We start from the raw sequence: 130,336 nt of genomic DNA, 5'->3' as shown, positions 1-130,336 counted from the left end.
ACACGGGGACTGCACACACGCAGCACATCACACTCATACACACGGGGACTTCAAACACGCAGCACATCACAGTCATACACACGGGGACTGCACACACAGCACATCACACTCATACACACGGGGACTGCACACACGCAGCACATCACACGCATACACACGGGGACTGCACACACACAGCACATCACACTCATACACACGGGGACTGCACACACGCAGCACATCACACTCATACACACGGGGACGGCACACACGCAGCACATCACACTCATACACATGGAGACTGCACACACACAGCACATCACACGCATACACGGGGACTTCAATCACGCAACACATCACAGTCATACACACGGGGACTGCACACACGCAGCACATCACATGCATACACGTGGAGACTGCACACACAGCACATCACACTCATACACACGGGGACTGCACACACGCAGCACATCACATGCATACACGTGGAGACTGCACACACATCACATCACACTCATACACACGGGGACTGCACACACGCAGCACATCACACGCATACACACGGGGACTGCACACACGCAGCACATCACACTCATACACACGGGGACTGCACACACGCAGCACATCACACGCATACACACGGGGACTTCAAACACGCAGCACATCACAGTCATACACACGGGGACTGCACACACAGCACATCACACTCATACACACGGGGACTGCACACACGCAGCACATCACACGCATACACACGGGGACTGCACACACACAGCACATCACACTCATACACACGGGGACTGCACACACGCAGCACATCACACTCATACACACGGGGACTGCACACACGCAGCACATCACACTCATACACACGGAGACTGCACACACACAGCACATCACACGCATACACACGGGGACTGCACACACACAGCACATCACACGCATACACACGGGGACTGCACACACGCAGCACATCACACTCATACACACGGAGACTGCACACACACAGCACATCACACGCATACACACGGGGACTGCACACACGCAGCACATCACACTCATACACACGGGGACTGCACACACGTAGCACATCACACTCATACACACGGGGACTGCACACACACAGCACATCACACTCATACACACGGGGACTGCACACACGCAGCACATCACACTCATACACACGGAGACTGCACACACACAGCACATCACACGCATACACACGGGGACTGCACACATGCAGCACATCACACTCATACACACGGGGACTGCACACACGCAGCACATCACACTCATACACACGGGGACGGCACACACGCAGCACATCACACTCATACACACGGAGACTGCACACACACAGCACATCACACGCATACACGGGGACTTCAATCACGCAACACATCACAGTCATACACACGGGGACTGCACACACGCAGCACATCACATGCATACACGTGGAGACTGCACACACATCACATCACACTCATACACACGGGGACTGCACACACGCAGCACATCACACTCATACACACGGGGACTGCACACACACAGCACATCACACGCATACACGGGGACTTCAAACACGCAGCACATCACATGCATACACACGGAGACTGCACACACACAGCACATCACACGCATACACACGGGGACTTCAAACACGCAGCACATCACATGCATACACACGGGGACTGCACACACGCAGCACATCACACGCATACACACGGGGACTGCACACACGCAGCACATCACACTCATACACACGGGGACTGCACACACGCAGCACATCACACGCATACACACGGGGACTTCAAACACGCAGCACATCACAGTCATACACACGGGGACTGCACACACAGCACATCACACTCATACACACGGGGACTGCACACACGCAGCACATCACACGCATACACACGGGGACTGCACACACACAGCACATCACACTCATACACACGGGGACTGCACACACGCAGCACATCACACTCATACACACGGGGACTGCACACACGCAGCACATCACACTCATACACACGGAGACTGCACACACACAGCACATCACACGCATACACACGGGGACTGCACACACACAGCACATCACACGCATACACACGGGGACTGCACACACGCAGCACATCACACTCATACACACGGAGACTGCACACACACAGCACATCACACGCATACACACGGGGACTGCACACACGCAGCACATCACACTCATACACACGGGGACTGCACACACGCAGCACATCACACTCATACACATGGGGACTGCACACACACAGCACATCACACTCATACACACGGGGACTGCACACACGCAGCACATCACACTCATACACACGGAGACTGCACACACACAGCACATCACACGCATACACACGGGGACTGCACACACGCAGCACATCACACTCATACACACGGGGACTGCACACACGCAGCACATCACACTCATACACACGGGGACGGCACACACGCAGCACATCACACTCATACACACGGAGACTGCACACACACAGCACATCACACGCATACACGGGGACTTCAATCACGCAACACATCACAGTCATACACACGGGGACTGCACACACGCAGCACATCACATGCATACACGTGGAGACTGCACACACATCACATCACACTCATACACACGGGGACTGCACACACGCAGCACATCACATGCATACACGTGGAGACTGCACACACATCACATCACACTCATACACACGGGGACTGCACACACGCAGCACATCACATGCATACATACGGGGACTGCACACACAACATATAACACTCATACACATGGGGACTGCACACACACAGCACAGCACATGCATACACACGGGGACTGCACACACAACACATAACACTCATACACATGGAGACTGCAAACACACAGCATATCACATGCAAACACACGGGGACTGCACACACAACACATAACACTCATACACACGGGGACTGCAAACATGCCGCACATCACACGCATACACATGGAGACTGCACACACACAGCACATCACACTCATACACACAGGATCTGCACACACACAGCACATAACACGCATACACATGGAGACTGCACACACACAGCACATCATACACACAGGGACTGCAAACAGGCAGCACATCACATGCATACACACGGGGACTGCACACACGCAGCACATCACATGCATACACATGGGGACTGCACACACACAGCACATCACAGTCATACACATGGGGACTGCACACACGCAGCACATCACAGTCATACACATGGGGACTGCACACATGCAGCACATCACATGCATACACGTGGAGACTGTACACACGCAGCACATCACACACATACATAGGGACTGTGCATACAACACATCACACACATACACAGGGACTGGCACATAACACATCACACTCATGCACACTGCACACATACAATATGACACAATCACTGTATGTATACAACACACACACACACACCCACACACACACACTCCTTCTGTTCTCCCTGTGGCCTCTTGGCCACCCTCCCCTACTGGGCTCCATGTTGTGCTGGGCTGATCGCGGCCTATCTGGGACCCCTGCTAGGCTGGTCTCCTGGGGCTCAGAAGTCCTTGGGGATTTGAGGATGCAGCATTCAGGATGCAGCCCTTCAGGCTCCCAGAGCCAGCAGGTGGAGTGGGAGGTGGGGCTGGGGATGCCACCCACTGTGCTCACGACCTCAGTGCCGCACACTATGTGTGTCCTGCCCACGTGGCTGTGAGCCCCCAAGCAGGGAAGGCCACCCCTGGCAGAGCACGGGAGATGGACGTGTCATTCGAGGACAGAGGCCACATTCCGCTGCCAGGTGCATGGGCAGGTGAGTCACCAGGATGAGCTCTGGCCCCTCCTCTGTGGATCAGGCCGGTGGTACCTGGAAGCTGGTCGCAGTTTCCCCAGGTTGCCAGGGTGACACTGGGCCGTGCGTGAGCCCCACCCAGGCAGCAGCTGCACATGGACTGCTGTCATAACAGGAAGAGCAGACACCGGGTGAATATGTGGGCGACATCCCATCGACTCACCGGAAGGGGAAAGCAGCTCAGAGGAGAGGGGAATGGGGAAGGGAAGCTGGGCACTGGGGATGGCCCTGAGTGGACGGCCGTTAGGGGTGGTCACTCTCCAAAAGGCAGCAAGCTGGATGCCTTCTTCCCCCTCCTCCTGCCGCACGGTTTCCTCCACCATGGAGCAGGGCCAGGGCCTCCACACACTGTCCTCTCCACACTGGAACCCCGGAGGACGCGTTCAGAACGTACAAGCAAGGGGGGGTCTAAGAGCAGGTAGGAGACGGGACGGCTGAGGGGCTCCTCTGGGCTGTGCAGGAGGTGATGCTGCAGCCAGCTCTCCTGCCAGTGGCACAGGAGGGGGGGGGACCATGTGCGGGGGAGCAGGAGACACTAGCAACCTTGGGCTCGCTGTCCCCTCAGCCTGAGGCTCTTGGTTGAACAGGGGGAGCAACGGCAGGGCAGGTTCTCCAGGCCTGCAGGAGATGCAGGGAGAGGTCCACTCTGGATAGACAGCAGCTGCTCTGACCTGAGCAGCACAAGCCAGAAAAAGGGGTGTCCCCAGGGTGTGAGGAGTTGGGGACACCAGAGGTGATGGCCAGCCTACAGGAGGGGTCACAGTCCGGACACCTTAAGGACAGAAAGCACCTGTGAGACACTAGGCATTGGGGTCACCTCTACCAAGAGCAGAGAGAAAGCAGCCAGAAATGCCAGCTCTTTGTGGAGGTCCCACCAGGAGCCCAGGCAGCCCACCCCCAGGAGGAGGGACACCAGAGTGTGGAGGTCCCACCAGGAGCCCAGGGAGCCCCACCACCAGGAGTAAGGACACCAGAGTGTGGAGGTCCCACCAGGAGACCAGGCAGCCCACCCCCAGGAGCAAGGACACCAGAGTGTGGAGGTCCCACCAGGAGCCCAGGCAGCCCCACCCCCAGGAGGAGGGACAACAGAGTGTGGAGGTCCCACCAGGAGCCCAGGCAGCCCAGGCAGTGCACCCCCAGGAGTAAGGACACCAGAGTGTGCAGGTCCCACCAGGAGCCCAGGCAGCCCCACCACCAGGAGTAAGGACACCAGAGTGTGGAGGTCCCACCAGGAGACCAGGCAGCCCACCCCCAGGAGCAAGGACACCAGAGTGTGGAGGTCCCACCAGGAGCCCAGGCAGCCCACCCCCAGGAGTAAGGACACCAGAGTGTGGAGGTCCCACCAGGAGCCCAGGCAGCCCACCCCCAGGAGTAAGGACACCAGAGTGTGGAGGTCCCACCAGGAGCCCAGGCAGCCCACCCCCAGGAGTAAGTACACCAGAGTGTGGAGGTCCCACCAGGAGCCCAGGCAGCCCCACCCCCAGGATCAGAGACACCAGAGTGTGGAGGTCCCACCAGGAGTCCAGGCAGCCCCACCCCCAGGATCAGAGACACCAGAGTGTGGAGGTCCCACCAGGAGCCCAGGCAGCCCCACCCCCAGGAGTAAGGACACCAGAGTGTGGAGGTCCCACCAGGAGCCCAGGCAGCCCACCCCCAGGAGTAAGGACACCAGAGTGTGGAGGTCCACCAGGAGCCCAGGCAGCCCCAACCCCCAGGAGTAAGGACACCAGAGTGTGGAGGTCCCACCAGGAGCCCAGGCAGCCCCACCCCCAGGAGGAGGGACAACAGAGTGTGGAGGTCCCACCAGGAGCCCAGGCAGCCCACCCCCAGGAGTAAGGACACCAGAGTGTGGAGGTCCCACCAGGAGCCCAGGGAGCCCCACCCCCAGGATCAGAGACACCAGAGTGTGGAGGTCCCACCAGGAGCCCAGGCAGCCCACCCCCAGGAGGAGGGACACCAGAGTGTGGAGGTCCCACCAGGAGCCCAGGCAGCCCCACCCCCAGGAGTAAGGACACCAGAGTGTGGAGGTCCCACCAGGAGCCCAGGCAGCCCCACTCCCAGGAGGAGGGACACCAGAGTGTGGAGGTCCCACCAGGAGCCCAGGCAGTGCACCCCCAGGAGGAAGGACACCAGAGTGTGGAGGTCCCACCAGGAGCCCAGGCAGCCCACCCCCAGGAGTAAGGACACCAGAGTGTGGAGGTCCCACCAGGAGCCCAGGGAGCCCCACCACCAGGAGTAAGGACACCAGAGTGTGGAGGTCCCACCAGGAGCCCAGGGAGCCCCACCACCAGGAGTAAGGACACCAGAGTGTGGAGGTCCCACCAGGAGACCAGGCAGCCCACCCCGAGGAGCAAGGACACCAGAGTGTGGAGGTCCCACCAGGAGCCCAGGCAGCCCACCCCCAGGAGTAAGGACACCAGAGTGTGGAGGTCCCACCAGGAGCCCAGGCAGCCCCACCCCCAGGAGTAAGGACACCAGAGTGTGGAGGTCCCCCAGGAGCCCAGGCAGCCCACCCCCAGGAGTAAGGACACCAGAGTGTGCAGGTCCCACCAGGAGCCCAGGCAGCCCCACCCCCAGGAGTAAGGACACCAGAGTGTGGACGTCCCACCAGGAGCCCAGGCAGCCCACCCCCAGGAGGAAGGACACCAGAGTGTGGAGGTCCCACCAGGAGCCCAGGCAGCCCCACCCCCAGGAGGAAGGACACCAGAGTGTGGAGGTCCCACAATGAGCCCAGGCAGTGCACCCCCAGGAGTAAGGACACCAGAGTGTGGAGGTCCCATCAGGAGCCCAGGCAGCCCACCCCCAGGAGTAAGGACACCAGAGTGTGAGGTCACACCAGGAGCCCAGGCAGCCCAGGCAGTGCACCCCCAGGAGTAAGGACACCAGAGTGTGGAGGTCCCACCAGGACCCCAGGCAGCCCACCCCCAGGAGTAAGGACACCAGAGTGTGGAGGTCCCACCAGGATCCCAGGCAGCCCACCCCCAGGAGTAAGGACACCAGAGTGTGGAGGTCCCACCAGGAGCCCAGGCAGCCCACCCCCAGGAGTAAGGACACCAGAGTGTGGAGGTCCCACCAGGAGCCCAGGCAGCCCACCCCCAGGAGTAAGGACACCAGAGTGTGGAGGTCCCACCAGGAGCCCAGGCAGCCCACCCCCAGGAGTAAGGACACCAGAGTGTGGAGGTCCCACCAGGAGCCCAGGCAGCCCACCCCCAGGAGTAAGGACACCAGAGTGTGGAGGTCCCACCAGGAGTCCAGGCAGCCCCACCCCCAGGAGTAAGGACACCAGAGTGTGGAGGTCCCACCAGGAGCCGAGGCAGTGCACCCCCAGGAGTAAGGACACCAGAGTGTGGAGGTCCCACCAGGAGACCAGGCAGCCCACCCCCAGGAGTAATGACACCAGAGTGTGGAGGTCCCACCAGGAGCCCAGGCAGCCACACCCCCAGGAGTAAGGACACCAGAGTGTGGAGGTCCCACCAGGAGCCCAGGCAGTGCACCCCCAGGAGTAAGGACACCAGAGTGTGGAGGTCCCACCAGGAGACCAGGCAGCCCACCCCCAGGAGTAATGACACCAGAGTGTGGAGGTCCCACCAGGAGCGCAGGCAGCCACACCCCCAGGAGTAAGTACACCAGAGTGTGGAGGTCCCACCAGGAGCCCAGGCAGCCACACCCCCAGGAGTAAGGACACCAGAGTGTGGAGGTCCCACCAGGCAGCCCACTCCCAGGAGTAAGGACACCAGAGTGTGGAGGTCCCACCAGGAGCCCAGGCAGCCCACCCCCAGGAGGAGGGACACCAGAGTGTGGAGGTCCCACCAGGAGTCCAGGCAGTGCACCCCCAGGAGTAAGGACACCAGAGTGTGGAGGTCCCACCAGGAGCCCAGGCAGTGCACCCCCAGGAGTAAGGACACCAGAGTGTGGAGGTCCCACCAGGAGCCCAGGCAGCCACACCCCCAGGAGTAAGGACACCAGAGTGTGGAGGTCCCACCAGGCAGCCCACTCCCAGGAGTAAGGACACCAGAGTGTGGAGGTCCGACCAGGAGCCCAAGTAGCCCACCCCCAGGAGGAGGGACACCAGAGTGTGGAGGTCCCACCAGGAGCCCAGGCAGCCACACCCCCAGGAGTAAGGACACCAGAGTGTGGAGGTCCCACCAGGCAGCCCACTCCCAGGAGTAAGGACACCAGAGTGTGGAGGTCCCACCAGGAGCCCAGGCAGCCCACCCCCAGGAGGAGGGACACCAGAGTGTGGAGGTCCCACCAGGAGCCCAGGCAGCCCACCCCCAGGAGTAATGACACCAGAGTGTGGAGGTCCCACCAGGAGCCCAGGCAGTGCACCCCCAGGAGTAAGGACACCAGAGTGTGGAGGTCCCACCAGGAGCCCAGGCAGTGCACCCCCAGGAGTAAGGACACCAGATTGTGGAGGTCCCACCAGGAGCCCAGGCAGCCCCACCCCCAGGAGTAAGGACACCAGAGTGTGGAGGTCCCACCAGGAGCCCAGGCAGCCCCACCCCCAGGAGGAAGGACACCAGAGTGTGGAGGTCCCACCAGGCAGCCCACTCCCAGGAGTAAGGACACCAGAGTGTGGAGGTCCCACCAGGAGCCCAGGCAGCCCACCCCCAGGAGGAGGGACACCAGAGTGTGGAGGTCCCACCAGGAGCCCAGGCAGCCACACCCCCAGGAGTAAGGACACCAGAGTGTGGAGGTCCCACCAGGCAGCCCACTCCCAGGAGTAAGGACACCAGAGTGTGGAGGTCCCACCAGTAGCCCAGGCAGCCCACCCCCAGGAGGAGGGACACCAGAGTGTGGAGGTCCCACCAGGATCCCAGGCAGCCCACCCCAGGAGTAAGGACACCAGAGTGTGGAGGTCCCACCAGGCAGCCCACTCCCAGGAGTAAGGACACCAGAGTGTGGATGTCCCACCAGGAGTCCAGGCAGTGCACCCCCAGGAGTAAGGACACCAGAGTGTGGAGGTCCCACCAGGAGCCCAGGCAGCCCCACCCCCAGGAGTAAGGACACCAGAGTGTGGAGGTCCCACCAGGAGCCCAGGCAGTGCACCCCCAGGAGTAAGGACACCAGAGTGTGGAGGTCCCACCAGGAGCCCAGGCAGCCCCACCCCCAGGAGTAAGGACACCAGAGTGTGTAGGTCCCACCAGGCAGCCCTCTCCCAGGAGTAAGGACACCAGAGTGTGGAGGTCCCACCAGGAGCCCAGGCAGTGCACCCCCAGGAGTAAGGACACCAGAGTGTGGAGGTCCCACCAGGAGCCCAGGCAGTGCACCCCCAGGAGTAAGGACACCAGAGTGTGGAGGTCCCACCAGGAGCCCAGGCAGCCCACCCCCAGGAGTAAGGACACCAGAGTGTGGAGGTCCCACCAGGAGCCCAGGCAGCCCCACCCCCAGGTGTAAGGACACCAGAGTGTGGAGGTCCCACCAGGCAGCCCACTCCCAGGAGGAGGGACACCAGAGTGTGGAGGTCCACCAGGAGCCCAGGCAGCCCACCCCCAGGATCAGGGACACCAGAGTGTGGAGGTCCCACCAGGAGCCCAGGCAGCCCACCCCCAGGAGGAAGGACACCAGAGTGTGGAGGTCCCACCAGGAGCCCAGGCAGCCCCACCCCCAGGTGTAAGGACACCAGAGTGTGGAGGTCCCACCAGGCAGCCCACTCCCAGGAGGAGGGACACCAGAGTGTGGAGGTCCACCAGGAGCCCAGGCAGCCCACCCCCAGGATCAGGGACACCAGAGTGTGGAGGTCCCACCAGGAGCCCAGGCACCCCCACCCCCAGGAGGAAGGACACCAGAGTTTGTTCGCCTGTCCATGGTGTCCCAGCAGGACAGTGCTCTGAGAGGAGGGTGGGCGCAGTGTCTGGAGCAGTCAGTGGAGTCAAGACAAGGAGGGGCGGCTGTCTGGCGACCCTCCTTACCAGCCACAGTGAGCAGGAGAGGACACTGATGGGCGGGAGGCCACCAGTGTTCCAGGTGCAAGAGGCCCAGGTGAGGACAGAGCAGCCTGGACCTGGCTGGACCTCTACCCAAGAAGTTCAAGCATTATTTCCAGCATAAGTGTCAGAGGTCAGAGTCCACAGGCCACTGCATAGGGACCTGCCTGCCTGAGGGCAGGTGTCTGAAGGACAGGTGGTCTAGCCAGTGGCTGTCTAGCAGGGCTCCCAGGGGATGGTCAGGCAGGTTGGGCCACTTCCCTACAGCTGCAAGTCCACCCACCCAAGGCCAGCTTCCCCAACCCAGCCTCCCAGGGAGATGGCGCTTTCCCCTGGGCAGGCTTGGGACCACCACCCACTCCTGGTTCCCAAAAGATCCCATCCACAGACCACCTGCTTTGATACCCAGTGTCACCTGTCCTCCCACGCCCTCCTCACAGGGCACTCCTCTACTGTGCTCTTCCTCCCCTACTGAGCCAGAGGCAGAAGGTCAAAACGTGGGAAGAGAAGGGAACTTTCACATCCGGCCCTCCAGAGAGCAGGGCCTGATCTGCCCCGGGCCCGGAGCCAGCTATGGGCTTGGAGAGCGCTCTCTGTGAGCCTCTCTCCACTTGCAAAACGGGCATTGCAGCTCCTGGCAGAGAGACGCGTGGAAACCGATGAACTAGTGTCCATAGAAGCAGCTGCCATGCAGATCCCTGGAGCCTTTCCCAGACCCTTCCCGCTGGAACCTCCGCAGGCTATGGAGGAGGCACTCGCTTGGCTGGTCTTCCAGGATACCACCCCCACAGCTGCCACCTCCCTAATGCAGGTCAGGACACGACCTGCCCCAAAGTCACACGTGCACTGACGTCGGCCACGAAGGGCACCGCTGAGACCAGGTCATGAGTAACAGGCTCCGAGCAGTCCAAAGAGAACCAAGCAGTGGAGAGGTGCTCAGGGCTGCTCCGCACCCTCGGCTCCAGGGTCCTGCCACGCACACATAGAGGCCCACCCGGCGGATGGAATAAGCTCACATGCAACCCAGTGACAAGACAGATAGACCCAGAGCACAGGAAATAAAGGCAGGAGAAAGGTGGGAGCGGGAAGAGCTGCAGGGGGTAGGGGAGGTGACCCTCTGCACCCTGCAGGGAAGGATCCAGCCCATGAACACAGAGAGCTCCCAGGCTCATGCCACAACCCAGGAGGCTGACCATGACCTCGGACTGCAGACAGCAGGGATGCTTCTCACGCTCTGTGTGAGGAGACAGGGACTTGAATACTCAGATGTGGCCTGATTTAGTGAATATGATAATAAAATGGGTGGTGTGTGCAATCAAGGGGCCAACACACACCTGGGAGGAGAGCGCGCGGGTGGTCTGGAATTGGTGGGCACAGCTTGTCGTGCTTCCTCTGTCGCTCTGCCCTGGGCATGCAGTCCTGGAAGGAGACTGGAGCTCAGACCAGGGCCTGGGGCAGGAGTCCTGGTCCTTCCAGAAACGGCTTCATAGCTGTGGCCAAGATGTGCCTTTCTGGGCCTCAGTATCCTCATTTATAAAAGGTACCGGCAAGACTCCTTGGAGTGCTGATTCCTGAGCCTGTTGGTGAATCAATGGGCTACTATCCGTGAATATATTTTTCGTCACATAAACTGACTTGCAAAGGTGAGCCATATAGCTGTACAAAGAAAGGCACCCCACTGCCCACTCAGGCAGATGACGACTAGTACTGATAAGTACCCGGGGCCGAAGCAGCTGACTCCACATCTTCTCTCCCCTGACTCCCCCCACTGCATGCCATGATTCTATTAAATGCATGCATAATTAACCTGGTATTTCAACAGCCTGCTCCCTCCGTGAAATACAGGGGCATTATCATGATATATTGTGAGATTCTGCTGATTTGAGGTTGTAGGTATGTAATTAGCTCGTGTCACTCTGCATAGTTACCTGAGAGTAAATGCCAACATTCATTATGGTGTAGAAGGAAACATAAAAATGATAAGAGGAAAACAAAGTCCCCAATTCAGGGACAATAAGAAGCTAATTGCAGAATATCACTTATTTTAGATAGTTTGGTAAGTGAACACTCTTTAAAAACAGAACCACGTGTGCAGGCATGGCAGTCAGCGTGTCCCTCAAGACCATCCTGAGCCCGAGTCTGCACAAGGCGAAATCGAGAGCCGAGGCTGTGGGCACCTCCCAGGCCCGAGGTTGGTGGGCACCGTGGCTGGAGAGCAGCTGTGGCTGACCACACGTGCTGCTGTCCAAGCGTGGCCTTCTGAGCCAGCTCAGGTGTGTGTGCAATTCCCACCTTGCAGCGAGGAAGAGCCAGGGGTGGAGGGAGGAGAGTGCTGGCCCAGGGAGGCCCATCCGGGCAGTCAGAGCAGGGAGAGTCCTCAGACTCTCGGTCAGCACCCTTTCTAACCCATCTGCGAAAGGAGTGCCCCTGCCCCCAGGTCACCATGCTGTCCCCACTCTGCAGAGGAGGGAATCGTCTCATGGAGAGTCTGTCCCAGTCCCAGGTCTCCCAGCAGCTTGCCAGCACCCCCCGTCCAGCCCAAATCTGTCAGGTGTGAAACCTGGGCAACCCACTCCCTCCCACACGCCCCGGGAACAACCCTGGGCCACACCGCAGGTTGGCCAGCTGATTCTGGACAGCCATGGCATCCACCTCAACCCAGCCAGCCCGACACGCTAACGCCACGGGGGCAAGCTCCACGGAGGCCCCACCCTGCACAGGGCGCACGGGCCTCACACGTCCTGAACACACACAGCCGTGTCAGTGTTGGGAGGCGTCTGGAGTTCCTGGCCCAACAGAAAAGCAGGGCCCTGAAAGGCTGTGTGCCTGGAGGCACAAACGGAGGACACTGGACGTGGGGTCACTGTGAAGGGCGTACCCTGGGGAGAGACTGTGACGTGGGATCACTGTGAAGGGCGTACCCTGGGGAGACCGTGACGTGGGGTCACTGTGAAGGGCGTACCCTGGGGAGACCGTGACGTGGGGTCACTGTGAAGGGCGTACCCTGGGGAGACCGTGACGTGGGGTCACTGTGAAGGGCGTACCCTGGGGAGACCGTGACGTGGGGTCACTGTGAAGGGCGTACCCTGGGGAGACCGTGACGTGGGGTCACTGTGAAGGGCGTACCCTGGGGAGACCGTGACGTGGGGTCACTGTGAAGGGCGTACCCTGGGGAGACCGTGACGTGGGGTCACTGTGAAGGGAGTACCCTGGGGAGACCGTGACGTGGGGTCACTGTGATGGGCGTACCGTGGGGAGACCGTGACGTGGGGTCACTGTGAAGGGCGTACCGTGGGGAGACCGTGATGGGGGTCACTGTGAAGGGCGTACCGTGGGGAGACCATGATGGGGGTCACTGTGAAGGGCGTACCGTGGGGAGACCGTGATGGGGGTCACTGTGAAGGGCGTACCGTGGGGAGACCGTGACGTGGGGTCACTGTGAAGGGTGTACCCTGGGGAGACCGTGACGTGGGGTCACTGTGAAGGGCGTACCCTGGGGAGACCGTGACGTGGGGTCACTGTGAAGGGCGTACCCTGGGGAGACCGTGACGTGGGGTCACTGTGAAGGGCATACCGTGGAGAGACCGTGACAGGGGTCACTGTGAAGGGCGTACCCTGGGGAGACCATGACGTGCGGTCACTGTTTAGGGCGTACCCTGGGGAGATCGCGGGCCTGCATTGTAAATCTGGTCTCTAAACCCTAACTACTAGGGAGTGATGTAAATGCCGTGGCACAGAAGCAAGCTCTCCTGGCTGTCCCTTTGTCCCTCACATCAATCCCGAGGTGTCTTTGGGACAGGGACTGAGCTTTCACAGTCACAGGTACGGGGATGGGTGGTCTTCTGTCTCCACGTCTTCCCCACTTGGCCCCTGCACCAGAGGCCTTCAGGAACGTACCACACCAGAGGCCCCTGCAGGCACCTGTGGCTGCCCTGAGCCAGAAAGCAGCATGGTGGGGAGCCCAAGCCCTGGTGCCCTGGGTGCCCTGGGTGCCCTGGGTGCCCTGGGTGCCCTGGTGAGGATGCAGAAGGTGAGGCCCTGTGGAGATCCCTTGAAGAGGGAAGAGGTAGAATGGCCGTGAGACCAGCCATTGCACTCCAGGTCCACTCCTCAAGGAGCTGAAGATGGCGTTGCGGGAGGTCACTGCACAACCATGTTCATAGATAAGCCACAGCCAGGTGTGAGCAGGAGCGGACCTCGAGGACCACACACTGGTGACACAGATCAGCACAAGGCCAATGCAGTGAGACTCTGCTCCTATGAGGGAGCTGAGAGCAGACTCATGCCTGCCAGAGGAGGGGCGGGAGGGGGCGTCAGCGAGCGTCAGCATTTTGGGGCACAGAGTCTGGATTTGGCAAAGTGACGAAGTCTGGACTTGGTTGCACAAGGAGGAATGGACTGTGCGTTGCTGAACTGAGCATTTAGAACCCCGGAAGGTGGAAATTTTTGTCATGTGTCTTTAGCTAGTTCTCCAAGTACAAAGATCCTCCTACGTGTGCTAGAAAAATAATTCCAGGTAAGCTGTCATTTTGGAAAACCCAGGAACATAACAGATGCTCGACAAATCGCCACCGTGTTGTTGGTAAGGACAAGAGTCCAGCCACAGCGTCTTGTGGTGTTAGAGGGAGCAAGGTGCTGGATCATGGCCTACTCACCTCTGCGCTGAAGCTCATTCTGCTGTTACACAAGAGGCGAGCAGAGGGCTGCTGCCACGCTCGGGACAGTGCTGGGACCCCACGGTGGCCAATCATGTCCTGCTCCTTGATTACTGTTTGAAATCATTTTATGAGCAGGTTGAATCTCAAGGGCCTTGGGGGACCCAAGTACTACTTGATGGAGTGATCCGTGGGACCTAGACGACTGGCTTTGATTTTACAAACAAGTAGCCTCCAGTGTCAGGATGTTTCTGTCATTCCCCCTTGAGTTCATATGTGACCTTGATCAATCCCTCACGTTCTTGAACCTCAGTTTTTTTTCCTTTAAAATGAGGGTTTGGTCTAGAAATCTCCTCCATCTAATCATAGGTTCTCGTGAAGCCACAGAAGGTGTGCACAGCCTCCCAGGTGGCACAGGCTGTACCCATGCAGTGTCCTCGTCAAGGCCTCTGGACAGCTGAGACCCCAGGAAGCCCCCAGGCCCTGCACTAGAGGAGCGCCAGGTTAGACCTTCCTGACATGGCTGCTGCCTTTAAGGGGCAGGGAGAGAAGGGCCAACTGTCCACGGCACTAATGGCAACACGCTCCACCCATTCCCCCAGGACTCGTCTGAATGCAGAACTCACTGCAGCAATGACTGTGACCAGAGAGCGTGCCATCAGGGCAAGTCCTGCAAAGGGCTTAAAAATGGAGCCTCCATGAACCCTTGGAGGGAACAGTAGAGCTGTGACCACTGCAGAACCCAAAGGGTCTCAGAACTGGCCCTCAGCTGGGCAGTACTCAGCAGGAGCCCTGAGAGAGGCAATTAAACATGTCCCCCCCATCCCAGGATGGGGGGCATCTTGCATCTCTAGACTGATCTGCAGAGACGCTGACAGGTCAGGGTGAGGGATGGGGAGCAGCCTTGGAAAGAGAGGAAGCCAGCAAGGCCAGCAGGTGATGGGTCATTGTCCTGGGGCCTTCAAAATGAGATTAGAGGAAGTTGGAGGTTTGGCCCAATCCCTTGTTTTGCTGGGGAGGAATCTGAAGGCAGAGAAGTTAGTGACACCCTCATGCTCCTGAGGAAACTGGGCCACCTCTTTCAACGCCAAGCCCAGATCTTTACAAATAGTTTGAAATAGTCTCTGACACGAAGTGATTGCTTAGAAAGGTGACTCTGCACTGCAAAGGAGGGGGCCCACCAACCCAAGCTCACCTCCAGTGGCCAGAAACACCCAGGACCCTTCTTTGTAAGGTACTCCCAGGAGAGGAGGCTGCCCAGCAAATCTGACCTTGCAGTGTAGTCGATGACCAATGAAGTGATGTGGACCTGTCCTCTTCTTTTTTCATTCCACAGATACTTTGGAATGGATAACATAGTGTTTACTAATACAGGTTTCAAAACAGGCAGAACTTCTAGTAGAGAAGATAATGAATAAGAGAGATACAAAATACATATGCTAGAAATTTGTCACAGACATAAAATAAACAGGAAAGGCAAATACGGAGAGTGTGTGGCAAAACTTTAGATAGGGTATTGCAGAGATACAGATTCTCACTGAGAAGGTGAAACTGAGCAGAGATCTAAAGGGAGCCAGGGAGGAGGCTGAGAGAAGGGGATGTGATGGACAGCAGGAGGAGGAGGGTGGAGAGCACCTCGTGGAGGAGGAGGGACATGGATGATAGATGGTTTGGGGATTGGATGGACAAGTGGATGGAAGGATGGGTAGGTGGATGAATAGTTGGATGGATGGATGGATGGATGGATGATGGATGGATAAATGGGTGGATGAGTAGATGCATTGGTGAATGGATGGTGGGTGGGCAGGTGGATGGAAGAATGAGTATATGGATGGATAGGTGAATGGATGAATTGGTGGATGGGTGGATGGGCTGGTGAATAGATGGATGAATGAATGGATGGGCAAGTGAATGGGTAGGTGGATGGGTTGGTGAATGGATGGATGGATGGATGGATGGATGGATATATGAATGAAAGAATGGGTGGATGGTAGATGGGTTGGTGAATAGATGGTGGATGGGCAAGTGGATGGAAGAATGAGTACATAGATGGATAGATGAATGGATGAATGGGTAGGTGGATGAGCAGGTAGATGGAGGGTAGGTAGGCAGGTGGTGGGTAGGTTGTACACTGAATGAGTTGATGAATTCACAGATACTTACTCACATCAGCTTTATAACAGGATCCAGGACCATAGTTGACAGTTGTAACCTCTCACTCAGAGCACTCTAACTTCTCAAGGATTTAAAACCCAGAGATACTGATGAAATTTAGCTAATAATCATGGTAGCAGGTGACAGAGACAGAGGTCAGGCCCTGCCTCCTGGACAAGCTGATGATATCACTTGTGGTTTATAGATGAGAACCTTGCACAGCTGCTGTTCTCGGATTGCTCAGAACCATCACTTTTAGAACACCAATTTAATCTTATCACTTCCCTGCGTAAAGCATTTCACTGACTTCCCCTTGCCCTCAGGATAATTTCCCAAGTCTCACTGTGACCCGCAGCCCTGACAGTCCCGGCGTCCTCTCCATATGGATGAAGTGGTATGGCAGCCTAATGCCGCTCTAAACTGAGCAATTTAAAACATCAGCTGTTTATCATGTCCTATGAGTTCAGAGTTGGCTCGTCCACCCCTTCCTGGGACTCACCTGATCTCAGCTGGGCGCACACAGAAGTCTGTTGTCTCAGGTGTCAGCTCAGGGCTGGCTGGACCAGGATGGCCCTGGCTGGCACGGCTGGGCCTCTGCCTGGGCTTGTGCCCAGAGCTCTGGTAGAGGGACGAGGGAGACAGAGAGGCTTGTGGGCCTCTGTAGGGCCAGCCAGCTTTGGGGGTCAGGGAGGGGTGGGCCTGAACTCCAGCTCACTGGAAGCTGCGTCTGGGGAGGGGCAGCCTGGGAGGATTCCAGCCCCACCCTTGGGCCTGCCTCACTGCCTTGTCCCTCCCTCCCACACAGTGTGTCTGCAGGACCTCTTGTCTACCCCTAGTCTGCTCTAACTAACTGTGCAACTGTCGGGGTCCGTTGGTGGGTGTCCCTCAGGACCCCTAGAGGCTAGACACCCACTTCCTGTCCAGGGGTGCAAGCTCCACTGAAGCCTGTGGCTGTGCCGTGGGTGGACCTGTGCAGTCCACCTGTCCACACGGATGCCAAGGCCACTGTCCTGAGGGTGATGCAGGATGCCACCTGCATGGAGGATGGTGGCCTTGCTCTTGCTCTGGCCTGTGGCTGCCCACTGCCTTTGGCTGTGCCCTCCTGGGTTAGCTGCCTTGGAGGAGGTGAAGCTGCTGCGGACGTCCCCTCGGGCCTGCATGCTCACGACCTGGCAGCACATGTCCAAGGCCCCCAGGGGCTGGAAGACTGCCTTGGGGGCCCACGGAGATGGCAGCAGGTCCTGCTCTGGACTCCATGTACAGGCCATGCAGGTAGTCCTTGGGTGAAGGCTGGACAGCACTGACCCGGGGGGCCTCAGGCTCCCTCTAATGGGGAGACTAATGGCTGTTTCTCGGGTTTGGTGAAGATTAACTTTGTATGTGTTAACCTGTGTCACGTGGCGGTTCCCAGTCATGGTCCCTCCCACAGCCCCGGCCGTGTGTGTGTGTGTGTGTGTGTGTGTGTGTGTTTCTTAACTATCTGGAAGAAAGCCTGCACTGCTAAGTGTGCTGTTGATGACTGGAACATGGACCTGGCACGTTGGGCAGGAGAGCCAGGGACACACACTCAGAAAGAACGGAGGTCCGGCCAGCTTCTAGGCAGTCAAGACATGAGGGGCAGCCTGCAGCCAGAGGCCAGGAGACGCCAGCCTTGGTCTGGGGCGAGGTTGGGGCCAGATGGAGAGACCCGAGGGGAATCACCCAGCAGCAGCAGGCAGCAGGCCTGAGCCAGAGGAGCTGCGCTGGCTGTGCCCTGGCTGGCCACTCTTGGCAGGGCAGGGGAAGAACAGGTGGAAGCCCACCAAGACAGCTCTACCTCTGGGCACAGCGTCTCTCCCGAGAGCCCAGAGCCCCGAAGCCTGGCTTTGCACGTCCCATAGGACACCCCTCATGGCTGCACTTGGTTTCTGAACACGTCCTTCCTCCTGGCTCTGGTACACAGACGCTCCCGGCTCACCGGGCACATTTCCTGCCTCAGCTCGAGGACCAGCCGTTCTCCACGGAGATTAGTCCCCCACGCGTCTCCCCACGGCTCCCTGAGGAGGAAGCACTGAAACACCAGTGGTTACCCAAGGAGGCGAGCCGTCACATGTCAGCAGGCAGTGCCACTTAGGGGCCTTCCCAGAGCCTCCCCAGCCCCCGCAGCCTCCAGGCCCCACCGTGATGTCGGAGACAGCCTCAGAGCCATCACGCGACGGCAGAGATAGAGTCCGCGGATGTTCTGCTCTAAGATACAACACGGATCTCTCGGAAAAAACACGGGAATGGATGAGCTGATGAGGAATCGCGGAAGTTCTTTTCCTTTCAGGAACAAGATCTCGTTCTGAATCACGACTCTGCTCTGAGATGTGGCTCCGACTCCCTGAGCTGCGACTCCCTGTCCTGCAATGAACTGGTGTGTCCCTGCCAAGGGCGCCAGGAAGAGGACCTGGAGAGCAGCACCAGGCACCTGGAGAGGGCCCCCACCCAGAGGTCCTCAAGGAACCCTGGTTGCTCCCAAGTGTCACACTTACAACGTCACTTGTAGGAACTGAAGGTGCAGCTCGCCCCTTCCCAGCAGAAGTGGGAGAGGAGGGGTGGAGGATCCTGAGCTGCCCACAGTGTCCTGGGGAGTCCGGCGATCCCTGCCCTCCACAGGGGCCCTGGAATTTCCTGGGAGCCCGGGGTTTACCCGCGGGTCCCAGGAGGACACATCCACCTCAGGAAGGCAGCCTTCAGATGACACAGGGCATCTTTCACAGTCCAGAGGCAGGACATGGGGCAGTCGACCACACACTGCTGCTGCTGGGCCTGGGCCTGGAGTGTCCAGCCTGTCTCAGGAGAGGACTGGTCAGCCACTCCATCTCCCTCCTCTCCCACTTTCTCCTCTGTAAGAGCAGTTGGTGGCCCTGATGTTAAAACCGAGTCTTTTAGAGTGTGGAGGCGTGGAGCTGCCGCTGGACCCTTACCGTGCGCACCTGGAAGCCCACCCCCTCCACTCAGAGACGGCCTCTTCCTGTTCCCAGAGCCCCGGTCCCCTGAGGCTCGGCCAACTGCCCCGCCTTTGCCCGTAAGATGACAGCACAAAGCCATCCCTGTGACCGACCAGCACTCACTGAAAACCTGGGTGTAAGGGAATTGCCAGTTGGTTAGCTGGATTTTGTGGGTGCCAGGTCCACTTTGCCACGGGCAGGGCAGAATGTGTGCCTCTCTCCTTGAGGGGAGTCGGGCAAGGACAGTGAGTAGCCTCACAACCCCCTGAGCCCTGGGCCACTCCACTCTCAGAGGCCTGGAGTGAGCACCCTACTCTGGCTGGGGTGGGGAACCGCGGGGTGTTCTGGCCGGAGGCGGAGCTGCCGAAGCCAGAGGCCTGCCCTTCCCAGCCCTCCCCTCAGCCCTGGGCTGGGAGGGGAATCGGGAAGACGCTGACTCCCGGAGGCTCTTACCAGGCCTGAGGACACGGGGCGTGTGGAGTGACACCCTAAATAGGCAGGCAGAGCCCCCAAGTGGGAAGGGAGGGTCCTGCCGGTGGCCTCAGACCCTGCCCTGGGGTCGTGGGCTCCCCAGGGTGCAGACAGCTACAGAGTGCACACAAGGAGGGGACCCTGATGCACACTGTGGACACCTGGTGGTGAGGACCGGTCAGTGTGGCTCCCCGGTTGCAAGGAGTCAGGTGGGCGCCAGGCACTGTGCCAGGACAGGAGGGTGTGCAGGAACTGTGCACCCTGGGCTGAATTTCCCTCAAATTAAACTCCTCTTAAAATAGAACCTGCTGATTTAAGAAGCCACTTGGGGCAGAATTCAGCTTCCAGTGGCAGATCAGATGACCCCTGTCCTCTGATCCCAGCCTGGGCACTGGAGCTCCCAGGCAGGGAGCCATGGTCCTACTGGCCTGGAGTCCCCTCTGTCCCCTGGGCTGACCCCGGGCCGGGGCCGTGTCTCTCCACCTGCACCTTCCCCAGGAGGTGCCTTTCCTCATCTTGTGAAGGTCGACTCTCCCCCAGCCGGGCTCGGGCGTTTTCTTTTCTGTCTTGACTTTCACGTTTACCTGAGGAAGGCAGGCTCGGAGTGGGAGAGTGAGCCTGTCAGCCCAAGCTCCAGGACTCCGAGCAGCTGCCTGGCGCAGGCACCCGCGCCCCGTGTTGTCAACCCTCCCAGAGCCCATGGGGTCCCCAGCAGACCTCCTGCTCGCTGGCCACTCTCATATTCACCGCCAGCGCCTCCTCCTCCTGCGGCTCTTCCCACTGGCCATCACTGCCCCTCCCTCCCCGCGCCTCCCTGCCCTTCCCAGCCCTCCCCTCAGCCCTGGGCCAGGGGCTGCCTGGGTACCCTCTCTGCCCGCCTTGGCTTCCTGCCTCTGCTCGTGCCACGGTGTTTCCCTCTGGCTTCCAAGAGCACTGCGGGGCTGGTGCTGACTCTCCCGTGGCGAAGCAGATGCGGCTCCTTGCAGACGGCGGGCTCGGATCCACTCCCTCACCATCCGTCCTGGCCGTGGCACGGAATGCCTGCACTGCGGAACGCCGGGCCAGGTGCGCCAGTGATGGAGATGGATGAGCCCCGTACCAGGGCGGGCCCTGGCAGACCCTGGGATGCCAGGTGGCGTCTGCAGTGCTGGCCAGAGACGAGGTGCCCCTGGTGGCCAGCTCAGCTCTCACCTCCGAGCCTGCCAAACTCCACCCCCAAGAAGTGCGGCTTCTGCCAGAGGGGGCGTGGGCAGATATCCAGCCCCCAGGCAAAGTCACTTGGGTTGACTTAATTGTTCCAGATATTTATTTCTGCGTAACAAGTTACTCCAAACCTTAGAGGTTGACAATAAATAAACTTCATTTGTTATACGTCATGAATTTGTGAGTCAGGAATTGAAGTCGGGCTCAGGTGTGCAGTTCTGCTGCACATGGTGACAACAGAGCCATAGGGTCAGGGCAGCAGAGGTACAAGGGTCTTGGCAACCCCCCACCCCACAGTGTGGAGTGCAGCCCTCCCAGGGGGCTGCTCCAGTGGGCAGAAGGTGCTCTCGTGAGTCTCAGGGCTGCCACAGGCAGGGCTTCAGGAGGCCCAGGCTGAAGCTTCAAGCTCCTTTGGATCGAGGCTCCGACGGTCTGGAGGGTCACTTCTGCACTGTAGAGAAGACACGTCACTGAGGCCAAGGGGCCAGAGACTCCAGGCCTCAGAAGGAAGGCATGCAGCTGTGCTGGCCGGTTGGAGGATCCGTCTCCACCTGGGCTGCTGTCCTCCTGGGTGTCCCCCAGCTGGGGACTCCTTGCAGTTGGGCAGCGGCTGTGTGTCCCAGGCCTCCCATGGTCCTGAGCTTTCCACCCCAGGTAGAACGTCCTCCGAGGCAGGCCCCACCTCAGGGCCTTGGCCCTTCCTCCAGCACCTACTCTGTGAATGCTGCCTTCCCGGCACACTTAGGGGCCCCCGCGTCGTCCTTGGTCCCAGAAGGTGTCCCGAGAGCACTCTACACCATGCAGTCCCACCCAGGGCCCTGGCCTTGTCCCTCTACCAAGCCACCTTCACCCCACACACACTCTGCTGCCCCTCACCTCCCTCTGTCCACCCAATGGCTCCACAATCCAGGGCCCTGGCCTGCATTTGCTTCCACTCCTGCCCCTGGCCTGCAGCTCTTTGGACAGGGTCCCTTTCCTTGTGTCTCAGGGCTGCATGCCCCCAGCCAGGTATCTTGTGACCAGGAAGTGTCCTGGGGCAGCTGCCACTCTGTGTCACCGCCCGGTCCTCCCTGGGGAAGCATCATCCTCAGGCTCAGAGAGTTCCGGAGGATCAGGGGCTCAGGTCATCAGAAGAGCGGCCCTGGGTCTGCAGCCCAGCCAGCACCTCCCCCAGCACTGCCCACCAGCCCTCGGCTCTCTGTCCTCCCTGGAGGCCAGGCCTCCCGCTCAGCCTCAACTTTCAGTAGCCGCTGGGCCCCATCATCCTTTCAGGAAGGGTCACCCAATTCCCCTGCCCTCCTTCTCCTGTCCTGCCCATCTCTCAACCACCAAGTGCAGCCTTGACCAGGTGTCCACCTCCCACTTGGTGTGGACCAGCACCTGCTCCTCCTCCTGCTTCTCCTTGCAGCTGCAGAGACCTCTCTGCTGCAGGGCTGGCGGGAAGCTCCAAGAGACCACCACAACCACCACCTTCTGCAGCACCTGCATGTGAAGCCCCAGCCGGGCAGGGAGCAGGCTCTGAGCTGGAGGTTAGTGTGGGCACCGCGTGGGCCGCCTCGGGCTGGGAGGCCAGGCCACGGGCACTGGAGGCATGAGCCAAGAGGCAGTCCCAGGGTGGCCTCAGCCCACCCCAAGGGGAAGGCCAGGCTGGGGTGCCCTTCAGAGCGGTCCTGGGTGGGCAAGGTCAGGACCTCGGTCTCATACCTCACATCCTCAAGTCACTTCCTTGGGCTGCTCCAGGGAGCAGAGAGCCCTTGACCTGTGGGGCAGGAGCTGAGCCCTGAGGAGCTTCGGCAGGCGGCATTCCCACAGTGGTAGAAGTCCCTGACCTCCACACACAGCGCCACCCTGCTGCCTCACTGCCCCTCCTAGACACAGCATCTAGCTCCACCCAGAATAATGAGCCCCACGTTGCTGCACTGGACCGAGAACCCCAACCCCAGCTCCTGGCAGCACCTCCTCCACGGGTGTGGCCCAAGGCCTCTGCTATCGGCTCCTCAGCACTCGGTAGCGTTCTTCTATTTGAAAGTTTCATTTGAAAATAAATAATAAAGTTCTATCTTTACCATAAAGGGAAAGCGGAGCCCTTGTCCTAGTGACCGTGACGTGACGAGGGTGAGATGGAAGCAGCCTGAGAAGCCACCGAGGCCCAGGCCAGGCCAGCACGTCCACCTGGGCCAGAGGGGACACTGCAGGAGTGGCATGAAGACAGAGCCCCCGGCTGAGATGCTCTCCCTGCCAGAATCAGGTGGCCTGGGGAAAGGACCACAGGGCCTTGCCTTGTGCTGCAGACTCAACACCACCTGCAGCTGGTGTCAGGCCACTGGGACGGCACCCTCCGAGGGACACACCGTCCACTCAGAGGAACTCTGACTTCAGGAAAGCCGAGGGAAGTCTCCCACGCAAGAGAGTAAGCCCCTGCTCAGTGGCCCTGAGTCTGTCTCCCGGTGTCACCCTGGCTTGCTCGGCACCAGTGCCAGGGGCACCTTCAGCAGTGAGGCCAGAGGGTGTCCTTGCAGAAACCGGAGGACAAGGAGCACTCTACACCATGCAGTCTCATTTCTGTGACATTCTTGTGAACCTCAGACTAATTTCACATCAAGAGCTTTAAAGAAATGATTGCTGGTGACAATACAGCAAGGCAGAAGAGCCCGTGTTTCCTGTAGTAGGACCCAGGGGACGCCTGGGCCAGACCTGTGCTGTACTGAGGCCAGAGCAGGCCAAAGGCCCCTGGGTCCCCTCATGGCCCTGGGCTGGGCCCCTCATGGCCCTGGGCTGGAACCCAGCTGCTCTCCCAGTCCATGCACACGTGCCCTGAGAGTGGCTCTGCTTCCCCAGGGTACAGCTAAGACAAGGGCCAAGGCCCGTGAAGACAGGAGGGAGGCCGGGGGCTGCCTCTGCTCCGCAGCTGCCCGTCCCCTCTGGCTTGTGGCTCACAGTGCCCAAGCTGCACCTCCCACCAAGAGGGCAGGGCCACAGTCCCAGGGTCTCCACAGAAGGGTTTCTCCAGGGATGGGAAGGACGGGTCAGAAGGCCCTCTGCTTAGGGTTGGTCACCTCTTCAAACCTTCTCCCACAGAAAGTGCCCAGTGAGAGTACAACCAAGGAGGTGTGAGCTCTCCTCTCCCTTCTTCAAAGTCAGAGGCTGCTAGAGAACGTCTTGAAGGGTTGGAGAGCAGAATCCCGTGGGTTGGTCCCTCTGGGCTCCTGTGTTCATTCCTGCTGTCTCTACAACTTGCTGGCCCTGCCTCTTCCTCTCACGAAAAGCCCTGAGGACCAGACATTCCTGGTGGGAGGAGCACATTCTGGTCAGAGGAGCCATGTGAGTCCCCGTGCACTGCTCCTAGCTACGCGACTCCGGGCTCTGCCGAGCCTCAGGCTTCATTCTCCAAAATGAGTTCGCTGAAGGCCGGTGAGCGGCAGGCACCAGACCAAGCACCCAAGAGTGGCAGAAATACTGACCTCTGTAGCCAGAGGGGATACACCAACTCCCGGCAAAGCAGTTGGGGTCTAAGGACCCAGGTCACTTGCAGGCTTCCTCCCTGTGGATGCACTCACCTCCGGTCATCACCACAGGCTCCGCCACAGCAGCTCTCCTGTTCCCACTTCCCAGTCCCAGGAAGGGTCTGATCAGCCGTGTTCACGTCGCGCACTGTCATACCTTGGGGAGGTGGCATTGAGAATGGCAGACGCAGATGAAAGGAGATCAGGGTCCCTTCGCGGAAGAGGAAGAAAGTTCTGTGAATCTGCTGAAAGACCTACAACCAAGCGCCTCCTGTCCCACAGCCTGGCCCTGGAGGTGGGGCCAACAAGAGCCCATCCAGGCTGCCTGCCCGATGGCCGGACTGCCAAGCACAACCTGAGCAAGCCCATGACCAGCAGCAAGTGGGTCTTTGAAGAAGTGGGAGAGAAAACTGGACATTACTGTATATTTTTCCAAATGACCGGATAGAAAGATGCACACAGAACATTCTTTCTCTAAGTTAGTAAAAGTGAGCAAAAATGAATATCAAGCCTGTGTTACCACTGGCCCCGCTGACAAGGCAGAAGCCAGTTCCAAGGGCAACCTGTATCAAATGTCTCTGAAAATTCTCAGCAAACAACTAATAAGCGCATCGGTGAGAAGGCCGCAGGGCTTGACCCTTAGCTCCCGTCTGCAGCGTCATGGTGGCCAGGCAGCAGAGAGCGCAGCCAGCACCGCCCGGCATTGCTGAAGGCGGCTCCACCCGCACGTGCCGTCTGTGAGCTCTCTGCTAAGTCAGGCCTACCAACCTTCATCCCACGGGGAAGGAGGACGTCCCACTGCGCAAAATGAGCAAATACACTGACCTCATGGTCCAGCAACTGAACTTCCTGCCGGCACTCACCAAGACCCTGTCCCTCCCCAGGTGAAAACATTTCTGAGAGGCTTCCCCGGCAGCTGCCTGTCCTGAGGCCTGAACCACGCCATGCGGACGCTTCCCTCACAGCGTCACGTGCTTCGTGTCAGCGTGACATTCCCCAAGAAAGGGGCTTTCTTCAACCCTGTGCTCCCCTGGGAGAAGCAGCCAGCACACACTGCCTGAGCCTGAGCGGCTTCTGCTCAGCGGAGAGGCAGAGGCCTCACCAGGAGGCCTAGGGTGAGGAGCCTCGTGGTGCAGTGGACCCCAGGACCTTGGTTTGTGTCTTCATGGAGAGTGGGCTGGAGCCCTCAGAAGACGTCCAGCCCCACCATGAGCTACTTGCTTCGCCAGGATCCTCTGAGAGCCGGGTGGGCAGAGGCTGAGTGGGAGGACCACACCACCCTCAGCAGACGCCAGCTCCTACCAGGGCCGAAAGTGGGGCAGGGGGTGGCCGTGCTCAGCGGGGCAGGAGACACCCACGGGATTCGCAGGTTCATTAGAATGAGAGACCCTGCAACTGCTCTGATGCCTGGTCCCACCGTGAATCCAGACTCCTTGGTGATAGACCCTCGCTTGACCTTCTGACATCGCTGCACCCTCCAGTGTGACCTGTCCTGTCCTCCATCAGCCATTGCATAGCCCACTTCCAAGTGTTCCTTTTGCTGAATACCGTTCCCCACCCACCCCGCCAAAACCTCGTGACCTTGCATGTATCAGTGGGTGGACGTCCCTGTCCAGGAAACTGCCCAAGTCAGGAAACTAGCACACCCCTCCTCTGGGCACACCCCTGGCAACTCCAGGCAGGAGGAAACGCACACTGCCCCTTTGCTGACCTGGGCTTGTTCTTCACAAGACTCGGCTCTGCCAGGGCATTGGTCTTGACCCCACCTTCCCTGCACCTCAGCACTGGCAAGCACAGCAGCACAGTAGTGGACAAAATCAGACGGCTGGAATGAAAAAGTTCATGTGACCACTCAGTGGTGGGAGTGGTGGCCCTAATGGTTACACAGGACTTGCAGAGGGCAGGGCGGCTTGGCAAGTGAAGCTCAGCAGGAGGCAGGGAGTGGCCGCTGGCTCTCATTGGGAGTGTGAGGTCCTGGTGGTGCCAAGAGAGCCCTGGGCAGAGACCCAGGCAGACACACAACCACACAACAAGGCCAGAGGCATGGGCACTCCTGGACACAGGGAAGAGCTACAGCAAGAGCCTGAATGAGCTCGGGCCACTAGGCCCCTTGGAGAGCCCCCAGGGCTGGTGTCGGGAGACCAGAGCCACAGGTGTAGGGCTCTCCCAGTCACCCTGCCCGCAGACTGATCTCACCTCGGCACAGAGCCCATCGAGGTCTGTACGGCCTGGCTCTGGGGCACAGGCCACCTCTTGCCTCAGGAGGACCCCACTGAAGGCCCTACAGGCCGAACCCAGAGCCTCCCGGAGACTCAGGAATCCCGCTTCAACCTACAGAGGCCTCGGCCAGACACCTACCTGAGGACTTCCAGGGGACACACAGACCCACGCCCACCCTCCCTCCTTCCTGTGACTGGGTCTGACCTAGGGCCCTGGGGCCAGCCACCTTCCCTGCTCCCTCCTTGAGAGTGCCAGCACCCAGGGCTCTGAGGCACTGACCTATTGCTGGCGGAGACCTGGGCCATTCATCAGACCAGCTTCCTGCTCCAGGGGCTGCTGGCCGCCAGACGCCTGCTGCCCTTCTGTGCTGGCCAAGGGCAGTGCAGCTCAGCCCACCCTGTGTGGGCCCCTGCCTTCTCCCCTGTCCAGATCACCTGGGGCGGCCACCTGCCTTCTGCCCTGTCCAGTTCACCTGATGTGGCCAGCTGCCGTCTCCATGTCCAGTTCACCTGGGGCGGCCACCTGCCTTCTCCCCTGTCCAGTTCACCTGGGGCGGCCGGCCGCCTGCCTTCTCCCCTGCCTAATTCACCTGATGTGGCCACTTGCCTTCTCCCCTGTCCAGTTCACCTGGTGTGGCCACCTGCCTTCTCCCCTGTCCAGATCACCTGATGTGGCCACCTGCCTTCTCCCCTGTCCAGTTCACCTGGGGCGGCCACCTGCCTTCTCCCCTGTCCAGCTCACGTGAAGTGGCCACCTGCCTTCTCCATGTCCAGTTCACCTGATGTGGCCACCTGCCTTCTCCCCTGTCCAGCTCACCTGGGGTGGCCTCCTGCCTTCTCCCCTGTCCAGCTCACCTGATGTGACAACCTGCCTTCTCCCCTGTCCAGCTCACCTGGGGCGGCCACCTGCCTTCTCCCCTGTCCAGCTCACCTGGGGTGGCCTCCTGCCTTCTCCCCTGTCCAGCTCACCTGATGTGACAACCTGCCTTCTCCCCTGTCCAGTTCACCTGGGGCGGCCACCTGCCATCTCCCCTGTCCAGCTCACGTGAAGTGGCCACCTGCCTTCTCCATGTCCAGTTCACCTGATGTGGCCACCTGCCTTCTCCCCTGTCCAGCTCACCTGATGTGGCCACCTGCCTTCTCCCCTGTCCAGCTCACCTGATGTGACAACCTGCCTTCTCCCCTGTCCAGCTCACCTGGGGTGGCCTCCTGCCTTCTCCCCGTCCAGCTCACCTGATGTGACAACCTGCCTTCTCCCCTGTCCAGCTCACCTGGGGTGGCCTCCTGCCTTCTGACCTGTCCAGTTCACCGGAGGCGGCTCCCTGCCTTCTCTTGTTCCTGACCTGGAGCAGCTGTACCTGGGGCTGTTTCAGTATCAAGGCCATTGCCACAGAGGGTTGCTACCTGTGCACAGGCCACTCGCTCACACCACCTGCAGGGGAAGCCCCTGGACATGCAGTACTTCTTCAGCCCCGCGTAATGTCATGGGCATCTCCAAGGGCAACCGGGACATTGGTAAGCATTGGGGGCAGGGGTGTTAGTTTCTATTGAAAAATGACCACAAAGTCAGCAACTTAAAGCAACCGAAGTGTATTCTAATAGGTATGAAGGAGAGAAGCCGAGGTGCCAGCTGAAATCATGACCCCCACCAACTCTGGGGTCACCCCTGTTCCTGGGCTTTGGCCACAGCCCTTCCCCATCACCTCTGTGGACACAGGGCGTCCTCTGTGTGGCTCTCCCTGCCTCCCTCTGCAGGACCCCATGATGGCCTTGGAGCCACCTAGGGGGACCAGGACCATCTTCTCATCCCCAAACCCCCAATGACAGGACCCTGTGATGGCCTTGGAGCCACCTAGGGGACCAGGACCATCTCCTCATCTCCAAACCCCCAATGACAGGACCCTGTGATTGCCTTGGGGCCACCTGGGGGGACCAGGACCATCTCCTTATCCCCAAACCCCCAATGACAGGATGCTGTCATTTCCTTGGGGCCACCTAGGGGACCAGGACCATCTCCTTATCCCCAAACCCCCAATGACAGGACCCTGTGATTGACTTAGAGCCACCTAGGGGACCAGGACCATCTCCTCATCTCCCAACCCCCAATGACAGGACCCTGTGATGGCCTTGGAGCCACCTAGGGGACCAGGACCATCTCCTCATCTCCAAACCCCCAATGACAGGACCCTGTGATTGCCCTGGAGTCACCTAGGGGACCAGGACCATCTCCCCATCTCCAAACCCCCAATGACAGGATGCTGTCATTTCCTTGGGGCCACCTAGGGGACCAGGACCATCTCCTTATCCCCAAACCCCCAATGACAGGATGCTGTCATTTCCTTGGGGCCACCTAGGGGACCAGGACCATCTCCTCATCTCCAAACCCCCAACAACATCGTTAGAGTGTTACCTCATTTGGTGAAATTCACGGTCCCAGGGACAAGGACCTGCAATCTTCAAAAGGCCACTATTTTGCCCATTTCAGGGAGGTAACACAGTCTGGCCTCAAGGGGAGGAGAGTAAACTTTCCGGCCCCAGGCTCTGGGACTTCACGTCGGGGTCTCAGAGGTGCCAGGCTTCAGCCAGGCTGCCCTTGAGACCTCAGGGCCCCTCAGCCACCTCTCCAGAGCTCCAGGAAAGAGGCCCGCAAATGAAGCCAGACTAAAGTCTGCTCCTCTCCTGGGAGGGTGACACTCAGCAGAACAAACGCCAGCCCTGTGTGGGCAGAGGTAACCCCCTGGAGCTGGGGAGCGGCCAGCAGGAACGCATTTGGCTCTGATGGACACAGGTCCCACAAGTGCCTGCTGTGTTCCTCCTGAGTACATCCTGATTTTGCCAGGTGAGGAAACCATGAGCGTTCGCTTCTCATCACCGCAGACAAGTACCTGAGGAGAACAGCAGAGCAGGACAGGGTCCAGAGGTTCAGTCCATGGTCAGCAGTGTCCATGGCTCTGGGCCCAAGATGAGGCAGAACGTCAAGGTGGAAGGGGGTGGTGGGGGAAAGCTGTCACTCAAGACAGGTGGAAAGCCAGAGAGGGAGAGGAGGGGACCAGGGCAACCGTTCCCAAGGGCACGCCCCAGGTCTGCGCCTCCAGCCAGGCCTCCCACTTACGGCTTCCATCTCCTCCCAGTAATCCATTCACATTATCCATTTTTCAAATGGATGAATCCACCGATGAGATCAGAACCCTCAGCCCAGTCATTTCCTGAGAGTCCCACCTCTGGACATCTCTGCACTGGGGACCAAGTCTTCAAACACGAGACCTCGGGGAACATCTCAGATCCAAACCATCACACCACTGATTGTAAAGGATGGTGCGGGCTTCAAGGAGAAACAGCAATCCTGTGCCAGTCCGAACCCGGAGCCCTTGGTGAAAGCCAGGCCAGAGGGACGCTGGTCAGCATGAGAGAAGGGGGTGTGGCTGCCAGGCCTGTGGGGGCGCTGCTGAGTAAGTTCCCGTAGCAGGGAAGCTCCTCCCTCCAGCTGGGGCACAGTCCCTGTGGGAAGGGGTGAGGGTGATGGAGACAGCACCTGGGAGGACAATGGAGCAGGAGTGGCCAGGTTTGGGGGAGCCGCCACCTGCTGGCAGGTCTGAACGCCCTGCAGAGAGAAGGTCTCAGAGCAGGTGGGCTGCTGCAGAGAGTCCTCGCTGGCCCTTGAAGCCAGCTAACACTGGCTGCCATCAAGTCGAAGCTCCCACCCCACTGCGGTCAGGAGTGGGCTCTTGCGACACGGTGCCTCCAACAGAGGTCCTTGGGCCCCCTTCTTCCTCTTTCTCACTCTCCCACCTCTGACTCCTGACTTCGGAAACCGCAGCATCCACTTGCGTGAGCAATGAGAACCAGGGGGAAGATGGTGGAGGATCCCACCAGGGGGCCACACATACCTACTCAGGGTTCAGGAAGTGTCCTCTGGCTGGTGTCTGGAGGGACACTCTGATTCCCACGATCCCTGACACTGGCTGAGTCAGAACCTGTGGACCGTGGGGAAGCCTAGAACCCAGGTGATGAGTCCCTTTCTCATGCACCAAGTTCTGCACTCCCCTTAGGGAGCCCAGCTCCCTTCCTGCCAATGAGGACATGGTTAATATCAAACATGTGTGGAAACCCCACTGTCTCCAAGAGAGGCGGGTCTTTTGGTTTCCTGGACATTTTTCTCTGTGATTCTGAAAGTGGGAAAAGGTGGGTGAAATGGGCACGTTGGGGCAGAGCTGAATTGTCACAGAGCTGAATTGTCACAGGCGATGAACAGCTCAGATCAGCAAGAGTGGGGCTTCGTCGGGGAGGGGCAGGAAGGGGCCAGGGATGGCCTGGCAGGAAGGGTGTGGGAGGAAGGAAGGGCCACTGGTCACTGTGAGCTGGTCCCAGTGCCCGCCCTCCAGTCCCCTCTGGTCTTTCCATAGATAGCACTTGTCTGCTCAGGGTGCGGTGGGGAGACGGGCAGGCACAGGTAGGAGGTTAGTGGATGGGGCACCGTTACCCCTGGGTGATTCACAAGGCCCCTTCGTGACACCTGGGGATGGGATCTTACCGTGTGCCTCTGGGGGCTAGGAGAACAAGGCTTCCGAGCTCCTGGGGGTGGGATGGAGTGGAGTGAGGCCATGTCCCCTCTGCTCCTGGAAGGCGGGTCTCCACTGTCCCAAGGCTGGTGCTGCACTAGCCGTGCACAGCTGCCAGGGACAGCGTCCCTGCCAAGGTGGCTCATGGTCACCAGACCCTGTGCCGGGCAGCTTGAGGCTTCCTGGGTTGATCTTTGGCAACAGCCACAGGGGAGGGCGGCCCCATACCCCGTCAAGGTCAAGAGGGGGCTGCTGCTCCCACGCACTGCAGAGCCAGGACGGAGCGCCCCGGCCCCTCCAGCACGTCCTGCTGAGGAAGGAGGCCATCAAGCCAGTCCTATGGAGAGGAGGGAAGGGGCTCCCTCGCTGGGCATCAGCCCATCTTGAGCTTCCCCCTGGCACCCACGACCGGTGGCTACCTCGGTAATGGCTTGGACCTCTCTCCTGAGGAGGCAGGGGCTGTGGGGGCAGAGGGTGAGGGTGGTTACTGAGGAGACGCCAGGAGGACAAGGGCCTGGGTGCTTAAATTCTTCCCTCCTGGGAGTGAAAACCCCGCCCATAGCAAACGACGTGTGAATCACGGCTTTAGGAACCTGTGCTTTTCAGATGACAGTCCTGCCAGGGGAGTCCTGTTACAGTCACGGTGTGCCCGGGCAGCCTGAGGATGGGGGGCTGCAGGGGTCTCTGGATGCCCAGCAGGTCTGACACGTTTTCTCAAGATGCCCCGCTCAGCCTGGCGAGCCACGCACACAGCAGAGCTACCGCCCAATGGCCCAGGGGCACAGCCCCCGGTAACTCTGGCGGTGTCCTGGGCCTTGGCTGCCTCTGTGCTTACTGGGCAAGGACTCTGGCCTCCTGGCTAACTGTCCTCTCCCACCCCAGTCCTCCCCAATTCTGAATCCCCAGGCAGCCTGGGCACCACGTCCACTGAAACCCACAGAGCTTAGAGCCACATGCTGCCATCTCAGCCCGGACGCGCAGTGGTAATGGTGAGTCACCAGCACCCCCTGAAGCTCGCCCCCACACCTTCAGGGTGCCCTAATCGTGCTGGGACCCTGACCACCAACGCCCAGCTCCTTACCAAAGCTGGCTTCTCTCTGTGCTATTTTGAGACACTTAAAATATCACCAAATAGGAGATGGCTTTGGCATGACATGGAGGGCCACCTCTGGGGTGGTCCCTGGGCTGCCCCCTCTAACCCGTACTACAGAGGGAGCCACACAAACCTGCCCGCCGGCCCAAGCAGGAGTCTGGGCTCCCGCTGTGCACTGTGATAGTCCACAGGTTACTGTGGGGCGTCCTGTCCCCAGAGGCCCTGAGGCCCTGGGACAGCCCACACAGGTGCAGTCTGGACAATGGATTGGGGACCACTCTGCACAACTCTGACCAGCAGCCACAGTTGAGAGTTGCTATTCCAAGGTGACTCTCCTCCAGTGGCTATGACAGCTGTACCTATAGCCTCCCTCCATCAGTGCCAGGGCTCCGGTTCCCCTCCCCCATCAGTGCCAGGGCTCCGGTTCCCCTCCCCCATCAGTGCCAGGGCTCCGGTTCCCCTCCCCCATCAGTGCCAGGGCTCCGGTTCCCCTCCCCCATCAGTGCCAGGGCTCCGGTTCCCCTCCCCCATCAGTGCCAGGGCTCCTGTCCCCCTCCCCCATCAGTTCCAGGGCTCCGGTTCCCCTCCCTCCATCAGTGCCAGGGCTCCGGTTCCCCTCCCTCCATCAGTGGCAGGGCTCCGGTTCCCCTCCCCCATCAGTGCCAGGGCTCCGGTTCCCCTCCCCCATCAGTGGCAGGGCTCCGGTTCCCCTCCCTCCATCAGTGCCAGGGCTCCGGTTCCCCTCCCTCCATCAGTGGCAGGGCTCCGGTTCCCCTCCCCCATCAGTGGCAGGGCTCCGGTTCCCCTCCCCCATCAGTGGCAGGGCTCCGGTTCCCCTCCCCATCAGTGGCAGGACTCCGGTTCCCCTCCCCCATCAGTGCCAGGGCTCCGTTCCCCTCCCCCCAGACCCCCACTTTGCCGAGGCCCAGGTTCCCCTCCCACTGCAAGCTTCCCCCTGTGTGAGCCCCTCTCTCCATGCCCACCCACTGTTGCCTGTCCTCTTACCTCCCTTCTGCCCAGGCCCCAAGTGCCTCCCTTTGTGCAGAGAAGCCACCACACCAGGCCATCATCCTCACCACCCTGGGAAGGAACCCTGCTCTGGCTGAGAGGCTGTGTCAGGCCGGGCAAGCTGCCCACGGTGCGGAGGGGTGGGAGGGTCAGAGCCCAGAGAGGGGCAGCTCCCGCACCTGCCAGGCCCCAGCCCCTCCCCTCAGGGCCGCAGCTTCTCCCATCCTTTCTGACAATGAACCGTCTCCAGGACTTGGCTCCCAGCCAGGTCCGTAATGCTGGGAATACAGCTCTCTAATTAACGGGCCTCATTAATCAGGGCACAAACTGGGCAGAACTGGAAATCGGGGTGGTTGGGAGGTGCTTTGCTGCCACCACAGGCTGAGTCCCCCCTGAGCCCCAGGCTCTGGGAGTGAGGGCTGGGATTTGGTAGAGGAAGCCAGAGACCAGCCCCTGACCTTGAGAGAGCAGAGTGTGGAGCTGTCACTCGGGGAGGCTGGCGGGCTCTAGAACTTAATTATTTGCTGTCTGCTTCATTGCCTGAGAGCTCTCGGCCGTCCTCCCACAGCCGCCAGAACAGACTCAAGTGCTGGGCTTAGAGCGGAGTGGCCGGACCTACCCCAGACGGACCAGGTCTCCTGCAGCTTGTCCAGCTGCACTCTCTGGGCACCAGCAGGGGCCGACAACTCTGCTTGGCTTTGGGCACCACACAGGCTGCCCACCAGGCTCCTGGGCCCTGTTAGCCAGACCTGGGTCATCTCAGACCCTGACTGCTCCTCTGTGGGCTCAGCGTCTGAGCATGGCTGCTGCTTGGAGTCCCTCCGTCTACCCAGGCCGAGCGTAGATCCCTGACATTCAGCTCTGCCTCTTGGAATTTGACCTCACTGGGTCCTGGAAGCCTCCCTCCCATGCCCATCTTCACTTGTTCCATGACCACCTGTCTCCTCTGCCACCTCGTGTCACCCCGGGCACCTCTGCTCGTCCCTGAGCGTCTGCAACCAGAGATCCTTCTACGTGTGTTTGCAGAGTAGCTTCCCCACCCCCACCCTCATGGTGCCTCTCCTATCCTGCCTTTGATTGTTTCACTTCAAACATTGTTTTCTTTCCCAGATTTTGACTTCCTTGAAGACAGGTCTGTGTTGGACATGTCCACCACAATCTCTAAAAACCAGGTGCAAATGAGATGCATTGAAAAATTCCGTATTTTTAAATAATCAAAAGTCAAGCATTTACCTTTAGAATCATATTGGTCCTGTGCACGCTCTGTCTTAGTTTCAGAAGAATTGGAAGACTGACAGTGACTCTAAATGTATCCGGAACAGGTAAATTTTATAGGTAATCACAGGTAAGGTCGATGGTCATCTTGGCTGTATTATCTTAAAAGCATCTTGCAAAAGCCTGCCAGTGGTCCTGAAGTGGCACCCCCTTTCTCCACAGAAAAGCCCTCTTCACCATGGCTGATTTTAGGAGTGTCAGCAAAAGAGTCTCTACAAAAGAGTCCAATGTAGATAAACTTCCTATTTTCATGTCGCCCTGTTTACTTGGCCACTGGCCGGGAAGATACCAGCACTCCAGGTGCTGGACACCCCCTCACTAGTTTTTCACAAACGTATCCAGTATAGGACTTTGAAGAAATGTGCAAACAAGGCCTCTGGCCTTGAGCTGGGCTGGGCTCCACAGAGATGTCTACATTTTTAAGATAAGTTACAAATGGGCCCATGGTAACAGCTGGCAGGGGAGGAAAGAAAGGGGAGAAGAAGCTCTCCCCTTCTCAGGTGTGGTCCTTGGAGGGTTAACTTGCCCAGAACAGTGAAAGCAAAAGCTGCTTTTATGTGAACTTCTGCAGACTGTGGACTTCTGAGCCCCTCCCCTTACAGGCTGGGTATAAAATTCTGAAACTCCCTGAACTCGGGGTTCAGGGGATTGATTGATTACAGCAAAAGTTGTGCCTTCTAAACCTGGCTGCATCCAAATTAAACTATTTCCTGCTGTCTTCAGTGCCTTGCCTCCTTTGTCCCTACAACAGTCCTAGGCCAATGCATCTGGCCAGTCCGTGGGCAAAGTGTTGGAAACGGGTTTGCAATGCCTATTCCAAGGTCCCTGCTCCCAGACCTCTGGTGAGGTGGAGGAGGGAGTTCAACAGGGATTGGATTACTTGACGTTCAACATGAGCTCATGCACACAGGGGGTCTGTTTCTCCTATAATAAAGGGCAGTCTAAAATACAGGTTGATTGAAACACCTAATGACTTCTAGATGATGGGACTTCTGACCCACCTCCTTGGACTTGTATTTACACAAAACCATTCCTGCCCAATCTTCACTCTGTGCAACCAAATGCCAGTGCACACGACTTTTCACAGAATATTTTAACTGTGGGCTCAGGGAAGGTGTGGCATGTGACTTCAGCACTCAGGTGCAGGTCTGCCCCTGACATTTCATCCATCAGAAGACCTTGGGGGCACAATCAGCTGCTTTGTGTCACTTTCACTCTTTGTGAAATGGCTGGATACAGCCACGGCACCGTTAGAGACCCACAGCAAGTCCCAAGACAACGCAAGGGAGAGTTCTAACGTGCTCCTCGTTGAAAATAGTCATGTCTCACCAAACACCACCCAGCATCAGCCGGCTCCCAGGAGTCCTGGCTGTTCTCTTCCACTTTATTCCCGTGGGACCACTTGTGCCTGGCTGCAGGTGGGAAAGGAGTAGAAGGACCAACTCTGGCAGGGTCCCTGGGAAATGCCTGCTGGGGAGCAACCCCCAAGCCAGTCACTCCCCAGTGAGCTGTTCCTCGTTAGGCAGACTGCTCAACTAGGAATAAACTTCCTGGGCAAATAGAACCAAAAGGAACAAGGAGAAATTCAGGCCTGGTGAGACCCAGCAGATACGCACTGGACGCCAGAGCCAGGCCACACCTCTGTCATGGTGCCTGCTTCATGCGTCTTATAAGAGCCAGGGGAAGCCTGCAGCTGAGGGTGCCTCGCCCAGGTGGGCACTTACCTTGTTATTCTATCCTCCCCGAGGTAGTTCCAGAGGTCTCATCTCCATGCTCATTTTTATTCTAATTCCAGGGTAATTGGCTCATGGCTGTCCTCAAATCAAAAAGAAAAACCACATAAGCTGTTGATCACGGTTGGATAAACACTAAGCTTTGAGATTACTATTTCTTGATTGTGCAAAATAGGTGTCTTGCTTTTTTATCCCCAAATGGCCGCTTTAATCCTCCAACAGTTGGCTCAGGTATTTTCTGAACTTTATTTGCTGCCTCCAGCCAAACTCCTAAGTGACCAGGGCTCTGAGTCAGAAATGTGGTCAGCAGTCTCTGAGTTCCCTTTAACCTCCCCCCTGTGGAGCATTAAATCGTGGTTGCCTGGCACAGAGCTCTTGCACCTGGATTTTCCTAGTGATAGGAGGGTCCTTTGTTGCTCATGACGAGCCCCCTCCAACATACATGAGCCTATGCTAGTGAGGGGTGGGCAGGGAAGGACTTCTGGTAGGAGACCCCACCCCCAGAGGCTTGGAGTTTTCTGCTGTCCTCTGCCATCCTTCTTAGAGAGAGAGAGGGGAGACTGAGCTCATCACTAACAGCCAATAACTAACAATCATGCCTGAGCAATAAACCCACATAAAAACCCTGGAACGATGAGCTTTGGGAAGCTCCCAGGTGGTGAACATATACACAGGCTGGAGATGGCCCCCGGAGAGGGCGCCGACACTCTGCCCCTTCTCAGACCTCCCCTGTGCCTCTCTTCATCTGGCTGTTTATTGTATCCTTCGTAATAAAGGGGTAAGGTAATCGATACCCTCCAGAGTTCTGTGACTTGTTCTAGCACATTAACGGACCTGAGGGGATGCTGTGGGACTCCCAAATTCATAGCTGTTTAGTTTTGCACCTGGTATCTAAAGCAAGGCAGGCTTGTAGGTCTGGGACCTGGGACCTGTGGGTCAGCACCAACTGCAAGCAGCTGTCTCATAGCTCACTGTATTGCTGGATGCACAGCTGGGCAGAGCATCACTGCTGGGGAACATGCCTCCAAACTGCACCCAGGGCCAGGCTTGCCCAGTGGCCGTGAATACCCAGCTCCCTTGCCTGTGTCCAGGGCAGGCCCTCATCAGCTACCTCCAGTGGTCCCTTGCACATAGCACCTTCTTGGATCTACTCCATGCCCCCCCCATTTTTCCACCATGTCAGGGGGTCTCCGTGCCTGAGAGACACAGGCCAAGGCTTTAGGATTTCAACAGGCCCCCAAGCTGCAGAAGCCGCTTGCCTGTGTCTGAGGGCGTGTTTCCCTGGGCTCCTGCAGCAGGATTCAAGCAGGGCCTCCTCAGGCTCACCACAGGTCCAGGTAGCCACACAGGGTCCAGATGGAAACCACTCCCCCTCCGCTGCATGGCTGCACCACAGACACCTTCCCAACAAGTCCAAGTCGCCGTGTGCACGAGGACTTCCCACGACAGAGTTCACACCACACAGAGGGCACCTGTGTGCTGGGGAAGTGGGTAGAAAACTCAGTTACGTGCCCTGCTGATTCAACCCCTTGGGTCCCAGGCCTGTGCATGGAGGTACTGGCAGATGTCATGATGCAGGGAGGGAGAAGAATGCCAGCCTCCTCTCAGCTGGTCTCTTCTGCTCTCCTTCAGTGTCCTCACAAGAACAGCAATTAAAAAGCTGTCCCAGGCAGGGAGGGATTTTTATGTAGCCCACACTGCTTCTGTCTGGATGAGAAAGCCCTGAATTAAAGTTGCATCTGATTCGTTCGTGATCGTGGGGTACAGTGCACTGCACAGTCCAGTGACGCCCCAGCAAGGGCAGCTCCAGTTACTCCTCCCCTGTTCTGGGAGTTCCTACTGGATGTTAAAGGGCAGATGGGAGTGGGGTGGAGTGCAGTCCTGCCCCAGAGTTCCCTCGGCTGGGCTCTGAGCCCTTCTGAGCCCACTGGGCAGGTCCTCCTGGGACGCCTTCCCTGCCCACCCAGCCTCTCTGCCCCGTGGTCTTCCTTGTACTTCATCTTTACCTCTTTAACTGCAGCTTTCCCTCCAGACTGCAGCTCCTTGGGAATGGAGACCACTTCTATTTCTGTTAAGAGCAATAAGTGTTAACTAGTTTTACCCTAAGTGAGTTTTGCCACTGAGCGTTTGGTCTGTATCCTCATGGAAACCTCACTACAGCCCTCGTTACAGATGAGGAGTCTAGGGAACGGGAAGGGAGTAACCTGTCCAGGGCTCTGCATCAGAAGCCAGGAAGCCAGAGTTGGCACCCAGGCAGAATCTTGACCCCAGGCAGCCCGGGTGGCACTCCTAGTCTTGGCTGAAGACTGTAAAAGCAGTTATGTCCCAAATCTTTATGACATGATGCTCCATCATCAGAGCTCATGTCTGAGAAGAGGACTAGCTCACCCTGTGGCTATTTCACTCCGACGATGCCATGTATCATATTCTCAAATGGGATTTGTGGCAGATTCACAAATACCTGTGAGGTGGTGACTAATGGAGGTCCAAAAACCAGCTTGAACACAGTGTGATAAGTGCCATGGGGTTGAAAGAACTTGAGATTTGGAGTCAGGCAGGCAAAATAAAACACAATTTAAAATATTATTCTGCAGGCCACAGAACAAACCCTCCTGCATTAGTAAGAAAGTAATGGTCATTCAGAAGATGGGGAGAGGATGGGACAAGAAACCAGCACTTACCATTTTTAAAGTTATCGTTTTACTGGATTTATTTTCTTATATAAGAAAAGCAGTCACCTGTGGATGAAGTCAAGATTCGTGGGCCAGCCATGACCCACAGAGGTCGTGGTGCATGGAAGAAGTCTTGACACAGGACAGTCATGGTTCACAGAAGTCATAATGTGAAAAGCCATGGTTCCAGGAAGACATCCTGCACAGAAGTCATGGTGCATCCAGGTCATGGTGGATGTCGTGGTGCAGGGAAGTCATAGCTCACAGGTCATGATGCACAGAAGTCATGATGCAAGGAAGACATGGCTCAAGGGAGTCATGATGCAGGGAGGTCATTATGTACAGAAGTCATGATGCAGGGAGGTCATGGTGCACGGAGGTCATGGTGGAGGTCATGATGCAAGGAGGTCATGGTGGAGGTCATGGTGCAGGGAACTCATGGTGCACGAAGGTCATGGTGAAGGGAGGTTATGGTGGAGGTCATGGTGCAGGGAGATCATTAGGTACAGAAATAATGATGCAAGGAAGTCATGGTTCAAGGAAGTCTTGATGCAGGGAAGTCATTCAGTACAGAAGTCATAATGCAGGAAATTCATGGTATGCAGAGGTCATGATGGAGGTCATGATGCAAGGAAGTCATGACTCAAGGGAGTCATGAGGCAGGGAGGGCATTATGTACAGAAGTCATGATGCAGGGAAGTTGAGGTGCATGGAGGTCATGGTGAAGGTCATGGTGCATGGAGGACACAGTGGAGGTCATGGTGCCGGGAGGTCATGGTGCATGGAGGTCATGGTGCATGGAGGTCATGGTGCAGGGAGATCATTAGGTACAGAAATAATGATGCAAGGAAGTCATGGTTCAAGGAAGTCTTGATGCAGGGAAGTCATTCAGTACAGAAGTCATAATGCAGGAAATTCATGGTACACGGAGGTCATGATGGAGGTCATGATGCAAGGAAGTCATTATGTACAGAAGTCCTGATGCAGGGAGGTCATGGTGCATGGAGGTCATGGTGTAGGGAAGTCATAGTGCATGGAGGTCATGTGGAGGTCATGGTGCAGGGAAGTCGGGGTGCACAGAGGTCATGGTGGAGGTCATGGCGCAGGGCCGCCATGGTGCATGGAGGTCATGGTGGAGGTCTTGGTGTGCAGACTTCAGGATCTGCCCTCACCCTGTCTTTTCTGAGCTAACTTCTTGTATCTAATGCCTCATTTCCCCAGGACCCTCAGTGTTGTGGAGTCCAACCACACTGAATGCCTGGGTCCTTCAGATATGTCACGCCTCCTGCCTTCCTACCTTTGCACTTGCGGTTTCATCTGCCAGAAACTTCCTCACATCCTGCTTCTTCCTCTGATCTCGGTCACTTTCATGGTGAAACTTGAACATCAATGTCCTTCTCTGATCCCTTCAGATGTGTTCTTTGGTCCTCCAAAACCACCTTGATCCTACTCCCCATGTCGTACCTAGGACTTAGCTACAGTGCTATCTCCTCCTATGTGTGTTGCCCGCTGCAGGACCACAAAGTGCCGGACGGCCAGGCATGAGCCTAGTGACGTACTTCGGAAAGCACAAGCATGTATCTGCCATGGAACAGGAGATCATGAACACGTCCAGATAAAACAAGCACCTAATCAAGCAAGCTGCTTCCTACCTCCTAGGCTTGGGGGACAAGATCAAAGCACTGTGCCTAATGCCGCACTGTTTTCAAAACCCTCCTCTTTTACCTTGATAATCATTGTTCTCTACACTACAAAAGCCTTTTGTGCTTCTTAAAATAGGTCTATGTGCGCAGTCACTCTGGCCTGAGGATGCCCAGGAGAAAAGAAGGTGGCTGTTTAGTGGCTGCTCCCTGAGACGGCACGTGGAAGTCATGGGCTTTGAGAAAGCAGACATGCCCTTGTTGGGGCATCAGGTTTTGTTCCAGGAAAATAAAAAGACATGGGAAACACAGGAGATAGGCAGGCTTTGGGGATAGGAATTATAAAATCAAAGAATAGCTTTAACGCTTTTTAAGGTGAGGCATGTGAACAGAAGCTAATTAATCTGAAGGCGTGGCTTTCTGTGAGTACTTGAGTTCGCATGGACACCATCTGGCTGAATGCTCACAAAGGAGGGCTATAAAGAGAGGAACCCAAGGAAACATCTTGGAAGTTGGAATCTGCCTGTGCACACCACTGGCCAGGCCACTGCAGCCCAGGTCTGTGGCTCCCCATGGTCTTGTCTCCACCTTTGCCTTTGACTGGGATGCAACAAACAAGGAAGGGGCCACCAGACTTGGGTCAGAAACCTGTGTTCATGCCCCAGCTGAGATCCTGCTGTCAAGGTGACCTTGAGCAAGCCATCAGCCTCTCTGAATCTCAGCCTCCCTCTTTACCATCCACCACACAGGGCCACTGCAGGCTGATGCATCCTAAGTGACAGCCCCTTGCAGACTGCAGAAGCTCTGCAGACGTCAGCTGCTATTATGCGAAGGGAGTCGCCTCAGTTATTCCGAGTGTTGCTGAGAAACAAGGCCATGCTATCCAGCTCCAAAACCATTTGCTCATTTGTTCATGAACTGGAGCATTTTGTTATCCAGTATTTAATGAGTGTTGTGAAGTCCTAATTGTGATGCTTACCATGCAGCATGGCCCAGGTTTATGGCTGTTTTATAATGTGGGAGGGGGAGTTGGATGCAGTGCAGAGAACAAGGGCTTTGGAGCTGAACAGACCCCGGTTGAACCCCCTCTGCCGCTGAGCAATGACTCCTAAGCAGGAATGATCACAGCTTGAGGAGCTCATGTAAAATGCTGACAGAGCGTCTGGCGGTGGCACGCAGGACCCTCTGGGCTGCTCCTCCTTCTCCTTCTTCCCTATGTCTTGTCAGCCAAAAGCCCCTGGAAGCACAGATCATCCAGGAGAGCCACCCTTGCGTGTCCTGGGTGGATAGGTAGGGTGACTCTGTGCCCAGAATAAGGCCCAATGATAGGAATTTACAGAAACCGCAAAAGTGCACATTTGTTGTCACAGAGAGAGAGGACAAACAGAGGTGGAGTGGTCCTCAGAGACCCACCTCCCCCAGCTGCGGGCTGATAGGGCCATGGGGACGCCAGCCACCTGAGCTGGGCTCTGTGCAGCTCCCTCCCCAACCACAACTGCAGCGGCCTCACGCCCCGCCCCTCGCTGCCCCTCCGTAGGTTGGCTCAGTTCCTGCCGTGAGTCCTTCTCTGCTGTGTCCTCAGACCCTGTGTTTCTCACCCTAAGCACAACCTGCCATGGACCTGCTCGTGGCCCCTACCGGGCTGGTGGCTCCCAGATCTAGAGATCACGGGGAGCTCTCCAGGTCCCGCAGCGTATCCCTCAGTATATTAAAACCACGTCCAAAACCCAAACTCACCTGCTCCCCAATCAGCTCCACCAAGCCAGAACCTGGAGCCAACTCAGGTTCCGCCTCTCTGCTCATCTCCTCCGCCATCCACCGTTAGTGAATCTCAGGTCAGCCCATGGCAGGTTGTGTTCAGAAGCCCAGGACTCTCATGGGGACCTCCCAAGAGCCCCAGGGGCCTTGGCTTCCAGGACCTGCCTGCCCGGCTCCACTGTCCCCACAGCAGCCACTGTCTCCTAAACCTGCCTCTCTGCAGACCGCATCCTTCTCACAAAACCCCAAACCTGTCCCTGCACAGTAGTACAAGGTGCAAACTTCTCGTGGCCACAAAACCATCCATAAACAGACAGCTCTTTTCCCTGGAGCATCATCTCACGCTGCGCCCGCCTGACAGCCGAACTCCAGGATCCGTAGGGCCTCAGTCACTCACACCAGCACAAGCACCGTGCCTGGACACTGACCTCATTGCCCCTTCTTGTGCTCTCCTCCCTCACTGGCCATCTCTTCCTGGACTTCACACCCTGCATGGCCCCCACCTCTTGGAAATGTCTCTGGACTCCGGTGTGGACCAGGATCCCTGCTGAGCACTGCTCCACCATCTCCCCCCAGCCCACCTGAGTGGCCTGTGCCTTAGAGGTGTGGGCTCTCCTCCTGGGCACACCTCCTGGGACAGGTTCTGCCCGACTTCCTGCTCATCTTCCCTCTTGAGTGCCTCACACCCCTGAGAGTCCAGGAAAGCATGCAGCTCAGGTTTGCTGAACTCAGCCAGGAGTGCAGGGGACTAAAGCCTGAGCAAGAACCAGAGCTGTTGGCCAAGTCCAGGAGCCGGGCCCACCCTCTGGGCGCCGGCGAACAGCAACGTCTATTCAGAGTCTGCAATGCGCTGACACAGCCAGGCCTGGCACCCAGGGCTGTCACTCAGCCTGCTCCCCCGTGGGCTGCACACTCTGGGTCTCTGCCTGCTCCCAGACTCACCCTGCATCGGCAGAGAGCAGGTGGCCCGTGCTAGTCATCAGTGACAGTCTCTGCTTCCCTCCAGAGCTGCTCTTCCTCTCTGCACCTTCGTGCAGAGGAGAGGGAGCCTCAATTCCATCACCAGCGGCTCCTGAATTGGAGGATGCCCTTAGTCCATTAGCAGGTTTAACGGTGACGCCGCCTCCTTCTCGGGTGACGAGGATTGGGCACCGGCGTTCCCCAGCCGCAGCCTTGAGGTTCTGACCACCAGCACCTTCCACCCCCATGTCCCTCTCACAGCCTAGCAGGTGTCGCGCTCACAGCCCAAGAGCCACCAGCGTGTTGACATGAGGCCTGCTGGCTCCTCCGCCCCACGTGCCACCCGTGATTACATAATTACTCCCTGAGCACAGTTCACCACTGGCAGGCAACACGCGGAATCCGAGACAAGGCCACTTACAGCTCAGTGTTTGCAGGATTCCTTAGGTTTGGTTGCTCATAGAGTCTGCTCCATTTCCAGCTATGCCTGTTCTGTTGAAAAAAATTATGATCTGTGACAATTACACAGTTCAGTCGTTTAATGGAAAATAGCTTGGCCATACTTCTCCTACTAAAAATGGCCTTACCTCCAGAGACTGCCTCCAGGTCCCCTCATGGCCCTTCCCTTGGAAGTCAAAGTTTCCAGGGTTCCAACAGCAGAGGGCCCAACCTGGCACCTCTTGTCCACCCTGTCTCCCTGTCCACCGTGAGAGCCCAGCTCTGAACAAGCTCTTGTAGAAAATGCTATCTACAACCTCACTTCTGGTGAGCATTAAACAGGTTGTGTGAATAAAGGACTCCCTGTGTGCCAAGCGTGTTGGAAAGATTCGATCAACAAACCCATTGAGCTAACGAGTATTCATTTCATGTTCACTTTATAGAGATAATTAATAAGGATGCATACGTATCAAAGTTTCAGTGTTTGGGCATCTGGGGGGGGAGCTCAGAGTACAGCCTAAGCCGTCCTGCCTCTGCCTTTGACCTGGGTCAGCTGGAGTGAGGGATACAGCTCCGAGGAGCATCAGCCAGGCTCTGCTGCCACATTCAGAGGCCCCACGTAAAGCCGCAAGACGCCCTGACCTCCTGGCCGCGAATCTTCAGCAACACGAAGCCTCCCATTCATCCTCCACCCCATATTTCCTGCTCAGCTGCGTGTTCCTGCTGGAGACTTCTCCTGAGGGAAACGTAGGGCAAGTGACCCTACGACAGTGCTTCCTTCCAGAGGAAGCGCTGCAGAGTGGGGACTGGAGACAGGGACAGAGGAAGCCAAGCACGGAGACGCCCAGGGCATGGCCCGCGTGGGTGGCTCAGCTGAGCAGGCCCAGGGCTCTGGAGAGTGAGGGCTGCCTGGGTCCCCCCAAGGCCGGGTGCCAGGGGTGGTGCCCCACACTCCTACCCCAGTGAGTGACGGAACCTCACAGACCTTCATCCTACCCAGAGCAGGAACAGCAGGTGCCAGGGCCCCAGTGCAGCTCCCAAACAGTGGGAGCCAGATCTGGCTGTGGAGAGGGGGATCACAGAGAAGGGAGGGGGCTGCACCAAGACCCAGCCATCGGGAGGTGTGAGGCCACAGGGCTCCAAGTGGGACAGGCAGCCCACGCCAACCTCACAAATGCCGTCGCCACCTCGTCTCCGTAGACTGCTCTGCCTGGCACCTGCACTCATCCCAACACTGCCCGGCCCTTAGCCCCTCGTAATCTCTGCTCTCCTGGCCAGAGGCTCTCCCGGACCAGCAAGACCTCCCAGGACACCTGCATCTCCCAAGGGCAGCTCAGCACAAGCTCAGCACGTGCAGGGCGAGCAGTCTGTCATCGCATGGGAGACCCGGAGGAGGAATGAGTGTGTGGCGGCAAGCACCGGACTGTGGGTCAGCTCGCACCCCCTTCCAGAAGCCGTCAGTGACCCCTGTGGGCAGAGGCAAGCAAGCCTGGTTGACGCAGCACACCCCAGAGACAGGACTCGGGCTGGAGGCTCTGACAGGCACTCACGGCGTGACCTTGTGTCTGTTGTCTCACCTGTAAAGGAGGCACGAAATGAGTCGGCACAGCCAAGGGGCTTAGAAGGGCAAACACTCAGGGAAGATAGCGTCGTCATTGTCCCCGTCACTCTTCCCCCAGCCAAGCAAACAAAGGAAAGCCAACCGGGAAGGCTCAGGATGGCGCTGGGATGTCCGCCAACTCCTACCTGGTGTGCACCGTCCTCTCCCAGGGCTCAGCTCTATTTCCCAGATGTTCCCTGGACGTTCTGTCCTCAAGCCACACCCTCTCCAGGCTCGGTGGTGAATCCTGTCCTGCCCCTCTCCACGTGCCTTCCGGAACCTACTCCTCCCTGACTGGAGTTACCCACTTCTCCCCAGGACCGCCTCGCATGGACTGGCCCTCTCCGGTCTCAGATCGCATTTGAATAAAACAGTGGCTGTACTCATCTTTTTCTGGATTTCTGAAGCCTTGAGCTCCCAGCCACCCGCTGCCAGGGTGGGAGAGGAAGAGGCAGTGCACCAGGCAGAGTGGGTTTGTGGGACCCTTGTGTGGGAGTGAAGATTGGGTCATGCTGATGACGTGCTTCCTTCACTACTGTGCATCTAAGGAGAAAACCCAAACCAGCGAATGTCTCAGCACCCTTGGCCAGTCGGGAGACTTCAGGTGCAGTGTGACTGTAGGTCTAAAGCTCTGTTCATCAGACCGCCTTATTCGAGGATTCAGTTGGGGGCCCCAGTTACCCGGAAGCCAAGATGAACTCATTTAATTTCATTAGCATTTCTCAGAAACCTGCAGAACATGACCAGAGTCTGTTGGGCCCACCCAGGCTGTGGGGTTTCTCAAATCCACAGAGTTACTTTGGAGTTTGCAGACTCAGCCACCCAGGGTTCTGGCCTGTACAGACAAGAAACCACAACATCAAATCCCTGCCCACGAAGGCCCTTCCCAAAGGAAGCTCTGGGGAGATTTTCCAGTCACAAGCAAGACACCCGTGATCTCTGCAGTCTCAGGTGAACAGGAGGTGACAGGAAGCGTGAGGCCAGGCTCCCATGCAGCTGGGCAGACCAACCACTCCAGCCTGCAGACCCTGGGTGCACTTCTCACGGGCTCCTCGGGCAGGTGAGCCGTGGGGAAGACACGGGCAGACACCAGCAAGCACAGGAGACGAGCACCAGCAATCCCCTCACACCGGCAGCAAAAGAGCCCTGGGTGAAGCCAGGACCCACCGAGAGCTCCCTGTGGCTCAGGCTCCACCACCAGCTGCTGGCGTGCAGAGGTGGACAGGGCAACAGGGTTTGCCATCAGGACAGGACAGGGAACGAGGGTGGGAGAGGGGAGCAGACAGCCCAGAAGTCACCCCACTGACGTGGTCCATTAAGGACCATGAGACAGAGACTGGAGTGCAGAGAAGGCTCTCTCTCGAGCTAAGATTTGAGAACCGGTCCTCTGGGCCCTGGCCACAGGGGATGGCCAGTGGGAGGGTCCCTGAGAACACCCGGAGACTTCCAGGAGCCCCGCTGTAGGAAGAGGACTTGGTCCCTGAGGGACTGACACCCTCGAGGGGCTGAGACCCCTTCTGCCTGCGGCTCTGCAGAAGCTCTCCTGGCCCCATGTGAAGCTGCTGGGGTCAGACACAGCTGAGAGAGGAACAGCCGAGCCCTGTCAGAAGGCCTCAGGTCGGATGGTGGTGGCCTGAGGAGGAGGCAGCTCTGGAGAGGAGGAAAGCCAGCGACTTGGAATACAGGGGAGGTAGACGCAGTCACGGTGGATGAATCTGAAATTGAGAGTCACAAGAAATCGGCAGTGTGCACAACTTAGAAGGTGCAGAGAGGGGAAGGCTGTAGAAAAGAGCCGCGTTTCCTTTGGGGAGGGGAGCATTGGGTCTGCTGCAGCTCTGGAGGGGTCCCTCCGTCTCCAGGAGTAAGTATGGAGCTATGGCCTGGGGCTGTGACTTGGAGCACCAAGGCCTGGCTCCAGACTTGGCTCTTCTTGGTTGAGTGACCTTGGCAATGAGTCACCTGGCCTCTGCTGTGCTTACTGTACCCACCCAGAGATGCCGTCCCTTTTAAATGAGATGGTCATCAGCACCGGAACCTCACGACTCCATGGTCACATACATCATATGGTGGGAGACTTGGGATGGAGCTGAGGCTTCATAAGTGGGTTTGATCCCCCACATTTACACCAAAACCCACCCACCTGTGACCTTCAACTAAGATGGAAAGGGGGTACAGCTTTTTTTTAAGGAGAAACAATGATGTTCCAGGAATAGATGGAAAAAAAAACAGAATCTAGTAGAACTAAGAATTTAATATGAAAAAAGATAAAGAATCATGAAATAATAGGGAAAAGATGGATTTATTCAATGGCATTGAAAGAATTGTCTAAATGGAAAAACCTCAAAATGTAGTTTTGTTACATTTCATACCAAGAATTAAATTCCATCAAATTAAATAGAAAACTGTAAAACAAAACAAACCCTAAGAAAAGCAAGTAGCTGAACCATCGGAAAGCCCAAGAATGAGGAGGAGGGCGGGGCCCCAGGACAGTCCCTGTGCCGGGCCAGCCACTTGGACTCCTCAGACTTCAGCTTTCTTGTATAGAAAAAAGAGAGAAAAATACCCTTGAAAACGAAATTAAATACTGCATCCACAGCATTTAGTACCCAGCATTTAGCCTGGTATATGATAAGTACCACTTTATGTTGGCTATTTTTATTACTGCAATTGTAAGTATTTCATAAGGATTTTCAACAATGGTGAGGAAATGCTTTTTTTTCCCCTGACAATTCTCAGACCTACCAAACACTTCATTTCTCAAGATGCCCACTGAATTATAATCAAGCAGGCTTCTGTAACTGCGCCCCCTGATTCCATCGCAGATCACTGATAACTAGACAAGAGATCCAGAGAACCTTGTGAGGCAGAGAGGACGGGGTCTGGGGGGTGGTGCAGTGGAAGACCAGGCGTCCCGAGTGCCGTCCTGGCTCTGGCCTGGAAGACTCCCTGTCAGAGGCTGAGCAGAAGCTTTGCCGGGGAGGGACCCCTGGCAGCCCTGCTTTGTGATTGACAGGCGATACGAAGCTGAGTCTCCATGACAACCCAGCCACGTAGGAATTGTGATCTCCATTTTACAGATGAGGAGGCCGGGATTAAATCAGGCAGCCCACGCGGAGTCAGAACATGGTGTGTGGCAGAGCACGGGCCAGAGGCAGGCAGGTCGGCCTGGCACTCTGCGGGTCCTCCTGGTTGAACACAGTGAGCGTACCTCCTCTGCAGGGCTCACTCACTGGACGGCACAGAACTGTCAACAAGGCGGCTCCCTCGGGGAGCCTGGGCTCCAGCTGAGCAAATGCTGGGCTGCTCTGTGTTGAATGATAAGTGGCGTCTGGGCCTCTGCCTTTTACCTGGGTCAGCAAAGACCCACAGCAAAGAGCATAGAAACTGGGGCCCGGGAGGTTCTGAGAAGGCCCCTCTCTAAAAGGATAATTTTAAAAAGAAAAAGCAGATCTTTAAAAAGAAATTGGGTAGTGTATGCAACAGGCTCCGGAAAGCACATAAATGTAAATACTATGCAGGACCGCACCATGCACCCAGGGGCAACGCCACACCCTGGCCTTAGGTGCAGCCCAGCCCTCGCCCCCTTGGAAGCCGAGCTTGGGGGAGGGGGTGGGGACAATGACCCTGGCTGAGATGGCTGCAAGGCGGTGCCCTGGCCCTAAGGCAGCTTGGAAACAGCCTGGGGTGGAGGCCATGGGCACGCTGCCGTTCCCAGCTGCCAGGGTCTGAAGAGAAACGCCACACTGCTCACCTCCTGCTCAGAGGCTGACGGACACCCCGCAGGACGCAGGGAGAGCGGCCTGTGGCCTCACTGTCCTAGCTTTAAGTTGCAGAGGCTAAATGGACAATGCCACAAGAAAGGCAGTCCTCTGGGCCTCAGTGGGACGGTGACTTTCAGACCAAGAGCAGAGCCATCGACCCAGCAGAGCTTCCCACTGATAAGCTGAAACTCCACCAGCTGAGCAGGGAGCCCCGGGAGGCGGCGGAGCAGGAGCCGCAGAGGCCCCGGTGGCCACCAGGAGGGAATCTGCCTCCCACCACTCTGGGCTTCCACGGGGGGTTCTGACCCCCCCCCCGTCCCTGTGCTGGCTCCTAGGTTTGCAGACAGCCTCCTCTGCTGACCCGGAGTGTCCACCTAATCTCCCAACAGGGATGACCTTATTTAGGCGATAGCATCTCGTAGTGAAGGAGCTGGGGGAGGCCTATCTGAACGTGACTGATAACGTGCTTTCTCTCAACCACACCATGAACCAGTTTTCCACCTCGTTTTTTTAAAAATCAGAAATAAATGGAGAAATGGAAGATCTTAGAAGATCTTGACATGGGGGGACTGGGGTCTGTCCTCGGGAGGTCCAGAGCCCTCCTGTGTGCCCAGCGGTTGCACAGGAGCTCAGGTCTGTAAGCAGGGCTGGGGGCAGCTCAGTGGCACAGCCCTTGGCTAGCAAGTGTGAGCCCGGGGTCCCCCCCCCGCCCCCCGGCCCCGTATCACCTAAAAGAAGAAGAGAACTTTTGGGGTTTGGAGAGAGGCACAGAGCAGTGTTGGGTTGAGAAGGTCTCATTCGGGCCAGAGAACAAGGGCAGGCACCCAGGAGGCACCCTGACAGGACCTGAGGACTCTGGCCAACTCGGGGGGATCTCACCCACAGGCGGCTGTGCCGGTCCACTGCCCGTTAACGAGAGACCGGAGCTCCTGTTTGCTGAGGTCTGAAGAAAATGTGCTTGAGAAACACCCCAGACCCAAACCCCAATCTGCTAACCAAAGCACAGGCTTCTCACTGATGGTCCCTACGCGAAACAGAGAGCTCTTTGCACAAACAGCTCATGGCTCCCAAGAGGGTGGTCACCGAGACACCATGAGCTTGGACTGGGAGGCCCCCAGGGGCGATGAACCAACAAGTAGCCTCCAGTCTGAGTGTCCAGGACTTCACATGTGACCTTGGACCTGGCGATAGCCGAGACGCAGCCCACTCCTCATGGGGGAAGACTCTGCACAGAGAGGGCCCCTCACATGACAGGGGGGTGAGAGTGACAGTCACAGTGTGACAGAATCCACAGAGCAGGCTCCTCCTTGTCAGCCAAGGCAGCGGCGTCTGTTTTCTGTACCCACAGGGAGGGAGAGGGAGCCTGCCACCCAGAGCCCCGCTGGCCGCAGTCGCCCTGCCCAGGCCGAGGGGCCCAGAGGCCCCTCCTCTACTTAGAGGACCACGGGCCTCGCTCTGTTGAGAGGGGCTGGGTCCCCCCACCCGAGCTCCCCCTCCACTCTGCACATTCCGGCCGCTGCCACCCCTGGACGCAGAGGAATGCTTGCTCCAGCTGTTCCCCTGCTTGGCCTCCGGGCCGCCTCCCACCCCAGGGCTACTCCTCCCCACCAAAACTCTCCACAGAAAACAGTCTTCCAAGGGAGGCTGAGCCTCTGCTCCTGGAACGGCCTCAGCCCTTCACCCTTCCGCCCTAGACCTGCACTTGGCTCTTCTATGTGGGCCTCACAGGGCCACATGTCCTGCTCTTTGCACAGGGACGTGCTGTGCATTTGGCCGTCTCCTGGAGCTCAGGGCCCACCCCTTTTATCCAGTGTCGGGGTGGTGGCCCAGCATGTGCTCAGTAAGGGCCAAGGGCAGCTGCAGAGCACCGAGGCTTCGCAGTTAGACCCGCAGCCGGGGGACCGAAGGACAGCCACATGCCTCGATGACAAGCCCTGTGTGGGGAACGGGAAGAGCCCTCTGAGGTCGGATTCAGGACTCATGAGCAGGAAGCTGCACTGCACAGACCTGTCAGGAGGGACACACGTGTTCCCCACAGGGCTTGCTGCAGAAATGCGGAGCCGTGGGCCGCACTGACCCCCACCAGAAGCTGGAGCTGTCAAGACATCCACTTGTCAGCGCTCGAGGCTGCGCCAGCCTCTTCTCCATCTCCCAAGGCCGCACGCTGGCAGTCATTTTTAATTGGGCTGTGAATGGTTATTCATCAACATCAGAGCCCGGCCAAGACGAGCCCTGGACTTGAGGAAATGAAGCAGGGGACGTGTCGTTCTGTGCACAGGGGGGGTGAGGCTCCGGGGTAACTCCGACTCACTTGGTGGAGGCTAACTCTCCCCAGGAAGCAGCTCAGCAGGCCTGCAGAATGGGGACCAGGGGTGCCCGGCCCATCTCCAGGAGGGCAGGCGGCCTCCCCCTCAGCTTCCCAGCCCACTGTCCTCAAGGAGAGCTCTTGAACAGGCATAGTTGTAGAACATCTGGAAAGCTTTGTTAGAGACCCCCAGGCTTTGTGCGCATGGTTGTTAGTTGGGGCATGGGTTGGCAGACCCTGGGCATCCATCTCGCACCTGAAATAGAAAGCAGAAGCCCCTTTATTAACACGCTGTTGGGTCATGCCCAGTCCATGTTACGGCCGTCAGCACCCCTGAGCTCCACGCACCCCTCCCCGTCTTCACAGTGGGGAGCAAGCCTGGAGAGGCGCTGCTGCTGTCCTGTTTTGTAGATAGGAAAACACGCCGTGGCCAGGCTCTGTGGCTTCCTCAGGGTCACTCGAGTGGTACAAAGGAAAGGCTGGATGGGGACCTGGACCCCTCCCTCAGGAGACTCTCACTCCACTGGGTGCTGGCTCTCTGCAGGGGCTGAGGCGGAAGGCTGGCTCCTGAGCACGGCGTCCAGTGTCTCATGGATGCACAGGTCAGGTTAGTGAGGGCCACTGTGCTTGGGGAGCTGCACACAAGTCCCTGGTAAGCATGAACTACACCCCCAATCCACCTGGCCGCGCCATTGCTGACCATGAGAACAGGCGCAGAGGGTTTGTGGCCTCTGTTCAGAGCAGTGACCTGCAATGCCCAGACCCTGTGGGAGCTGCGCTCAGGCCTAAGGATAGGCATGGGTGCTGGCAGGAGGCTTTCCGGGTCAGAAAGACCCAGGAGGGGTGCACAGTGACCATGGGTGTGTCGCCACCTAAGACACGCTGACCTGCTCAGGAGCACAGGGAGCCTGGTGAGAACCCACGGAAGGCCAGGCAGCCCCTGGGTTTATGCCTGTTGAAGCCACCCTACCAGTGTGGAGACCAGTAGTCACAGAATTCTACAGCTATGGGGCTCAGACCTCCTCAGCCCCAGATGGCCGCACTCAAGTCACAGTCCAAAGGCAGCAGCAGTGACAACTGGTGGCTGTGGCCCTGGGGCCACACAGCCAGAGCCATCTGTGCCTCTTCTTGGCCAGCCAAGGACCCGGACTGCATGCAAAACCCCATTCGATGTTCTTCTTTATTGGTTTGTCCCTGATTAGACCAAGAAGGGCTCGAGAGAATGTGACCCAGGACTAGCAGAGCACGGGGCTGAACAGGTGTATTGCCAGAAATGGCTCCTTCTTTTCCTACCCACAGCATCAGTGAGAATCCAGTGTCTCTTTAGCCCACACTGGAACAAGCTGTGAGCACACAGCTCCCGGCATCGTGGTTGCCAGGACGACGCTCGCCTCGCGGGGCGTGAGCGCTGTCTCCATGCGCAGATACTGCGAGTCCAAGGTCTCTCTGTGCCACTTAACGCCTCTGACACCTTCCATGGAAGACAGAGCTGAGAGGAGGTGGAGTGGTGGACCCGTGTGCTCCCCCTGCCCTGCACAGGAAGGGGTCCCTGCCCGCCCCGGGCCTGAGCTTGACGTGAGCACACAGAGGGGATTGGGTGTGAGCAAAAGCACTGCTTGTGCAAGCAGAGGCTTTCGGTGTGCTTGTGAGTCAGTGGGTCTCTGTCCAGTGCTTGACCTCGGGAAAGGCATGCAGAACTTGAGCCCAGCCTGCAGCAGAGACAGAGAGCCCACCACAAACCCAAGTGACAGCTCCTTTGTGTTGGCAAGTCTCTTGTGTTTGAGCACCGTCCTGACAATGTCTTCCACTGTGACAGTGGCCTCAGTGGACAGGAGACGAGGAAGAACCACAGAGAAGACACATCACCGTGTGTGTTGGCCTGGCCACGACAGCGACACCCAACTCCTGAAAGTGCAGCCATGGACGTGTTCAGATCCCGTGTAGAAGGCCATGCATTTCACCCAACAGGATCAAAGAAGAGCTCATGCCAAAAGCAAGACCACGTCTGTCCCAGAGCCTCCCTGTTCTGTCCACTCGACCAGCTGGGCACTTATGCCTCCAGTTCATGGAGCACAATCAGAAGCAGGTGCTCATCTGCACAGCAGCCCCTCCCACCCACCCCTGGGCTGCTGACACCGAACCCGCACCACACTCCGCTCTCCCCATGCCCAGCCTCTGCCCAGCTGTGGGCCTCCTGGGCCTGGCCCAAGCCCAGTGCAGGCGACCTCCCTGTGTGCTCTAGGCCACCTGACCCCACTGTGGGCCATCCACAGAGAGAGCATTCAAACAGAAAGGCCCACGGTGGGCGCAGCAACTACGGCGGGAGCTTCCAGCAGGAGGAGAAGGTACAGGAGCTCTGTAATGCCCACATCTGAGGGGCAGAGTGGGCGTCAGCGTCAGATCCAGAGCAGATCCCGTTCCCCAGAAGTCAGTGTGGGAAACAGGAGAGTTATCGCTGGCAAAGTCGCTCCCCACTTCACCACACTCTAAGGCTGAAGGAGAGAAAATCCGAAGGGATAGGAAAGTGTTAATTCTCCACTAGGACTGCGCTGCCACAGACGCCTTTCAGCCTCTCTAGAGCAAGCACCTCGCCCCAAGCACCTCGCCCCAAGTACCTCACCCCAAGTACCTCGCCCCAAGCACCTCACTCCAAGCACCTCGCCCCAAGCACCTCACCCCAAGCACCTCGCCCCATGCACCTCGCCCCAAGTGCCTCACCCCAAGCACCTCACCCCAAATACCTCACCCCAAGCACCTCGCCCCAAGCACCTCACCCCAAGTACCTCGCTCCTAGTAACTCACCCCAAGTACCTCTCTCCTAGCTTGTGCTGGGTGAAGTCTGGGCCCTGCTCAGCATCTCAGGGCCTGTTGAAGGCTCTTTCCATCTGCCTTCCCTGCCTGCCCTGGGGTGACCACCAGCAGAGAGGGGACTCTGGCTTGTACGGAGGCACTGCCCCATCTCTTCAGCCCACGCTCTCTGCTCCTCAGGCTGCAGCCTCAGAAGTAGAGCGTGTTCCCACTACTGTGAGCCTGCACCAGCCCAGTCCTCCCCAGCGCTACTCAAACCTGAGGCCAGCTGACCCTTGGTTGTGGAGCTGTCCTCTGCACCGTGGGCATCCAGAGCACCCTAGGCCTCTACCCACTAGAGGACTGTGGCAGCCCCAGGCTGGAACAAACACACATCTCCAGACCTTGCCACCCAGCCAAGGACCAGTGGGCGACCTACCTGGGCCACCCTGGAGCCTGACCAGGCTGACCAGGGCCAGCACGTCAGGGTTCCAGTTGATGGGAACCCGTGTCAGAATTCCCAGGGGCAGGCTGTCGACAGGCAGTTTCCTAGGCTCTATCCCAGGAAAGCTCTGCTAATCTCCGGAGGTGAGGGTCGGAACCCTGTAGGGGCTAGGCCTCCACAGCTGGGCACTGCCCTGGAGCAGTGGAGTCCCCGGCCTGGCAGGAGCCCTCAAGGAGTGGCGGCAGGTTCCCCCTCAGGTGCAGGCCTCTCAGGCTGGGCTGCTCTGGGAGGGGAAGGCAGGCGAGCAGGGGCCGCAGCCTGGACGACCTGGAGGAGCCCCGCTCTGTTTCTATCAGGTCCCCCAGCGGGCACCTCCAGAGGTTCTCAGCGGCCCACGTTGCGGGGAAGGAAATGACATGAGTTAAAACACTTTTCTGAGACAACAAACAGAAAACTCGTTTTTAAGAAACCTAGATTCTTAGTGTATGGAAATAAACCATCTTTATTATTCCATGTAGCAAAAGTGCCATCTGAGACCCAGTCCTGGCGTTCATCCGCGCCCCTCCCCCTTGCTTCTGACCTCCTGGGCAAGAGAAAGGAGCTGGATGCCTGGGGACTTCTTTGGTCTTCTGCAAACCTTTCTCAGATGGCCCGAAGCCCCAGCCCCAACCCGCGCTGTGGCCAGATTTTGCCACAAACTCCTGTCTCCAACAGCCCTTGGCAGAGGGAAGGTCTGCAGCTGACTTAGAGTGATCGTGACTCAGCCTGAGGCTGAGCCCTGAGGCTGGCACCAGCTCCCCTGCAGGAGGGAGCCAACCCAACCCTGGACCAAATTAGGGTGTCGTGAGCTAGACAGGACCAGGAGGGTGGCCATGTGTAGAAGTTGGCAGAGTCTGACCCAGCCACCGGCCTCAGAGCTGCCAGGACCTGGAGGAGCCTCAGGCTCCGGGGGAGCGCCCCGTCCAGGCTGGGAGTGGGGCAGCAGGTGGCCTGCCTCCCACCTGGGTCTCAGGTTCCGGGGGTCTCTGAAGGCCACCCTGGAGGTGCGTGGGGTGGGTGGGAGGTGGGCCTGCAAGGCCTCAGGTGCAGCCCGGCCTGTCCACTTACCTTGTGCTGCCCTTCCTCAAGGCTGACCAGCCACACTGTACGTCACCACACAGAACCGTCGGCTCTGCTTTCCCACAGGGTGTGCTGATTGGACTCCAAACAACAGCTGATTTGGGTTGAAAACACTCCTGTATTTTCAGATGAAATAATATTAATTTGGACAGCGAGCATATGATCAGAATTCCTTGTAAATATTTAGATCAAGTGCCTGGGGAAGAAGGAGGCCTGGTTGGTTGTAATTAATCATGGATAATTCATTACTCGTGGTGTACATCTGGGCTGCAGGAGCTCCATTGGGTGCACAATCTGAAGAGGCTGCAGATCCAAGCCGGGCCTAGGGAACGAGGTGGCCTCTCCTCGGCGCTGCAGTGATGAGCAGAGGTCCAGGGTTCGGTGCTCGCAAGCCCCTCAGAGGAGAACAGGAGCCGGTCCTGGCCAGGGCCGGGCTGTCAGTCATTCAAGACACTGTGCAGCTCAGAGCTGGAGGGGAAGAAGAAGGCAGGGCTGAGGTAGTCAGAAAGTCTCCTGCAACCTCAGTCCTCCTGCTCGTCCACAGGAGAGCTGCTAGAGTCCCTCTGCCTCCCTAGGAGGACGCGTGGGCAGAGGCAGGGCAGAGCATGGTCCTCCCTCAGACCAGGCAATCCAACTGGTCAGATGCAGGAGCAGCCAGGCACATCTGCTCCCATGGCCAGAGGGAGGGAGGCTCCCTGCATACAGCTGCCCACCAGATGTGTGGAAAGTGGACAGGAAGGGCGGGCAGGAGTGGGGGCTGCAGACCACCCTCCACAGGAAGAGCCTGGAGAAGTCTGGGGGGGGGGGTCAGACTGTTGCCTCAGGAGAAGAGTGTGCAATGTGAAAGCAGATTTCCTTCCAGGGACTGCAGTTCCCAGCCTGCAGGATGCCATAGACCCCTCCAGCCTGCTCCTCATGCCCATACCATCTCCTCCTTCCTCCACTCCTCTGTCACGGGGCAGTTTAGAAAGTGGACATCTCCTACATTCCCTGTGACCACCCTCATGCCATCTCCCCACTTCCATCTTTACCTGAAGTCCGCAGAACTAAAATGCAAATCCAACCCTTGCTCACTTTGGAAAACTCTTTTATGGAAGACGCTGAGCCCCAGCTGGGAGTCCTCATGAAAGTCCCCTAACATTGGCCTCAGCCTCACTGGTCGGAGCCTCCTTCTCCGTCGCCACGCCCACCACCCGCAGGGCTCGCCTCCTACCAGGTCTCCAGTGTCCACACCCTCTCCCAGGTGCTCAGTTCCATTGGCACCCCCAGATCAATGCTCACGAAGCCCTCAGTCATCCCAGGACGTGCACAGAGAGCGAGCCGTCGGCCTCAGGGGCACAGGTCCTGGTGGGGCCCAGGGGCTCCAGGTCCTGCTCCAGGCCCCACCCTGTGAACAGAGGTCTCCTCAGGTCTGGTTAGTGCTGCGCTTCCCACATTTTTGTGCTGCTGTGGGTGAGCCCACCCTTGGAAACAGCCCACGTGAGTGTGGCAACTCCCTGGTGCTCCTCAGAGCAGGAAGCCCCGAGTGCCCTAGGGAGGGCCGAGGCAGCCCTGCTGGCCGCGGCTGCCCCCAGAGACCAGCAGGGGTTAAATAAGGTGCGCTCTCGGGGTGCTGAGGCGGGAGGATGGGGCATCCACAGCTACCTAGGTCCTGTGGACTTGTGAGACCCTGTCTCAAAATACAAAATAAAATAAGGCCCAGGAAGAAAAACAAAACAGAAAAGAAGAACCCGATGAAACAAGGGGCCTGCTGACGACCAGTGGGACCGGCCCAGATGGCAGGCCCTGGACTGGGCTCTCACAGTGAGCCACGACACTGGGTCATCCGTGGGCGTTGGGTCCAGATCGGCCTCTGTGAGGGGCTGGGCCGCACCTGCTGGCGCTCCTCAGGGCCTTTTCTGTGGTGATAACTCGCCACCACAGACGGGGCTCTCTGAAGAGCAGCCTGACTCTGCTCCTGTCCTGGAGGGGCTCTGGGTGGCACCTGGGGAAGGCTTCCGCTGCAGCGCCCTGAGGCAGGCCGGGCATCTCACGGCAGAGACAGGGAGGTCAGCTGTCTCTCTCCCTTCTCTTAGACCACCAGGACTCAGTGACGGGGCCACCTGTGATCTACCTAACCCCGATCACCTCCCGGGGCCTCACCTCTCCCACCACTACGGACGGAGCCCACCCTCTTGGTCCCTCGCGGTGGGGATCAAGTTTCAGCCTCAAGCCACAGCATAATGGAAGGCCCTAACAGAACCAAGTCTGAGGCCCCTGGAGCCACAAGCCACTCTGCAGCAGACCGTCACCTTCAGACCTGACCCTCTGTCGGCTCTTCTGCCATCCCACCCTGAGCAGCTCAGTCACGCCAGCCTCTGTGACTGCATGAGCCATTCTTCAAACTCCTCCTACACTCTGTGGTTCATCCACTGGGGATGGGGCAAGTCCCCATCAACCCACCGTCAGTTGGAAATAGCACATGTTCAAAATGCTTTCCGCACACAGCCGGCCAGACACGTGCTTGGCCAGCCCACTCATGCATTCCCAGGACTTACCTGGGCCTGAGCTTGGGAAAGTCCTCCAACATGAAGTGACTCCTGGGATTCACCCAGGGGTGCACTGATGGCGCGGCCCCTGGCCCTCCTAGGGTAAGGGTGGGTGACCAACCCCCTCACATCACGACTCTACTCCACCCACCCTCCAGTAGCTCTGCCTCTCTGGGAAGCCTGATGAGGATCTGTCCTGCAGCCCCCCCCCCCCTCCAGAGTGAAGGTTGGCCCCGGGAGTGAAGGTTGGCCCCTCTAGTTCATGGAATTGGTGGACGTGGTGGGGAGAGGAGAATCGGCCTCCCTATCTGGGTGCCACTCACTTACCTCCGACCTGCAAAGGCCTCCAGACCCCCCCAGTGCCCTGCACTGTGCCTCCCCTGCACTGTCACACCTGGTTCAGAAACGGTGCAGGTGTTTGTGAGCTGCCCTCCCACCTCTGTCCAAGGCCAGCTGAGTTCCCCAACACAGGAGGCACTAGATGACCCCGTGACATACAAAGCATGAGACAGGCCTGTGCCACCTGGGAGGCCATGGCTATGTGGTGAGCAGATCTGCTGTCCTGGGCTGTGAGGGAGAAATCTGCTGTGGGGGAGTGTGGCTAGCAGGCCACCAAAGGCTCCCTACGAAACGCCCCACACCCGCTCCTGTGCTGGGCTGGTTAATCCCCCTCGCGGAGAGCTAAGGGCTGCTGGACACAGACCTGCTGGGCGGGGACTCGGGCTGTGTGACGCTCCTGTGTTAGCTCTGAGCAGGCTTGTGACAACTAGCTGATAGCCAGGGCAGTGTACTCAAGAGACTTGGCCTAGATTCTCATGGAAAGACCCGAGTCACCATCCTCCCTGTTGTGGTCAGGATACGAGGTGTCCCCCAAGGGCTCCTGTGTGAGACAGTGCAAGAGTGTTCAGAGGAGAGATGACTGGCCGGATTGTAACAGCTGTAACCTGAGCAGTGGATTAATCCACTGATGTGAATTAGCGGGTGGTGACTGTCGTCAGGCAGGGTGTGGCTGGAGGAGGTGGGTCCCTGAGGGGTGCCTGGGTTTATGTCTGTCCCTGCTGAACCGAGCTCTCTCTGCTTTCCTCCCCTCCTGTTCTGCCTCACCTTGAGTCCCAGCTATGGAGTCCGATGACCTTGGATTTACCCTCTGACACAGTAAGGCCAAATAAAGGTTCCCTCCTCCAAGCCATTGGCCACAGTGATGTGAAGCTGAATAAAACAGGAGCCCTGGAAACATGAGGCCCAGAGACCTATGTTGACGGGTTCTGTGCCCGAAGACGGTCAGACCTGGGGGGGGGGGCCTGAAGCAGCCCGACACTAAAGCACTAGGGACACCCGTGTGGAGCTAGAGCTGAGTGGGGATGTGTCTTGGGTGCTGATCTGGGAGGGCCTGGGTCTTGGGCAACATCTGTACCGTTCTGTTTGGCTGATGGACCTGCCGTGGCCCACCGAAGAGGGCTGGGGTTTCACACTGCTCTCCAGGGAGAATCGAGTCAGAGCTGTGTACACCCCAAGCCAAGAGAGATCAGTCACCTGAGAACGTCCAGGGAGCAGATTTTGGTTCAGTAGCTCATTAAAAATGACAAAGCTCTTTAACAATTCCAGCTGTCCCCAAATGCTGAAGTCTGTCTGGAGCCGTGGCAAGTCCCTCGCTCAAGGAGTGCGCAGGGAGGCAGGTGCGGCTTCAGGAGACCCACCCGAAGGGGATTGCTAAGTCTGCTGTGGCCCCTTCCAAGTCCAAGGGCCATGGAAAGACCCAAGTCACCTCCCTCCCTGAGAACTGTCACTTCAACCCTGTTTGCTCCACAGTTCTGCACAGGTTTGAGCCCAGCAGAGCCGCAGAGGTCCACCTCACACCAAGAACAGGAGAGCAGGACATGCCCGCTGAGCCTGCTCCCTGCCTGAAAACCAGGCCCAGAAGGTCCAGTGGGGTGGTACCAGCCTAGCCACTGGCACATCGGGCACACAGAAAATATCAGTCCTCGTCCTCTCTTGCCAAAGGCAGGGAAATCTGTGAAATCAGTTGTGACACTCGTAGTTTGGGACACCAAAGAAGAGGAAGGCCTTCTAACAGTGCAAGGTGGTCTTACCTTGCGACCGTCCATAACCGAGCACCCAGGAAAAGTGAAGAGAAGCTGAACTTCCCTGGACCATCTGAGTGAGAACAGGGCTGCTCCCAGGGTCAGCAGTCTCCCTGGGGCGGCCACAGAAATGGTCCTGCCTGGTCTGAGCACTGCCTCTACCACTAACTCGCTGATAGCCAGGGCAGTTTACTCAAGAGACCTAGGCCTGGGTTCTCAGCTGTGACAGGACCAGGTGAGCGCATGCCCAAGCAGGACTTAGAAAGCTTTCCAAGCTCTCAGCTACCGTGGGGGATCCCTTTAGATGGGAGTTGGCCAGCTGAGGCGCTACCTCCTCTTGCCAATGAAGCCTTCCCCGGCCCTGGGCGGGGCTTCAGGCTGCAGTGGAGGAGAGACGCTGCAGCCCACAAGCGTACAGCACACTGCCTGTCCCTGCACTGACAGCGCTGGCCGACCCCATCGCAAGTGCAATTCCCACTCCAAGATGGCTCAGCATGTGGGAGGGCCATCTGCGCTTGCCTGGAGGCCACTGTCTCCATCAGGTCCTCTTGGGCAAGGATGCTTCAAGCATGGGAGGGACAGAGCTCCCAGCTGTCCTCCAGGTGACTCAAACAACGAGGATACCAGGCCCCTCAGTCCCCTCCACTTCCCAGCTTCCGACCTTTGGACAAGGAACTGAACGATTCCCTAATGACTTTTGGTCCTGGGGATCGAACCCAGGGACACTGTACCACTGAGCTACATCCCCAGCCCTGTTTATTTTTTATTTTGAGACAGAGTCTCACAAAGTTACCCACGCTGGCCTCAAACTTGTGATCCTCCTGCCTCTGCCTCCCTTGACACTGGCATTACAGGCGTGTGCCACCATGCTCAGCTGAAATATTCTTAATTAGTGAGTTTAATTATCACATTAACACTCACACTTGAATTTTTTAGTTTTATCATTTTTTATGCCATGATTCCAATTAATCGTGTTGGGAGACATTGAGCGGAGCTTCACAGAACAAGGTGGTGGGCTTGACGTACAAGGCTGCTGTAAGGAGCCTCCTCAGAGAGGCCAGGTGCTGGGAGCAGGTGGGCGCTCTGCGCAGTTCTTCATGCATGACTCCCAGTGTGGGCCCAGGTGTGCACAAGGCAGGGGCCAGACACCGTGTCTTGAGTCCAGGTGACGTCTGGGAACAGCCACAGGTGTGCACTTCTAACTTCCATGTGCTCATTGGCCTCTTGACACTGCTGGTGAACTTACTCTAAAGGGCCATCTTTTTGTCGTTTCTGTTTACTGAAAACCCTAGGAGTGGGCTTGTCCTGGAGTCTCTTGTGCAATCTCTTGGAGTGACGGCCTGAAGGCAGAAAGCACAAAGCACTTCATGAGACAGCGTGGCCACACGGGAAGCATGGTCACGAGTCACAGGCGGTGGCTTACCCAGAGCCTCTGACTGCTCACTCAGACCTTGGCGGCCAGCCGTCCTCTGCTGGACCACCATGGAGGGAGGGGCACTGACCTGCATGCAGCAACTCCCAGTGCTGACTGCGCGGTGGACACAGGACTCTGCCTGGTGGTGGGTGGGTCAAATGCAGGTTGAGGCTGGGAGCTGGTGGGGCTGCGTTTATTTTCCTAATCAAAAATGTGACAGTAAAAGGTGGCTGTGAGTAACTGCCTCAGGGCTGCAGGGGTGAAGGGCTGGTCCCTGGAGACGAGGGAATGAGGAAAGTCCAATACTGCAGAAATCCCAGGTGTAAAGCCCAGAGAATGCCAGCAGCCCACGTCCCAGCCGGACCCCTCTGGGTGGGTCAGCCCTGCGCCTGCACGTCTCATGTGTCTGTATCTGGACAACCGTGATAACCTGAGGACAAGAGGCGAGCACTCATGACTTACCCTTGGTAGCCCCAGAATCGCTGGAGGTGATGTATGGCTATCCACACAGCTCAGAACTCACCTAGTGCAAAGTGGAGAAAAGTGGAGAAGCCAGAAGCCAGAGGGGGTGGGCGGTGATGAAGAGCCGCCTCGGGGTGTCAGTGGTGGGTCCTATGTGAGCGGTAGGCATGGTCTACCATGTGGCTCCATCGTCTCTCACCAACTAGGTATTCAGTAGCACAGGGGAGAGGAGGAGCCGCAGGGCGGGCGTTCTGTGCTGACGGTGCCCTCCGAGGTCCAGGCGTGCACCGTGCCCAGGTGGCCTTGCTGCAATGTGGTGAAGGAGCAGGGAATGGCCTTGCATCTAGTCCCCACCAAGAGGACAAAAGGAACCTTACAAAAGAAAAATGTAAGAAACGATCCACTTCGTTCGGTTCTGATGGACACTATGTAAGATCAAGTAAGAGCAAGGGCCAGCGTGTTTGTCCTCCAGGGGTCTCAGGGAGGCTATCCTAAGCCACGCGGAGCCTCGCCTTGGGCCACAGAAACGCCCTTCTGCCCTCAGAACAGACCTCGGAGGGTCAGCAGGCGTGATCGCTCAGGCCCTCGGTGGGGATTACGATGACGGGACAAGTGGGGGAATATCCAACAGCTGAGGAGGCGAGGCAGAGCTAGAGGTGACAGGAGACGCCCCCGTCTACCGCCAGCTCCTGGGGGCGTGAAGTCATGGCTCCACAGGCTCCCGGATGGCCTCGTTCTCCTGCCCGTTCCCACGTGGACCGGCTGCTGCCACGGGCTCCTCCTGTGCTGAGGACAGGGAGTGTGGGGAGGCCCGGGGCCACCAGCTGGCAGGCCACAGAGGCCCGGAGCACACTGAGCCTGCACCCCAGGTGCCCTCGAGGCGGGAGCTTCAGGGAGAACTTGCCTTGGTGCGAAGGCACCTGGACGAGCGCTGGGGGGCAGAGAACGTGGGTGGAGTCCCACCTTCCCACCGGCTCCTACCGCTCCTCCACTCCACAGGCGTTGTTGAGTGTCAACTGAACTCCGGCTTCCCAGAAGGAACATGAGACCCTGGATTCTGGCTTCCCAGAAGGAATGTGAGACCCCGTCTTACTGAGCTTCTCTTCCGAGGGGAGAGGGTAAGAAACACAGGGACGGCCACCCACCGCCATGGCTCCTGGACGGCACACAGCGGCCTGCGCGGCACCCAGTGTCCACCAGCCCAACCCCTGCTCCTCAGCCTCATCCTCCTCCCTTTAGCCACCCTGCCCCACACTCTCAGGCCCGCCCCGAGGGGCCCATGGCCTGGACCCCACCAGGCAGAATTCCCATCACTGTCAGATGGGGTGGCCCAGGGTCTAGTCCGAGGCCAGCCAGGGCCACGTCCTGCTGCAGCCATCGTCCTGAGCATGTGGAGAGCCCCCACAGCAGGCGCCTCCGAGAGGAGGAGAGGAGCTTCCTGGTGGCCAGTCTCTCCCAGGCCCAGGTAGAGCGGCCACTCCCGCCCGCCTCAGCCTCGTGGGTGTGTTTGTAATTTGGGAAGAGACTGCCAGCAAGGGACAGAGGAAGAGCAGACATGGAGGCAGCCGGGAGACATGGGCAGGGAAGGTCGGGACCGAGAGCTCCTCAGGGGTCGTCCCCTCTGGGAGCCAACCTCCCCTCAGGAAGTGTCATTGCTTCTGGGGTGACATGGGGTGACATCTCTTCTGGGAGCTGACATCACTTCAGGAGGTGACATCTTGTCTGGGAATGACATCTTCTCCGGGGATGACATCACCTCTGGGAACTGACAACTCCTCTGGGGGTGATACTGATTCTAGGAGGGACACCAGCTCTAGAAGTGACATCTCTGGGGGTGCCATTGTCTCTGGGGGTGCCCTCACCTCTGGAGTTGACATTTCCTCTGGGAGTGACATCTTCTCAAGGGGTGACATCTCTGGTGGCTGACACTGCTTCTGAGGGTGACATTGCCTCAGGAGGTGACATCTCTGGGTGATATTGGCTCTGGGAGGGACATCAGCTCTGGGAGTGACACCGGCTGAGACACCGCCATGTGACTAGCTAGGGGAAAATACTCCAGGAAGTGGCAACAAAGGCAGAGCTGGGCCCGGAGTGGCTGGGCCTGGGGACAGAGGGGGACCCCAGAGAGCAGAAGCCGGGCCTGGGCAGGGCCGGGCAGGGCCGGGCACGGCAGGGCAGGGAGGGCCCTGCAGGCATGGGTGAGCCAGGGGATGCAGCTGTCAGAGCTGACCCTTGACCTGGAGCAAGGGAGAGTCAGGAGGATTTCCAGCAGAGGAGAGACACGTCTCATGGGCCACCAAGGACCACAGCTGCTACCAGAGCCCAGCAGGAGCTGAGGCAGAGTGGGCCTGACTGCATCAGGGATCGGGAGAGGAGGGCTGGGGTTCCGGAACTTGCTGGTGGAGCCAGTGCACCTGCAGGTGGCCTGGTGGGTGGGAAGACCCAGGGTGACGCCAGACTCTGGTGCGAGGGTCTGGCGGTGGGCGCCGCACTGGCTGAGAACCCAGCGTTGGTGGGTGCGCTTGGCCCTGTCTCTTCGGACCTGACTGTCTGAGCACGTCACAGCACAGGTCAGTCTACAATCTGACAGCTTATTAATCACCCTGAGTCCTGTCTCCCAGCGACGAAAATACAGGCTCTAATATGGACACCAGGTGAGGTAGCCAATATGGAAGTGACCAGGCTGAGCCCAGCAGGTAGCAGATGCCCAATAAACGCTCCATCAACCTTAGACTTGAGAGTCAGGGCAGTGTCCAGAAGGGGCAGCCCACACCTGGACGGAGGGTCCAACAACTGTCAGTCACAGCCACTTGACAGGTTGCCTGAGTCAAGCCACTGTGTCCCCTGGGGTTGAGACCCACCTGGGCATGTTGGGTAAAGGGGCAGAGTGGGCCTGCCCGATCCTGCTTGCACCAGAGCCAAGGGCCTCCAGGGAGAGACGCCATGTGAGAGAAGGCATCAGGGGACGCGTCAGAGATGCTGCCGATGACGTGTGTCTCCAGGAACGGAGCCTCCCGGAGTCCCAGTGTGGAGAGAAAGCAAAGCAAAACCCAAAAGAGCTGCTCCACTCCGCCTCCACAGACCCAGGAGAGGAGCCTTCAGCTGTCTGAGCACACCCTGGTTCTCACCACTAGAGCGCCCACGTGCCCGCGGAGCACCCGGGGCATCCCAGAGCCGCCCGGCCAGCAGACAGCACCAGCAGGTCCAGCAGAATGCAGGTGAAGGACAGGGCTGGCTGGTAGGCACGGGCCCCTAGAGTCATGGAGTAAGTGCAGGGCCTTGAGAAGGCAGGGGCAAGCCGTCAGAGGTGGGGAGGCATCGCTGCCAGGGTGAGATCCAGGGGACCTATTAGTCCAGGCGCGATGCCCCGGGAATGGCAAAGAAACCAAAGCTCCCAGGAGCGCCGCAGGAAGGGGGCTCCTGCAGAGCAGGTGGGGCTGAGCCTAGACGGGAGCAGACAAGAGCTTCTGCCCCCAGGACCAGGTGTCCCCTCTCCTGGGAACCCAGCAGCGGCTCTGCACAGGACATCTGGCCTGCTCCTCCCGCACAAGCCCTTTTAAGGTGGCCTCTCTCCATTGGCACTGACCCTCCTGACACCTTGCTCAGCTACCGTTGCCTCACAAGTTCACAGAAAATTCGTAAAGCAGAGAAATAAATATGTCCAACAGCCTTGCACAACCAACTACTGCTGCAAATGTCTTCTCTGCATGTTTCTTGAAACTTTCAGGTTTTAAAACACATTCTTTTATAATAAAGAAGCTAACTTTACAGGATTTTTAAAGAAGTCACAGATTCCCCCATGGAAATGTCCCAGCGGAACCTGACCTAATGAAGCTCCCTCACCTGCTCCCCACCCCCCAGGTGGCACGCACTTCAGGGTCATGAGTCACATCCCGACATGCGGCAGACCCTGTGTGGGTGGGCCAGCTCCTCAGGGTGCCCCACTTCTGAGAGCAGCTCCTCTTCAGAGAAATGGGTCTCCTAGACCAGGGCCCCAGGGCCCGGCTAACTGCACCTGGATGGGCTCACCTGGCTGATTCACGTCAGATTCTCTGAGTGGCCGCACTAGGGCAGGGAAAGGTCAGTACCAGTGGGCAGGCTTCTCCTGCCACAGGCACACACTGGGGGGAAATGGGCATGCAGACAGATGGAGCAGCTAGAGCCCTGTCCAGGAGGGTCCTGTCGCTGCCCACATTTGCTGCCTCTGGGACTCCCTTCACAGCTTCCCTAAGACTCTCCACAGTGAGAGAGGCTAATTTCCACACTGGTCAGCACACCCAGAGCAGGGATGCCACCGACACCGAGAACCTCTGAGCCAACACTAACCCACGATCCCAGGGTGGCGCCGACTTCTCACGGTGCGAAGCAGGTCCTGCACTCACCCAGGGTCAGACTCCAGGAAGTGGCTGGTTTGGGAGTCAAAGCCGGGATCTCGGCTGGGAGCCCGTCCTCCAAGCTGCACACATATGACATCACAGTAGAGGCTTCGTCCAGAGACCAGCTGGGCTGCAGATTCCCAAGGCTCTCCGAGAACTGAGCCTGCGGCCACGACTCAGCCAGCGTCTCTCTGACCCTGGTCATCAGAGGTGCAGCTACACAGCCTGCAGGCGCAGGGGCATGCCCTGGGGAAGGCAGGTGGTGAACTCCTGCAGTTCACTGGGGAGGAACAGACGGCTCTGGAAATCCAGGGGCCCACGCGGAGCCTGGACACGCCTTCCCCGGTGTGTGAAGCTGAGCCCCTGAGCCACCTCCCTGAAGATCCTGCAGGAGGGCATCCGAATGACCTCTTCCTTATCAGCTGGCCACAGTCACCTCCCCCCAGGACCAGAGTGACCTCCTGAGGGTGTTTTCCTCCCAAAGTCTGCTGCTCAGAGCCCCACAGGCCCCTCACGTCACGCGAGCATCCTTGATCTGTCAACCCATCCTAGCGTCAAAACAGCCCTCACATCCGTGGCGTCCCAGAAAGCCCCGAGGAAGGATCACTCCAACAGTTTTTTTCATCCTGTCAATATTTTCGATAAACAGCCCTTGCTCGAGTGCTCTCAGGAATATGATTAACATAATTCCCTGCACTTCCTCATAACTTGATGTTTACAAGGCCATCTCGGCAAGCGCGCAGTGCGGCTGACTGAGCTCGGCGGGCGCGGACACACGCTCCTCTTTACTTCAACAGTAGCATTGCTGCCAGAGCCGCAGCACTCGGCACGCCAACCCTGACGTTCTCGGGGGCGTTCGGATGAGGAGAAGGAGCCTGTGGCCCCTGGGGCTGCCAGCTGCACCCACCCTTGCAGGGCTGGGTCGGCTCCTCATTTCCCACAGTGGTTGCTATTCCCCTCTTCCAGAAAGTTCTCCGTCTCCCCACCCTCTGACAGCAGAGCTGGTTCGCTCCTTCCCTGGGCCACCTGGGCCACAGTCACACTTTCTAAATGTTTGAGCACTTATCAAAATAAATGTGCCAACCTACCTGCTTCTTGTACTAAGTTGTCACTAAGCTACTCAGGGCCAGGAACAAAGACACACTGTCCTTTGTGATCCCAGCCACTCACATAGTGACAGGTCACCGTCTCCAGGACCTGGTGTCTGTGCCCCTCTGGTTCCGCTTGCCTTGCACGTGGACTGGGCCCGGTGACTCAGTTCTAAGGTAAAGCAGAGTAAGTGCCACACCTGAGATTAGGTCACAAGAAGACCCTGCTCTGGGTCTTCCTCACCAGTTCGGGCGTCCAGAGTCTTCTCAGGACAGCCTGCTGCCATCTCGAGCCAGAGGCCCAGGAACCTGGCAGCAGCCAGCCAGCACCCGAGGTCTTCAGGGCTACAGGGGTCCTCCCTGGGCTGCCTTGAGAGTGCAGCAGCCTGTGGTGCCCAGTCAGGGGACCCAGTGAGCCTCCTTGGGTTCCTAAGCTGGGAGACACAGACGGTCCCTGACGTGCAGAGTCTTGATGATTTTTCAGCTTTTCCAGCGTGAAACCCATACATATCTGATAGAAACCATATATTGAATTGTGAACTCTGCAGTTCCCCAGGCCAGCCGTACGCAGTCCACATGAGCCTCCCGACAGTGCTGGCCCCGTCAGCCCCAGGATCACAAGGGAAACATAAGACCTCGGGGCACTGCGTGCCGAGCTCAGGGGTGGGGGCAGCGTGCACTCGGTGATGCTGACGTTGCTGTGGGTTTACCTGTGTGCAGCCCCCCACCCCACCCCACCTCCACCAATGTCGAGAAGTGTCCATCTCAAGGCTTCTGCGTCAGGCCCCCAGCTCTGCAGTGACTGATCACCCAGGACACTCACCATGCCCAGCTGTTGGTCGGACTGAAGCGAGCTGAGCAGTGTCCACCCCCACATGAGGCTTCAGTATTCAGGCAGATGGCGCGAGAGGAAGCAGGTCCCTCAGTCGTACACCCCCACCCTGATCCACGGCTCAGCTCTCTGTATTCCTTTTGAGGCACACAGCAGCACTCCAAGGGGTTCTATGGGGGAAACAGAAAGCAAAATAAACTTCTGTTTGCATTAGCTTTTGATATATTTGAGGATGGGGGCCACAGATGAGGCTCTTAGGTACCCAACCCTTGGGGCAAGTGCTAACGAGGGGCCTGTGTTGCTGGCACTACCCTCAGAGATCAGGAAGCGTGTTGTGTGTCCTACGCATCTAATTTAGAGCAGTGTCAAGGGCTCTGTATGGGATTCAGGCTTAGAAAGGATGCAGGAGATCAGCTAGTCCAACCTCCTTCTGAGACTTCACTGCCTGCTGAAGGGGACGCTCGAGGAGCAGCCCAGACTTCCAACCTTGGTGCCCTTGGGACAGCACACGCTTCTTTGGTCCTGGAAGCCAAAATAGCTCCTGTCACTCCCTGGGAGACCCCGAGCAAGGCCTGCGCCCGGCTCAGGGCAGGCTTACTGAGGGACTGTGCGTGCTCTCCACGCATGTGCAGACCAGACGAGACCTCCTCTCAAACACTGTGACAAACATACACAGCACAAGTAGAACTCTGCACCCCAGGGGACAGCAACAGAAGCCTGCATTTTAGTGATTCTTCAGCTTGGCTAATGGCACCATCCTGGTCTGAGGGAAGATTCGGATGCTGCCACTGTCACAGACCGGAGGACTTCACCCGTCCCAGGTCATCACCTGGGTCTTCTTACACTCAGTTGTAACTGTACTGAATACACCTGAGAAGACTTTGATTATGTCATCTGATGACATAATCAGACGATTGACCTTGAAGACACCTTTCTCTTCTACAGCCAAGTAAGAACTGAGAACCAGCCTCTACCCAGCTCTAAGCCAGGTGGATGGGGCCCAGGGGTCCTGAGGGGGCTACTGCCTTTCCCACAATGTGGGAGAGAGATCACTCACCCTGTGGGATTCGCCGTGGTGTGGGAAGTGGCTCTTCCCTCTCTTCCGTAGCTCTCAGTGAAGTTCCACTTACACAGGTTTCTAGTACAGCCCCAGGTCAGGCGGCAAACAGGAATGGTGCTCTGGACAGGTCAGCAGCAGAGACGCTTACCCCCCCTTGGCTGACCTCAGCTTCCTGCTGCCATCATCCCGTGACCTTGGGAAGCAGACATCCAGACCCTGCAGCCTCCCCCCTGTGAGCAGCTGTGGCCCAGTTGGAAAGAACATGGAGAAGGAGGCTCTGACTTCCTCTAACAGAGCGGAGGAGCAGCCGCACTGGGGAGCAGAGAAGTGGGGGAGAGTCCTCCCCCATGTGTCCTGGGGGTACCCTCAACTCCAGACTCTTCAGGGTAGCAGAGGGAGCTCGGGGCAGGACTCCAGCCACCAGCCCACTGCCTTGGTGGAGAACCAGGATGGTGCATAGGTCCGTGTCCGATTTCCAAAATAGATTATCTGGAAGTGATTTGAAAACTCCCTCTTCTAATATGCTCTTTGATCCTGTCCTACTGTGACAGTCCATAATCAAATGGTGACAATGACTCTTGGATATCTTCGAGGCACACCTGAGCCAGTTCTCATTCTCAGGATATAGTGAATGGTGAGCCGGGATGGTGAGTGTGTAAGGAGGCGGCTAGGCAGGGCCACTCCCCTGTGTCCACAGGCTGTTTGCTCACCCCTGCCCAAGGCCTGCCCCCTCTCTACACAGCTGCTGAGTAGAAATCTTTCTCCAGAGGAATAAGTACTGGCTGCTCTGGTGTCCACTGTGGACACTGTGTAATCTGATGTCCACTGTGGCCTCAAGCAGTGTATGTGGAGCAGGACACTCTAGAACATGATCCAGACTGAGGCAGGAGCATGGGATGGGCAGTGACCGGCACCACATACACCTTGGTGTTCATGTTAAGTCACTGGTCAAGAAAGCTCTCTCCGAGGAAGAGGCATTTAGTCCAAGGTCAGCCGGGAGGAAGCCCCAGCTGTGTGGAAGTCAGGGGATAGGCAAGAATCCAGAGCCATAAATGTGGAGCAGAGACCGTGAAACAGACTGTGCTCTGCACGTTCAGGGGACCCGCCTAGGCTCCAGTACCCAGCAGGCTCTCTACATATTTTTGCTAAATAAATAATTTTTAAGAAGATAAGTGTGGCTGTGGGTGAGATTGGGAGATGTGGGGCCGTAATTCAGGGTAAGCAGATTGGGTCATGCTAAATGGGAGAGGAGCCAGGTGACAACGAGGTCTTGCTGTAGTCTTCCAAGGTCCTGTGGCTGTTCCGGGGGAGGGAGTGCAAGGTAAGAGCAGATGGGGCACCGCACCCTGGGGCTCCTAGTGTGAGTGGCCCAGAACACCTCTAGCTGCTGGAACCTGCGAAACAATTTATTGAAAGGAACAATAACTAAGCGTCCGAAGGGGCACCAAGACCCAGGCTCCATCAACCAAGCCTAGAATAGAATCCCAGATCATGACCTGGGTCTGACCCTGCCCCAGGCAGCTCCACACTGGACTGGCTGGAACCCAGAACTTTATCCTCCCAGTCCACCCACCCCAGAGGAAGAACCTTCCTCCCCCACCGCGGTCCTGCCCCCAAGGACCCAGCACTATAAGTTTCGGCTGGGAAATCTTCCGCTGCTCTTACGGAGGTTCCCAAGTATGTGAAAAACCACTTTTCTCCTAATACTTCCAAAATCATCCTTTGTCTTGATTTTGACGGTTTGATCAAGATACTCTTGACATGGATTCCTTGTGCCTCTTCTTGTTTAGTGTGTTGGGATCTGCCTCTTAATCCTCCTGTGGGATGGGACACGTGTTCTACCTTCAGAAGGGACTCCCCCAAGTGACTTCATTCTCAGTCCCTGGAGTAGGAGGCCACTTCAGTCAGAAGAGTAAGGAAACAGGAGGAAAAGAAAGAGGAAGTCAGGAGGTGAAGGAAGAGGAAGCGGTCGTCAGCCACCACCTACAGATACTCCGCACTAGTAAAGCTCCAACGGAGGAGAGAAGGAACCAAAGCTCATTCCAGGAAATAATGAGCGAAGACTTCCCAAGTTGGGGGAAGAAATGAATACCCAGATCCAGGAAGCCCCAAAACATCAAATCAGGTGAACCAAAAGAAGCCCCCTCAAGACCCATCCAAACAGTCACAAGGCAGAGGCGATTCCGGAAACATGAGAGAAAAGCAGTTGCACACACACGGAACCTCCCTCAGAGCGTCAGAGGGTTTTCAGCAGAACCCTGAAGTGCTGAGAGACAAAGAAGGAGGAACCTCGTGACCCAAGGCTCCCTGATGAAGCCGTCCTCCGGCGCAGACGAGATCCGGCACTTCCCAGGGGGGCCAAGCTGCGGCACTGTACCAGCGCTGGTCTGCCCCGGAGGGGGTCTGCAGGGGAAACGGGAGGATTCAGGTCAGCTGCAGGACGGCACAGAAAGTCCGAGTGGGGCCGACGAGGCCTGCCAACAGACCAACCTCAACACTGCCCAGCTGTGACGGCAGCGGGCAGGTCACTCTGGACCCCGGTATAAAAGTTACAGTGCAAACCCAGTAAAATGACTGTGACTTTAAAACCACTGGAAGATAAAGAATATCAATGATGCCAATTATGACAGCCACCCGGGTTGGGCGGTAAAGCATAGAGGATGCGATGAAGCCCAGTGGTTACCAGTTAGACTTCCGCAGCCTTAAGGTGTTTTGTGGGTCCCAGGTGAACATGCCAAAAGAAAAATGGACATGTAAGACCCACAAAAGACAGGGAAAGGAACCTGAGTACAGACAAGCAGCCACCGAGTGCTGAGGCAGACGGCACGAGAGGAAAGGCCAGAACTACCACAAAACCAGCCGAGAGCCCCCAGCGGGTCGAGGTGGACACTGTCCATTGACCAGCGCGTCAGCCACAAATGGATTAAAGGTGGCGTGGCCGAGGGGGCACCAGCAGATGCAGATAACACGAAGGCCCAGAGTGGCCACACAGGCACGAAGGTGAGGCCCAACTCCACGCTGTGGACAAAAGCTCCCTCATGTTGAAGACACACAGCCGGACAGCCAAGGGACAGAGCCCACAGGTGGCTGTGTTTACATGAGACACAATGAGCCTTCCATCCAACGACCACGAGACAGACCCTTAAGGGTAGAAGGGTCGAGCCACCAGGAGGCTGTGACTCTTGACATATCGTGCACCCAACAGCAGGACACACGAAGACATAAACAAACTGAATGAATACCAGCAATGCGGCCGCACCAGGTCCTGGGGTGCTCCACTTCAAGAGTGGACAGAACGTTCGGACAGGTCAATAAGGAATACAGACGGCAAGCACCTACCAGTCTCACAGAACCTCCTGCCCAGAACACAGTTTCTTCCCAATTGTACATGAATTTTTCCCAGAATAGTTGATGTATTTGCTCAAAAACAAGTGTTGCTTAATTTAAGATTCTAATCGTAGCAAATATATATTTTTACTACAGTGGAATGAAACAAGAAATCAATAGCAAAAGTAAAGCTAAAAAATTTACAAATATGTAGAAATTAAATAGCACACTCTTGAACAATTATCAAGTCAAAGAAGAAATCAAAGAGAAATAAAAATGATTCTTGAAGAATGAAAAAGGAAACAATCATACCAAGCTTAGGTGATGTTGCCAGAGCAGCACCAAGAGGGAGGCTCATGGTGAAATGCTCTACATAGGAAAGGATCCTAAATAAGCAACTTGATTGACACTTCCTAGTGCAGTAAAAAGAAGAACCGAGCCCTACGTTAACAGAAGGAAGGAAATAATAAAGATTAGAGCAGAAATAATTGGAATAGAAAAAATGAACAAAACTAATAAAGCTTCTTCTAAGACAAAGGAAATCGAGAGAGTGTTTGCTAAAATAAGGAAGAGGGTAAGGACTCAAATAAATCAGAAACTAAAGAAAAGAGGTCGCATCTGCTGACACAGAAAGAAAGCGGACTACCATAGGCTACTACGCACAACACACCAGCAAACTAAGCTGGATCTCTAGAGACACTCAAGTCACCAAGACTGAATCATAAAATCATCTAACTGCTGCAAACCAAAAGCACAGACAACAGAAGTAAGCTAATAAGTAGAACTACGTCAAACTGACAGACTGAATGATGGAGGGGTCACCAACTTGGCAAACAGCGGACCCATGGAACGGGAGAACACAGGTGCCATCTGTCTGATAAGGGCTTGATCTTCAAAGGACCTGACGAGTCGGACAGGTCACAGGTTATCTTAAAACACAGCCTGGTGTAACCCTGAGTAAGGCCCTGGGTAGACTGTCCCCTGAGGACACACAGATGACCAGCAGCTCCAATCATCTGGCGAGTCCAAGTCGGAACCTGACGAGGTGCCTTCCCGATTGGTGGCCACTCCTCTCTGGTCCTCAGGGCCCTTCCTCTGTGCAGGCTGGTTCTGGCCGTCTCCCCTCTTACAGTCGTGTGGATGAGGCCCACCTGTGCCCCCAAACTTCACTTCCTCTGGGGACCCAGCTCCAGGTTCAGGTGCCCTGAGGAGTCGAGCTTCAGCACAGCATTAAGGGAGGGTCATGATGCAGTCAGGAACGACGTGCAACATGTGTGTGTGAGAGTGTGTGTGTGAGTGTGTGTGAATGTATGTGTGTGTATGAGTGTGTGAGTGTGAGTGTGTATATGTATGTGTGAGTGTGTGAGTATGTGTGTGTATCTGAGTGTGTGTGAATTATATGAGGGTGTGCATGTGTGTGTGTGAATATGTGTATGTGTGAGGATATATGTGAGTATGTGAGTATATGTGTGAGGGTATATGTATGTGAGTATGTGAGTGTGTGTGAGGGTGTACATGAGTGTATGTTTATGAGTGTGTGTGAGTGAGTGCAAGTATGTGAGTGTGTGAAAATATGTGTGAGTGTGTGTGAGGGTGTGTATGAGTGTGTGTTTAATTATGTGAGAGTAAGTGAATGTGTGTGAGGGTGTGTGTGTGAGGGTGTTTGTGAGTGTGTATATGTATGTATGTGAGGGGATGTGTGAAGGTGTGAGTGTGTATGTGTGTGTGCCTGAGGGTGTGTGTGTGTGAGTATGTGAGTGTGTGTGTGCGTGAGGGTGTGTGTGTGAGGTTGTGCGTGAGGGTGTGCATGAGTGTGTGTGTGAGGAGAAGGTGCTGGGGTGCCAGGTAACAGCAAGGTTGTGAACGTAGGGTGGACAAATGGGGCCCATGGTGGGCAGACAGGCCCAGTCTTAGTGGACAGTTGGGGCTGGGGCAGAGGCCCACCGAGGCAGGTGGCCAGGGAGAGGGCGTGCGATGAAGGGGAGTGGTGAGGCCAGCACGGGGACCGGGATCTCGGGACCTCCCCAGGTCAGCATGGCACCCCCACACCTTCCTCCGGGAGGACCCCACACTCAGAGCTGGCTTCCAGGGATGCTCTCAAGAAGCTGAGCCCGAGAGGCCCTGGCCCCAGGTGCTCAGAGTGGAAGCCTGGGGCAGGCTCGGGGCTGCGAAGATGGGAACAGAATGCCCTCTCCCCACAACCCCGCCTGGGTCCACCCAGAGGCCAAGGCCTGGAGGAGGCTGTTCTGAAGAGACCAGGCGTCCTCAAGTGGCCCCAGGCGAGCAGCCGGTCAGCAGATCCGTCTCCCGAAGTCAGCCTGCCGACAGTGCCCAGGACACACAGAGCTGTGCAGGAAGGGGGCCTGCTTGGAGGGCACTGAGCCCCCAAGGGAACAGGAGCTGCAGGCCCAGTTGGCAGAGTCTGGCTAGGCTGCTGACCTCTGCCTGGACGGGGCGGAGGGAGGCAGAGCCAGGCGCTGAGGAAGGACTCCTCCGCCTTCCAGCCAGACAGTATCAGCTACCTCCACCGGTGTGAGGGCAGGAGCGCATCACTGGACGCAGAGGTGAACCCCGAAGGAGCCCGCAGCTTCCAAGGTGAGCGCCGGGTGCCGGGAGGCAAGGCGCTGGGCGTGATGAGCCTTGACCCTGGGCGCTGTTCCGGAAGACAGTGAACGGCCCCTCCTAGTCCTGCTGAGCCGACTGAGGGCCAGGCACTGGAGGCTGCAGAGGAGGATCAAGGACCAGCTGCACTGGCTCCTGATTCTGGACCCCAGGGCAGGCAGGCCACAGGGGCCTCCTGCCTCTTGTAAGTCAGGACAAAAGCAACCGAACGTGCATGGCCAGCAGGAGACTGGCCCTGGAGGAAAGAGGAGGGCAGGGCTGAGGAGGGCCCCTGGGCTTCGTCTCCAACACACAGCCAAACAAAATCTGCGATCCCCTGCTCCAAGGGCAGGCTTCCCCTGAGCAGGAGCCAGCGGCCAAGCCAGGATGACCCCACAGTGGTGTCGGGAGGGGGACTAACTTCTCCCCGGCAGGTACGCCTTGATTTCAAGGAGGCTGAGCAGGCGTTACTGTGCTCAAGGCGGCCACTGGCTTGAGAATGACCACAAGCAGGGCTGGTGTGGACACTGCCCTGGGTGCCCTCCACCGCTGGCCTCCTCCAAGTGACAGGGGAGCTGAGTGCACAGGTGGAGAACCCAGGACGCCCCCCCCCCCGTAGGGACTGGGAAAAGTCAGGGCTGTATTTCTGCCTTGTAGGCCATCATTGTCCTTGTCTAGACCCCACCCCCAGGAGACTGGCCTCAGGAGCCCTCCTGCTCTGTTCAGCATGCTCTCGGCCACGTGGCAGGGGAAATCCGTGTGCTTTGGTGCCTGTGTGTAAGATCCTGAGATCAAGCTGCTGCATGGGGCCTGGTGAGCAGCGAGGAGCTCTGCCACTCAGCCTGGTCACTGTGGTCCGTGGCTACACCCCAGCCTGGCACCTTCCCCACTGCTGTGGCTCACAAGCACGGAGCAGCCCTCAGAGCACCCAGAACCGAGACTGATGAGCAGTTAGCGTGAGAATCTTGGAGGAATCTGCACTAATTAAAAAGCAGATGGAGCTTTAAGAAAAATCTACCCAGCCTTCGGGCTTCAGATTATTACACACTCAGATTCATGTCATGACAAGAGGCAGCCTGGAAATGTAAAATAGAATGTGAGCTTGAAAATAAGGGAACGTGCGCTTGGCCCAGCAGAGCATCGGTGGGCGCTCAGCACGCGTGCCGTCTGGGCCTGTGCTTGCAGGGAGCCCGCCTCCTACAGCTCCTGCAGACCCCAGGACCTGCAGGACAGCCTTGACCCCAGGACCTGCAGGACAGCCCTGGTCTAGGACACATCCGGATCCTGGCAGCCCCATCAGCAGGAGCCTCCAAAACAAAGGTGTGGCTGGAGCAGCCTCAAGCGTTGGCTCCGGAGGCTCCGAGGGGCAAGAGGCTTCAGCTACATGTCAGCCGTGAACTCTGCCAGTAAAGCTGTCCCCACGGAAGGGGCTGCCTCGCAACCAGCCGGCCACCAGCCTCCAGCCTCCAAGCCCTTCAGGCAGGACATCCTGCTCCAGAAGCAGGCAGGAGAGTCTGGGTGACTGGGGAGGGGGAGGCAGGCAGCCCCCGGCTCTTCCCACAGTGGGTCTCAACACTCCTGTCTGCAGGTCTCCTCTTGTTGGAACATCTGGCACCCTGAGATGTTCTTCCACCTTGATTTCTGAAGTCCACCCCTGCAGGGGGCCTCTCCCATGAGCCTCTAGGACTGACCACCTGGGACATCCTTCTGGCTTATTTATGCTGAGGGTTGAGTAGGGAGCCCAGGCCAAGCTGCAGGCCATCTGCCCCCGGTCAGCAGGGAGGGGGGACCAGGCCTGCCCCCATCCTTGGGGGTCACTCAGGAGGTGACTCCACATACCAAGGGTGTTCTTCATCAAAGAGGGACAGTCATTTCTCTGTGGAGCAGAAATGAGCAGAATTAGGAATCTGGGCAGGAACCACAAACAGCCAATCTGGAATCAGCAAAAGTAGCCTCAGCCAGCGTGACAGCTTCTCCATGGCAGCAGGTCACAGTCTGTGCAGGACAGGGAGCTCCCTGTGGGGGGCCAGGCAAGGTCAGGCCAGAGGCAGCCCTGGGCCCAAGACCCTTCCTGCTGGCTCTGCAGTCCACTCCTGTGACCTCCCTCTCCTCCCAACTCCTCCCTGCAACAATGATTGGCTATGCTGGGGGTTTTAAATCCCCTGTGAACAAGCCATTTCCACATGATAATAGCTCCTTACTAAAAAAAGTGCTGATTGACTCAACATGAACCCAGGGTGCATGGATGTCCTCAGATCCCTGGATTTCCTAAAATCCTGTCAGCCCATGAGCGTTCCTTGGTATCACACTGGTGAATGGCTTTGTCCTGTGGCTCCAACCAGGGCCTTGGTCAATCCAATTGGGATTCAGGAAACTCCAAGGCCAGTGAAGGGCTCCCTGAGGACGGCCACACCCCAGAAGCCCCCGAATGGCCTGTTAACCAGCTGAATGGCGCAGGCACGTTGCTTTGCCTGTCACAGCTTCCTCTGCTGCTACCCAGGGCAGACGGGAAGATGGACATGCGGTGTTATCCCAGGAGCTCCCGGGCCTGTGGTGATGGCTGGAGCCGGGGCTGCTGTCCTGGGTTCCTCCTCCCAGCCGCACTGCCTGCAGACAGCCCGCCCACGCCTCTGCAGATTGCCACATCCTGGCCCCCTTTCCCCGTTGCCATGGAAAGAGGAGAGCAGAAAGCCAAGCTCAGCAGGCTGGCGGCTCACAGCAGCTCCATCCGGAGAGGGGAGTTCTGCGGGCTCATTAGCGCGGGGGCCGCAGGCCGGCCTCCCACAGCTCCTCCGCACAGGCCTGGCCCCCCGTCTCCAGCCCGCTCTCCATCCGGAGCTCACCTCGAGTGCCCTGGGTGGGCTTGCGATCACTGCACTTCATTTCCTTATGGAAAAATCCCCCCAAAGCCCCCAACCTGAGACTAAGTTCCACCCAAGACACAGCTGAACAAGCCGGTCACCTCTGCAGAGTGGGGTGAGGGCAAGACAATCTCCAGTGACCCAGCTGAGGACAGGAGAGGGACCAGCTCCCACCCAAGCCAGGTATACCCAGGCCATGTATCCATCGGGCACTGTGCCCGGCTCTCCATGTGCCTGACCTCACAACCTAAGAATGCTGAGGAGGCTAGTGGTCTCCCACTCATGGGTGGACAGATCGAGGTCCCAACAAGCAGAACACAGGCCTATGGTCAGACAGCTGGAAATGCCCCAACCCAATCTCAATGGTCACCCAAGCTTTTGCTCTGAAAGTGGCAGCTCTAGCCTTTCTGTACAGGGTGGCCTTGAGGTGACAGGTCCCAATCCCCAGAAACTGGAAGCAGGGTCTCTGCAAATGTAACAGGAGAAGATGATTCTGGGTCACCTGGGGATGCTGACTCAGTCATAGGAGTCCTTATAAGAGAAATGCAGAGGGACATAGGACACACAGAAGGGGAGGAGTTCATGTGACCACGGAGGTGAAGCGTAGAAGATGCAGGCCCACGATATGGCCACCTGTTACAGCAGTCACGGGCCCAGGACAAGGGGGCCCGCGGGGCGAGCTGGGGCTCAGAGCTGGTCAGCCCTGTCGTCGCCACAGATGAAGCTGCACTTTGTGCAGCTCCTGGGCGAGCCTGGTGAGGCTCACAGTGGGCCAGCTCTCCAGTGGCCCACAGCTGCAGGACAGCCCAACACAGAGGGAGAGACGGCCCCACACCGACCCACAGACCCCCGAGGTCAGGGGCAGGGACCAGATGCAGGCTCCACTGAAGGAGAGGAGCTTCCTCACCTGAGGACATACAGGTGCTGGGGAAGAATCTTCTGGCCTCCCACTCACCCGGAAGACTCCGGAATGGCGTCTGGTGAGCCTGCTGGGCAGGTGTGCCCACGTGGCCCTTCGCTTAGCCCAGGCTCCTTCCGGAATGGCAGCTGGGCCCAGGGGTCCTCAGGTGGAAGGAAAGCATGCCCTACTTGGAAGAGGCGCTCACGAGCCCTTCCCAACACAGGCCACAGAGCCCGCCTGGCAGCCCGTGGAAGAGCCCACCGCCAGCGCTTTGGATCTGCCCTTGTCGGGGACCCAAGGCAGACACTGTGCCGTATGCCTCAGCTCAGGCTGAGCAACAAGGGACCATGACCAGTGGCCCACACCAGGGACAAACTCCTCACCGTCCAAGATGGCGGTGCCACAGGCTGCTCCTCCCGAGACCTCTTGTGGCTTCTCCCTGTGCCCTCACATGGCTGTCTCGTGTGTGTGTCTGTGTCCCCATCTCTTCCTATAAGGACAGCCTACTGCTGGATCAGGGCCACACCTTGTGACCACACTTCCCCTGGGTCCCCTCTGCACAGGCCCGTCTCCAAGCCAGCCACACTCTGAGGCCCTGGGGCTTGGGGCTTCACGGTGTGGATTTGGAAGGACACGATTCGGCCGTGGGGACAGAGACAGCCGTGAGGTGCTGGCCCTCTCAGGCTGCTCTGCTGAGGTCAGAGACTGCGGCCCAGGTGGCTGTCTCCCCACTCTCCTCCAGGAGGGCAGGGGCTGGAAAGTCATGGGGTCAGGAGCTGGAGCCTCTGCCTGATCTCAAAGCCTGTCACACAGGTGCCTGTGGGACTCCCCCACTCCCAACACAGGCTGAGCCGAGTCAGGGCTCCTGGGGGCAGCTGGCCTGCCCCAGGCCCTCCTCACCCTGGGGGCTGGGTGTCACCCGGCCTGCCCTCCGGCTCCTCCGGCTTCCTGTGCTGGAAGGACAGGGTGCCACTGGGCTCCCACTCAGCACACACAGCTCTGCAGGGCAGGACGGCAAGAGTGAATACCCTCGCACGTTCCCCTCGCACATTCCCCTCGCACGTTCCCCTCGCACGTTCTGGTGTCCTTGCCCAGCTCCCCGCACATCCCAGCATCCTGGGTTGAAGAGCTCTGTGCTTTCCGGGTCTCCAAATGCCAAGCAAGAGAAAGATGGCAGAGCCAGCAGTCAGCCCCAGGGAAACGCTGGGCCACAAGCACTGACATCCCCCGCTTAAAATGCAGGCTCCTTCTGAAGATGCCCTGCAGAACAGGATTCTTCCTCTAGGCGTGAGTGCACGGCAGGTTCACATCCTGCCCGTCTCTCAGAGCAGAGCTCTGGGCAGCTGGCAAGGCCCAGGTGGGGGGCGAACGTGTGTCCCAGCAGCATGTCCAACTGTCCACAGAGTGCAGCTTCACTGAGGGAGGGCACGGTCCTAGGGGACTCGGCCTCCATCTTGCAGCTGTCAGGGGACGTGGCTCCTGTGTGAGGCTGGCACACTGTCCTGCAGCGCTTCTCATGCAGGCGTGACACCTGGTTTGCCAGATCAACCCTGCTCTCCACTGTCGGTGGAATCCGAGGTGCCCGCAGACTGGCAGAGGCCATTCTTAAAACCTGAGTTCAAAGCTCTGAAGCCGTCGGCTAAATTTGGACACAATTCCGACAAGTGACTGCTTCCTCTCTTAGGGCGTTATCCGCTCGGGTGGGGACTGCAGGTGAGCTGGCTGGCTGGCACCCTCGCAGGGGTCCTGCTGGAGCAGCACCAGGCCTACCTCTGTCCTCTTCACAGTAGGCCCGTTTAATCACATCCACAAATGAACATTAGCGACTCGAGGACTTGCTCCTCTAGAGATTCTAGAAGGCTGGCCCTTCTGCTTCATGGGGGTGGGAACTTTCCTTGGCTTTGGGGAGGTGGGTGGCCCTGGGGGGGACTGACACCCAGGGACCTGGAGGGGGGCAGCACCAGCACAGGGCTTGGGCACCAACGGCTCTCCCAGTGGCACATCCATAAAGACCCACAGGGTCAGGAGTGAGGGACCTGGGAGGAGGAAGTGCTCAGGAGCAAGGCCTGCGAGCACACCTAGCCCAGGGCTGGGCCCAGAGCCAGCGCGGCCAAGTGTGGCCTTGGCACTGGAGCCAACAGAGACAGCAAGACCCTGCTGCAGCCCGTCACTGTTTGGGGAGGGGGCAAGCAGACGGCAAGACCTCAGTGAGCTCATCAATGCCTGCCCGGAAGCCTCAAATCAGCCTTAAAAGCTAAGACAGGACGTAAAACCCCACATTCCCCAGGCGGAGCCAGTCAGAAGCGCGGGATGGAGACTGCCACCAGGTGACTCACACCCCTGCCCCTCCCCACCTATTCCGTCTCTCTGTATTTCTCTCTTAGTCTCTCTCTGTCCCTCCTCCTCTGCTCCACCTCTTCTTCCCAACCAGACAGAACCTGATTGGGTCGGCCCCCTGCTGCCTGGCTTGCCCTGCCCTACTGCACCCCAGTGGTCTGTGAGGGTCCGGTGCTAGGTTGTTCCTCTCCCTCCTTTTACGATGACTGACCCCCATCTGTCCCAGAGCCCACTTTTAACTGTCCTGGCTCAGAAACCCAGGCATGACCTCCATGGGCAGGGCTGTGTGCCCCTTCCCAGGACAGCTGGGTCTGCCTGCTAGTGTAATGGTGGGAACCATCCCTGGGGCCTGCAGCTCTAGGAGGCCTTAGGCTCCTGGTAGGCACTAGGGAGCCCCCTCACCCTCCTGGTGGGCATCCCTATAGCACTAGGGAGGCCTTGGGCTCCTGGTGGGCAGCCCTATAGCACTAGGAAGGCCCTCACCCTCCTGGTGGGCATCCCTACAGCACTAGGGGTCTCACCTCCTGGTGGGCAGCCCTACAGCACTAGGGGTCTCACCTCCTGGTGGGCAGCCCTACAGCACTAGGAAGGCCTTAGGCTCCTGTGGGCAGCCTACAGCACTAGGGAGGCCCTCACCCTCCTGGTGGGCATCCCTATAGCACTAGGGAGGCCTTAGGCTCCTGGTGGGCATCCCTACAGCACTAGGGGTCTCACCTCCTGGTGGGCAGCCCTATAGCACTAGAGAGGCCCGGAGGCTCCTGGTGGGCAGCCCTATAGCACTAGGAAGGCCTTCACCCTCCTGGTGGGCAGCCCTACAGCACTAGGAAGGCCTTAGGCTCCTGTGGGCAGCCTACAGCACTAAGGAGGCCCTCAGGCTCCTGGTGGTGGGCAGCCCTACAGCACTAGGGCCCTCACCCTCCTGGTGGACAGCCCTATAGCACTAGGGGTCTCACCTCCTGGTGGGCAGCCCTATAGCACTAGGGAGGCCTTAGGCTCCTTATTGGCAGCCCTACAGCACTAGGGGACCCTCACCCTCCTGGTGGGCACCCCTTGGACTTTCTCAGCACTAGGGTCCTCACCCTCCTGGTGGGCACCCCTACCGCACTAGGGCCCTCACCCTCCTGGTGGGCACCCCTTGGACTTTCTCAGCACTAGGGCCCTCACCCTCCTGGAGCTCCTGGTGAGTGAGTGAGTGACAGATGCACACACGCTGCAGAGGCTGGAAGTAAGAAGGACAGCCCTCCTCACCCTCCCCAAGGACAGAGCAGCTGCTTGGGACAGGGAGCCCTGCAGGGGTGGAAACCAAGAAAACCAGCCGCTTCCCAGCCGAGCCCCTTCTCGCAGCACGCTGGAGAAGGCAGAGAACGGACTCCCTGAGGGTCAGACTTGTCCTCTGAGGTGTGAGTCCTCACCCCACATGAGAAGGGATCTGCCACACACCCCAGGTCTCTGCAGCTGCAGTGGAGCAGAGACCAGATCTGACAGCTGAGGACCCCGTATCCCTGACCTGCAGCTCCTGGGCCAGGCCAGTGGAACCTCGTAGATCAACTGGGGGAACTTCCCTGGTCTGAATATGTCCCCAGACCCACAGCACTGGAAAGTCCTTCAAGGCAACAGTGCCAGGCAGTGGAGCTGCCCAGAGGAGTCAGGCCATGAGGCTGTGCCCTGGCAAAGGGGCCGAGAGCTCTCTGGAGAGGGCTTGGGGCAGAGGGCTGGCTTCTTTTCACTCTTCTGCCATACGTTTGTCCCACCTCCATTCTGCCCTCTGCCATGGGAGGACGTGCCGAGAGGGCCTTCGCCTTCATCCTGGACTTCCCAGCCTCCAGGGCTGAGGATAAATCTCTGTTCCACATGAACTACCCAGCGCAGCTACACCAAGGGATCAGACGAGGTCTTTGACACCACGTCCAGAGAACAAGGAGGAGCTGAGTCCAGCTTCACGCCCCCAAATGTGCTTCTTAGAAATGCAGGTTCCAGGCTCCAAAGCAGAACCTGCCTTTGAGGGGACGCAGCTCAGATTCTGGGTGAAGCACCCTGAGCCGACTGTGATGCCGATGAGACTGGGCTTGGCTCTGAGCGAAGGCTTTCGAGGCCAGCAGCTGCTCACCACAGAGCGGAACTGAATTGGGTCTGCTGCCCCCCATCTGCTGGGGCGTTCAGAAGGGGGACAGGGCCACTGCCTGGCGGGATGTCAAGCAGAGCAGAGGGAGGTTCCGGGAGGCCTCAGGAGGTGAGGGGTCTGAATTCTGCCCAGTCGGGAGGGTGTGGACAGAGCCAGACCAGTCAGAGCCAGACCAGGTAGGACAGGGTCAGAGCTGGGGCAGGGACGCTGCATCCCTGCTGTCACAACACTTAAGGTCACGCTCTGATTGCAGAACAAAGACAACTGTGACACAGTCTGGCCCTGAGAGCTCAGGAGGTGGCAGGGAAAGGAGGGCAGCTCCGCTGTGATTGCAGCAGGCCAGAGCTGGGCCAGGCACGGCCGGGAGCAGGAGTCCATGGGAGCCACGATGCTGAGGTGAGGAGCAGGGCCGGCGTCTCTGGACAGGGCAGCAGGCAGAGCACCTCGCCCATGGGAAGTCGGAGCTGAGGTCCTATTTGCTGGTTTTCTGTTCGTGACTAAAAGGCTCAGGGGTCACTCCAGTTGAACTAGGCTGACTGGGCTGTGTAAAATAAGCACACAAGAGACACAAAGACCTCTTTGTTTGGGGTCGCTGTGATGGCTCCTCTGACCTTAAGGGTCCGCAGGACGAGAGAGAGAGAGAGAGAGAGAGAGAGAGAGAGAGAGAGAGAGAGAGAGAGAACACTCACTGAGCCCTTTTATTGAGGAGAAGCTATTCAAATGAGGCAAGGGGTCAGGTTTCAGGGGGCTGAGTCTATCTTCATGATGTCCACTGTCAGCAGGTTGACTGACACCTGGGTAGGCCACACCCAAGAGCACAGTAAGAGGAGGAGACACACACAAGGCACTTCCATGAAAGATTCCGTCCTAAACAGGGCAAGGGGTTATATTACAAAGGAACAGGTGAGCATGGCTTCACCCGTGGGGCTGTAGCAAGACACACCCATGCACGAGACCGACCCTCGAACCCAAGAAGGGTGGGGAAAGCTTGCCACATTTCTGCGACTGAGCGCCTCAGCACCCAGCCAGGGAGTGTGCCTCAGGCAGGTGCAACGTTGGTCTCCCACACCTACGGACAGTGTGGACAGTGAATGAAATGGACCTTGAGGAGGGGCACTGTAAATGGGCACCTCCCTGGGCGAAGAGACCAACCTGGGTTTCAGAAGTGGCTGAGACCAGGATAATGAAAACCTGGGTCTCAGACACCGGTGGGTATAGGACCGTGCAGGGGTGTGGGTGGACCATGGGGAGTGGGACGACCCCCTAGTTCCTGGTTTGGACTGGGGAAGAGAGGGGAAGTCCCCAAGAGGGAGCACAGAAAGAGGCAGACTGGGGGTAAAAGTCACCCCGCGGCTGGTTTAAGGGCTCCCCAAGGACCCTGAGATCTCCAGCAGAGTGGTCCCTGGGCAGGTGGGGAGCAGCCTGGAGCTCCAGAGAGAGGCTAGAGAGACACAAGCCTTGTGAGGGAGTGGCCAGGACCACCAGGGACTGTCCCCAGGGTGCAAAGAGTCCAGGAATAGAACTCTGGGGAGCAGAGGGGAAGACGTCAGGGCAGGGAGGGGGACCCAGGCAGAATAGAGTCCGGGAAGCCGCCTTCCCAGGGCACATGCCCTCGGGCACCTCACGGAAAGTCACCTGGCAGGAAGGGACCAGCAGTGGCACCAGGGCCACCTGTGAGGCTCCTCCCACCTGAACACTTGCTCTTCCTCCTACTGCTGGCCTCTCCAGTGCCCCCCACAGTCCAGAGGCCTGGACACACCAGAAACCAGGACCCCATGCAGAGAGAAGCATCCGTGAATGGGTAGCCTGTGCTTTGCATCCTGCAAACAGATGAGAAGCCAGCACTGGGGACCCTCTCTGGCAGGTCCTGGCTTCCCACAGCTTCAGGTATGCCGTGTCCACTGTGGCAAGAGCCCTAAGCACGGCGAGCTGCAGGTCCCAAGGCCATCTGCACATGCCACCACCAGGACAGGAGACACAGGGACTCCAAACAGCCAGGAGGTGTTCAATACCACCTCCCACTCTTTCTCCACCACCCAGGAATGGGTGTGCGCACGCACAGCCATATGTGTGCTCATGTGCGTGACATGCAAGTGCACACACGTGCACACAGACACACACCACAGTTCAGGGTCTCCCTCCTGGACAGGGCGTCCCTCTCCCCCACACCTCCTCTGTGGCCTGGAAGAACCTTCTGTCCTCCCACCTCCCTGCTGAGCACACTCTGCACATGGGGACTTCCCAGCCCTGTCCTGTCTGCCGTGGGCTGCTCTCCTGCCATCTGGTCACAGAGGCTGATAAGTGTGGGCAGGTCGCCAACTTGGCCCCAACTCCACTTGGAGGCTGGACTGGCAGATAAATTGGTCCTGGAGGGGGGCGAGGAGGGGGAACAGAAAGAGGGGGGCCCAGAGGGAAGATTTCAAATTCATCTCTCTGCTAAGCCAAGCTCCAGCTTTCCAAGGCTCATCGCGGTGCTGCGAAGGCTGACAGAGCGCCAGCCGGGAGCAGGCAGATGGTGCTGGGAGCGGGTGTGGGCCAAGTCGGGGTGGGCAGGCCCTGCCAGAATCTGCACAGAGCAGCAGCTCCACGAGGAACGGGCTGGCCTGCTGACCTCAGAGCACCTCTAGAGGACGTTCTGGCTCATTCCTGCCCTGCCAGAGGCTCTGACCTGTGTCCTTGGGGCTGCTCAGCAGAGGTCGTGGTCCACGCCGAGGCCTGCTCCTGTTGCTTAGCAGGCGTGCCCACCTCAGCCCCACACAAACCGTCGCTGCTGCTGTGCGGCCCTCAGCAACCTCAGAGGAGGAGCCTGGGCAGCACGAGAAGTGGACCTCAGGACACACTCTCACTCTGTGTGGCCAATCCTGACAGCAATGCCACCTCGAGCTCTGGGAGGGGAGAAGTCAGCAGTGTATCCCTCGCAACTCCAGCTCCTGGATGTTCTCAACGTGTGGAGTGAGCGCCTTCGTTCCCGCTAACCTGTGGGCATTTCTGCAGTCCTAAGATAAGGTGAAAAACCCCTGGGAGTCACACCTGGCCACAGAGCATCACCTGACAGCCGCCAGCCAGGACTCTTGGGTTCAGAAGGAGTGACAGTGAGCTGGCAGACGGCCACCCCCAGAGAGTCTCTCCTGGATGCCTGGTCCCCGAGTGTGCTGCCTGTGTGGAGGGGCTGCTGGAAGCTGGGGTGGTGCACACCGTGCAGAGATGGGCATTCCCAGGGGCAGGCCCACTTCAGCAGCACCTGCTGACCCCTCTACCAGAGTCAGCCCCGAGGGCATGGGCCAGGGAGACCCGGATAGAACCAGGGAAACCTGTCAGCACATGCATGACTAACCTTCTCTGTCTTGGCCTGTTCCCAAGTCCCAGTTGTGTGTTTTTAGCATAACATGCTGTGAGAGGGGACAGCCCAGAGCCTTGTGGTGGCTTTCTTGATGCCACCAGTACTTACAACAGCCATTCAGTGAACAGACTAAACCAAGTACAAACATGCCTTTGGACGCCCTGGCGAGACTGGCACTCAGACCCAAGTGGGCCAGTACTTAGCATAAGACGAAGTGTGTTGAGCAGAACCATTGAAATCAGCACAACACACCAGGCCAACACTCCACGCCGGCACCTGGCCTCTGCAGCAGCCCAGCTTCACAGACAAGCATAGATCAGACGCATCCCTCAGAAAATGGTTTCATTTATAACCAATACTGTCACCAAAGTGCACTTGGAGTCATAGGTATGTTGCAAAAGAGGAAAAACCAAACCCCAAACCAAACTCTCCTATGGAAGTGGCTGCTGTGGTCTGCAAGCTTGGGACCCCCCTTGAAAACCCCCATGATGCTGTCCCAGCCCACATGGTGACGGTGTTCAGCTTAGGTCATGAGGACATAGCCCTCACGAATGGGACTAGTGCCCTTCCAAAGGAGGCCCAAGAGCGCTCCCTTACCCTTCCTCCGGTGAAACAGCAGATGCCCGCCATCTTGAAGTAGACAACTGGACTGCACCAGAATCTCTAGCACCCCTTGATCCTGAACTTTCCAGCCTTCAGGGACACACAAAGCAGACTTTGTTGTTTATAAGCCACACATCAGTGACAGTTTGTTATAGCAACTGAAATCAAAATAGGACAGAAATTCGGTACTGTTGTAATTTGGGTATGAGGTGTGGCCCAAAATCGCCTGTGTTGATGCAGGAATGTTCAGAGGTGAAATGGTTGGTCGTGAGGTCTGTGACCTATCAGTCCATCCTGCTTTGAATGGACCAACTGGGTGGCAGCCATAGGCAGGTGAGGTGCGGCCAGAGGAACTGGGTCCTGGGGCTATGCCCAGGGGGAGGGGGCTATGCCCAGGGGGAGGAGACTATGCCAGGGGGAGGGCAGCTTCCTTGGAGCCCCTAGCGCTGTTTCTCTCTGCTTCCCGGATGCCCTGCACGGAGCAGCTGCCCTCCACCACACTTTTTGCCATGATGTTCAAAGAGCCCAGCAAACCACGGACTGACCTCTAAACTGTGAGCCAAGATCAACTTTCCCTCCTCTAGGTCATTCCTCTCAGGCCTTTTAGTCACAGTGACACAGGACACATATTTACCAAGGGTGGGGTCCTGCTGCAGCCAATAGTTAGAAGTGTGGAAGCAGCTCTGGAACTTGGTGACGTAGGGAGTAGAAGCATCCAGAGATGCATTCTAGGTCATGACTAGAGCATTCGGGGCGATTCTGGTGAGGGGGCAGGAGTGTGGGAGAGCTGTGGAGGAAGGCCAGGCTCCGTGGACAGTATCTGTGAACAGAATGCAAACTACAGGTGGAAAGGCCATTCTGCTGAGGTCTCCTATGGAAACAGGAACCACGCTGGTGGAGAAGGGAGGAGGACCTGTGACCCTTGCTATGTAAAGGCCAATGGCTGGCTGCAGTGTGTCCATATATCTGCGCTGTGTGACAGGTAGAACCTGAGAGTGGTAACTGAGAATTGGCTGAAGAAATTTCTAAGAGAGTGTTGAAGGAGGGTCTGGTTCCTCTTGACTGCCTTTAGTGAAATGGGAGAAAACAGAAATACCCTGGAGACAGAAGTGTCAATCAAAAGGGAGCAGAACTCTAAAATCTGGAAAATCCTCGCCCATCCATGGGAAAAGGAGGACATCTGCTCAGGAGGAAATAGGGTGTGTGTGGCCATGTCATAGGGAGATTAGTGTGGGTCAGCATCTAAAGGGAAGCCAGGAATTACTGGTCAAGACAAGGGAAGACTGACCCCCCGGCACTTCAGAATCTATCATGGCCTCCCTCCTCATCACAGACCCAGAATGCAGGGCCTCAGGCCGAGCCAGGGCCAAGCTGCCCGGCCCTGCCTCACCCTCACACCAGGCCCACCCTCTGCTCTGCCCTGAGCACTCCTGCTGCACAGCGCAGCTCTGGAGGGCAGTTGCAGTGAGCATGTTGTGCAGCAGAGCTGTAGGGGCAAGGGCACCTGAGAGGTTGCTGAGACCCAGGCACAGACCACCCCAGGGATGGGGCCACTGAAGGAAGCCCCCACTAGGACAATGTCAAGTAGATTCATGGGAGTGGGAGCCCTAGGGTTCAGACATCTGCATGGCAAAGCTGAGGGCATGCACCCCCCACCTAGTGGGCCTGGAGGACAGAGCATTGAGCCACAGTTTCCTGTCATTCCTTCTTCCCTCCCTGTTCTTGCTTCTGGAATGGGAATGTCTGGCCCATACCGGTCCCACTGTTGTGATTGGCAGCACATAGCATGCTCCATATCACCATCTGGAGGGGAATTCTCCCAGGATGAAACACCTTGGACTCTCAGCCACATTTGATGAGATGAGATGCTGGACTTTAGACTTTGGAGTTGATTTTGGAATGATCAAGGCTATTTGAGCCATCAGGATGGAATGAATGAATCTTGCCCATGAGAAGAACAAGAATCAGGCATCAGAGAGGCAGGGACGGAATGCTACAGTCTGAATGGGTGTATTCCTCAAAACACATGCTGGAACGTAAACCCTAGATGATGGTGGCTATCAGGAGGGAGGCCGTTGGGAGGAGTTCAGCCACGAGGGTCTGCCACTGAATGGGGTGGATGTTCACATGAAGGAGGCTTCAGAGAGAGTCCTCTCCTGCCCTGCCTTCTGCCAGGTGAGGGCACAGCATTTGTTCCTTCATTCTGCTATTCCTTCTCCTGCTACATGAGAACACAGCAACAAGGACCCATCTTGGAGGCACGGAACACCCTCACCAAACACTGAATCTCTTGGTAACTTGATTTGGGATTTTCCAGCCTCCATAACTATGAGAAATAAATTTCTATTAATTACAAATTACCTAGTCCAAGACGTTTTGTTCTACAGCAATGTGGGACTAGGACAGTTATTTTAATGTTTCATAAAAGCAGTATTTAGGGAACTAAGTTTCCTAAGGTTCACAATATAATTTGGAAGTGGGCTATTTACCACCAACAGTGGAAGAAGGGGGACAGATGTCTCCCTGAGCGTTGGAAAAAACCTTGCAATCTGGTTATTGCTATCCAGGATCCTCTGTAAGAACATATATAAGAAATCACAGGCCAGTGAGAGCATGCCAAGATTCAGTCCTGCCCCCAAGGGCTCTGACCCAGGGAGACACATCCACACTCAGGTCTATGTGGATGTGACCTCAGGTCCATGTGGAAGCATCCTCTGGTCTATGTGGATGTGACCTCAGGTCTATGTGGATGTGACCTCAGGTCTATGTGGATGTAACCTCTGGACTATGTGGATGTAACCTCTGGACTATGTGGATGCGTCCTCTGGTCTATGTGGATGTGACCTCAGGTCCATGTGGAGGCGTTCTCTGGTCTATGTAGATGTGTCTTCAGGTCTATGTGGATGTGACCTCAGGTCCATGTGGATATGTCCTCAGGTCTATGTGGATATAACCACTGGACTATGTGGATGCGTCCTCTGGTCCATGTAGATGTGACCTCAGGTCTATGTGGATGCGTCCTCAGGTCTATGTGGATGTGACCTCAGGTCTATGTGGATGCGACCTCAGGTCTATGTGGATGTGTCCTCAGGTCTAAGTAGATGTGACCTCAGGTCTATGTGGGTGTGGTCTCAGATGTATATAGATGTGTCCTCTGGTCTATGTGGATGTGTCCTCAGTCCTATGTGGATGTGGCCTCTGGTCTTAGAATAAGGGAGCCCTCTTGGTCCTTTGGGCTTCACCTAAAAGTGCAGTGGAATACAGCAGCTTGGGAACTCTGAGTACTAATAAAGCCCGTTCACACCCAGGGTGGGAACCTCCATGTCCTGGTTGGAAAGAAGTCTTCAAATCTGCCCAGAGGCAAGCTTGGGCCATGTGTGCCCAGTGCACTTGGGGTGTCTCAGTCAGAGTTTTCCTTTCTGTGGCCAGAAAGCATAACAGGAACAATTAGAGGAGGAAACCTTTATTTGGGGGCTCACAGTTTCAGAGGTCTCAGTGCATAGACAGTGGCTCTGCTCCTCGGGGCTCGAGGAGAGTCAGGACATCAGGGCAGAATAGGGGCAGAGGGAAGCAGAGAGCCTAGCTTAGCTCACCAAATACACACCAAAAGACATACCCTCAGCGTGGCTCCTCCAGCCACACCCACCAGCCTCCAGTTACCACTCAGTCAATCCTACCAGGGGGTTGATTCCCTTATTGTTAAGGCTCTTACAACCCAATGAGTTCACCTCTGAACTTCTTGCATTGTCTCACCAGGAGCTTTTCAGGGGACACGTCACATCTGATCCCTAACAGGAGGAACAGATGTTGTTCACATAAAGTCTCTGCATGTCCACGGACACACAGAGCAAAGGACCAAGGCTTTGTCCATTCGGAGCGCTTCCGGAGTGCCAAATTGACCCTAGGCCTTCACCACAGGCCGTGCACCAGGGCTCTCGGGAAGTACCCCAGCCTCATGTGGCGCACTTGATCAGAAGTTCCCAGGAGACACTCCTCCTCACACAGGACTCAGGCCCCGGACCTGCTATAAGGAAATGCAGCGTGAGTCTTCACCGCACAGAAGTGCCACGGGCCCCTCTCACTGCGGGGAGCAATGCAAGAGCAGGTAAGCCTGAAAGGCTGGTCAGGGAGTGGAAAGAGGCCTGGCGGGGGAGACCTGGCAGGGCCACCTGGGCCCTGAGCCCCAGTCCAGCCTGTGGACCTTTAGCATTATCCAGGTCCTGCTTAGCCACAAATAAAACATGGTGTTTTAAACCCATAAATACTTCCTTGCCTCTGTCTCTGGGTGTGGGGCGGAAGGGTCAGGGCAGTTCACTCCTCCTCCCCCGCTTCTCCAGCTGGCTGAGCCATGGTGCGTCCAGGGCTGGACCCCTGGCCAAATGAGACCCGGCTCTCTTCTGCATGAAGATCCCTCAAACCATCACAGAAGGCCACACAGCCAGTTTCTCCTGGAAGAGACATCAGCCGAGGCGGGTCTGTCATTTAGAAGATGTGGCGGGGATGTCCCCTGCCTCCTGCAGCAAGGTTCATCCTGCAGAGGGGAGAAGCAGGTGGAGTTTCCTCTTCCTGCCTGCCTCACCCCTGCCCTCCGCAGCCTCAGTCCTCATGTGGCACGCCCAAGGCATGCTCCGTGACACCCTGGGACTCCACTGCTCTCTCTCTGCAGCTCTTGGCACACGGCACACGTGGGCACCCCAGCGAGGGCTGGTTCCTGGAGGCGGAGAAGCTTTCCACCAGCCTGCTGGGGTGCAGGTGGCAGAGCCAGCCCAGCAGGGCATCTCCCAGCGAGGCTCAGAGTGATCATCCACCTGTCAAGTTTCTGGGTGCCTCCCTGGGAGTGGGCTCCAGAGAGTGGCCTCTGGAGATTCCCCTTCCTCTGTTCCTTGGGGCCTCCTTTTCCCTCTCTTTTCCTCTCTGGATGGTGGCAGCTGAATCTAAAGGGCAGGAATCCAAGGGAAGGACAAGCCAGCAGCCTCCTCCCACTCTAGGCGCTTCTTCAAGAGAATCCACCTCTTGGAGTCTTCTCACAACCTCTCAGCCCGGAACCTCCTCCCCAGGGCCTGTGCCAGGGCCTGACCTGCTCCTTAAACCCGTGGCACCAGGACTCCCCACTGCAGGGATGGGGAAGGCACAGTCTTGGAGCCTCTCCACTCCCTACCCCTCCTCTAATGGTAGCTGGGAAGGTGAATGGCATCTGTCAAGGAGCAATTGGTCCCTTCCCGTGGCAGGGACCTGAGCACTGTGCTGGGAGCGCCCTGAGCTCCTGCCCCAGCCTGCATTGCCTCTGAGTCTGGGTCAGGGAGAGCCTGTCCAGCCGTCCTTGCTGTCCTGGGAGCTCCTGCTCGCCCTGCCGTCTCCCCAGGGCTGAGTCTCAGCTCCTCAGACACCTGACCCCCCGAGGCTGCCTGAACATCTCCAGGCTGGTGGCTTCACCCCAGAGTGGCTGAGCCAGAGGCCCTGTAGCCAGACTCACCTGCAGGGCCACCATGGAGTTGCAGAGTACTCTCCGGCCACAGCAGACATTGGCTGGGTTCCCACAGGTGACCAACAGGTGGACAAGGCTCACCGAGGACCCCTGCTGTTGGGGTAGTGGTGGACCCACCCTGTTCCCGGTCTCCAGCCAGCACCTGCCACCTCTGGTACAGTGGACATGAGCACATCCCCAAGCTTAGGGCAGTGAACCCAACCCCACAGCAGTCTGCCTGACTACACCCCCACTCCCTCGTCAGTCGGCCACTACAGTAATGGGGACACCCACTCCAGAGGCCAGCTTGAATTTGCTCCTGGATGCCACTGGACTCTGATGGACACAAACCGCCACTTGTCGGATTGCTATGTTCTGTACCCTGGACGCGGGGTCTTGGAAGAGTAAGAGGCGTTGCCAGAGTTCAGGGCTGGCCCATCTTCACCAGGATTCAGGGGCTTCATTTGTACAAGGAAATCTCTGTCCCTCTCCATGTGCTGAGAATCCCATGTGTGCGTGCGTGTGCGCGCTCAGGTATGCCTGTGTGTGCACCTGCAAGTGTGTGATTGCATGCGTTTTCTGTGCACACACGTATATGTGTGAGCACGTCTTGTTCACATGTTTGCACAGGCACATGACAAACATATGTGCATGTACAAGTGTGAGCACACACGTGTTCTTGCCTGCATTTGTGCAGTGTTTGTGGATTGGGTGGTGGGGTGCTGGGGCAGGCTGCTCCTGTGACTGGAACTCTGGGCCCGGCCCTGGGCCAGGTGACCCTGGAGCCAGCGCCCCGCCTGCAAGACTCCTTTATGACCTACTCAGCAGTCACATCTATGTCGCCAGCCCAGCTGATCTTCAGCCAAACCTGCCAAAGAGCCAAAGGCATCACCTCCACACTTTCCAAAGGATGGACAAGGCCCAGCGTTTTTGTCAACCATCAGTCAACAAATGAAAGAAAAGTTGAGGAGTAGAATGGTGTCGACTCTCGACTTCGCCCCACATGACCAAGGCTGAGGTCCAGCTTTTCCAAGCATCTACCTGTGATGCACAGCGGGTTGGACTGTAAGGGTAAAAGAAATTGAAGTTAAAATGTAAAAGACCGGGCATTGTAAAGTTCCTAAGCTGCAAGGCCTGAGTTAAAAAGTGAAGGACTAGGTATTGTTAAGTTCCTCTGCTACACCCAGAAATTCCTGAGGCCATTTAGTTGATTAATAGCCTAGGGCCCTGTGCGATCTTGCACGTAGGCAGTAGGCATCGCAGGGCCTAAACCAATCAGTTTGAATGTACCTCCCCCCCTTAGAACTGACCTATCACTCCCGCCCAACCTGTTCCCGCCAATGAATGAACTAATCATGTTTAGGAGTTGTTGTTTGATTTTCCCGCGGTGTATGATGATTTGTTAAAGGAGACTGTGATGTATGTAAAGTCCCCGCCCTCCCAAAAAAGTGTACTTAAGCACTGCTCAACTCCTGCTCTGGGCTCTGGGCTGCTCTTCTTTCTGAGTGAGCACGGAGCCCCAGTGCGCTGGATTGGATCCTCAATAAACCCCTTTTGCTGTTGCATGAGCTGCGGTCTCTTGGTGGTCTCTTCCTCCGACGTTCGCCGGACCCTTACAGGACGCCTCCTCTAGGCCCAGTTTCCTCGTCTGGATGGGCCCTCTAAAGCCTCTTCCCCACCAGAGACCAGGCCGAGCCCACCCATCAGGAAGTGGCTGGCTGGAGGTGGAACAAGCTCCCAGGGAGGCCTCTGAGGCCATCTGTCCTTGTCACACACAGAAAGGCTGAGCTCAGCTCCAAGGCCCAGCTCCAGGGGGCACACCGCCCTGCCCACCTTCTCACATAGACCGTGTGCTCATGGCCAGGACTGTGCTGGAATCTCCACGCCCGCCCTGCTCAGTCCCCGGGAGCGGTCAGCGAGATGACTTGGGGATTTTCTCCTCTTCTCTCCATGCTAAAGCACAAGGTGCCATATGGGATCTCTCAGGGACACGTACACTGGGGAGGTGCCCTGCCGCAGTCTGGCTGGGCACAAATAACCGAGCCGCCACAAAGCACTTGTAGGTTCAAACAGCAACTCTTTATTGCCGAACTCCACCAGTACTCCACGCATGCTCCCCGGGAACACACTCACCCTCCACCGGGTCCGCGCCCCCACTCCCCAACCCCCGGGAGAACTCAAGGGAACTCCAAAGTAGCGGGCGCCTGAGGCAGCAAGAGCCGTCCTATTGCCGGACAGTAAAGGTCATCTATACAATTGAACACACAGCTTAACATAACCATCATCATCTCAATGGCTTGCTGGCGGCACCTCTCAACCATTCCCTTCTGGCAAAATGCCATGCGTCATCCTGTGACCCTCAACAGTGCCCTTCTTGTCACCTCGCTATAGAAAGGACTTCTGAGGAGGAAGAGGCATTGGAGACCTTACCAGTGGTGGGCAAAGTCAAGGAGCATGAACCCCCCAGGGTCAAACTAAGAACAGGTCTGCGTCCCCACCTGCAGCACGCGCACCTGGCCGCTCCACCACTCAGCGGACTTGGTGCCCACCGGACACCTGCACAAGAAGGAGGGGAACAGAAAGCATGAGAGCAAGAGTCACAGGTGAGGCTGCAAAAGGCCCCTGGGCCACAACCAGGCGAGGAGGACACCCACCCAGAGAGCCAGGCTCAGGCCGTGAGGAAGGCCCAGCCAGCCACCTTCGCCTCCCCACTGGTCTGCCGATTCTGTCCCCCCACTTCCAGCAGCTGGGCATGACTTCCTGACAGGCGTCCACAGGCCAGTGCTCAACTCAGGGCCTGAGCCACCCTGGGACACTGGGCCTGTGCCCACATGTGCACACACGTGGCCTGTGATTGTGCCGTGGCCCAGAGAGGGGTCGGCGAGGGGAGGCATGGGGGCTGCTGCCCTCCCGCCGCCATCACCGTGGGCAAGAGGGGAAGGAAAGGCAGCGACAGAGGCAGAAGCACAGGGCTTGGAGGATTCGGGACCCCCAGAGCACCTCCCTGGGTAGGGCTCTAGGCGAGACCCTCCCCAGCCTCAGGGCCTCGGCCAGTATCGTTCCTGCCGTGCCACCCTGCCAGTGCTTATGACGTGCCAGGCCCTTGGCATCTGCTGTGGCGTTTGGCCCTCACAAGGCCTCTGCCAGGCCCACCGCATTGTGCCCGTGGCCCAGGTAAGGCCGCAAGATCTGGTCCTCATGGCCCGTGACTGAGCCTGGTCCAGCGGCCGTCCCTCCCAACCCAAGGCTGGCGCCCCCAGTCTGAGGACCAGCCCTCCCCAGGAGAGCCTCCTCTGAGAACCGCACAGCCTCCAGCGTCGGGGGAGCTCTGAGCGACCGCCCAAATCAGACACCTCAGTTCCAAAATAAGCAGTGACGAGCAGAACCCTGCTGTGTAGCAGAGAGCCTCGGCGAGCTCCCACGGTGTCTCCAGCCAGGAGCCACCTGCTCCACGGGGAGTGCCAAGGACACCAGAGGGGGAAAAGCACAGTGGGAGGAAGACCCGCAGCTCGGCCTTTCCCTGAGGAGCGCAGAGTGCGTCCCGCGCCTGGTGCAGGCTCTCGGCTTTCAGCACAGCGGCTGGCCTGGGGGGGGGGGGCTCAGAACAATCGGGGAGGGCGCCAGGGACACCTTCCACGCAATCCCCCGACACCTCCATAAACCTGCTGGTAACTGCTCTGCCTTCACTCATAAACCTTCAATAAAACCAGCCAGACTGCGCCCAGCTCCCCAGGTGCCTGTTGGAACTCTATTTGCCACTGACAATTTACGGACTAGGAGAAAGGCAGCCTGAGCACTGGGCTCTCCCGTGGCCCCCACACACCTGGGCAGCCTGAGCACTGGACTTCCGATGAGCACAGAGCCCTCCCGTGGCCCCCACACACCTGGGCAGCCTGAGCACTGGGCTCTCCCTTGGCCCCCACACACCTGCACCCACAGAGGCAGCAGCATGGGGCATGCCCCGTCCAGCCGTCCAGCCCCAGAAATCCAGAAGTTGGGGCCCCTGGGGATCGAAGCCAAGGTCACTTCCCTGCAGTCACACTCAGAAGGCAGTTCTGAGATTGAAGAGGAGTGACCACCAGCAGAGGGGCCTCACAATGCCCAAGTCCCCACCAGCTGGGGACAGGCAGCTGTGCTGTAACTGGGACAGGCCACCTCATGGGAGGTCACCAGGTCCTAGCCAGGGGCACATTGGATTCTGAGCCCAGCCAGTCCTGCTGTGCAGACCACAGCCATCCATTTGCACACGCTCATACACACACCCACATACACATTACAACACGCACAGCCCATACACACACACACACAGGCACACACGCACACAACCTACACAGGGCAGCCACCGTGCACACACCACATGTGCACACTATCCACACACACGCACACTGTACACCATTCCCACGTTTTCTGGAGGACCTGGGTGTGGGGCTGTCACACTGTGCTCTTTAAAGTCGCAAACAAACAGCAACCCGGGTGTCCTGCCACTGCCACCGACTGTTCGACCCCTCCTGGTCCCATGGTCTTGGTCTCGAGGCCAAGGAGGCAGCAGGGCAGAGGAGGACAGGTAGGAGGGTCAGTGAGCTGAGACAGGAGCTGGTTACAGGGACAAATCACCAGGTCAAGCCTAAACCTGGGTGACAGTACAGGGGCAGAGGGCAGGACGAGCAGAGGGCCCCAGAGTGGAGGGGGGTCCAGGGGAGGAGCGCCAGGAGGGGCCTGTGGTACCGCCAAGGTCCAGCCCCCCAGGCCGGGCACCTGTCCTCTCCTTCTCCCATCCTACCCATCCTACCCAGGGTGGGCAAGCTTTGCCACAGCCAGTAGCCAATCGTCTTTGCACCTGATGAACCAGAAGGCCACACGGTCCCACATGCACAGGTGTGGCTGGAGCTGGGGACGTGCAGAGGTCTGCCTCTCTGCCCCGCCTGGCCTCCGTCACCGACCCGACCTGCAGCCATCCTCCACCACACCCTGGGGGCCTTCCTAAATGCTGCTGCCCTTCCCCTCCCCACCCCTCTGTATTTTTATCCCCTGCTTTACACTCCCCGGTCCCCTCTGGCCGTCCGAAGGCCTGTGCCCCAGACATTCCCAGCCCCTTTCCCTCCACTTCCCTTGTGTAAATCAGCCATTTAATCCGTGTCTTGCAGGCAGGATGCTCTGGAAGTGAATGGAGGGCCACTCCTTGTGATGGCTCTTGAGCAGCAGGCGCCATCCAGGACCATCCCAGGCCACCGGCCAAGGGTGCCCTGCGCGCACACTGTGTCTGGTTCCCATGAGTCCCGAAGCCTCGGGGGCCCCGTGCTGAGCATGGCCCCACTCCAGCCCGGCATGGTCACCCACAGTGGCTCCCGAGTGACAGAAAGGCCAACCCCATCACCAGGGTCAAGATGCATGCCAATCTCTGACGGCAATGCCCTTCCTGCTTGCTGAGTAACCTGGCTGTGGTGAGGTGACAGGGTAGGGGTTTGCTGCCGGCAGGGGAGCTGGAGGGGGCTCCTGGGCCGGAGGTCCCCCAGCCCCATGTTCCTGCGCAGCACATCTGGGCCTCCTCCCCAGCCCTGCTCAAGCAGCCCAAGAGCAGGCAGTGTGTCACCCCGCAACGCTTGTCACCACATGGTTCTTATAGCACTTCCGACCCAACAAACAGCCTGAGCTTGCAGAGGGAGGTGTGACCCAGGTCCTTGCTAGCCAGGCTGCAGTCGGCAGGGCTCCTGGGCAGCCCCTCCTTCGCAGGCAAGGAAACCCCCGTGACTCTCAGATGAGCCAACACCTGCACCTGCTGTCGGGCCAGGCAGATGTGGAACACCTCAGGGCACGGCCCGCAGCCTCTGCACCAGCCTGGCACCCCACCCCACCCCCGCCTGCTCTGCTGCTCTTCCGGGAATGGGGACTGTCTCAGACATCCTAATGGAATCAGTCCCCAGGGCTCTCCTGGCAGCCGGTCCCTGCTCCGGGAGGCAGTCCTGCCAGCGCCAGAGACTGACACTCTAGAGAGCTCGTCTTCAGAGAAGTCTGGACCCCAGAAAGCACCAGATGCCTTTCATGCTCCAGGCACCCAGGAGCCCAAGACGCATGCACACCAGCTGCCCACGAACTGGCCCTGGGCCCCCAGCCTGGCTCTCGCTCCTGCCGTGGATAGGCCCCGTGCTTCCTGAGTGCCGGGCCCGCTGTCCACAGAGGCTCCTAAATGCCCTTGGAAGGCTTTGGGGACCCCACCCTCACCCTGTCCCCAAGTGTACTGGTGCAGTGGCCTGGCCAGCTGCCTGCACCATGTGGCCAGGGCTGGGAATTTTGTCTGTCTGTGGGTCCCCACCCCTGCCTCACCTCTGCAGCAGCAGGTGCTCGAGGATCCTTGCTAGTGAGCTAATTATTTCAGGATTTCTGTATCCCACAGGCACAGACGTCACCCTTTGTTGTTTTGAGGGGGATCTGGAGATAGGGGCCTCTCTGAACAAAACCATAAAGCCAGTGTCAATGTGGTTTGGGACCTTTGTCCCCTCCCTTTCCTAAGGCTGCCACCATCTCCCACCCCAGGGCTCCATCAATCCACCTACACTACTGCTGACAGCTGCCGCTACAGGCACAGGGGACCTGCATTCTAAAGAGCCCAGCCTTCGCTGGCAGTAAGACTTTTATTTGTGTGAGAGCTTCACAGTCTCAAGGGCAAAATTGCCATCATTATCTGGTGCAGGAGGAGCTGGGAGGGGCAGCCTTCCCTGCAGTCACTCCAGGCCAGCCGCATTCTCCTAGAGGGGCAGTGACCCTTGTGAAGGCCAGGCTCCCCTTCCTAGCAGCATTTATTACTCTAAACCTGTGAGTCCCCCACCCACCAGAGTGCCCAGCTGCTCCAAGGCTGGCTCCATCCACCTCCAACCCCTGCCTGCACTGCACCCTGGAGGCTGGAAGGCCACACCCATTTCACAGACACTTGAGGGTCCTATCCCTTCTACTGACATGGGCACCCTCCTACGGTTGGTCTCCCCTGTGGTTGTGACCTGCCGAGGTACCACGGGATGACTTTGCAGTGCTGCTCAGGGTGCTACGGGCCTCTGGAGGCTGGTGCCCTGGGTTTCAGCCGCCTTCAGTGGCCACAGCCATGCAGCCTCAGGAGCTGCCCGAGCTCAGGGGTATGCAGAGTGAGTCCCCGCTGCTGGGCAGCTCGGTCAGGCTGCAGCTCACACAAGGTGACCCTGTTCTCCTTGAATCAGGGAGATAACTGCCGTGGTTCAACTGTGAGAGGACATGCTGAAGTCCTGGCCCTTGGTCCCTGTGAACATGACAGTGTTTGAAATAAGGTCTTTGCAGATGTCACTGTTGGAGACAAGGTCATCAGGGCCGAGCCTTCTCCATGAGGACGGGTGTCCTTGTGAGAGGAGAGACCCTGGTGCACACACCGTGAGGACACAGGCGTGCAGGGAAGGCACAGCAGGGACCAGAGGGACACTGCCACAGCCCAGGAATTGCTGGGGCCCCCGACACTGGAAGAGCAGAGACGGGTCCCTGGAGTGAGAGTCACTGTCAGCCTCCTTGATTTAGACCTCCTCCTCCAGAACTGGGGAAGGACAAATGTCGGTTGTTTCAAGTCCCCGAGGGGGGTGCTTTGTTCCGGTGGCCCGGCCTGTTTTTCTCATGGCAATGACAGGGACCAGAGGCAGAAGTCGGGAGTTCTAAGGCTGGGCCTGGAACTGGAATGTGGCAGTTGCCCTGTATCCAGGGACGAAAAATCCAAGACCCTCAGAGGATGCCCGGAACCAAGGAGACAGCCAAACCCTGTGGACACCGTTTTGTCCTCCACGGTGCCCGTCAGCATCCCCAAAGCTGCTTCCAGAACCCCTACCCCTACCAGAATCTGCAGAAAAGGCTTGCTGTGTGCACGTGACCTGAGCATGCACTCCTGTGCTCCCGACCCATCTCTAGTGACACAGAACCGCTGATACAAAGTAAATGCCGTGTGCATGGCTGTTGGGCTGTATTGATCAGGAATGATGACAGGGAAAATGTCTGCAGGTGTTCAGCAGAGATGCGATCTTTTCACCAAAAACGTTTAACCTGTGGTTGGTTGAATTCACAGATGCAAGGACCCTGGTTGCAGCCCTGGACGCCCCATGGAGAGAATGTCCTCCAAGGCCACCTGGAGTGGGGCCCTGGGCAGCTCCTTCTGGTCCTTTCTCTCATTCTGCCTCTGAGGCCTTTACTTCCCAACCTTGACTCTCCCCTAAGCTCCAGCAGAATGGAGGCTGCGGACTCACACGGCTTTGAGGAGGCCACATTCCACGGCAGCCCTCACCCGACTGCAGGACGCTCCGCAATCCGTGCCTTCTAGCCTCAGAGCTGCTCCAGAGGCCACCGCCTTGCCATTCCCAGCACTTGACACATAATAGACCCGAAAAATACTTAGTCGTTGAAATACTGGATAAATGAGACAAAGAATGAATAAACGAACTAGGGAATGAATTAAATTTAAACTGAGACCATATTATACACAAATGGCAAAAGAATCCTTGTAAAGTAAGGATTTTAGAAAATACATCGCTTACCATAGCTATACCAGTACATCTTCTGTAGCTAGAGACAGGTTTGCTCTAAGAGGAACCTCCAGCCCAGAGGAGCCTGAGGAGGACTTGGAACCTGACTCTGTTGCCCGGGCACTCGTCTCGGATTACCAAGAGTGGACGTGCTGCAAATGGTGGGGGGCGGGCACTGCATCTCATGAGGACATTAAAGGATCCCAAGCGTGGATGGACGGTGAGCTCAGAGCTGGGCAGGTGTGTGCCTCGCGCTGCTCACCTCACCCCTCCCAGTCCTGGGCTCCATCCCTCAGCCCAGCAGGTGAGCGTCCTGAAACGACAGCATGGCTCAGCTGCCCATTCCTGGTCCAGGGGCTCCCGTCTGGTGCCCCCTGCTGGATGAGTGATGAGGGAAGGACAGCCGGCCTTCACACCACTCAAGACCCAGCCCCCACGAGGACAGCCAGCTGGACAAGGCCAAGACGACCTGCTGCTCCACCCACGCCCAAGCCGCAGGGGACCTGCTCAGTGGAGGGGTGAGCACGTCACCTCAGCAGCACCCATAACTGGAGACAAGCTCAAGGTGGGCATGGGCACCAGGAGGTGGGCATGGGCACCAGGAGGTGGGCATGAGCACCAGGAGATGGACAGGGCACCAGGAGGTAGGCATGGCACCAGGAGGTAGGCATGGCACCAGGAGGTGGGCAGGGCACCAGGAGGTGGGCAGGGTACCAGGAGGTGGGCAGGGCACCAGGAGGTGGGCATGGTACCAGGAGGTGGGCATGGCACCAGGAGGTGGGCAGGGCACCAGGAGGTGGGCATGGCACCAGGAGGTGGACAGGGCACCAGGAGGTGGGCATGGTACCAGGAGGTGGGCATGAGCACCAGGAGGTGGGCAGGGCACCAGGAGGTGGGCAGGGTACCAGGAGGTGGGCAGGGCACCAGGAGGTGGGCATGGTACCAGGAGGTGGGCAGGGCACCAGGAGGTGGGCATGGCACCAGGAGGTGGACAGGGCACCAGGAGGTGGGCATGGGCACCAGGAGGTGGGCATGAGCACCAGGAGGTGGGCAGGGCACCAGGAGGTGGGCATGGGCACACTCTGCGACCATAGAGCCACTTCTTATCTTCAGCTTCGCCTCGAGCACCTGACTGTGTTCTCGGGGTCACAGCTGTGACCGTGGCTTTGAGAACTTAAGAAGGCCTTATGCCCTCTTTGCATGAAGGCTCAGCTAGGATGATTCTCAACGTTCCCTGTTTCCACACAGAAAAATCAATTTCCAATTATTTCCAACCTTCGATCCATGTGATCGCCGATATTTGCTGTGATTACCTGTTGGCCCACTGAACTTCCAACCCATGAGCATTAGCGCAGCTGCAGAGGCCTCTACCTCAGAGCGATTTCCTTGTTAGTGTCACTATTTTTGTTTTGTTTTGTTTTTTGTACCAGGGTTGAACCCAGGGGCACTGTACCACAGAGCCACATCCCCAGCCTTTTTTTGTATTTACTTAGAGACAAGGTCTCACTCGGATACTTAGGGTCTCACTCGGATGCTTAGGGTCTCACTAAATTGCTGAGACAGACTTGAACTTGATCCTCCTGCCTCGGCTTCCTGAGCTGCTGGGATTGCAGGTTTGGCCATCATGCCCAGCTATTGCCATTATTTTTAAACGCACTTGAACCAAATCTCTGGGAGGCCTGATTACTGAGCCACCTGAACACATGATGGAGGGACAAGGAGGGACCACATGGGTTAGGAGGAGAAGTGGCTGTTTCCTGGGGCCTCACCTGAACTTCTTTGGGCTTCAGTTTCCCCACCTATAAAACTCAGTCTCCTGAGCCCATGGGGACAGCACCTGTGGCCGCGCTTTGCACATGGTGGGGCACAGGGAAGAGGCTGGAGATTGCACACTCCTGGGAACACAGCCACCTCTTGCTGCACCCAGTCACTCCCCAAGGCCCTCACTGGCTCTCCAGGTCCCCAGGGTGAACCCTGCCCCAGGCCAGGCCTTCCGTGCCCCCCCCCACTGGCCAGGTCTGCTCTGGGGTGAGAGCCAGCTCTATACCGTGCAGGGATGACCCCTATGGTCCCACCAGCTCCCGAGCTGCAGAAGACTTCCCTCCCTGGAGCATCCCACAGAACTCAGAGCCACACCCAACCCGAACATCCCCAGAAAACCTGCCACTCTGAACTCCTGCCCGAGTTAACAGCACATGGTAGAGTCACCCTGGCAAGAGCTAGGGTTCCAGGGACACATCCCCCTTGGTCACAGCACCCCTGCCCACTCAGCTGGCTGATTCGATCACCATGTGTCGAACACACTGATCAGGCCCACCCTCTCCGCCCTGTCTGGAGCAGGTCTGTCTGGAGCAGGTCTCCACTTCCCGGCCAGCTCTGCGGGCTCCCAGGTCATCCTGCCCTCCTCACGGCTGATGGTCCTACTGCAGCTGGAGGAATCTGGAAGGGCCAGAGCTCTCCTGCTGGCACCTGCTCATGGCTCCCTCTGCCTGGAAGTCCTGCCCCACCCACATCCACTCCCAGACATCCCAGGGTCTCAGATCCAACTTCACACTGCCAGGAAGCACTGGGATAAACAGGGATCTTCTGTGTTCTCTGCTGTGCTGCTCGGCACACGAGGTTTTCCTGGAAACACCCCAAACCCCAGAAGAGTGCTGCACGCTGCCTGCTGGTGACTGGCACCCACCCTCCAGCCTCCCTGACACCCAGAGATCCAACGAGAGGCACTCCAGTCGAACTTGGAAGGCAGAAGTGCAGACAGTGCCCTCCCAGCAGCAGGCGTGAGCAGGCACACAGGCACCATGGCACTCGTGTAGAGGCTTCCAGGCACTTGGTACAAACCACCCACCCAGGGCTCTGCATCACCAGGCAGTGGCTTCCTGAAATTCCACAGCCTCTGAGCTCCAAAGAGCCTCTCCCTGGGTTCACATTCCTGGCTCAGCAGGGGACGGGGCACCTCCTGGCCTCCTCCCCAGGAGCTCACTGCAGGACTCTAAGGACCTGTCACCTGTGCTGATCCTTCTGCCAGACACCTGCAGAGGTTCCTGCTTCCCTGATATTCAGCCAGATAGGTTCCTCCCACCCCATGTGTACAGCAGTGCCTCCACCAGACCAGGACTCCATGGTGGTTCTTAAACTGACCCTCTCTCAGGGACCTCAGCCCTCCACAGGTGAGTGGGACTCAACTCCACCCGTCCTCCACGCCTCCTGCTTGTAACCTTAGGTCTAGTACCAAGTGGAGTTGAACCCAGGAAACCTGGCATGCTTGACCGCTGCCACTGGAGAAAACTGTTTGGGACACCATCGGTCACCTGAAGTCCCTGGCTGACCATGGTACCCAAGAAGGTCAGGATGCTGTGTCATGCTCCCTTGGTGCACGGTCAGCGAGCTCTCCCACACAGGGCCCGACACCTAAGCAAGTGCTCAGACCTGTCTGTTCGTCAGCCCTTGTTGTCAATATCGCCGCTCACCTGCAACTGGCCCCAGCATCCTTGGCCAATCGAGCTTCTGCTCCCCACCAGCTACTGAGGTTTGTTCACCATCAAAATGAAATGCAGGTGCTCAATAGATGTACAAAAAGTTTACCCCGCTGATGAGGAATGTCCTAAAAGCCAAAGAGTTCCACTTCAATAGCCTACTGTCAAGGTGGGCGGGGGCAGAGGACAGGTGGGCAGGGGCAGGACAGGAGATGACCTGCCGGGTTCTCTGTTAGATGCTTCTGAAGACCTCTGGTTTCGCGACCCCTCTGGAAGGCCATGCGCCTGCGCCTGATGGGAGGCAGAAGCCCGCACTGCCCCGAGGTCCCTTCCCCAGCTCTGGTGCAGCCAGCTTATGGAGGCTGTTTCTGACGGCGCTGCTCTTTCCCCTACTCCCCTCAGCAAGGCCCCTCCCCACTAGGACCTTCAGTGAGGAGGGGTGGGGGCAAGGCTGGTGAGAAAGGCTGCTTCTGCTGTGACTGCAGAAGCCCCTGGACACGGGGCAGGACTGTGCCCAATAAGCCCAGGGTGAGCTGAATATATCCGAGATTGAAAAAGCATCGAGTGTCCTCCGCTGCTTCTCTGGTGGTCCAGAGGCTGCCGGGAGGGGCAGCTCACTTAGCGTCCAGCGCACAGGAGGGTACTAGGTATTGCTGCCCAGGAGAAGACCCGGAGCGCAGAGTCAAAGCACGGTTCTGCTGTACGTGTATTGCTCCGCACCACCACGAGCAAGGACCGTCCACCAGTGTTTCTGCCTTGGAATTAGCAAGGCTGATCCTTTGGGGGAGAGATAAGTATTCACCAGTAGGGGATTTTCTAAGCAAAACCCTGCTGAAGTACTCAACCCAACACAGACACCACCTTTAAAAGTGCCGCGGCTTGGTCCCCGCAGAGCCGCGCTGCGACACTCTGGAGGGGGTGCTGCCGCCAGGTCCAGAAACCTGAGGCCAGGCACCAGTTTCCTGCCCCTTCCGAGTGGCCAGGAGCGCGGTGCGCTCCCCGTCCTGTCTGGGGCCGACTGCCAGCTCTGTGGGGCCCTCTGCACCTCTCTGCCTCCTCTCTCCCCGTCAGCCCCTCATGCGTTTTCCCAGCCCCCCAGCTCCACTCGCTGGCCTGGGAGCCTCCTCCTCTGTCCACCGAGTGCTGGAGGTGCTGGGCCTCCCCACGTCAGGACCCGCCACACATGGCGGCCTCTGGCCCTCTACCTCCAGCTGCCCTTCACTGAGCTGTAAGCCTTGGGGCAGGGGGGCGGGGGCAGAGGACAGGTGAGAGCAGGACAGGTGGGTGTTGATTTCCTCAAGGAGCGTGATCTCCCCAGGGCCACTGTGGAAGGGGAAACTGCAGGGGGCAGCAGCAGGAAACCCTTTGCAGGGGCTCCTGCCCTGGCCCCAGTCCTGTGTGTGAGGGAGAGCCCAGGATGGGGGTAGGTGGAAGGAGGCGGCATCCCAGGGCTCTGGGGATGGTTGATTTCAGTGATGGGCCAGGCGCCTGGGGGAGCCATACTCAGGGAGCCTGAGTTCAACCCACCCCCTCCAGCCCTAGGTATGGTGCCCCTGCAGGAGGGTCAGGCCCAGGGCCAGGACACCACCCTGGGGAGGCTCAGGGCCATCCAGAACCTGGCCCCAGGGCGCTCTCGCAGTCCCTGGGCATTAGGCATTTGTTCATCCATTGTCTGTGGATACACTACAGCCTCCTGGTCCACAGAACCACAAACAGTGAGACCTTTCCCAGCTTCCAAATCCAAGTGCTGCAGCAGATGGAGCAGGAGTGCCGGCCGGCCGGTCGGTAACAGGTACACACGCACAGTCGGCTGGCATCCTGAGCAGGACCAGGAGAGGCGCGCATCCCCACTCTCCTCATCAGCATTCCCTTCCAGGCCTCCATATGGATCAGTGAGATCCCGTGGCATGAGGAAACGGGGAGGGGCAGTGAATCCCCATTAGGCACAGCGCTGTTTAAGGAGGTGAGTCTGCCCTGTTTTTGCTCTGCCTTGTGCATGCAGAATTAACTCCATCTACCACACATTTGTATTATTATTTTTTCTGCCCAGATTCCAGTGAGATCCTGCAGGCCTGAGGACTGGGGCAGAAATATAACCCGTGGGCTCTGCCACGTTAGCAGAAGGGAAGAGCATCTCCCCCTCCAGCTTCTGTTGCTTTCCCACATCAGAGATTTGAAAACTGAGGCGGACACAAGTGAACGGCCATGATCATAGCGAGATGCTAAGGTTTAGATACGAGGTGTCCCCAGAGCTCACGTCTGAGGGTGCAAGGACACGATGGAGTCACGACATGGATGAACGGGGGGGGGCGGGGGGGGGGGAACTGTAGGCAAGCGGTAGGCGAGCGCAGGACAGGGTCCCCGGGGCGGGCCTCTGGGTTGACACATTACCCCTGGCGAGGGGAGTGCCCTTGCTTCCTGGTTGCGGTGTCCTGAGCTGCTGCCCTCCACCTTGAGGTTCCACCCCGCCTCAGACCCAGCTCTCGGGAGTCTGCCGATCACCAACGGAAGCTCTGAAACCATGAACCAAAGCGAACTTTTCCTCCTTGGTCGTTTGTCACAGTGACACAGAAGCTGCCTAAAACATGAGCACACAGAAGAGTGGCCCTTCCTCTCAGCTCACGGTTTGAACAGGTACCACCAGCACGGCTGCTCCCTGGGCCTTGACCACCAGAGCAGAGCCATCGATCACGGCAGGTGCTTTCCAGATGTTGTGTACTTAATCCCTAAACTCATCCTTAAAACAGATGTCACCCTCCCCATTTTCACACAAGAGGAAACCGAGGCTGGAGGAGACGGGAACTTAGTTGTGAAGCATGCGTGGATACGGAAGGAGCTGACTCGGAGCCTAACTGGGTGACAGCGTCTGCCTGGCCGAGGGCCCCTGGTCGGGCTTCACGATCGTTGCCAGGCTAGAGCTTCACAGCCACCAGCAAGATGTGATGGTGGCAGGTGTCACGGCTTGGATGAGGTGTCCCCAAAAGTTCGTGTGAGACAACGTGAGAGGGTTCAGAGGAGAAGCAGTTGGGTTGTGAGAGTCTTAACCCAATCAGTGAATTAATCCCCATGGATGGGATTCACTGGGCGGGAGCTGAGGAGGGGCCCTGGACGTGGCTTTGGGTGTATATCTGTATCTGGCAAACGGAGAGCTCTCTCTCTGCTTCTGCTCCCCGCACCACACTCTTCCCCCATGGTGTCTTGCCTCACCTTGAGCCCTGAGGAATGGGGCTGACTATCCTGGACAGAGACCTCTGCGACTGTGAGCCCCAAATACACCTTCCCTCCTCGGCAGTAGTGCTGGGCGAGTCTTCTAGTCACCGCAGCAAGAGGCCCGTGAAACAGCAGCAGTGGCCGCTTGCCTGCCAGGAACGGTGTGTCCTGTCCTTCATGGGGGTTGGCCGGTGTTGCTGCCCACCAGGGATGACAGTTTCTGGTCCCCCTGGCTCCCGAGTGGTCATGTGACTGATTTCTGCCAATGGCAGATGGACAGAGCTGACGGGCTACATTCTGGGCAGGGCTTTTGGAAAGGCTCCTCCACACAGCCTTTCTGCCCATCCACCAGCAGGCCCGGAAACCAGGGGACCCCTGACCACAGGGCAGAAGCCTCTGTCCTCGGTCCCCATGAGAGAGAAGGCCCCATGCAGGGTACTAGCCGGGGACCCCTGGCACAAGAGGTGCCTCTGTGAAACCCAAGGACTTCATTGCTGTTGGTTTTGCTGAGTTAATCCAACATTATCTTTCCCACTTAACATGTCACAAACCCAAGGTTCTAGGAGGTGAGTGTCTTGCCAGATTCCCATGCCAGGTCAGGGCCTTCCTGAGGCCTCCTTCTCCCAAGCCCTACTCTCTCAGCCCTTTGATCTGCCTTTCTGCCTGTCCTGCCTGGTGGACGTCCCTTGGGCTCCATTGACTCAACGTGTTGGTGGAAGTAAAAGTGATGGCCAGCGCCGCTGAGTGAGAGTTGGGTCCTGGTCCTGTCTCTTGTGCTCTGTGTCTTTTGGCAGGTCAGTGGCACTCTCTGAGTTCCTCTGATGGGAACCTCAGAGGGACCCACCAACTTCTTCACAACAGTGAGGTTGGCAACCTTGTAGCCCAGCCAAGGGCACCCATGGTGGCCAACATTTGGTCTCGAGGGAACCTTAGGTGCTCTGATTTCCAAGTACTGTCCCCTGCTGTTCCCCAGACAGCCACAGAGTTAGGGCAGGCAATGCCATGGGCACAGGGACGAGGGCATTTCCCAGCCTCCCTTGCAGTCAGCCTGGGCATGTGACACTCCTTGCCAATGGGACAGGAGCCTGCGTCACTAAGAGCGTCTCTCCTCCCCAGCTCTTGTCTCTGCAGGAACTCAGGCCCTGTACCTCAGCCTCCAGTGGCGGGGGCCACACCTGGGTACCTGCAGCACCCCTGGAGGCAGCGCCCAGGAGCCTGGCGCCAGGGTAGGACTGTGTGAGTCAAAATCACACTTTTTCACTAAGCCAGAGTGTTAACTGCTCTGAATAACCCATCATACAACAAGATGGAGCCTCTGCCGTGCTCACGCTGGCTCTCTGGCCAACTCAGGTCCTCACCTGCCCGTGACCCAGCCTCCCAGGGACCCCCACTTCCCCTTCCCCAGGGCTCAAACTTCCCTGCAGTCAGGCTGGCCCTGAGCCCCTCACAGGAGAGCTCGTCCCTGCTGCGGCCCCTCCGCTGTCCTCAGGCACCAGCACGGCACAGTGGCTGCTGCGTAGGCGTCACTCCAGGGCCACCCTCTAAGGCAGCTTCCACAGCACGTTCCCGTCCCCAGCCTCGCTCTTCCGCCTCCACTTTCCTCGCTGTCCATGCACTGGAGGGCACCCACTCGCTCACCCTTTCCTCCTCCGCCTCCCTCCACGGCGGGCTCTGTGAGCCGCGTGTGCTTGTTCACGCCTGCGTCCTCAGGGCCTGGGACACAGAGGGCTCAGGGCACGCTTGACACATAAGTGAACTAGAACACGTGAGCACACATCACCAACAAGGTGCTGGGCGATGGGGGTTGGGGCCCCTCACCATGCAGAGGGAACCACAATGAGTGACCCATGGGGGCTGCAGCGGGCTCGGGCGGACCAGGTCCTGTCTGCAGAAGAGACGACCCGGGCTGCACCCCAGGAAAAGACACTGGACTGTGAGAGCAATGACAGGTGACGACATTCCAGACAGGGACAAGAGCTGACAATGAAAGGCAGGAGGATCCCACCAAAGCCAACAGGAAGTGGGAGTCACAGCAGTCACCAGCCCCACAGAGCAGCCAGCGTCTCCAGGGCCCTACGCCCCGCGGACCCCCAGAGGCACGGTTCTGCCCAGAAGCACCGCGCAGCCGCACCGACCACCACGTCAAGGGTGAGACCTGGTGGCTGCTTCACAGCTTGGAGCAGCTGGGCTGCCCTCCAAGGAGCCGGTCCAGCCCTGGCAGAGGGCCAGCGGCACACTGAGCTGTGCAGGTTCGAGGCTCTGCCCCACCTTATCTCCAGCACGCTTCCCACCTGTGCTCCTCTCCTCGTCTTCCTCCGAGTCCCTGGGGAGAGCACTGGCTTGTTGTCAGCATCTGGAAGGGAGAAGCCATCAGCAGCAGCCTCTGGGGTATCAGCCGCAGTGGCTGTCACGGTCCAATCTTGTTTGGGTTGAATTGCTCGGAAACTCCCATTCACCTGCCCAGAGCCAGGCCCTGTTGCAGAGGTCACCTGGCTTCAGAGCTGCATTACTTACATTGCCACAAAGATAGACCCATCTTGTTTCAGCCAAGCCACCTCTGCAGACTTTTGAACTTAGGGGACAGGCTTTTGAACTGGGACAGGGAGATGGGTGACCACTCTTTTGAACACCTACTATGTGTTCAGCATAGAGTTACTGTTTCTCAGAGTCTCGGCAGGTCTCTGATATAAAATCTCTGGTTTTATTTTAGAGTCTAGTTGGTCCAGCTAACTAGAAGGACTAGTCGGAGCTGGGCCAGGAGTCAGATCCCAGCCCATTTCCACTACTACAGTGAGATACCTGGAGCCCAGTGACCCACAAAAGAGGAGGCACGTTCAGCCCGCAGCTGGGGAAGCCAAACAACAGGGCACAGGCGCTGGCAAGGGCATCACCCCATGCAGACGGTACCATGGCAGGAGCCTGTGAGAGAGGTCACCCGCTGTGACAGGAGGCCAGGGCGTCTTGCAAAAACCTTCTCCAGAAAACTAACTTAGGGTCCTGACCTCCCACGAAGCCCCCCTTAAGGGCCCACCACCTCTCACGTCACCACACTGGGACCCACCTTCCAGCACCTGCTCCCGGGACTCCAGCCACATCCCGGTTACAGCAGAGCCACAGACAGCGAGGACACAGCGATGACGTCAACCCCTGGCTCAACCGGAACTCTGAACCATCAGGAGCCCAGACCACAGCGCGCAGGGCCCCAGGCTCCCTGAGTGTCCCATGCACTCACAGCCTGTGGCCACTGGCTGCGAGGGGACTCTGCCAGTTGTGGGGTGACAGATGCCACAGCTGCAGAGACCCCGTCCCCAGTGCTCAGCTCGTCCATGGCAAGGCAAAGGTCATGCCAGGCCTGGGCCTCAGGTCTCTTGATCACTGTAGAATCTCTTTGTGGCCTTACTCCACGAAGATGTTGTCGAAGGTGTCCCAGAACAGAGTGGCCTTTCATTAGAATGTCGGTGCTGCCGATGCAGCTTCTTTCTCTGGGAAATGGCCCCGAGAGCATGCATGAGTACTGCCCACGTCCCTGGGAAGTCACTGAAGCACTGGGAAGAGTGGCCCCCAGGCCAGGTCAGCTCCTGCCCAAGCTCTGGGGAGCTTGACAACGTGTCCCCCGGAATCTCCAGTGCGCCCACTTCCAGGGGCTGTTGTGGGAGCAGGGCCTCCTCCAGACACCTGCTATCTGCCTGTGAGGTCCTCCTCTCACTGGGCCCCATGGCGGAACCACCTCACGGCACCAGCCATGGGGCCGCCAGCCCAGCCGGGGCTCCTCCTCTTGCCAGATTCTTCCAAGGCCTCCAGTCCTGGGGCAGCAGGCCATGTTGTCTCATGTCCCCGTCTGTCCCTCCTGCAGCCTCCTCTGGGGACACTGCCTCCCGGCACACCCCTCCTAAGTGTCCATGTCCTTCATCCACCTAGGACCAGAAGGGCGAGTTGACCAGGTGAGGGCCTCCCAGAAGGCTGGCCCTGCCACCCTGCCTGCCCACTCTCCACTCAGTGCTGGGACTCAGGGCACTTACCAGGGTGACCACAGAGCCCCACCCTCCAAGGCCAGGTGGGGAGGACCGTTTTTAATCACCCCCACCCAGGACCTGCAGGGGAGCTGTGCCCTGCACACGCAGACGCTCAGCAAGTCTCCACCCTCGGCCTCTGGAGTGGCCCAGGTCACCTTCTTGCACCAGTGGCTTCCATGTGACAACACACGCAGCGTCCAATGACAGCTGCTGGCCCAGCTCACCAGACGTCCGCAGACAGTCTCTCTGAGTCACATCTGAGTCTCCCCCAGCTGAGTCACTTCCCGTGATCGATGTCTTCCTGAGCCAGTGTCCTCATGGCCCGCTGGCAAGAGGCTGTGCCCGCCTGCACCACGTCTGACAGCTTCTCTGTCCACATGACACATCCTCAGGAGCCTCTGCAGTCGATGGAGGTAGCCAGAAACCACAGGCCCCTCTTGGCATCTACTGGGAAGCAGGCCAAGTACCAAACAGGCCTGTTCTGCTCAGTACTGGGTAATCAGTTGCCAGCACAGTGCCTGATACGCAGAAGGTGCTCAATAATGTCTGCAGAGTGAAGGAAGAGATCTGGGCTCAAACCCCAGGAAGGCTGTTCCCAGCTCTGAGATCACAGAGCTCCGTGGAGAGGGCTGTAGCAGAACTGAAGTCACATCTAGAAAGACTGGGCACACAGTGGGAGTCAAATACAGAGCCTCGCTCCCCCTGGGAGGGATGCAGCCCAAGACCCTGAAATCCTCAGTAGTGTTCAAACCAGGGCAACTCCAAGTCCTGGAGACACTGTGGTTTTCCCACATGTACGTACTGTGATGGAGTTTCATTTATAAGGGGGCCACAGTAAGACACTAGCAACACGTTAGTGTACATCTTGGCAACCTCAGCACATGACTTTTTCCTTCTCTTATTAAGCTGAGATACATTTGCAGCTTCTCTGTGTTATGTCCAAATTGCCCGCATGGCTGCCCTCAGGCTTCAAGTGAAATGTGGGTTTTAGCAGGAAAACTGCAGTACCCCAACAGTTACTCTGATAACTGAATAGCTACTGACTCACAGGTGGGTAGTGTATACAGAGTGGAAACTCAGGACAAGGTGAGGCTCCAATCCCAGCAGGACAGAGTGGAACATCAAGATTCCATCTCACTTCTCAGATCAATGTGCACTTAAAATTCAGGAATTGCTTATTTCTGGGATTTTCCACATTATATTTTCAGACTGCCATTGACATCGGGTAACAGACACTAGAAGGTAAGTCCGTGGATAAGGGGCACAATCGCAAATGCTGATTATGTTCTCCATCAGGTGTGACTGTTGACATACAAAAGAAGCAATGTCTGGTCTGGTGGGGTTTGTGGGCTGGGGACAGTGAGCACAGAGGCAGACAAGGCCAGACCATAGAGAGGCAGAAAGGAAGCGCCCGAGCAGAGTCTTACTCAGCCCAGGGCTGGGCAGGCTTTCTGGAGGGGTTCTGAGTCTGAGGCTGGAGTGGGTGCCGCAGCAGGGATGGGAGTTCCCAGCAACAGCAGAGAGGCCTGGGCAGGCACCTGGCCCTAGGTGGGCAGGCGCCCCGACTCCACCAATACCTGGCGGCTCCTCTGGGTCTAGGAAGTGACGTGCACATCCAGAGACGTGAGCTCAAAGACCAGCACTAGGTCCCAGCGTGGCCAGGGTGAGAGGGCAGTGTCCAGCTCAGGACAGGCACTGCAGGGACCACGGGCAAGGGGTGACGGCACCAGGTGCACATCCAAACTGGCCATCAGCCCTTGGGAGGCCCAGTGACCCCAGGGAAGGAGCAGGAGTGCTGCCCACAACATGTGTCTCCCATTCAGAGCAGGCGTCTGCACTCAGAGCCCAGGTGACCCCAGAGGCACCCAAGCCAAAGAGTGCCCTCCTCCCAGGAAGCCCCCGTCTGGGCAGCAGAACCGTCTGGTGCAGTGCCCTTCCTGAACCTCACACCATGTGATCCCATCTGTCCCCTGGCTCTGGGAGGCGGAGGTGCAGAAGGTCCCTGTGCCCTGGAATGGGGTTGGACAGCAGGAAGGTAGAGGGAGGCTCCTGAAAGCCGCTGTCTTGTGTCCTTGGCCAGAGATGATGGAGCCTGGCTGCTCTCCCCGGGGAGGGACCATGTGGGGCACGGCTGAGAGCAGCCCTGAGCTGTGCCCAGCACCGACTGGCACGCCCCGGCAGCCTGAGGGGCAAGTCTGAGCGGAGCCCGGTGGCTTCTCCTGGCCTTCTCCCAACCTCCCTCCCCGGAAAGAAATTAAGCCCGTCCCTTGACTCGGCATGGCATTGGCTTCTTTTTGTGATATTTTTCCTTTTCCTACCAAAAGGGGTTCAAAAGTTGAGAGCTGATTTGTATTCTGAGCAGCAGGCAGCTGCTGCAGATCCAGCACAGTGGGGGAGTCGGCTCAACAGCCAGCCCCGGGGAGACCCTCTCCAACTGGAAGAGCTTTCTGGGTGTCACTGTGGCTCTCCCCTCCCACCGCCCCCCGTTTTAGCCTTAATGGCACTCCTGTCCCTGCTGTCTGCTGGTGCTCTTTGTGATGATAACAGCTGATCCACACAGGGAGGAATTCAGGGGAATCTCCAAGGAATTTCTCTCTGGGCTCTTTCAGGCACATCATTTGCATACATTTGTATAAGTTATGCGTCAGTGTACACTTCTCTTTAACATTGCAACCTAATGAAATCACTCAGACAGGCACATTAAAAACAGGATTTACTCGGGGAAGGCTGACCCTTTGCGTGTTAAATCATTTGAATGATCATTTGAATATATTTGCACAAGTGGCACATTGAAAGGGCCTTACCCCTGTTTTCAGAATTAATGAAACAAACTGGCTACCTTGGGGGTGGTTTGCCAGGAACTGTTGAGGGCACCTAGCACGGGGCGTCTCACCAAGACAACCCACCAGGACAGCCGCTGCGTGCAGGGGCATTCCGGGAATCACCAAGCAGGTTCTCAGATGCAGATTTTATTTTACAGTGTCTCCAGGTGAAGATGTGAGGGTGTCAGGACAAGCCAACACAGGTGGAGAAGAGGGTGCGAACCCCCATGCCCCAAAGCTGTTGGGGGCCCCCCTGCCAAGGAGGAGCAGCATGAAGGGATGGGTAGCGCCCAAGCCTGCGGGAGCCAGCCAGTGTGGGCTGCCAGGAGGGGCTGCCAGGCACCGGGTGAGGCTTCGGGCAGCACTTCCCCACTGCAAGGGTTAAAGCACTGGCTCTGCAGGCAGGCCAGGGACCAGGGCTGATTATGCAGAAGACTTGCCAGCCAGCACGGAGCAGCTCTCCAGATGATTGAGGCTGAGGGCTCCTCAAGGTCAGGCAGCTTCAACTCCTCCCAGGCTCCACCGCAGATGGGACGCACACCGCGCTGCGAGGGGCCTCGGAGCCAGGAGAGGGTCTTGGCAGGAGAGCCCAGGGCAAAGGGGCCTAGAAACCACCTTCCTACTTCACATTCTGCCACCTGCATCTCTCAATGCTCTTCCTTTTCATCTCTTCCCCAGGAAACCCTTCAGTTAATAGGCAAAGGAACTGCTCCAGGCCACTCTGCTACAGGGGCAGGGGGTGCGTCACCTGTGCCAGGAGCCCTCGAGCCCCTGCCTCCAACCCCCCCTCGGCCCCAGCATCGCTCTGGGACATCTGCGTGGCTGTCTTGGAAGCCCTGCTTGGCGTGTACCTGGTCCACAGTAGGAGCTACGTGCCTTGGCCCCCTCCTGAGGAATACTGCTTCCCGGGAGCACGACTTGGGGGTTGGTCCCCAAGAGCACTGGCCTCCCGAAGGCCCAGCCCTCAGCCTCCACCTCAACCCAGAGCTGGCATTAATCCCAGGAATGTGTGGTCACCTCCAATCACCCAACTTTGTGTCCTCCCCACCCAGAACGTGCATGAAGGGCAGCAAGCCCAGCCTCCCTGTCTGCCTGAATTTGTGCCAGTGCCTGGGCCAATGACCAGGTCTCTGCCGAGTTGATGCCCCCAGAGCAGATTCCTGAGCCTATCAAGAACCCAGAGTCCAACTGGCCTCTGCAAACCAGCCAGCTGATCTGGAAAGAGCCCCTGCACCCACCCCCAGCACCCTGTCAGGCCCCGGCGCCTGCCCTCTGGGCGTCCCCTGGAAACACGGTGAACTTCCAAACCCACGGGGCAGCCTCAGGTTCCGGTGCCAGGCTGGGCCGAGCCAGGAGACCGCTGTAGCAGGCAGCTTCACGGCCAGCCAGCGTCTCCCTCACCACTGTCCTGCCACAGGGCAGATGTCTCTGGCTCCAGCCAGGCGGGTCTCCCCTGCGGCAGCCTCTCCCCTCTGATCCCTCTGCCAGGAGAGACTGGTTTCAGGAGGAGGAGGAACTACCCCTCCACCCAGCTCAGCCGCCAGCGTGCTGTGCCTCTCCCTCTCCTGACACTCGTGACAAGTCTCTGGGTCAACATCATTCATTCTCCTTTCCCAGAAAAGATCTGAGTGTGGGGAGAAGAGGTCAGAGGACACTGAGGACACTGCCCCTCAGTGGGACCCCGAGTCACAGCCAAGAAAGGCACATTCCACGCAGCCGGGGCTCCCTCCCTTGACAGGTGCTGGGCCAGGCGCTGCCGAGCTTCTTGTGCAGAAGTGAGTTTCTCTAGTCTGCGTGGCTCTTCCTCCTGCGGCCCCTGGAGGACACGGCCTGTCAGAAGGGAGCCCACAGTTCCATGCACAGTACAGGGAGATGCAGCCTGTGGCCTGCAGAAAGAGCCCCGTGGTCTCACAGGCGCATGCAGTTGACAAGCTCCTTTTGCAAGAGTGGCCTGAGCCATGGCACTGTATCAAGGATCAGGCCCTGGCTGGCAGCAACTGGACCCACAGCTGGTCTGGACTCTTGGGACTGCTGGACCTCCCGCTGGACCTCCCGCTGGACCTCCCGCTGGACCTCCCGCTGGACGGCGCGGCCCCGCACTTGAGCACACTCCCCTGGTGGAGCAGACCAGGTGCCACCCTGCAGCAAGGTGCCCGCCCACTGGGGCAGACTTGGCCTGCACAGCAGAAGCCCTGGGTGGATGGGCCCCCCGCCCAGGTGCTGCCTCCAGGTGCTTCCCTGGCAGCTCCCCAGTCAGAGGGTGGCTGCGGTTCCCAGGGAGGGCTCCACTGACATCACCAAGTTTGACTAGTGGGAGAAACCAGTCCTGGGCCCTCCTCTGCCTGGAGCGCGGATTCACACCACATTCTCCTCCAAGAGCGCTCCTGGGCGAGGCTCTCACCCCAGCACAGCATTTGGCTACGGGAAAGGACCTCTCAGCTGTGGAAGGAAGGAGATTTAAACAGGCTCTCTCCTCGCTGAGCTCCGGACGCACACGGGGCGTCTCCCGCGCTCAGTCCCAAGGCCTCGCTCCCAGGTGCCCTGCACAGACCCCATTCACACCTGATTGCTCACGCCCTCTGCTCACCCTCGGGCCTTCTCATTGCCCTTCCACTTCCTCACCCTCAGGAAGGGGTCCTCACTGAGCCGCCAGAGCCCAAAGTGCGTGCAAACCGCACCATCCCCCTGCCCAACAGCCGTCCATGCCTCCTTGCCCATCCTGCCTGAAGAAGGGTCAGAGTACCCTCCCTGGCATCGCAGCCTCATGTGCTGTGTGCTCTTGCCCACTCTCTGTTCCTCTCCTCCAGCTCAAAGTCCTGCCAAAGTCCATGTTGGAATTCCGCCAACACAAGGGGGCGTCCCGACTCCCTCCCCGAGCGGCCTCCTAGGACTCCGGCTCCCCAGCACTGTTAGTACCTACCGTCTCAGGTACTAGAAGGAATGATTTGGGAGCCCCCAGGTGTGGATCCAAAGCCCAACCCTAGAGCGTAGCTGGCCTGTCAGCCACGGAGGATGGGGACCAGGAGTCTGTCTGTGGGCACTCAGCACCCCAGGGGACTGGTCAGTGTGCCTCCACAGAAACCTTACCCGACGTGCACAGCAGCCACCAGAGGACCGTGCAAACCCCATGCCTTGTTTATTTCATTTTATATTTTTCCAATTAATGCTCTCTTTCCACCCCAAATCCTTTCCACCTCCAGAGAGCTATGTCCTGTGTCTCTAAAGTGGATCCTACGTAGAGACATTGTAAGTTGAGCTCACACTGGGCTAGCGCCTCCCTCTGATCTTTGAGGTTCTCTGTGTGTCCCCCCCACCCAGAACCGCCCAGTGACCGTCTCTTCTGTCAGTCGGCTTGTTTGCAGGTGCAGCTTGCCCATGGAACTCAGGGCTGGAGGCCTATGGCCCCCCACTCTCCACTGCCGGCTGCCAGCCCAACCCCTAGAGCAGACGGCCCACTCCACAGCCCCTGCCAGCCCCCAGATCTTCTCCGGAAGGCTGTGGGGCAGGAGTTCCCCTCTCCATTCCTCAGCTCTGAGCAAAATCCCCTTCTTCTCCTGACACTGGCTATTTCAAATGGCGTAGAATGAGAAGGACACTGCAAGGTCAGTAGCACCCTACCAGAGTTCTGCAGGCCTCCCAGGTGGGTGCAGGTTGGCGAGATGGTGGCTGAGGCTGTGCCCACAGTGGCCCCACCCCACCCACCTGCCCTGCTCTACTCTCCCCACTGGTGCCAGTATCCGGGGGCTGCTGGGCATTCTGTCCATCCAGCAGTGAGCATCCTCTACGTCCCCTGAGCACTTCTGGGGGAGTCCCGAGCCACGGGCGCTGATCCTGATCTTCACCAGATACTGCCCACTGTGGCCCACACACTGCTCTGCCCCGACCTTGTTCTAGGATTTCTAGTCCATCCAGTACCAGCCGTCGCCCTACCAGGTTTTCCCGTGTTGGAAGACAACGGGTGAGTAATGGAAGGGCCCGGCACTGCCGACTGCTCCTGCAAGCCCCAGGCCTCTCCTGCCCCATGCTCTCTGCACACTGTCCTCGAGCGCCTCTTCCCCTTCTCTGAAGAGCTACCTGGTGTGTCCTGGAGGCAGTCTCTGCTGGACCCAGACGATGGAGTCCCCTCCTCCTGCAGTGCCCTGGTCCACTGTGGAGTCTCTGCTCCACCCAAACAGACCTGCAGTCTTTGCACAGTGGGCTGCTTTCCCGGCCCTGGGAGGAATTCCTTCCACCCTAAACTTTAAAGACCTTCCTGCTGCCTCTTCAATACCCTCCTGGGGTTCTCTCCAGCCAGCTGTCCGTCCCTCCGTCCACCCACACTGCTGTCCATGGACTGAGTCTGCTGCCCAAGACCAGCTGAAAGCACTCCTCTCTCCACTGATGAGGTGTGGGAACCCCAGCAGTGTAAGCAAACCTGGAAACCTGCCTTGGGCCCCTGCTCCACAGGTCAGTTCTCCCGCCAGGTACCCGATTCCCTCCGTCTCTTTCTACCTGTCTTGGTACCTGGGGCACTGACACTTCTGTCTTCTTCAAATTGTCTTTTCCGTCCTGGGTATCTCTTGTCCCATGAACTTGGAAGTTTGATTCTCCTGGTGTGGGGATTGCTGGATCATGGAGAAGCTCAACCGACATTCTGTGTTTCTCAGAAGCCCCTTCCGTTCTCCATACGGGCTGCTCTGACGTCCATTCCCACCGGCGGCTGCAAGGGCTCCTCTGTGCACCCTCACCAGGGCTTTACCGCCCACCTTTTTGATAACAGCCATTCTGACGGGTGCGAGGCGAGATCTTCCTGTGATGTGAACCCACTTCTGAGAACACGTTGAAGAGACGTGGGCACCCGGCGCTCAGCCCTTCAGCACTCAAGTTGCCAGGATGGGGAGCCGCGTGTGTCTACTAACCTGTGTGCGGAGCCAGACGGGACCTTTAGAAGAAGGAACTCCTGTCCTTGTGACGTGTGGGCAGGCCTGGAGGACGGCATGGAAGGGAAGCAAGCCAGGCTCCGGAGAGGAAGACCCGCTGACCTCGCTCACGGGGGATCCAAAGCAGTCGAACTCACACAAGTTGCTCCAGTTTGGATCTTGAATATCTCCTCAAAGCCTTGTGTCAGAAGTTAGGTCCCCAGGGTGGTGACTTTGTGGAAAGTCCTTAAGACACTGGGGGTTATGCCTCCAAAGGGAACTGTGGGATGCTGGTCCTCTTCTCTCCCCTGCTTTCCCCCTAATTCGTGCTGGGAGAAGTTTTGTTCCATCATTAGCTCCCACTAGGATGGGCTGCCTCACCACAGGCCCAAAACAAGAGGGCTAATCATTACGGTCTGTAACCTCCAAGACTGTAAGCCAAAATAACCTTTTCCCCTTTATAAGTTGACTATCTCAGGAATTGTGTTCTAGTGACAGAAAACTGACTAATACAGAAACAGAGAACAGCAATGGTTACCAGAGGCAAGACGGGGGTGGGGTGTGCCAAGATGTTGATCAATGAAACAAAATTTCAGCTAGACAGAAGGAGCAAATTCAAGAGGTCTATTGTGGAACATAGTGACGATAATTTTCACAGTGATTGTGAAAATCGCTAAATTAAAGTGTTCTCACCACTAAAAATAAGTATGGGAGATAATGCATTTGTTAATTAGCTTGAATAGGCTATAACTTTGAAAAAGGCAATAATTTGATTTTAGAAACAATCACTAGTATTTTTATTGGAAGAGCATTGCATTTGTAGATTTATTGAGTGGAGATATACTTCTTTACAATGAAAAGTTGCCTCATCCATGAATATTGTATGTATAATTTCATGTCTTACTATGTATTTTAAATTCATGAAGGTTGTAGGTATTTAATGTCACTTGCTTGGTCACTGTAGCTATGGCTGCTTAGTATGAACCGCATCGTGCTTTCTATTTCTCTGTTGGTCATGACTGGTTTAAATTGTTTTTATTGATTAGGAAACTTTGGTCTTCTCCAGACGCAGCTCAGCAGGAAACTCTTTAGCTTGTGTGGAGGACGGGTTGGACTTTGGTGGCACAGGCCCAAGGTCAGAGCTGCAGCTCTTCAGGCCAGCTCTTAGCAACACCCTGGGGGCGGTCATGATGTCACAGCTGTGGCGAGAGCATCACGTCCCAGCTGAGACTCCACAGAGCACCGACCCCTGAGCTGCTCACATGTAGCCGGTCACCTTCCCGGGCCTCCATTCCTCTTCTGTGAGATGGTGGCGTCAGTGACCCTGGTGCCATGGGGTTGGTTTGATGGTTAAAGCAGTTAGTAGTTCACAGCAAGCGCTGGCTTTTGTCACTGGTGTGGATCCATAGGAAATTACTCAACCACTTTGGGCTCCAATTATTTTCATGAAAAAGGTGAGCACCATTATCCACCCCTCCAGGCACCCCTATGGGATGGGAAAAGGAAGAGATCTGCGTGATCCGCCCCCCGCAGGCATGTGAGGTGCTCTGGGCCGGCGCTGCACCTCTCTTCTCCCTCTTCTGGCCATTGTGGTCATCTTGCGTTTGTCCTCTGTCCATTAACTCAACAAATACTTTTTAAAAATTGACCTAGTACCTTCCCTGGGCTCTGCACTATGTCAAATGGTTCCAGATTCATAAATGGCTCCTTCCTAGTTGTCTTAAAATTCCCTGAGAAGTATGACGGGAATGTTTCAAGTGGACTCTTAGATCATGAGTGGATCAAGTCTCACCCTAGTTGGTTTTCTGAATAGAGTCACTAAGAGATTGATTCACCCAGGAACAAAGATTTTTCTCCTGGAAACAAAACTCGGTGATTTGACTAGGGATTGTGACACTGAGGAATTAAGACATCCCACATCTCGTTCCTCCACCTGCTGGAGATCAGACGCACTGAGAATATGTATGTATACATAGGGTTCAAAGAAAGGGAAAGGGACGCTACGGAGTGACTGAATACTGTTTGCGTATCTGCATGTGGGAGCCGGCTGACGTTATCTGCATCAACAGTGCCCACACCCCTGTGCCTACAGACCCAGTATTTCAGAAATGCATGGTGCTACTTTCCCCGAAGCCAGTAGTGTCCTTAAGCTACACAGCTGTAGTGGAGAATAGGAGGATGTAAGTAAATACGGTGCTGGTTCAGAACCCTCTGAAGTGTCCTGAGGTATTTCACCTAGAGAGGTCTAACAGGGAACCCTGACCAAGGCTGGGGAGGGGAGCAGTGGGGCCCAGAGATCAGGAGGAGCCAACGCCCTCTGGAAGGGAGCCTGAGTGGCCGCTGGGCCCTGCTGGGGCAGAAAGGGAAGGCTTCCTCCTCCCGCTAACCAGCCTAACCAGCCTAATCAACCGCCTGTGCTTCCCAAGGGTGGACTAACCAGAAACTGTGGAAAGTGAAGAAGGGGTTTCAGGTTATCAGCCCCACCCTGGGGGGAGACCCTGGGGGAGATGGGGGGGAGACCCTGGGAGGAGACCCTGGGGGGAGACCCTGGGAGGAGACCCTGGGGGGAGACCCTGGGGAGAGACCCTGGGGGGAGACCCTGGGGGAAGACCCTGGGAGGAGACCCTGGGGGGAGACCCTGGGAGGAGACCCTGGGGGGAGACCCTGCGGGGAGACCCTGGGGGGAGACCCTGGGGGGACGAGGGCAGAGCTTAGGTGGAATAGGTCAAAATGGATGTCAAGTGTTTCCTTGAGATGCTGCCATGTTTCCAGAAAACATGCTTTTAAAATTCTCGAGTGAAGCAAGGCTTTGATTCAAGTGCTAGTGGACATGTGCCATGAATCTGGCTGAGGAAAGAACTTGGGCACCCCCTGCCCTCAGTCTTGAGTGGCCTCCCGCAGGACAGAGCGCTGACCATGGCCAGCATGGCCACCGTGCTGGCTGAATGGAACCGCGTGGAGGAATGCTATCGTGGAACACTACAAAGAAGGAACGGAAACTCCCCATCTCACCAACTGCTGACTTTACGTGATGAGAGAAAACGCTCCGCACCACGTGTGAGACACAACACGCGCGTTGCTCAGTACACGCTCCTGGAGCTGACCTGCCCCTCCGAGAGAAACTGAGCTCTGGCCTCGGGCACTCCCCTGTGCCTTTGACTTCCCTGAAGAAGGGAGAACTGGGTGGCTTGGCCTTGCAATGCCCATGTGGGCTCTGACATCACCAGCAGCACGAGTTGTAAAGTCCCTCTGGCCTGAATTGCCTCTGAGGACACTCCTGCCGCCTTGTCCACACCCTCAGGGCACCTGCCCCAGAAAACAGAGGAAAGCCTTGCACCTCTGACAGAGCCCGGAGAACACAGTTCTCATCACCTGCTGAGATGTGAGGATCCCACGCGCTGTGTCCCAATCTGAATACCCAGTTCTGGTAAAGTAACTCCTGGCTCACAGGACACCAGTTAACAAGCCATGACTTGGAGAATATTTCAATTCTTAGTACTTTTTATTGAAACAGCATTACGTTTTTACTAAAATTTAAGACAAAGTGATAGTTGAGTGTCTACTTGTAGGTGTCTGTCTCTGGTTTAAAAGAAAATCCATTCCTAACTTGGGTAGCAGCCTCGCTAGGCCTGGGCCCACGAGCATGCACCTCCCGGCTGGTGACCAGGAGTGGGGAGACGCACCATCCGACGACCAGCCCTGCCCTGCCTGGACATGGGGAATAGAGTCCACTGTCTAGAAGAGGTTCTGTGGGCCCAGGCCTGCCCGTCCTGATGGACAGGTTGAGAGGCAAAGCCCTCTGCTTCCTGCTGCTCGAGGCCGGGGCTCAGAGCCCTTGCCAGTGTTATCTTCCTAGGGCTGGCATAGCAAAGGACCACAGCTAGGTGGCATTGAGCAGCAGAAACTCACTGTCCCCGTGCTGGGCCGGGAAGTCTCAGAGGTAGCTGTCAGCCAGGCAGCCCCCTTCAGGACCCCCCGCTTGGAGATGATCCTTAGTGGGGGGCTGTAGTCAGCTATTTCCCTGCTGTGACTAAAGGACCCCACAGAACAGCTGTGAGGAGGGGGAGTTTACCAGAAGGCTCGGGGTTCAGAGGTGCTAGTCCAACAAGGCTGGCTCCACTCCTCGGGGCTCAAGGTGGGCCAAGGAGTGTGGCAGAGGGAAGCAGCTCACATGGTGACCAGGAAGCAGAGAGACTCCGCTCTCCAGAGACAAATGTGGACCCAAAGCCACGCCCCAATTCCCAGCTCCTCCACCACACCCACCACTTCAGTGCCACTCAGTTGAGCCCTATCAGGGGGTTCATTCACTGATTGGGTTAAGACTCTCAGAACCCAATTATTCCTCCTGAATCTTCTTGTATTGTCTCACATGTGAGCTTCTGGGGACACCTCACATCAAACCACAACGGGGTCACTAGCCGCCCACTGCTCTCACCTGGCTTCTCCCTGTCTTGCCTAGAATTTCCTCTATGCATCTCTTTCCAAACTCCCCTTTTCACAAGGACATGAGTCATATTGGACTGAGGTCACCCAGTGACATCAAAGACCCTGTTTCCAAATAAGGTCACACTCTGAGCTTCTAGAATTTAGAACTTGAACTCGTCTCTTGGGGGGACACCCACCAACCCGCACAGCTCAGGAAGCAGTTAATGCAATGTCATTTGAAAGCACCCCCATGGGTGTACACTGTCACAAACTCACTTGAGTAATTTTTTGTAAAAGACTTCCTTCCTGGGGGCTAGCTTCTAGTTTCTGAAAGAAAGATTCTGAAAATCTCATAGAACATGGAAGTCACATTGTCCTTAACAGGAAGCTTCTAACAAAATGCCTTCGAGCTACCCAGCCCGTTCTTCTAGTAGGAAGCTCTGGTCAAAACTCCTTCCAGTCCCCAGTCCCATCTTTCCCCAGTCCTCGTGGGAGGCGCTCGGCGGCACTCTCCTTCTCAGGGCCACCTGGCATGTGGCTACCTGATGTCCTGGCAGGGCTGAGGCCAAGGCCAGGCAGGTGGCCTGCTGAGCAGAAGAGGAGCAAGCAAGGGAGTCAGTTCCTGAGGAGGCCTTGCCCCAGGGGTGCTCCTCACCTGGCCCTAGCGTCCCCACCTGCACGCGCAGCAGAGAACTCCTGGGGACTCCAGGTGCAGCTGCTGCTCCCACCAGCCCTGGGACAGCAGGGAGCTGAGACCGCAGCATCCGAGGCGGCCCACCCAGGCCTACTCCTCTGCCTCGGGAGCCCCACAGGCAGACAGGAACCTGGCTCTGCCTCAGTCAAACCGCAGGACCAGCCCCACCTCCCTGCTCTTGCTTGGGTACCACACTGCTCCCCTGCCACCTTCTGGAAAGCCGCGGGCAACACAGGCACTAGGGCTGGCCACAGACGTGGAAACATCTTTGGAGATGGTCAAATGGAAGATTAATCTATCACCCGCTCTTGTCGCCATCTTGGTCTTTCTTCCAGACCAGAAGTCCTCCCGAGTCTCCATTGGGCCCTCTGAGAGCGCGGGGCCCACTCTGTCCAACCACAGCTCTCCACAGTGGTGTTGGAGGAAGGGAGGGAAAGATGTGAGGAGTGTCATCAGCTCATCCCTAAAGACCAACTAACTTCAGGATAGAGGCAACGGTGGTGCCCCAAGCTGCGCCTGAGCCCATCTAACTGATGGGGCCTATCAAGCGCCTTCCTTTTTTATGAAGAAACTCAAAATATTGCACGACTTTATGGATAGCTTTTAGAAGTGGTGCACTGCTTGACTCACCACAAGGGAAGAAAATAAAGGGACTTTCCTTCCTAGTTTTGCTCCAGTGGTGGCCAGAAGATCGACCCCTCTGCAATGGCCCCCAACCCCAGATTCCAGAAGCCATGTCCTCTTTCCCAACCTGCTGATGAGCAGGGGAAGTAAGAGGTCTCCGTGAAAAGTCAGATGTAAGAGAAGTGAAACGAAGCGCTCTGAGAAGGGCTCCTGGGGAAGCTTATGCTAATTCTAGTTTGTTTGGGCCAGTAATTGCAGGAATAATTTTTTCAAATTAAAATTCAGGTAAAGTAGAAATTACATGAAGGACATTCTCAGCATAGAAAAATGAGTGAGTCCAAAGCCTCCGTGGTGTGGTGTCACACGTCTCCTGGAACTGGTAGGACATGTTTTGACTTGCTCACTTGAAATGTGATAATCATGTGCCAGAGAGGTAAGTGGGAAATCGCATTTCCCGTCTTTGGAATCAAGTGCACAAGTCACGAAGGTAACTTTCTTTCATTTTTCTCAATGACCTACTCTGCTATTAACAACAGACACTTGAGCCATGGCATTTTTCTTTTTCTGTTGCATAGATCTAAGAGAAAAGGGAAGCTTTCATAGCGAAGGTGCCTTCCCAAATGCTCCCACGTGGGAAGGGAAAAGCTAAGTGTTGCGTTTGAGCTTTATTTGGTTTAAAAAAAAAAAACATAAGTGGAGAGCAGGGATTTTTTAAATCATCAAAACAAATGGGCTCATAACCTGAGGGTGCATCAGCAAGGGGGCTGGCCTGAGACCCTGGTGAGCTCCTCCACAACACAGGGCCAGACAGCAGCTGGGTCGCTGGAGGGTCAGAGCACAGTGGGGCTGAGGCGGAGGCTTGCAGCACACAGGAAAAGGAGGCCTTGCAACCAGGGAGCTGAGACCACAGCAGCTACCATCCCGTCTCTTAGATGAACCCTGAACCATATGGAGCTTCACTTAACAGGAGAGTGGGAGCCCCAGGGACGGCATTCATGCCACAGACACCTGGAGCAACCTGAGCCCCCATAAATCCTGAGCCACACTGCTACAGTGCCCTGGGGAAAGTGTCCAGCCTGAGGTGTGAGTCCCCCCACCCCCTGTCCAGGCTCCTGGTGTCCAGCCTCAGCTTGAGACCCCACTCACCTCCGTCTTGCATGGGAGTCAAGCACCCACCCAACTGCTCGGCTGACCCAGCTTTGTGAGCCAGTGGGAGGCCCTGCCAACCCAAACCTGGCCCTGAGGAACAGCCCCTGCTGCCCCGCAGACATGCTGTGCTTGCCCATCTGGGCCCACCATGTGGACCCAACCCCACACAGCCCTTGAAAACAGACAGGCACCTGCCGCTGAAGCCAGACCAGTCATGCCTCACCTGCGCACGCCTGCCAGAGCATCCCTTTCCCAACTTGATCCTCCCCCACAGCCAGGTGCACATGCCCAAAGCCACCAGTGAACCTGGCATGTCTCGGAGAGCTGTGTCCCTACTAGTGGTACAATTGACAGGCTCTGCAGCTCAGGCTGCTCGGCGCTCGGAGACACTGCTTGCACTGATTAAAGCTGAAGAAGCCATGCAGACACCACACACAGCACCCTCGTGGACCCTGACCCATGCTGTGTACCCAGCCAACACTCCAGAATATCAGCCGCAGGAAGTCTTTTCCTGACAAAGCCACACTAACGACAGATCAGTCAGATGCACAAATATCAACGTAGGGTCACAGAAGTAGGTAAAGACCAAGGACGCACGAAGCCTCGAAAGCAGCACAATAGCTTTTCAACAACCGATTCCAAAGACAGGAAACCAACTAACTGCCTGAAAAAGAATTCGACATAATGATTTTAAAGAAATCTTACTTTTACAAGATACGTTTAAAATGACATATAAGAGAATATAGATAATCGAACAATATTACAAAGATAATTCTTAATCTAAACGAAAAATTCAGCAAACAGGTACAGCTCATAAAAAGGAATCTTTGAGGAAAAAAAACCTCAATAAATCTCAATGAATTAAATAAAAAATATATTTGTGAGCCTTACCAACAGGACCAACAGAGGATAGAATTTACCACCTTAAAGGCAGATCATTTTTAAATAACCCAGTGAGAAAGAAAAAAATGTTGAGAAGAAAAAAGAAACCCCCCGAGACTTGTGGGAAACACCTGGGTGAGCTCATATTCACACTCGGGGGTTCCTGAAGGGAAGAGAAAACCGAGGGCTAGAAAAGCCATTTGACAGAATAATTGCTGAAAAGCCTTCGATCTTGGGAAAGGTAGGATACCCAGGTCTAGTAGGTCCAAAGACCTTCGGAAGACTCAACCAAAATGGATCTTCTCTGTCAAAAGTCCAAGATGGAAATTCTAAAAACAGCAAAAGTGTCCAGTTAGACAGAAGGGATCCCCGTTAGACTGACCGCAGACTTCTCAGCAGAACTTACAGGCCAGGAGAAAATGGGTGACAGAGTCAAAGTCCTAAAAGGAAGCGAGAAATGCCTGCCAGCCAGACGCTTCCTTCAGAAACGAGGAGGAATGGTCTTCCCAACACGAGCAGAAGCGACAGGGAGTCATTGCCACCAGAGCAGCCCTCAAGGAATGCCACGGGAGTCCTGTCCTGGAGTGAAAGAACAGAGACTGCCATTATGAAAATAGTGGGATTACAAGTCACTAGCACAGCAGAGACCCAAAGGAAAAGAGAATGCACTTCAACAGTGAGAGACCAGCAAGCCAAAAAGTGAGCTCAGAAGACAAAGGGGCAAAGATACAAAAGCAAAGAGAAAAGGACGTTAAAGTGACAGCAACCTTGACTATAGCACAAACCAGATTCTCCAGGAAGACACTGACGGGCTGAGTGGGTTGAAACCAAGATCCACGGCACGCTGCCTCCAAGAAACTACTTCACCAACAAAGACACGCACAGCCAGAAAGTCAGGGAACGGAAAAGATCCATCCTACCAAAGGAAACCAGAAGTGACCAGGAGAAGCTACGCTACATTAGACTAAGTAGACTGTAAGACAAAAGTGGTGAGATAAATGAATAAAAGTCACAATTACAGTGATAAGGGAATCAATTCAACCAGAGCAAATAACAATTGCGAGTGTGTATGCGCCCATGTTGGAAACCTAAAGGAAATCTAAAGGGAGAGAGAGACACTAACAGAATCATCCCTGGGGACTTCCACACATCACTTTCACCAGTAGATCATCCAGACAAAAATTTCAACAAAGAGACATTAGGTTTAAACCACCACATAGAACAAGTTGACCAGACAGACAGAGAACACTTCAACAGCTGCAGGATCAACATCTTACTATCGGAACATGGACTATTCTCCAGGATAGACCATACGTTAGACCACAAAACATGTCTCAACAAATTGAAAAAACTTTAAATTAGAGCATATAATCTTCTCTTGTAACAACAGGATAAAGCTAGAAACCAACAAGAAGAACTTTAGAGATTGTACAGATAGAATGAGCATAAACAAAGTTATCTTCAATGATCAATGACCAATGAAGAAATCAAAGGAAAAATTAAGAAATTTCTTGAAACAAATGAGAATGAAAACACAACACTCCAAAAATCTATGGGATATAGCAAAAGTATTACTAAGAGGGAAGTCTTAGTGCTACTCTTAACAGTTGTGAGGACATTTTTTCTTGATAGCCTATATCAAGAAAAGAAAAAAAACTTCAAATAAACAGCTTAACAATGTAGCTCAAAGACCTAGAAAAGCAAGAATAAATCAAACTCAAAATCAGTAGAAGAAAAAGTTAAAAAATGGCAAAAATAAGGAGACTAGAAAAAAACAACAACACAAAAGATCAAAGAAATGAAGGGTTGTATTTTTTTTAAAAGATGAATAAAATTAACAAACCTTTAGCTAGACTAATCAAAAAAAGTAAAAAGTAAAAGGTAAAAAAATAAAATCAGAGATTAAAAAAAGGATAACAGACACTAGTATGGCAATATGTAATCAATGGATGTGTAACTGATGTGATTCTGCAATCTATATATGGGGTAAAAATGGGAGCTCATAACCCACTTGAATCAAAGTGTGAAATATGATATATCAAGAACTATGGAATGAGGGAAGATGGCGGCGAGGGGAGTGCATTACCCCCGTGTGCTGCTTCA

The 130,336-nt window shown here is 57.3% G+C and overlaps 3 long non-coding RNA genes across 15 annotated transcripts; 1 reads left to right on the top strand and 2 right to left on the bottom strand.

The window, feature by feature from the left end:
* Window positions 1–53,901: 53,901 nt before the first annotated feature.
* Window positions 53,902–60,970, bottom strand: LOC124103041 (uncharacterized). Of its 3 annotated transcripts, XR_006855083.2 has the most exons (4): window positions 60,740–60,966; window positions 56,371–56,589; window positions 54,573–56,237; window positions 53,902–54,262 (listed from the first exon to the last, which is right to left on the bottom strand). It is a non-coding gene; the product is annotated as an uncharacterized LOC124103041 (long non-coding RNA). The 3 variants fall into 3 exon arrangements; XR_006855081.2 differs by lacking the exon at window positions 53,902–54,262 and having other exon boundaries at window positions 54,509–56,237; window positions 60,740–60,970; XR_006855082.2 differs by lacking the exons at window positions 53,902–54,262; window positions 60,740–60,966 and adding an exon at window positions 57,153–58,772 and having other exon boundaries at window positions 54,509–56,237.
* Window positions 60,971–61,671: 701 nt separating this feature from the next.
* LOC124103036 (uncharacterized) lies at window positions 61,672–113,247 on the bottom strand. Of its 10 annotated transcripts, none has more exons than XR_009228224.1 (9): window positions 111,788–113,247; window positions 111,018–111,079; window positions 69,960–71,356; window positions 68,894–69,072; window positions 63,158–68,242; window positions 62,668–62,978; window positions 62,451–62,574; window positions 62,233–62,345; window positions 61,672–62,070 (listed from the first exon to the last, which is right to left on the bottom strand). It is a non-coding gene; the product is annotated as an uncharacterized LOC124103036 (long non-coding RNA). The 10 variants fall into 10 exon arrangements; XR_009228222.1 differs by having other exon boundaries at window positions 62,233–62,574; window positions 63,158–63,667; window positions 64,469–68,242; XR_009228223.1 differs by having other exon boundaries at window positions 62,233–62,574; window positions 63,158–63,663; window positions 64,469–68,242.
* LOC124103038 (uncharacterized) lies at window positions 84,314–95,086 on the top strand. 2 transcript variants are annotated; one of them, XR_006855073.2, is made up of 3 exons: window positions 84,314–84,507; window positions 91,811–92,159; window positions 92,392–95,086. It is a non-coding gene; the product is annotated as an uncharacterized LOC124103038 (long non-coding RNA). The 2 variants fall into 2 exon arrangements; XR_006855074.2 differs by lacking the exon at window positions 84,314–84,507 and having other exon boundaries at window positions 86,558–92,159.
* Window positions 113,248–130,336: the final 17,089 nt, after the last annotated feature.

The sequence above is a fragment of the Marmota monax genome, unplaced genomic scaffold, assembly GCF_021218885.2.
Source record: "Marmota monax isolate L192 unplaced genomic scaffold, Marmota_monax_Labrador192_F-V1.1 WCK01_AAM20220418_F8-fsc00551, whole genome shotgun sequence".
Classification (NCBI taxonomy): domain Eukaryota; kingdom Metazoa; phylum Chordata; class Mammalia; order Rodentia; family Sciuridae; genus Marmota; species Marmota monax.
This window is presented reverse-complemented; position numbering and strand designations above follow the sequence as displayed.